Genomic DNA, 144,179 nt, shown 5'->3' on the forward strand with positions numbered 1-144,179 from the left:
TAAACGATGGACCTTGTTCATGTCTTCCATATTTTGGGTCCCTCCGAATTTGGATTAACATTCCCATTCCACCTCATCGCCCCTCTCCCCATCCCTCACCAAGGCCCAGAACAAGGACCGAACCTACAGGGAGTGTCCACAGATGTCATTCCTTCTTTATGTGCCACTGTCAGGGTTGTCGTAGGAGATCCTGAATCCCCCCCCCCCCCAAATGACAAATGCTCGTTCATGTTGAACTGCCATCTGCCCTGGATCAGTCACACAGACTTCTATAGACAAGGTAGGGGGCCTAGAGCAGGAAATTCCCTCCCAGACCCACAACTCGATTCCCACTTGTGTTCTGTCATCTACCTGTTGGGCCAGGAACTTAACCCAGACGATGATACCACTGCTTTGCAACATACTTAGTGCGTTAAGATTTATCAGCAAATAAATGAAGCAAGCAGTCACAGTGAGGAAGAAGTGTATTTCACAGTCATTATAAAAGTACATACATTTAATAACGGTGACAGATACAGTCAAGTACTTATGACTAAACCATACAAAGAAAGTGGACGTTTCCTCCCGGACTTCCCACGGCGACAGTTCATTCATTTCTGTCATTAACTACAGGCTGACACGATCCAGGCAGATTCCCGGGAGACAGCACACTCAGTACTCACCATAGGGGACGGTCAAGGTTTCCATATAAATATATTAACATAATAAAGGATTCAACATTTCCTCTCTCATTCGCTTCCATAGATTTGTCAGGTGCTCACACACAAAGGATACAGGTTAGCCCCCATCTCGCTCCCCCGACCTCTCACCAGGCTTGAAATTAACCGGAGTTCACAGTTCAAGTTACCAGTGGTGACACAGTCAGTCAGCGGCAGTTCTCGGAACATACACGCAAGGGACAGGAAACAGCGACCCAGACACGCACTCTCATTCTCCAGGAAAGTAGGACACAGGGAAGAGACCCCGGTGTGGCATTCAAAGGCACAGGGACAGCCTGCAAGTCTGCCCCCAGGACACATGCTGCCAGGAACCATCTCCCAAGAAGGTTTCTGCCCCAATCAAAAACCAAACTTTCATTTTTCATGGAGAGAGGGTCTTGTCTTCTCTCTGCTTCAGAAGTTCTATTTTCAATGGAATGTTCCAGAACCCAGTCTGGAGCCATACAAACAAATTACAGCAACAGCCAGAGCCTGAATCCCTCCCAAGAGCTGGGGGTAGCCAAGACAGAGCATCGCAGTGGCTTCAGGGGTCAGCAAATGTCCACCCTCCCCTTGCTCAGTCAGAGATGGAGGGGGGCAGAGGAGGTTACCACTGGTCGATGAGCGCAGATGAGCCCCTCCCACTCTCCGGTACCACCTGGCCACCAGTGCAAACGACTGCAGGCTGAGAGGACACGCCCGGGGGTGGCCACCACAGTGGCCCCTGACACTTCCCTGCGAGTCAACAGTTGAGGACTCCAGGCCATTGTGGAATGTGTCTCCTGATTTAACTACTCTCCAACCTGTGCCAATTCTTTTTCCAATGCTCCTTGTGACCGAGTGGACCCCAGTGCCGGGGCCACGTCCCACATGGAAATGGACCCCTGGTAGACTCCCACTAGGCACGGTCAGACAACACTGGGTCCATAAAATGCACACACAGGGACAGCTTGGACACAGAATGGAGATGTATCTTTGGTTGGCTCCTGCACAAAAGGTGTGAAGACAGAACAGACACTCAGAGCCTGTTTGAGGAAGACAGCTTCCGCAGAGAATACACAGACTTGACTTGGAACAGGATCCCGCCGGGCAAGCCTGCTCACCGCTCACAGCAGACTACCTGCGTCTCAGCCACGCTTGGAGCTTGTGTGCTGTGGGCTTGAAAACCGCCCTGCACAGAAGTAACGTGCCTTCCTGACACATCCAAATCCAACCTTAACCATTGTCTCTCTTTCTAAATAACCAGCTGAAACTCTGTTCCATGCTTTCTGGAAGGATCAGGGTTCTGTTGACACAATGGTATGAACACAGGGCCGGCTGTGATCAGGACCGTCCTGCAGGTCACCGTGGGCCACCAGCTTCTACAGACATCGCCTGGGTAAGTTTTTACACCCTCTAAGCTCATCCTCTCAGGCAAACAGGAGTTTGGTGGAGTCACTTCTCACCTCTCCGTCAGGTGTTTAAAAATTGTTACTCTGATTTAATGTCAACCATCTTTGGAGAAAATAATCCAACCATTAGCAAGTTTCAGCCCCAAAGAAGAGAATCTGTCAACACTTCGCGTTAGATGGGAGTGCCCTTCAGTTGTTTCCTTTCTCTGGGTCCTCACCATCTGGGTCAGTGTCTGCCCAGCTGTCCCTTTCTGCTCAGAGGGGCCAGCACTAGTGGCTGAGACGAGATCCCTGCCCATCTTCCTGCGAGGCTCTAGGGCGGACGCACCAGGTGCTCACCGCTATGAAAAGAAGGAAATCCGTGGCCTGAGGGGACTGCGGCAGGTCATCACCGCCAGTCCCCCTATGACTGTGGCTGACTGCTAAAGAGAGAAGGCTCTAGAGGCACAGGCAGAGCGCACAGTAAGGAAAGACCTGGGAACAGTCCATATCCATGGGGCCCCGAGCCCAGTGGAGTGACGAGGAAGGGAGAAGGGAAGGAACATTGCTAGCTGCACCCGCAGCCAACCCTGCTAGTAAATTCCAGCTCCTTCAGGAATCCCGACTCAAGACTGGGTGGTGCAGGCTTTGGGCCTGTGGGTTTCAGCTGCTGCCTGGGTGGGAGGGACACTGCGTGGCTGGAGGCTGAGGCCATGAAGGACGCTGCAGGACAGGCCCCTGACTCTTCTTCCTGATGGAAGGTGGTGCTCTGTCCCTCTGCTGTCAGAAACTCCCGGCCCCTTGCTGGCCCCGGTTAACACTGGCCCTGGACGCCATCGACCATATCAAAGGGGAGGCCCATGGGTGCCGCAGGCTGCAGCAGGGGCGTGCTGGCCTCCAGGGGCCGGTCCGCGGGGGGCTGCAGGCTCTGATGCCGCTTCCTCAGCATCTGCCCGATGCCCATCATGGGGAACCTGCCTCGGCTTTTCACACAGTTCGGGCTCCCCAGGGGCTGCATGGTGCTGGTACTGGGGACCGGGGGAGGGGAACACACACCCCCCTCTTTCAGGGGGCAGTTCTTATCTTCATGAGCAAAGGAGACCAGAGTGGGAGGCAAAGCAGTCTGGAGAGGGGATGGGCTTCGGGGCAGCAGGGCCGGGGACAGCGCCCGCTCACCGGGGTTCCCCCGCATCGAGCCCCCGGGGGAGCTGAGGACCCTGCAGTGGTGGGACGGGGACAGCAGTTCCAGCTGGTCATCGCGGTCCACTGACTCAAAGGAGCGGACCATGTCCAGTGCCAGGGTGTCCTCCCTGGGGGTGATGCCGCCGCTCCCCAGGCCCTGCGGAGGGGGCTCCGGTTTCTTGACAATCCTGGGAGTCCTGGGCGGTGGGATGGGGATGAACTCCATGGAAGAAGAAGCCACACAATTAGAGTCCGAGGTTTTGCGGAAAATATTGCGGCAGCCAAAGGACTCTGCACACCAAGAAAGCAAAGGAAACTGTGAGGACAGCCAGTCCTCCCTGCAGACACAAGCCCCACTCCATTACAGGCCGATGTCTCCAGGGTGCTGGCGGGCATGTGGGCATCCCTCCCCTCCCTGAGATGGCTGTGTGCTCCCAACTTGTGGCCCACTTTCTCCCCTGCACAGCCCTGCCTCCTGCACTCCCAGAGGTGTGGGTCCTGAGAAGGTGCCTGCCCACCTCAGCGTCAGCCCCCAGGGCACCAACCTGGATGCTGTGAAAGGGCATGGTCAGCAGCTGGCCCTGTGACACCTTTGCTCCCCTTCCCCCTCATCTTTATCAGGACAGAGGAGGTTACACTGGTCAGCACGGAAAACTCTGGAGCCAGGCTGCCGGGCTCTCTGACTTTGGACAACTCTCTGTGCCTAATTTCTCGTCTCCAGAAAGGGGGCTGAGAATAGTTTCATGGGGTTGAGTCGGAGCTTGAAACCGTGCCTGCCCTACAGGGAGTGCTCGTATTAGCACTTACACAGGCTCACGCCCTGGGGTAGTAATTACCAAGGGCCAGACTGCAGCTCTGGGAGGCAAAGGTGCCCGTTGTGCACAGCACTGACCTAGGCTGCCCCGGGAGATCCCAGTATGTCACAGTCAAGGGCCTGAATTTGCTGCTGGTGATGTAGCCAGAAGGGAGGCTCCACTGAGGAAGGGCCAGCAGAGTTCCTCCAGGGGGCCCTGCCCTTCTGAAACCTGGAGAAAGAGACCAGACCAAGGGGAACTGCCCTCTGGGTGACAGCCAATTATGGACCTGCCCAGCCCTTTGTTGGTTGATCTCAGACAGCCAAAGCCCTCTCTTACCCTCGGTCTCTTCATATGTAGAACAAAGGGATTGAAGACTGGACTCCTGATCTCTCCCACCCCCTGCAGGAATAAGATGTTCTCCTCCACCAAGGTTTGCTTGAGGACACTGGAGGTCCCTGTGCCCTCCCCTTTCCTGGGCAGAGCTTCCTTCCCACACCCTTCAGTGCTCAACCCAGAGAGGGGAGACTCAGATTTATTTATCAGTTGTCTGATGTGCCGGACTCAGAACATGTCTCTCCTTTAATCCCCCCAATAGCTCGGACAGGTAGGTCTCCCATCACAAGAAGGGAGCCAAGGAAGACCCTCAGAGGGTAAGGCATGTTGGGCCACAAGGAGCTGGGGTATAAGCGCCGATCTCCACCCCAGAATCCAGACCCTTATCAATCACACCTCCGTGCCTCTCAGGGTCCACTTCCCTGGTGAAGCCTCCACACCCCAATCTCTGCCCCTGCAGATAGAAACCTGTTTCTGGATCCACAACACCATGGCCCCCTGACCTCTGTTCCCATACTGTGCACCCCAATCTCTGCTCCCACGACACCTGTAGCCTGTCCCTGTACCCGCAATACCTGCACCCATCTCTGCTTTCTCCAGCCCTCCTGCACCAGTGGCCTGACCCTGATTGTTCCCGGGTTGCCTCAGGTGCATTAACTTTACTTCCCCAGGGGCACAGGAATTGTCTGTTCCAGGGGCTCACACTCCGCGGCTACACGGCTAAATACCAGTAGCCTAGAGAGTGGCCCGGGCTGACCCACCTTTGTCCGGGAAGCCGGACTTGGTGGCCTTCCGGTCCCTCAGCAGTGCCCTGGTGTTCTGAATCTGTGTCACAAGCGAGGCTGAGGGTTGCCTGTGTGAGGGCAGGTTCTTGTCCAACTTCTTGGAAAATGGCCGGTGAAGAAAATCACCCCTTTTTTCTTGTTCTTTGGGCTTCTTATCCTTCAAATCAGAAGCAAACATGGACTCAGATACGCACGAGCATCTACAATGTGATTCCTGTTTGCAGAGTTATCCCAGTAGATTTGAGAAACCCAGCTTTGGACCACTCTGCGGACAGAGCTGATGCCGGGGGACACTTAAGGGACCCTGCCTCCCCATCCCTGGGCCACAGCAGCTTCCATCCCCCCAGCAACCTGCACTGCACTGTCTCAGGCAAGGTCATCCTGAGGAGGTCGATTATTCTTATTTTAGAACAAGCTGAATGAACAAAGGCAAAACCTGCCATCTGACTCAAAGTAAGGCCCTAATAGTCTGCCCACAGTAGGGGTTTTGCAAAAAGCAACTTTGCAACTTAAATGTAGCCACTTCTCTAAATGTGACAGTTCTTGAGGGTTCAGTCAAGCCAAGGAGCTGGACAAGAAACGCACACACTGGCCCTGAACCATCCTGGGTGAGTCTCTGACCATTTCTACCCTCTGGTCACGCTGGCACTTACTTGTGTCCTTAAAACTGGCACCATTTAGACATTTTTTGTTGTGATCTTGCCTTTAATGAACTCAACTGCAACTCCTCTGATAGGAGTGAACTTGACCATGGTATCTTCAAATCCACGGGCTCAGGTATAAAGCCAGGCACATAGAGAAGGTTTAATAAATAGTTATCAAAATGTTAAGAAAAGAAAAAAAGGCAATGAAAATCGAAAGTAATTAAAATGAACTGAGTTAAGCTTCTGGGAAGCGGGACGCTCCTAAGAAGAGTTTCCTTTTCTGGCCCTAGAAACTGCATTTGATGTTTGTTCTCTTTTAAACAGAGGCAACTAAATCCCTGACTTCAACCATGAAGAAAGGGGGTGGGGGGAGGGGAGAAGACCGATTTTCACATTTTTGCCTTAAACAGTAAGAGCATTTAGATTCAAAAGCCCTCATCTATGTTTCATGGATGTTGCAAAGCTTCTCAAGGAAGCAGCTCTCGGCATGGTACCGCCTTTTCCAGTGAGGACATTCACAGCCTTAATGGACTTGAAGGTTCACTATGTCTTGTTGTTGAGTGGGAAAGAGCGGCCGGGAAGAAGTGGGGACACTGAGCTGAGCCTCGAGTGTCATCGTGCAAGGTCGAAGCTTTGGCTGAGGTGGCCTGTCCCCAGGGAAGAGAAGAGAGGCCAAGCTTCTGCCAGCTCTTCCCCTAGCAGCTGCGTGGCCATTGGCAGCCTTGGCTGAGGACACTCAGGGCGCCAGACGCCACACGCAGAGCATGACCCGCAGCGAGGCTAATCCTGCTGTCCATCCCCTCCTCCAGACAAGGGAACAGCTGGAGTGGTTCAATAATTCCCCCAGAGCCCGAGGAAAACTCGGATTTTCATGGCTCCTAAAGTCAGAGTTCTTAACCCATGACTCCACATGGCCCTGTGGGAGCCTGGGGCACGGCCAGGCCATCCCAACGGTGGGGAACAGAGAGGCTGGACACAGTGGCTGGCCAGGGGCAGGGACCAAATGGGAGTCCCCAGGCTCCCGGCTGGTATCTGGGATGCCACAGACAAAGTCTTTTGCTCCAGGTCTCCATGCAGGACGCTGCTCAGGGGAAAGGGGCCCATTTGTTCCAGGTCACCTTGGTTGGTCTAGGCCAATCGCAATTTACCCCTGGTTAACCTCCCTCTGCTTCTGCAAAATGGCCTCCTTTCCTGAAGGCAAGAGAGAGCAAGCTTTTACCACCTCCCCCCAGGGGACAAGACAGTCTGTCCTGTAAACCCAAGCACACCCTCCTTTGGGCTGCTCTGTGGTCCTTATGCCGGGAGGGTTCATGGAGTCATCTGAGCTCCTGTCCAGCTCTCCTTGTGTTCTCAAAAGCTAAAGAATCAAGACGCTAAACTCCATCACCCTGACAGAGGTCATAGCACTAAGAGGTCACAGGCATCAGCTTTCTGTAGAAAGAGACCAAGGGTGCCCTAGAAATCTCTCCTGTGACCGACAAAGGGGCATTTGATGACGAGCAGAAAGCTCTGTGGGGACAGAAGGGAAATAGTCTGAGGACTGAAAATTATGGGAACCTGCTCCAGCCACTCTGCTGGACTTTAATCCCAGGAGACAGCACCTGGCTATTCTCCAAACCCCTCTGAGCCCCCTTCTCCTGCCTAAAATAATGGGTGATTTCATAGTGACTGATTTCTCATGGGTTGCCAAGAGTGCCCACCCAACTGCTCCCTGACAGGGACAATGCGCCGGGTCAGCCCATGTGGAAGCATCCACAGCCCACCAGCAACGTGCTGTGTACCATCTCAGAGCCCTCCAAACACAGGCTACCAATTACACCTTCTCATTTGCATGGCCTATTTTTGCTAAGAGATTTCGTAGGGAGCAAGATGCTAAACTGCCTTATGTAACAGGAACGGATCTTCAGAGGGACGATGGATCATGCTCCCCTGCCTCACGCCTGCACCCACTCCTGCGCCCCTCCTGGGCAGCGGCCGCCCCGTGCCGCTCACCACGCCTGCGAGCCAGAGAGCACCTGATGGATCTGGAGCTATCGGTTCAAAGGTCCACTCGGGAGCCCCACATGCAGTCCTGAACCCCTGAGGCAGATTAGAGAGGGGACTGCAGGGGGCCAGACACAAGCCCCACACAGACAGCACCTCTCCTTTAAACCACCCAATGCCCATGTGTGTGGACGCTTGTTAGAGTGGACGCTGACGATGTGGCTCCATAAGGATGACCCACCAAGACTCTTAATGTCACGGGTAGTTTGATGGAGGAGAGGAAGAAACAGGGGCTCATGTGTCAGAGTCCCTGGGCTTCTGGGGAGATATCCGCAGGCATGGCAGCCAGTGGAAGAAGAAACCAGTCCTCGGCCCCTGTGACCTGAGTTCCAGCACTCCTCTCCCGTGACCCCACTTCCTGTGCTCCAAAGACCACACCCCTCCATCTTCCTTCCCAGCTTCCCTCCTGTGGATATAGCAGGGTAACTTTCAGCAAGTCCCCTCCCTCTAGGAGAAGGACCTTCCCACCTGTAATCAACAGGGCAGGCCCTTCCAGCTCTTTAAGCATAAAACAAACCTTGCATCTCACCTGCTTCATCAACCTAACAAGGTCAGATGTGGCCACATTTCCTCAGCACCCAGGCTGTAGGATGCACGGCCACCCAGGAAACTCGCCTGGTCCTGCACTGTGACCTCTGACCACAGAGAATGACATCAGCAGCTGAGGAGCCCTGCGGGTTCAAGACACTCCAAGTACCTATCAAGTCCAGCTCAGCATGGCTTTTCTGGGCCTGGTGTCCCCCTGATGATAAGCTAACCTTGCCTGGCTGTTTGGAACATCAGAACTAGGTGTGGATTGTGAACACCTGGGATGGTCCAGGGGCTCAGGTGTTTCCTGGTTGATTTAGGTTCCTTGCTGCCCATCCATCCCATATAAAAGAAAGATGCAGAGACTGGTTTTGCCACAGGAAAAACATGAATGAGGGGAGAAAAAGAGGGTTTCATTCATAAATTAGGCTACTGAGCCGGAAAGCCCTGGACTGCCGCAAACCCCGCCGCTCACACAGGTAGAAACATGGATGCACAGCCAAGCATGTGGTTATATACAGCAAGACGATATACAAGAGTCAGTGAAACAGAGAAAGAACTGATCTGATCAGAGGGGATTCTGGTAACCCCACTCAGAACAGAATTCTGCATGTTTTAATTCAGGACAAGGATGGAGGGTGTGCGGAGCCCAAGGCCCTGGGCAGAGTTCTACCCACTTTCAGGAGCATATGGGGTGGTTAATTTCATGTGTCAAGTTGGCTGGGCCATGGTACCCAGTGTTTGGTCAAACACCAGTCTAGATGTTGCTGGGAAGGTCTGTTTGGGTTTTTTTTTTTTGGTTTATTTGTTTTGATAAGATGAACATTTGAATCCTAGACTTTGAGTAAAGTAGATTGCCCTCCATAATAAGTGGGTCTTGCACAATCAGTTGAAGGCTTTAAGAGAAGAAAGACAGAGGGGTTCTGAAGAAGAAGGAGTTATATTTCCAAAGGGCTTTGGGACTTGAAGAGAGATATCAACTCTTTCCCTGGGTGTCCAAGCACGAGACACATACTCTATTAGTTGTATGTATTTCTCTGGAGAATTCTTGACTAATCCTTTGTAACATCCCAGGTTCTTACCTGCACAGCATGGAACTCCAGGTCTCTTGTCCAGGTGTCCAGGGAGGCCTGTGGAAAGCAGTATTTGTTAACCATTCAAGAAGCACTTCCTGTTTATTCCTTAGACGTTATCGATACCGCCTGCACCTCTGTTTGAGTTATTCATGTCCATGTTTATGCAAGAAACCAAACTCCTAAGGCATCATGGAAGCAGGCAGCAGGTGTCCTGGTTCATGTGCTGAACACCTTTTCCACAGACACCACGGAGGAATGCTCAAGTGATGAGTATGCAGGTCAATGCATTTTTTTCAAACAGCAAAAGCACCTAGACAAATGGCACCTGGGACAAGAAACGGCACCTGGAGGGCCGTCCTACCAACCCGTGTCCTCTCCCAGTTCCCAAGGTAACCACCATTCCAATTTCCAACAGCACAGATTGCTTGAGAAATTTCATTTTTAAAAAGTTGTAAAGATTTTGACCTAAGACACAAAGTGAACATTTTAATATTTTACCTTTAAACATATAGTCCCCATTATGGGTTGAATTGTAGTTCCCCAAAATTTCTACATTGGAGTCTTAATCCTCCAGGTCCTTAGAAGGGGACCTTATTTTCAGACAGGGTCAGGGACAAGCCTATCATGTCCCCTTTGAGGCATGGGGACAGTGGGGCATGTGAAAGCTCACTGTCCTTTCTTTGCCTTCTGGAAGGGGGCCTGTTGGTGTTGCTGTGCAGTAATCAAATTAAAATAAGGTCCCTAGGGTGGATCCTAATGCAGTGTGACTGCTATTCTTATAAAGAGGGGAAGCTGGACACAGACACTCACGCAGGGAGGAGGCCACGTGAGGATAAGAGCAGAGATCAGCTGATGCTTCTACAAGCCAAGGAGACAAAGATGGCCAGCGACCACCAGGAGCTGGGAGGGAGGATGGAACAGTTCCTCCTTTGCAGCCTCGGAGGGCACGAGCCCTGCTGACACTGTGAGCTTGGACTCCAGCCTCCAGGCTGGGAGATAGTCCTGTCTGGTGTTGAAGTTCCCAGTCTGCAGTAGTTTGTCACAGCAGCCCCAGCACACAGGTACACTCCCTCACCACCCTCTGCCCAGCTTCTCTTCCCAAACTGCGACATCACTTTGACACTGAAGAGAAGCCCTCCTGGTTCTGATATTCTTCTACAAATTAACACGATTTGTAAGAACTTTCACAAAAACGGCCCTGGCTCTATGCGGCTTTCATGAGCCAGTTGAAAAGTGACGACTACCCCCACCTTGACCCCCTCGGTCCTCAAGGGCCCCCCTTTTAGGAAGAAGAGTCCCTGGGGCATGTGCCCGAGGTGTTCACAGGTGAGACATGCGTCCCACTTTTACAGACACAATTTCTGCCTTTTACAGGAAGAGGAGGTAGAGACAGCAGTCAAGTCGTAACATCCTAAAGGAAAGGTTTTCCCACTTAATCCAGCTCTTTTGTTTCCCAGGAGGCACGAAGTGGAACTGAGAACACAGAGGCCTGCTTGGGCTCAGTGCGGGGCCGGGGCCCGGGGCCCGGGGCCCGGGGCCCGGAGCTACTCCCCAGGCAGCCTGCGCACCACCTCAAACTCCTAGCCACCACCCAGCAGCTTCTCCTGGACCAGCCCAGGGCAGCTGCAGCGGAACCGCGAGGCTCAGCATGGGCTTCCCTCCAACACAGGGTTCGTCCCGATTTGGCTGACACCTTCCCTCCCTGGCTCCACTCACTCTTCAGACTCCAGCAGAGGTGAACCCGACACCCTAGTCCAGCCTGTGATTTAATAAGCGGGAGCGGTGCCACCATTTGGAGAAAACACACAGATCATAGAAAATGGAAACGCCATTGGATTCCCATTAGCGTTCCTATCTAAACCCTAGCTGTTAAATATTTCAACAACTGTGTACAATGCTCGCCGTGTGCTTTGGGGCCAATGGAATAATCATCTAAGAACAGTCATCCTGAGGAGGAAAGAGGCCCCTTTCCCATCACCATCCTCACACCTTCAAACACACAACCAAGGGAGGTGGGGATGAAGGCAACAAGGCCACGTAGGGCACACACATCGGTGAGTGCATCTAAGTTTGCTTTGTTACTTGTGTCCCTAAAGAGTCAAATGTACACCAAGAGACAGGAAGGGGGACTGGGAGTGAAATCAAATCTGCCTCCCCGATGACCACATTACAGTGTCTGCCTCCCGGGTTAAGGAAGCCTTCAAAGGTCTGTGCAGACAAGGGACATGACCCAACAGGGGACAGACCAGTCCTGAGGCCATGGCCCCGGTCCAGGGCAGAGGGGATGGTGGCAGTGCCCAGAGCAGGGGGACGGGATGGGGACGGGAGAGAGGCTCAGGAGCTTCCGGAGTCAAATTGGCAGAACCCGGTGCCAGACTGACTCTGGGGGTGAGGGAAAGGAATGAAACGGACGCCCAGGTTTCTGCCCTGTGCTGAGGGTAGCATTACCATCTGGAGGCAGACAATGGGGTTGGGGGTTGGTTCGGGCAGGTTAGATTTGAGACACTTTCACTCGTGCGAAGGGAGGTTTGTAGGCAACTGATCATGCTGTGCCCCTGCCCAGCCCCAACCCTTACAACCTTCCAAAGCGCACCCCTTTCTGATCCTGCCGGTGCCCAGAAGCCTGTCCCCAAGGAAGGAAGCCACCAACCTGAGGTCAAGGCCAAGCCCCACCCTGGCTGCTCTAACTCTGTGCCCCTCCCCACTCCTCCCAACCCCACATGTCCGTCAAGCTGAGGCCCTGCCCTCTCCCTCTCTTCACTGAGAGCCGTCTGGTCTGTCCGTCTGGTCTGTCCGTCTGGTCTGTCCGCAGAGATCCATGCTCACCGTTTTCCTCCCCTAAATCCAGACCACCCACACAATCTCCCTCCCGCCCTTCCCACTCCCACCACTGGTCTCCCCAAGGGCTCAACGAGCTGCCAGGGACACCACTGGCAGTTTTATACTTGACCTCGCCCACAGTCTCCCGGCATCATTACCTCTCAGGTCTCCCGTATCTTTCCTGGGGGGTGCAGCCTGGGCACCCGCTGTTCAGTGCTCTGGTCATCTAGATGCGCAGCCACATCTGAGAACCAATCTGGAGCCTGAGCCGCAGTGACTCCGTCGTAAACCATTTCTTAAGGGCTTGGGGCAAGTGCATGTTTGTCATTTGCTCCTCCTCGGTCCTCCAATAATTGGGTTTTTTCCCACTCCCCTCAACCCCAGTGGAAACCGGCTGCCTTTCGATAGCCCAGGTCTGCTGTGGGGTGACTCACCTCGTAGGGCTCCTTACTGGGCCTGCACTTTTCCATCGGGGAGAGCTGGGTCTTGGAACAGATGCCCTCCGGGACGTCGGATTTCTGCCGAGGAAAAGAGGAAAAAGCTGCTTAACTCATGGGAAACAGAAACGTCCTTAAGCAGCCGTTCATTTTCACACCAGTGCTTGGCTGAGAGAGGACCCTGAGAGCTGTAGGCAAGCCAGGTAACTGGCCCAGGGCAGGATGTGGTGGGGAGAGCCCCGCCCACAGTCAGGCGACCTGCTCCTGTCACTGGCTCTTCCAGGAAAAGCCAGGTGGCCCGAGGCAGGTTTCTGCTCCTCGCTGACCTCAGTTCCTTCATCTCTGCCATGAAGTCTACCCTACGACGGGAAACAGGAAAGCAGAAACCAAACACCTGAGCCGCGAAGAGTAACTTATGTTATTGGAACTGCTACATAGGATACAGATTTTGGTTGTTTGCTTATTTAAGAACAGCCCTAGTACCCTGGCTGGCTAGGTTGGTTGGTTAGAGCATCATCCTGATACCCAGAGGTTGTGGGTTTGATTTCCGGTCAGGGTATATACAGGAACAGATTGATGTTTCTATCTGTCTCTGTGTGTGTGTCTCCCTCTCTAAACTCAGTAAATAAATTAAAAAAAAACAAAACAACTTTATTCCCTGCCTGTCCCCCCACCCCAATAAAAGTCACAGCAGTTCATCCAATTTAAAGAAGACAAGCAACTGCACCTATGATCTAGGGGCAGCCTGTCTGCAGACCGGCGAAATTACACAGCTGACTGATTTTATCAACCAACAAATATTCACAGAATGTTTCTACAGGATCTCCAAATTAAAATCCATGCTCCCTGGCTTTAGAAGATAAAAAAGAAAGAAAGAAAGAAAGAAACAAGATTCAAGAGAGAAGGGGGGGCCTGACCAGGCGGTGGCGCAGTGGATAGAGCGTCGGACTGGGATGCGGAAGGACCCAGGTTCGAGACTCCAAGGTTGCCAGCTTGAGCGCGGGCTCATCTGGTTTGAGCAAAAAAGCTCACCAGCTTGGACCTAAGGTCTCTGGCTCAAGCAAGGGGTTACTCTCGGTCTGCTGAAGGCCCGCGGTCAAGGCACATATGAGAAAGCAATCAATGAACAACTAGGGTGTCACAATACGCAACGAAAAACTGATGATTGATGCTTCTCATGTCTCTATTCCTGTCTGTCTGTCCCTGTCTATCCCTCTCTCTGGCTCTGTAAAAAAAAAAAAAAAAAAAAAAAGAGAGAAGGGGGGAAAATAACAAATAATTAAGGTCTAACCTTTTACTCTTTAGATCACTAGTTTCATTTTCAAAACTGTACCCGAGCTGTCTGAAACTGGTTGAGATGAAGAACCTGGAGGGGGCGTGCAGCGCGATTAAATTAGCCACCTGCGTGCTTGCTGAGCAGCCCAGCAGTAGCTGTCTGCGGGCACTCACCCCACTGAGAAGCGGCTCTCTGGCCAGGTATGTCCTAGGACTTAGGGGTCAAGTGTGAAACAGACACAGTAAAACGAGAACCTTCTCCTGTCATAACTCCATTAGCTGAGTTTCTGGAGGACGTTCTCGGCAGACAAAGTCATGCTCAGCTTTGCAGCCCCAAGCTGGGCAGCAGAAGAGCTGACACACAGCAGGTGGCGAGACACCTGGATGTCTGGGACCGGCCCCAGAGCTTCCGACAGAGGTCTCTGTCGCTCAGGGTGAGCTGCCTCGGTGTGGAAGGAGAGTGTGAGGAGCCAAGTCTGTATCTATAGATGTGGGGGCAGACACAGGGAAGGAAGTGTTTAAAAGCCCACATCTCTCCGTCTTCCTGATCAGCAGCCAAAGAGCCAGTTCTGCCAAAGAAGAATGTTTGAATCTGCTGGCTCACCTAGGGAACTGGCAACATCATCCTTTCAACACGTGACATCGTGAACTTTACAGTTCGTTTCGTGGAAACACTTTCTTAAAACTCATTTTTGAAAAAGAAAATCAGTGCGTTGATCCTCTTCCCTTCCCTTAGCTTATGTAAATTCTAACTCTTGGCCTCTAGCACAGCGGTCCCACATGGTGTGACCCTGAGCCCACAGGAGTGAAAAAGTTGTGAGCAGGCACCTATAATATGTGCAGATTTACTTATAAATTGCAAGCGTGTGCCACTGCACTGATGGATCGTGTATATTATAAAATACATAATAAAACAGGAATTAAACATGATGAGAAAGAAATGAGGGACATCTAGTCTTCTTATAAAAGAGAAATGAGAAACAGTTTCCATTCTTATCTGTCCATAAAGTTCATTGTCGTGGGAGCACAGAGAAACTTTCTTAATCACTCCTCAGGACATGAGAAAAGGATAGAAATAGGATATAAATAATACACTATGTGCCAAAGGTCCTGTCTTTCCGGCCCCGGCGTCTCACCCACAGCAGCCTCCTGTGACCTTGGCACAATCCCTAAATCCCAGCCTCTAAACTGCCTTTCTATTCTCATGCTGTCACCCCTGCTTACACAGGGCACTCCCCCCACCCCTGTAAAACAGTGCTTGTTTTTAAAAGTCTTTTACTCTTGAGAGTGTACATCTTTTATCCCAGTGGTTTGCCAAAAAAAAAAAAAAAAAAGTAATTCTGTGGCTAATCTCCTGTTGAAGCGAAACATTGCAAAGATCCTAGGCTGGATCAGCTCAGACACACCTGTCCTCTCTCATCCAGCCTCCCGTGGGGGTTCTCCCCCTCGTCAGCAATGTCTTCTAGACGTTTCCCTGGTCCATCTGCTAGAGAGACGCACTTGTAACCACCTTGTCTCTTGGACATTATCTGGGTCATTTCTGCACAGCACAGAGAGCATTGTTTCCCCACCTGTGGGTGGATTTTCATCTTTATTGCTAAAGCAGAAACCTCACAAAAGGTTTCTGAGCCTATGGTTTAGTGAAATATGAATCTATCATGTAACTTTAAATAGTACTGAAAAAAAACCTCTAGAAGTTCATGTTCTGGGTTCTGTCTTCCTAACGGTGATGCCCCTGCACATTCAGATTCCATGATGTCCTACACAGCAGGTTAGGGGCATCCTTCAGGACAGTGGGTATTCTGAATCTCTCTGACTGACTTCCTGCTAGAGCTGACTAGCCCCCAATGTTCTGAGTAGGAGAAATGGGAGGCATGATGTGCAGAATCCATACTGCCTTCGACCCAATTTTCTTTGCAGGATTATTTTTAAACCACTGTCCATCTAAAGAGAGATGATTCAGCCAAAACTAAATCCTAGACACCAAACTTGTAAACCCCTCCTCCTCACCCAGGCACATCGGAGCTGCTGTGGCAGAGATGGAAGGTGACCTCAGTGTGAGGGCACCACTGCCCCCTCCCCACCCCCAGGCTGGGGGTCTCCAGGCTGTGCCTCACATGGGACACAGGCCACCTGACCTCTCTGATGCCCAGACTTGGAGAGGGGCCAGGGTCAAGTTAGTGAAGCTGTCTCACAATTTGGGAGAATAAATATAAACAGGTCTCTCTTCATACCAGCTCTAAAGGTAGCACTGCTCCTGGCTTCTGTGACCATACAAGTCCCCTTTGCCTCTAATGAGGGAACCCAGGGAGCTAAGAGGGGGGCTGAAAAGCACCTCAGTGCACAAGAAGCCCTGTTCACCTCTCTTTCAGCCTGCATGCGGGAAATGCAGCCTCGCCTCAGTCTGAATGAACAGCTGGAATAGGTGTCTGCAATGGGGAACACGGTGGGTGCTAGAGTTCCTTCTCCATGGAGGGACAGGACACGGCCACAAGGGCCCCACTCACCCCTGACAGGTAGCGCTCGAGCTTCTTGTTCAAGAGGAAGTAGATAGCGAGGATGTGGCAGGCGCGGTTGGCCAGCACCGTGTTAATCACATCACTGTTCTTATAGCCCAGCTTCTCGGTCATGTGCAGCACCACGCTCGGGCTCAGGTCTGCAAGCGAGATCCTGTGCGGCAGGGGATAGAGCGGTCACCTCCCCACCCTCATGAGAGATGCTTACAAACACGCAACACAGGACAATCCACTCTGTTCGTTCATGTGACTTTCCATTGTGAAAAATGTCACATACAAAACAGTAAAGGGAATGATGTAACTACCCTATGTGTAACCTGGCTGTGCCAATGTTCACACTTTGTCCTTCCTTCCTTCCTTCCTTCCTTCCTTCCTTCCTTCCTTCCTTCCTTCCTTCCTTCCTTCCTTCCTCCCTCCCTCCCTCCCTCCCTCCCTCCCTCTCTCCTTCCCTCCTTGCTTCCTTCCTCCCTCCCTCCCTCCCTCCCCTCCCTCCCTCCTTCCTTCCTTCCTTCCTTCCTTCCCTCCCTCCCTCCTTCCTTCCTTTCCTTCCCTTCCTTCCTTCCTTTCCTTCCTTCCCTCCCTCCCTCCCTGCTTCCCTTCCTTCCTTTCCTTCCCTCCCTCCCTCCCTCCCTCCCTCCCCCCCCTCCCTCTCTCCCTTCCTCCCTCACCTCAGTGTGCATCTTTAAAACCCAAGGACATCTCCTGCAGAATCACAATACCATCAACACACCCAACAAAAGTGTAGTAATATTATCTCTTAATATTTTGTAATATCTAGACTATATTCAAATTGCCCCAGACTTCTTTACAATCTGACAGTCTTTCCTTAAACTGTAGCTATTGGACACAGGTTGAGTCCATACTTAAGTGGGGTAATAAAGGAGGGGACCCTGGAGCCAGCCCAGATGGCATTTAAAGGAACAGTGTGAGCTCACCAGTTCACAAATAAAAAATTGGGGGGCTCAGCTGCAATGGAGGCTGCTGTCAGCAGACAAGCGAAACTTTCATGGGCATATTTTAAAGACAAATTCCTTGGGATGAAGTGTCAAAGAAAGACCAGGCGTTCCTTTATCTATTCATTCACTCATTCAACAACTCCCTGGCTCATGGAGTTTACACTCCAGTGAGGAAGAGAGAGAATAATTCATTTTGTCTCCAAGACAGTCTATGAGTTCGTGTCTTTATCATCCCTATTTACAGATAAGAAATGAGGTCCACAGCAGTGAAGCAACTTGCCAGGGTCACAGAGACAGGAAGTAGCAGCCCCAGAATTCAAGTCCAGAGACCCGGACTTGATGGTTCTCCTCTACGCTCACCGCCTCTCAAATAAACATCAAGTAGAACAGCTAGGAGAACTAGCATGCGGGTCGAGGGGTATAGGGCGTGTATGCTGGTAGCCAGGAGTGGGTGGCACCATCAGCTAGAACACTCTACCTCCCTAAGGAAGACACAAATAGGGGCTCTGTGAGTGGAAGGCTGGTGCAGCCTCTAGAGCAGTGTTTTTCAACCAGTGTGCCGCGGTACACTAGTGTGCCGTGAGACATGGTCAGGTGTGAGTATAAATACATTTAGAAACTATATTATTAACTATATGTATAATATGTACTGTGTTAGAGTGTCATTTTGTGTCATTTTGGTAGGTGGTGTGCCCCAGGATTTTGTAAATATAAAAAATGTGCCGCGTCTCAAAAAAGGTTGAAAATCACTGCCTAGAGAACTCGACAGCTTCCACGGAAGGAGTGAGGGAATTCTTGGCGGACTCTCTGAGAAACCTCACAGAGCAACCCCATCACCACAGTGCACGCAGAGGAGACTCATCTTCCGAGTTCACAGCTAGTCCACACCCCTCCCTCCGCCATCCAGACCAAACGCCCGAGAACCAAGAAACCCACCGGCCTCACTTCTGTTGGCCACAAAGTCACACGCTCTACATCACGGGCAGGAAGGGAGTTGGCATGATGCATGGTAAACAGTAATGTTTGTTAGAAAAGAATACAATGACGTGAAGATTGCCAAAACACTTAACATTGAAGGTTTCGTTGCTTGAAAGGACCTGTTCCTGGCCAATCAGACAGTGTCACCTGACCCCATCCCTGGCCAAACAGACCACGGCTGTGTGCCCTGACACTGGCCAATCAGACCACAGCTTCACTGCAGCACCCCTGAACAGTCAGGTAACCCTATCCCTGGCCAGTCAACCCACGGGCAACCTTAGCCCTACTCTCTACCTGGAGCGAACCCCAGGAGAGTGCTCTGGGTGTTGGGTACCACTCAGGTGTGGCTGACGTGGTGGCAGTAAGAGGAGGGACAGAAGCAGGGGCAGACACCCCATCTCTGCACTTCATGTCCTTTCTCTGCAAAAACTGGACAGCTCTGGCAAACTGTACCCTTGTCGACAAACTGCCGACTCAGTAGTATTTAAACATTTCCCAGTAAGCAATGCGTATATGTGCTGCTCTCCAACATCAGGTACTGAATTTGTGCTCTCTCTCCGTGTTTAGATGGTACGGACCAGGGTAAAATGTTCCAGGACACCAGATACAACTCTGCCCTGTGTCACCAATGACCTCCCGTCTTCCCTCCTTTCGCAGAGCTAACCGGAGGGACGGGAGGCGGTCCAGGCCCGAACACAGCAAACGTCAGCTGACTGACTGGTGTGCACATTTACAAGTTCACTTGGAAGGACATTTTTCTCTTGCCTTTTGGAGATCAACTTGGAGGTTCAACGGACTTAACAAAGGTTTTCCAGAAGAGGGACATAAAACAGGGGCTCTTCATTTCTTTTCCTCCCCACCAGGCACACTGATAACATCTAAAATAGTTAAATCTGGGGCAGCGTGTGTGGAGAAGCTATAAACTACCCCTTATAAAGAAAATATTTCTTTCTCGGGTCACATGTTCCTGATCCATCTATCTGGGGGGCTAGTAAAACCAGAAAAATAATTATCACTTTTTCCCTTCACCTTAAACATTTTCCAAAATAAAGACAGTAAATAATACATGCCTCCCTGACAGTTTAGAATTCTGGTTTCATTACTTAAAAACTGAACCTTGATTTGCCTCTAGTATAACAGGAGCAATGGGCCTTCCATAAACAGGAGACACTGAGTACCATTTTCCTGAATAGACAAGACTGGAAATATTTCTATATCAACCTGACGGTTCACATGAAGCCTCATGCTTCTGACCAAGTCCAAGTTCAAAAAACCTAATCTGGGCAAAACCAGTAAAGGACACTTGAATTTAAGTGTTCACCTACAAAAGCCTGCGTACCCCCTGCAGAAAAGCTACAGAATGAGAGGCCACTGCGTGGTTCTTTGTGGATGGGGAGCCGACCGACAAGCAGGGAAGACTCTGTCTAGTACCACGTCTGCTTCCTTCAACAGCTGCCGCACTGCGTGGGTCAACTGAGCTCACTTAGCAACTACAGTGGCTCACAGACTCACCTGGTGGCCCTCCACGTCCCACCTGTAACAGAAAGCGCACCTGTGTGCTGCCCTCTTCACGGGCGTTGGTGACGAGATCTGGCCCCCAGCTTCGCTTTCCGGCTCACACTGGGGTTCTATTTCTGGTGTCTGTTTCAGATACTGGCTCATTTGGAAACCAGCAGTCCATTTTCAAGTTCCCTTGGCAACCCAAGTAACCTAGACTTTGTTTAAATTACCTCCTGTGAGTCAAATGCTAGAATTCTAGATGACCACTGAGAAAATCCCCTTTGTCCGTGGCCCCAGTGAGTGTAAATTCGAGCCGGTAGAGTGGATGCTCACTGCAAGAATGTCCAGCATGTCCCCTTAAGTTCTTCTAGAGCTCCTTCCCCAAGACAGACCCTGGCTGGCCCGTCTCATTTGGACAATCAGCAGCATGGTGTTTATAAGGCTTGGTGGAAGTCTCCAGACCTGCCTGGGCATTCTGAACTATGACCAGCAAGGACATCCTTTTCCCTGCCCTGTCACTCTCTCCTCTGTCCCTTTCATCAGTGGTTCTCTTGTCCTTATCTAAGCTGGGTCAAATGTACAGGATGTCCTAGGTCTGAAGGAAGGGGCCAAGATGAGTCCCAGTCCTGAAAGGCATCTGACCCATGTGGTCTCTGTGTTTGCTCTAAGAACCCAGGTGAGGGCCCTCGCTTCCTTGCTCAGGTTAGCTACAACCATGTCCAGGAGAAAGTACAGGACCTGTTTCCATGCGCTTGTTTTCAAACCCCAGCATGGAGACAGGTATTGCTCATGTCCCCACGCTGCAGACCCCTGCCGGCGAGCCTTCCCTAAAGATTCCGCCTTGTGGAGTCTGCTATGGGAAGCCTGCACAGGAAATCAGAGGGAAATGGCCTCCTTTCTCCCGCCCCCGACGTCTAAGGCGAGGGACTCACTTAGGGCTGAAGTGACATCAGAGCAAAGACTTGGCAGAGATGGAGCGGGGGGCGGGAGGCGGGGGTTGGACGAGGGTCTGGCTGATGCTGGCAAGAGAGTCTGTGGGTGGGTCTCACCCAAACTCACATTCTTTCTCACACACACTCATGCTCTCACACACAGAGGGTCAATGCACCACAACTGGTCTAAAGGGCTCCTCTGTACGAATAAGAGGCACCTCTCTGGGAAGAAAGCCCCTCAGTAGTAGGTGTAACAAGGGGGTCGAGGCCTGGGTTCAGCCTTACTCACCTTCCGCCAGGCACCCCACAGGGTGCATGGTGTGGTCTGTCCTCACTTCTCCTGTGCGCCGAGGTGGGCCCGTCTGGGGTGGGGCTGTGTGGGTGCTGAGCGGGGAGGACAGCTTTTTCTCAAATCACACACAGCTTTCTGTCCAGAACTATTCAGGGCTCATAGGACTGGCCCGTCTGGCCCGAGAAGGGCCCCTCTGTTGTGCACGTGGGCTTACCTGTTGGGATAGGTGACAGTACATGGCACTTTGCCCATGTAGTTCTCATTGAGCCAGCGGTTGGCTAGCGCCTGCTGAATGTTGGGCCTCTTCACAGGATCGGGCTCCAGCAGCGAGCGCAAGAAGTTGATGGCTCCTATGGAGACACCGGCCAAAAGCACACGTTATAAGCTGAACGCAGACACCACCAGGACCCAAAGCAGGTGACCCGCCATCCCTCCTAAGCCACCACAGCACGGACCCGCCCCTGGGTCTCTGGGTGCCACACCTGGCAGATGAGAAAGCCCAGTGCCCTGCACTTCCCAGCACAACCTGTGATCTGTGCTGTGTCACCCTCTGGAGGTAAGCCAAGCAGATGGCCTTGTCACCAGCTTGAAGGGATGACAGTAAAGAGAAAATGCTTCGTCTCATGGCAGGTTTTGGAAAGGAATGCCCAGAAAGGCACCAAAGGGTGAAGGCATTGGAAACCAGACCCTCTGACATGGCCCTCGCTGTGTGACACCCAGAGTCTCAAGAAGCCAAGGAGGTCATGTTTTCTTTCTGCTTTTTTTTTTCCTTTCTTTTCCTTTTTTTTTAAGTGAGAGGAGGGAAGAGAGAAGAAGGGGGAGAGGGAGGGAGAGAGAAGCAGATGGTCACTTCTCCTGTGTGCCCTGACCAGGAATCGAATCTGGGACGTCTGCACACCAGGCTGACGCTCTATCCACTGAGCCAACCAGCCAGGACCCAGTCCTTTCTTTTGAAGGCATTCTCCATGGCCGCCCACATAGTCCCCAGATTGAATTAGGCAGCACCCAGACCAGCAGGAGCCCAGGTCCACTTAGTGGAGCCCAGCAGACCCAGGCAATACCACAGAGCCAGTTGTTGCTTAAGTGTTAAGTAAACTTCAACAATTGTTGCTTAAGTGTTAAGTGCCTCAAGTTTTAAAATTTTAGTGTGTGTCCAAAGGTTCAGCAAGTGCCACACTGGAACCCCATGTCTCCCTGACAGGCCCTTTCCTTTCGTGCTGACCCTCAACATGGAAAGGGCCTGTGAACTGCAGCCTTACTTTCAGCACACGGAAAGTCACTGCAGTCGTGTCACTAATGCTGAGCACACTGGAGAAGGACAGTATGAGCAACAACTGACCAACTACCAGGCCCCTGTGGCCCCTTCCTCCCTCCGGGCAAAAACAGTCTGCTCAAATGTTCTAGGATCTCCTGTCATTAAGCAAACATTTACAGAGCACCAGCACAGGAAACTGGCTCATCTGTAGGTAGAATGTATGCCTCCTTTAAGATACAGGACAATGGAGACAATGGCATGACATGGGAAAATGTGGATAAGGCACACGAAGGTCACGGGCTCCCAAACTGTTGGGCATGCAGACGTGCACGTCCTCACGTGGATGAAGAACGCCAGGGGTTGCTTCAGCGTGAAGACGGCCTGTCTTGCTGGAGTGTGGGACCCTGGAAGTTTCTGATTCTACAGAGCCTTGTCAGCATAACTTTACAATATAAAAATGTTTTTTATGTAGCTTTCTACTTGATACTCAATTTCCAATATACCAATACATAGATTCTGGCAAGTCATCTTCAAGTGCTGGGTCTCCAAGCTTTTCTATCCTCCTCTCCAAAGATGTTTCAGTGTTCTGAGCTAATCTGACCTTTTGAGGAAAAGCCATGAAAATTCTCACTTCCTCACAGGCGTTCACTGTCATTTGAAAGCTGTCCTTTACAGAATGGTGTTTTTCTTTCCTGCCTACCCATTTTCTGCGGGGGAGAAATGAAGCCATCAAAAGTGGTGCTGATTGTGATACCATCACCAACACCAAAAAAACAACTTTTGCAAGGTCATGCCACCAGGTCACCCCTCCAGGTGAGTTCCTGTACAGTGGATGAGGTAACCCAAAGGTCGTTTCCCTTTAAAAACCGTAGCAGGTGAAAAGGTACGTGGAGACTCTAGAGGGGCATGAGATCCATCTCAGACTCTCTGCTTGACAGCTGGGTCTCCAAATAAAACCCTCCGAGATGTTCTACAACGATCTGAAAAGCAAACATCTCCAAATTGAGGGGTCCCTCTATTTTTTTGGAGTTTCTTTCTCCCTTCTCTCAATGCCCCTACGTTGCAAGAGTCTGCTGAATGATCAGTCAGCAGCATCTGTTGGTCAGAGCAAAAAGACGGGCGACCAACTTCTAAGAGGGACAAGTGGCGTTCAGCCACCCGAGATTGAGCAATAACAGGTCTGTGATGCCCTTAGATGTCTGGGGCTGCACGCGCGCTACACTGACTGGCTCAGCGTGTGCCTACCCTACGCTGGCAGGTGCGGGTAACCCGGTGAACCCTATTTGTGATGGGGTTTGGGGATTGCAATTATACCCCATGAACGAGAAATTCCAGTAAGTGCGGGTCATAAGCTTGCATTGATTAAGTCCCTGCCCTTTGTACACACCGCCCGTCGCTACTACCAATTGGATGGTTTAGTGAGGCCCTTGGATTGGCCCCGCTGGGGTCGGCCCACGGCCCTGGCGGAGCACTGAGAAGACGGTCAAACTTGCCTATCTAGAAGAAGTAAAAGTCGTAACAAGGTTTCCGTAGGTGAACCTGCAGAAGGATCATTAAAAAAAAGTAAAAAAAAAAAAGACGGGCATGATGAACTGAAGGAGGAAGGCGGCTGAGAGACCAACGCTCCCGAGACGTGGTGCCGCCTGCCCTCCGAGGACCCGCACGGCTGCCGCGGGCTCCTGCTGACTGTGACTAACAGAGGAGCTGAGACAGACTGGAAATGCATTTGTTCTATTTTCAGAACCGAGCCCTCTGCCTCATCACAATCTGCTGACGAGCCCAAGTAATTTTAGCGCGAGCCTCCACTGGCAAAGGCGAGTACTGTGGACATCACAGTGTTGCATTGTGATCTGACAAGGACTCTGAAGATATCCTTCAAGCCCTCTGAAGTCTGCATTGGGTCTTAAAGGATCCCACAACTCCTGAGCCAAAAGGGTTAAAACATTCTCCACCATCCTGGGAGAGTGGCAAGCACGGCCAGGTGCTGCCCATGACTCTTCTCAGCCACTGCAGGGGCTCCCCATTCAGGCCTGAGAGGGGGGATGACCCACAGGGGTGCACCCCTCCAGTGGTCCCCATCACATGTGTGCACACACCCCTCTGGTGTGAAGCATACTGTCCTCCAGGAGATGTCAGCTGTCCCCAGTAGGAACTGACTTGTGTGAGCACCGTGACACTGAGCCCGGGGGTGGGGGTGGGGGGTGGGGAGGCACAGGACATACAGCACCGGCCCATTGCATCAGAGTGGCCCACTGGAAGAGAGCAGCCCGCCCCGTCCCAGGCCCTGCCCGCACTACCCCACATGACAGGGCAGCAGTGTGGTGCTAATCTGATGATAGGGCCGCCTCAGAAACACTAACAGGCACTGTCCCACCCCTACAAATGCCAACGCCACCTCTGTGGCTCTGCCTCGGTGACTTCACAGCATAAAAGCTGTTTGATCTGAGTGACTGTGTGGAATGGATTATAAGGGCTGTCACAGAGGTGCGGTGATGAAAAGTAGGCTGTCTGAAAAATGTCTGGGCCACGGAAGGCACTCCTGATGCTGCGAGACACAAGCACTGACAAGCAGAGGCACGAACTGACAGAAAGTGAGAACTGGGAAGGCCCCAGAAGCCTCTGTGCTCCAACTGCACACAGTCCCCGATGGTAGATGGTCTGATGGGCGATTTTTGGACTTTGCAATGGCATGAAAGTGAGACACACAGTGCATGACACGAGGCAGTGGACACTTCACCATGAACTAGGCTTTGTGCTGTTTAGATGACTCTGCCAAGGTGCAGGCGAAGGTACATGTTCTGAGCACGTTTGAGTTATAACATCCGGTAGGTCGGGTATTAAACGCATTTTCAACTTACGATAGCTTTAGCCAGGCACAACGGTGTCACAAGCTGGGGAGCATGTGTGTACATGGTAGAGATGAGGGACCGTTCTTCAATAGCACGCACAGGGACCTCACAAGGGCAGTGATACTGCATTTTTTTCCAACTCAAATTTGGCAAAACTTCTTCCAACTTAATCTAAAAACATATACAGTGGTACCTTGGCACAGGTGTTTAATTCGTTTCATGGCCAAGAGCATGACTCAATTTGCTCGTGTGTCAAGTCAAATTTCCCCTTTTAAGTTATTGGGAATGCAATTAATCCATCCTGGCCCACAAAAACTACACAAATTTTTTGTTTTATATGCTTTTAAATGAGAAAATGTGCTTTATAAATAATACATATGTATACATATACATAATAAGAGAGAATGTAAAAAAATAAACTGGTTTATGAAGTGTATTTACCTTCTAGGTCAGGTGAAGATGCTGGCAGAGAGGGAGGAGACATTAGCATAACACTGGCCCTTCCCACGCAGGATGGTAATTAGCAATTTCACAGACAGCTGCCCAGTGCCATTTTTAACAATAAAAGTGAGCAAACTCAGAAAATACAAATTTTACAAACTCATTTGCCCAACAATCATCATTTTCTTCACTGATTTTTGGGTTTTTCGCCACACTTTCCTCACTTTCACTTAGAGGCTGTTTCAACAAAAACCTCTCCATGGAAGTGTGTTTCTTCCTCCCTTTCAGAGCATTCAGCAGACTATCTAGTGGAGGGTGGCGGGAGCTTGTGATTCAAATATCCGCTTGTAACTTAAAGCAAAAAATCCCATGAGTGACAGCTCATCTCTCAAATTGCGCGTGATTTAAAGTCCTTGTGTGTCAAGGTACCACTGTACTAATCAGTAGATGTGGTGACATCGTCACAAATGGGAGGGACAGAACCATCAAATGAATAGGCTGTGTTAGTGAGACACTTGATAAAACGGCATATTTTTAACCTGGACTTTCAAAAATGTTGATATTTCTCAAAACATTAAGGACAACAGATACTACTTCCAAATCTGAGTGGGGCGTGGGGGTGCAGAGGGCGTCTTATACTAAATAAAATAAGGAAAGAGACAGAAGCATAAACTGTGGTAGGAAAACCCAGGTTTGGGGGTCATGTAAGTTCAAAACTAGAGAAGCTACTTAATCTCACTGAGACTCAGTTTTATCCACATGGGTACACTGGAAATAACAGTCCTTCCTTGAGGTTGTGATGAGAACAAAGAGATAGTATGAAAAGCATGCACACATTCATAAGTGGCAGATACTCTAAACTGGTAAACCAATACTTGAGGTGTAAACAGATAGCATTGTAAGTGATGGTGGGCCAGGCTTGGGGGAAAGCAGGAGAGATGAATCTGGTGGCATGCAAAGGGTGAAGAGATGGAGAAATGGGGGCAGCAGCCGATCCCCAAAACTGAAGTCATTTGCTCTGTGATCACAATCAGAGGTCCCAGCCTCCTTGGCAGCTGGGGCACAGCTCGGACCCTACGACATTGGTCTAATTCCCAACCTGAGCTGTCAAATGAACCCATGGGCTGCCTCCCCAGGCCACACATGTTAACACTAGAGCCAGCAACTAGGTTCTCTGAGCAACATGAATGTTCAACATATGCAAACACTGTGCCCGATACCACCAGCACAAGGGGTCAGAACTGTCACGGAGAGAAGGATATTTACATATCCAGACAGGTTTGTTTGTTTTTTAAGGGTGGGGCTCCAGATTCCTTAATGCAAAATTAGATATAGAAATTCACGCCTGGCGAGCCAAGACGACTAGGTCCAGCAGGAATGTGAGGATCTCTAACAAGCACGTAGTACTTCAAGCCAAGTCCGGCTTAGAACAGAAGCCATGAGAGATTGAACACAAACTCTGGGGACGTCGAAATCACTGGGGAACATTTCTAATCCATGTGCTCTGGAATACCCTTTGGACTATGTTTTTTAAACTTCTTCAGGGGTACAACTTTTACTTCTTTTTTTTAATATATATTTTTTTAAGTTTCAGATTTATTGTTTTTTTTTAGAAGGTTAGTCTTTTTTTTTAATACAGGGACAGAGATAGAGTCAGCAAGAGGGATAGATAGGGACAGACAAACAGGAACAAGAGAGATAAGAAGCATCACTCATCAGATTTTTGTTTTGACACCTTAGTTGTTCATTGATTGCTTTCTCATATGTGCCTTCACCGTGGGGCTACAGCAGACCAAGTAACCCCTTGCTTGAGCCAGCAACCATGGGTCCAAGCTGGTGAGCTTTTGCTCAAACCAGATGAGCCCATGCTCAAGCTGGCGACCTCGGGGTCTCGAGCCTGGGTCCTCCGCATCCCAGTCCAACGCTCTATCTACTGCACTACCGCCTGGTCAGGCTACTTCTTTAAGGTGAACTTAATTCCCACAATCAGAAAGCACTTAGGGCATATCCTATTACATTTGGGTATAGCACTGAGGGTAAAAACAGGTTGGTTCTGAAGGAACGAGACTGGCTGTCCTGTGCTGTTATCTCCCTGGCTGACCTGCCCCAGTGATGATCATGGGCTGAACCTCCTGCTCCTCGTCCCCCAGCCTGTGCCTCACATGAATGCTGCGCAACAGACATTTCTGGCTTTCTGCCTTCTAGACACAGAGTTGGGCTGCACTTCCCCCATGTGACATGTTTTAGGAAGTCAGAAGCTATGGTTCCACTGGTCTGGGACCCCTTCATCCAACTCTCAATAAACATGTGGCATGAAAGAGAAGTAAGTCATTGATATCTTAAGCCACTGGGATTTGGGGGCTATTTGTCACTGCATTGTAACCTGAGCTATCCTGACTAATATAATGAGAGGCAGTTCTCCAGACCGTCAAGGTCTTCCTGAGAGTCAAAGGCTCTGCCTCTTGCATGCATGAGGGTACAAGCATCCTCCTATTGTCCTTTGTTAAGGAACTCCAGAATTACTCTGAGAGATGATGACATCTAGACAACAATATAACTCCAAAAAGGGACCACTGTTTGCAAACATTACATCTTATTTGTCATAAGTTATCATAGACCTCCCCCCCAACCGGAATGGCTAAAATAAAAAATAGTGACAGAATCCAGTGCTGGAAGAGCTGCAGAGAAACAGGTCACTCATCCACTGCCTGGGGGAAGGACAAATGGTTCCACCTCTCAGAACAAGACAGTGACAGGCAGGCCCTTCCACGACTCCACATGCGCTCACTCTCTGACCCGCAGTTTCACCCTTAGGCGTTTGTCCCAGAGAAATGAAAACATGACTGCACACCTACTCTGCACATAGATGTTGACAGTGGCTTTACTCCTTATACCCCAAAGCTGGACACAACCCAGTGCCCTTCCATGGGTGAATGGTGAGCAAACTGCAGCACGTCTACACCACAGAATTCTACTCGGCAGTCAAGAGGGACAAAGGATGGGTGCATATGATGACTTGGATGGAGAGCAAGGGAATTAAGCTGGGGGAAACAGCCATGATGTGTAGCACTTATGAAATGGCAAAATCCTAGAGATGGAGAACAATTGAGTGGATTACAGGGTTAGGGAGCATGGGAGGCAGGAAGGTGTCCATAGCTATAGACAGGTAGCACAAGGGACCCCTGTCAGGCAACTAATGGTTCTATACCTTGCTGTGCTATTGACATATAAATCCACACTGTGAGACCATGCACCATGGGTATATAGAAGTGTGACTAATATCCATGGGCATCATCAATGTCAATTTCCTAGAGGTACCCAATATATTAGGGGTCGGGAACTTTTTTGACTGAGAGAGTCATGAACGCCACATATTTTAAAATGTAATTTCGTGAGAGCAATACAACCACCTGTGTATGTTACGCATTATCCAATAAAAATTTGGCGTTGTCCCGGAGGACAGCTGTGATTGGCTCCAGCCACCTGCAACCATGAACATGAGTGGTAGGAAATGAATGGATTGTAATACATGAGAATGTTTTATATTTTTAATGTTATTATTATTTTTATTAAAGATTTGTCTGTGAGCCAGATGCAGCCATCAAAAGAGCCACATCTGACTCGCAAGCCATAGGTTCCCGACCCCTGCAATATATGACCAATGTGGGGAACTGGGTGAGGACAGACAGAGTCCTATGATTTCTTATACTACATGTGAATCTATAATGAAAAAGTTGTTAAAAATCTTATTTCTATTTATTTATTTATTTATTTTTTGCGGTTCCTTATTGTTCATTGATTGATTTCTCATATGTGCCTTGACCAGGGGGCTACAGCAGACTGATTGACCCCTTCTCAAGCCAGCAACCTTGAGCTCAAGCTGGTGAGCCTTGCTCAAACTAGATGAGCTCGCGCTCAAGCTGGCGATCTCGGAGTTTCGAACCTGGGTCTTCCACATCCCAGTCTGATGCTCTATTCACTGCGCTACCGCCTAGTCAGGCAAAAAAATCTTATTTATTAAAAAAAAAAATCTTGGCCCTGGCTGACTGGCTTAGTGGATAGAGCATCAGCCCAGCATATGGACATCCCAGGTTCGATTCCCAGTCAGGGCACACAAGAGAAGTGGCCATCTGTTTCTTCATCCCTCGTCTTCTCCTTTCTCTATCTCTCTCTTGCCCTCCCACAGCCATGGCTCAGTTGGAGCAAGTTGGCCTCAAGTGCTGAGGATGGTTCCATGGCCTCTGCAACAGCCCCAGATGGGCAGAGCATCATCCCATAGCGGGGCTTGCTGAGTGGATCCTTGTTGGGGCACATGCAGGAGTCTGTCTCTCTGCCTCCCTGCTTCTCACTTAAGAAAAAAATATCTTGACTCTCTATCCTCTCATTCTGGTTTATTTTATTTTCTTACACTTACACTACCAAATCACATGTGTTTATATATGTTTATTTTTTTTGCCTCCCCTGCTGATTTGTAAGCTCTGTACAGGTGGAGACAGAACGTGTTGTGTCTCCTGTTTTCCGGGTTCTTAGCGTATGACTCGCAGACAGCTGGTGCACAATATATACTCCTGGAATAATTGGACGAGTGAGTGTGGACTGTGGGACGAATGGAGGAGTCCCCCTCACAGGGCTCTGTGGCACCTCCGGCTCTTCTGAGAGCTCTAACGCCTAGATAGGACAATTCGTTCAGCGTTGTGCACACTTGCTAACTCCAAGTTACTGCTCTCAGTGTGGAAATACTACCTCGACATGTCAGAGCTACAACTCATCTTCCCTGAGTCCATACTCCCCCACCTGCCCAGGTACACACACCTCCATGCTACCAGCTCTCTAGAAAAGGTGCAAATTTGGACAAATCAGGTCATTTCATATGACAATGCATTTCTGCTTGGGATTCCATTCTGCAAGCACAAATTCAGGGTCCGCTTTATGGATGTTTTATAAACACAAGAGAATAATAGCTAACAGTAGTAACATAAAAATACTATTGTTTTAGGCCCTGGCTGGTTGGCTCAGTGGTAGAGCGTTGGCCTGGCGTGCAGGAGTCTCGGGTTCGATTCCTGGCTGGGGCACACAGGAGAGGCGCCCATCTGCTTCTCCATCCCTCCCCCTCTCCTTCCTCTCTGTCTCTCTCTTCCCCTCCCGCAGCCGAGGCTCCATTGGAGCAAAGTTGGACCGGGTGCTGGGGTGGCTCTGTGGCCTCTGCCTCAGGCACTAGAATGGCTCTGGTTGCAACAGAGCAACGCCCCAGATGGGCAGAGCATCGCCCCCTGGTGGGCATGCCAGGTGGATCCTGGTCAGGCGCATGCGGGAGTCTGACTACCACCTCGTTTCCAACTTCAGAAAATTACAAAAAAAAAATACTATTATTTTAAATACATAACAGTATCATACATTGAAATTAAATAACTAACTTTTTTTTTGGTCACATGCCTTATCTCATTGAAGCTGAGTTTATGCTAAGGAGCCAATTAAATGATCGTCAAACCAACCTGAGACCAGGAACTCGAAGTGAATCCTGATCCGAACAAAAGAACAATTGTACTAATTCACTGGGTCTGAAACCAGACCCTAAGATGCACTGTTTACTGAAACGTGAACCAGCTCAGGTTTGAGGACACTTCCCAAACACACTTGATGATTCAGCCTAATCAGGTAACTGAACCTATACATATATATTTAAAAGCTTTTCCACGGGCTCAAAACCTCAAACAGCAAACAAAACAAATCACAGACCAAACCTGAATAAAATTAACACTTTTTTGCAGTGAACTGACCAAGGAAGACACAATAGACACGTGATTACAAATGCTCTCTTCAAAGGCAACATGATAATGTGGTGAGTTTTAAAGCAATCAAGCCCTGCAATTATTTTTGCAGTGGAGCACCTACGAGCCTTTTGATGTTTTTAAGCAGAAGGAGGAAGTGTGAGGAGTGCAGAATTCTAATGGGAAAGGGAAGGAGGGAGGAGAGATGACCTGAGTGGCTATTCTGAGATGGGAAACCCAAGCGCTCTGGAGTCTAGTTTTAATTATAGGACGATATCTTGAACCATGGGTACTCCTCCCACCCTTGCTGCAAAACAGACCCAGAGTCAGACGGAACCCCCCACTGGCTGGCGCCCAAGTTCTGAAACCCTGAGTCCAGGATGCCAAGTGCATTACCTGTGGAGAGCTGGGTGGGGAGGGGGTTCATCTCCTTGTCCACCATCTTCTGGTACAAAGCCCTCAGGCTAAAAGGCTCCACTGTGAATGGCAGGGTCCCAGTCAACATGGCGTACATGTTCACACCTCTGAAAAGAAAGACATTGGAGTGTGAGATCAGAGGAAGGCCCCCGGGAGGAGACAAGGAGGGCAAGGCCCGACGAGATTTTGGTTCTATCCCTTTCGAGAGCCTTCTAGAACCTTCAGCACCACACTGACAGCCAAGGTGACAGGCACGGTGAAAGTGCAACTGTGGAGGTGTGGGCACCGGGTGATGGTGATGAGAGGTGTCTGCAGCTCTCCAAGAGCTGCCTGCCCCTAAGGAGGGCACACTGTGCCCCTTCCTTCTGGGTGGATGTCCAGACCAAGTTAAACCCCCGGGACATGTTGGGAACCTCGAATAAATGTAGCGTGGTTATTAGGTGGTTTTCCGAGTGTGGTTTACAAAGGCGGAACCTGGAGGAGACCAGACTAAAAAATACAGGGCCAAATCTGCATGCAGAACAAGTCACAGCCTGACCAGCAGGCCTGGGCACTGCTCAGCCCTTTGGAATCAACGTCTCATACCAAATACCTGTGCTCTGCTCCGTCTGTGAATTCTGGTTTGGCCTGTAATTGGAGAAATTCCTTGCAGGGGAAGGGCATCTCCTGCCCACTCCTAGTCTCCGTATCGCTGCTTATTGTGCAATCCTACTGCCCAGCCCTGGCCCGGTACCTCAGACGTGGTCGAAATACCTTCTGCATGGGCGTCACTGCTTAAAGCCAAAGCCCATCTAGAAAACGGCAGTGTCTTCTTAGAGTATTTTTATTTTCCTGACATATAAGCCTAATATCACCTTGATGAGATTTCCTGATGGGATGTAATGCCTGCCCTGCCTGCCAAGAGGCCTCAAGTGTTCCAAAGTGCCCAAGGGAACATATTTTAAAAACAGGCAGTAGGATTTCCAGTCAAAATAAATCCAATGAAACTGATTGAAATGAATACCTGGGGAGGGGGGCTGGGGGAGTAATTCCACTGAGGTGTGTCTGAATGACAGCAGCACTCCAGATACAGGGATGGAGCCCATGGCTCCAGCTAGAAATCATTCTCAGGGACCTGGGCTAACACCGGGTCCTGCTCCATAACTCAGCTGAGTTGGGGAGACAGGCGCACAAACGGTCATCCCACACTGGCTCTGTGCCCCGAGCTGTGGTACAGGTGTCGGGTGAGGGGAACCAGACAAGGAACCGCCTTCTTGGCTTGTGGGAGACACAATCGACAAGGAAAATAAATAAATAAGCACAACCGTTCCTCTTGGTGATGAGTGTGGCAGAAACAAGAAAATGTTGACCTGCCCTGCTTCTGACCACAGAGGAGTGATATTAAGGGAGGATGAGGACAACAAGCATGCGAAGACCGGAGGCCTCTGGGGGTAAGCACAGGTGTGTGAGTTGGCCGAGGTGAGGACAAACCTCGAAGACCTAGAAACGGGGATGAGAACAAACAGAGCACACGTGGGCCGTCTGGAGCGGAATGTCGTGTGTTCAGTGCGGCTCACGCTCCAGGACAAGAACAGATGCTGGGTGAGTGACAGATGTACAGCCACAGAAGGTGGGGAGGAGTTGTCTGTTATTCAGTGGGTTAGAGGAGCTCCAGATGGGGAGCAAAGATGATGGCAGGGAACCCGCACACTGCTATGCAAGTCTGACGCGTGCGGTGGAAAGGAAAAGCAGAGAAGCTGTGGAGGCATCGGAAGGGGACGTGCCTGGTTCAAACCTGGAAAGCTGGACAAATGGTGGTGAGAACGGCAGACCAGGGAAGCAGAGGAGGAGCCTGTCTGAGGGGAGCCATGGGGCATTAGGGCTAGTGACACGTGAGAGCCTGTGGTGCAACGCTGCATTTTGGGTGTGTTGGAGGTAGAGTTAAACATCCTTGCTTTGGAGGATTCTGGGAAATTGATACGAAGGGGAAACTAAGAGGGCCCCCAAGCTGCAGAATCTCTGTATCTGGAGGGGTCTCGGACACATTGCTTTTACAGATGGAAACCCCTGGAACACCCCACAAAGCTTGTTGTTGGAGACCCCCAAACAGCCTCTGGATCCAAGCTGTTTCCAGCCTCCAGCAGCTGGTTCCATTTAGGGCAACTCTATGTATTATGGAGGGGCTTCACAATACCAAGCCAAAGACTGCAACTTATAGCCATCAGGGTGGGACAGGATCAGGTGATTCTGCCCCTGCTCACCTGTCCGTGCCTCAATCCTGGCTCTTAACATTCAGACCTCATGCTGAAGAGGCTGATAAACTGCACAATATTGTATTTTCTGCAGGTAAGTGTTTTAGAATACCCACCCCAAATGGTGTTTCTCAAGCTGAGGTACATGAACCCTCTCCAGGCATTCTTCAATTCTTTTTCTTTATCTTCTTTTTGGTAATACACTAAACAAAACTTAGTAAACAAAGCCTACCCAGGGACACTGGATGACAACTGTACCACCAAGCACATCCTCCACCCCTCACCCGCGATTTCAGGGCCTGCTTTTTTGCATTTATTTACCAACACAACAACTTTTACCAAAATATCACTTTTACTGTCCCAGGCTAATGAGGAAGGAGGAGGCAAGCAATCAACTAGTTGCAGAGCTCAAAGCACCAGTTATAAGGATGCTCAGTTAACTTAGGGAAATGTAGTTGAACTTGGAGATAACTTCAACAGCATAAATAAGGACATGGAAACCAGAAAAAAAGAACCAGTCAGAAATGAAGGATACACTAACTGAAATGAAGACTAATTTACAGGGAATCAACATAAAGTAGATGATGCTGAGAATCAAATCAGCAATTTGGAAGATAAGGAAGCAAAAACACCTATCAGAGTAGCAAAAAGAATCCAACAAAATGAAGCGAGTGTAAGGAGCCTCTGGGACAACTTCAAGCATACCACCATTCGTATCCTGGGGTGCCTGAAGGAGAAGAGAAAGAGCAAGAAATGGAAAACTTATTTGAAAAAATAATAAAGCCTAAATGGGTAGCTCAGTGTGTTGAAGTGTCATCCTGTTACACCAAGGGTGCAGGTTTGATCCCCAGTCAAGGCACATACAAGAATCAACCACTGAATGAATGCATAAATAAGTAGAACAACAAATTGATGTTTCCTGCTCTCTCTCAGATCAATCAATAAAACTATTTTTAAAAGTAAATGAATTTTAAAAAATTTAAAATGACATAAAACTTCACTAACCTGGTGAAGGAAATAAGACATACAAGTCCAGGAAGCACAGAGAATCCCAAACAAGATGAACCCAAAGAGGCCCACACCAAGACACAGCATAATTAAAATGCCAAATGTTAAAGACCTTTAAGATAATCTTAAAAGTAGCAAGAAAAAAGCAGTTAGTTACCTACATAGGAGCTCTCATAAGACTATCAGCTAATTTCTCAACAGAAACTTTGCAGGTCAAAATGGGTTGGCAAGAAATGTCCAAAGTGATGAAAAACAAGGACCTGCAACCAAGACCAGTCTGCCCAGCTAAAGCTATCATTTTAAATCAAAGGACAGATAAAGAGCTTCCCAGACAAGGAAAAACTAAAGGAGTTCATCACCACCAAACCAGTAGTATATAAAATCTTCAAGGGTCTTCTTTAAAGAAGAAGAAGAAGATAAAAAATATGAACAATGAAATGGCAATAAACACATATCTGTCAACAGATGAATCTAAAAAACAAAACAAATAAAGAAGCAGAACAGAAACATACAGAGAACATTCTGACGGTTGCCAGATGGGAGGGATTTGGGAGCTGGGTGAAAAAGGTGAAGGGATGAAGTACATACTGGTAGTTACAGAACAGTCATGGGGACGTAAAGTACAGCACAGGGAATATAGCCAATAATAGTCTAATAACTATGTATGGTGTCAGATGGCTACTAGATTTATAGGGATGATCACTTAGCAAGTTATAGAATATATTATCATTGGTTTGTACACCTAAAACTAATATAGTGTTGTATGTCAGCTGTAATTGAAAAATAAAAAATGATTTTAAAAAAAAAGTCTTCTGATGATCTGAGTCTTGCAGTGGTTCCCAAAGGGTAGTCTTCAGACCAGTGGCAGAGGCATCACCTGGGAACTTGCTGGAACGCAAATCCTGAGACCCCCACCCCAGACCTGCTGAATCAGGAACTCTAGGTGCAGAGCCCACGGTCTGCTTTCACAAGTCCTTCAGAAGCTTGGGGTGCACACTCCAGTTCGAAAGCCGCTGGAAGAGGGAAGAGAGGGGGAATGATCACAAAACGGCCTGACCTGCTCCGAGCCCAGCCCAGAAGTGAGAATCACACTCGGACCGTGTGAGCAGTTACTTCATCTCGCATGGAACAGTACTCGTGGCCCATGATTCATGTGGCTCATTTGAATATCCGGTGTTTTTTTTAGACTTGGTTAGATTTAACTTGTAAATTATTTTTGGCTTTTATCTGTAGAGAGCCATACGTAAAAGGAGTTTAAGTTTATGTTCATGAACAGTAAATAAAATGTAAATAAAATTAATGAGTCAAGAAGGGTTACCAGAATGTTTGTTCTTTCTAAGAAGACTGTACAATACTCAAGTCTGAAGAATACTCCTGTGACCCTATATATTTCCCTTTATCTTTAACACAGAGCTCCCTGTCACGGGGGCAGGGGCAGCGGTGTGTAAAATACTGCAGAATATGTCAGGATCGCTACAGAATGTGACCTTTACGTTACAGCAGGAGCTTGGCGACATGGGGCCGGAGGGCCAACTCTAAAACTTTTATGTAAGTTTCTTTCTTCAAGAGTCCTTGAGACATCAAACTTCTTATCTCCTTGTCACCATTAGCCACAAAAGATGACAAAACTCTCAAGTCGCTGCCATTCACGTGGTCTGGCTGGGACCACATATACAGGTAACAGATGCTTGTCTTAAAACATGATTCCAGCCCTGGTCGGTTGGCTCAGTGGTAGAGCATCGGCCTGGCATGCAGAAGTCCCGGGTTTGATTCCCAGCCAGGGCACACAGGAGAAGCGCCCATCTGCTTCTCCATCTCTCCCCCTCTCCTTCCTCTCTGTCTCTCTCTTCCCCTCCCGCAGCCAGGGCTCCATTGGAGCAGAGATGGCCCGGGCACTGAGGATGGCTCCATGGCCTCTGCCTCAAGCGCTAGAGTGGCTCTGGTCACAACAGAGTGACACCCTGGATGGGCAGAGCATCGCCCCCTGGTGGGCATGCCAGGTGGATCCCGGTCGGGTGCATGTGGGAGTCTGTCTGACTGCCTCCCCATTTCCAGCTTCAGAAAAATACAAAAAAAGAAAGAAAAAAAAAAAGATGATTCCAGGAACCTCTATGGTCAGATTCAGACCAGGACGCAGCGAGTGATTTTTGTAGTAACTCCAGAGGGTTATTGTTCCAAACTGACTTCAGAATTCCATTTCCTTGGAGTTTATCACCAACAGAAGCAGTCACAAGTCCTTAAAGAGCACCCACCACCATCACCCCAGGGGCTCTTGTCTATAGAATGTGGGGAATAGTAGTCCTTCTCGCTCAGGTTGTGTGAGGGTCAAACTAGGTAAGCCACAGACAGTGCTGAGTGCTGTGCCCTGCATAGATTCACTGCCTGACAAACGTGGTTCACTATTTCATCCCAAAACTTTTTTTTTTTTTTTTCATTTTTCTGAAGCTGGAAACAGGGAGAGACAGTCAGACAGACTCCCGCATGGGCCCGACTGGGATCCACCCGGCACGCCCACCAGGGGCTACGCTCTGCCCACCAGGGGGTGATGCTCTGCCCCTCTGGGGCGTCGCTTTGCCGCGACCAGAGCCACTCCAGCGCCTGGGGCAGAGGCCAAGGAGCCATCCCCAGCGCCCGGGCCATCTTTGCTCCAATGGAGCCTTGGCTGCGGGAGGGGAAGAGAGAGACAGAGAGGAAAGCAAGGCGGAGGGTTGGAGAAGCAAATGGGCACTTCTCCTGTGTGCCCTGGCCGGGAATCGAACCCGAGTCCTCCACACACTAGGCCGACGCTCTACCGCTGAGCCAACTGGCCAGGGCTCATCCCAAAACTTTTTTAAAAACAACAGGACAAAAAAAACCTACAATGCATATCTTAGGTGCCAAATGCTGATGGGCACCCACGTGAACAGTCACGGGGTTCTAGAGGGATTTTAAGAGGGAAACCAGGTTGAGCATCTTAATACCACCTCCTGCAGTTTCCATCTACCTCTAATATCTGGATAAAGAGAAAGCTAGTCCCCTTGATGTTTCAGAAGAATGTGAGAATACCGAGGAAAATTGTGGAATGCAGCTTATAAATCTCTGTAATCGCACAGAATTAGCAAGGATTCCAAACATGCTCAGAATTTCCTGACGTGTCTTTTGAAGCATGGCCTGGGGCTTTCTAGCTTCTCCATGGCAGGCGCAGAGCCCCCAAGAACCACAGGTGATTTAAAATAAAGTGATGAGGCTCTGGAATGCAGGAAGACAACAAACAAATACAATCCGGGTTTTTCCAAACAGAAAAAAAATACAGGTGAGTCATCATTGGGTGGAAGAAACCCCAAAGGTACTGGCCAGTGTGGAATAATTTTGGTGTTGAAAGCAGAAAAGTGACACCGAGGGGCAGCTGGAAGAATTGGGGAAGGGAAAGAGGTCCCCATCAAACAGAAATGTGGACACTTCAGAATTAACTCAGGAGCCCGATGTTGACCCTAATGTTTAGTCTGCTACACAAAACTGTTCCCTGGAGGAAAAGCTGAGGTATCACCTGCCACCCCCAAAAAGAAAGACAGTCACAGCCCGCTGGGGAAGTCGGCCAACAACTATAACAAGATGCAGGGACACAGCCATGGAGCTGTGTTGGCAGGTAGGGGTCTGATGAGTTGTTCTCATGGGGCAGGTGGGCAGGATCCCCGAACACTGCCCCATTAATGCCAGAGCACAGCCAAGAGAGCCTTCAGCTGACACCTGGCGTCTGTGTGACTCTTCAAGATGGAAATTACCTCGGAAAAATTAAAAACAACCCTGTACCTGAGAGTTACTAGCTCTTTCCACCTTTCAGCATCAACTTCCACGGCAACTCTGGTTAAAGATCTTGAAAGTAGGATCCACACATTTGGAAAGCCTCAAACATCATGACTGCTCTAGGAAGTGGTCTGCTTTTGCCAAGAAATCATTTTTTTTATGGATTTTAGGACTTTTCCCCATTTCCTTTCTTCCTTTCCCTTTTCTATTTTAAATGCACATGCTATCTAAAAAAAAAAAGTTTTAGATTTTATAACTGAGAAATCTCAGAAGACAAAGGAAGCTTCTCTCTTAAAAGTCAAAAGCTTTTCTAAATGGTCCAAAAGGAGCTACAGGTCTATTTCTTCCATCTCCTTCTCCTGCCATTTTTCATTTTGAGGGGTCTGAATGGAGAGAAAATGCTGTCCTTCCATATTTTACTCTGGGCAGTAGCTGAGGGGAAAACAGAGTTGGAGGCCTGAAACAAATCTCTTTCCTGAAGAACCAGCCAGATCTATATAGGCCAGGGGTCGGGAACCTATGGCTCGCAAGCCAGATGTGGCTCTTTTGATGGCTGCATCTGGCTCACAGACAAATCTTTTTTTGTTTTGTTTTGTTTTTTTGTTATGGGGTTGTTGTTTTTTTTGTATTTTTCCGAAGCTGGAAACGGGGAGGCAGTCAGACAGACTCCCGCATGCGCCCGACCAGGATCCACCTAGCATGCTCACCAGGGGCCGATGCTCTGCCCATCTTGGGGCATCGCTCTGCCACAATCAGAGCCATTCTAGCGCCTGAGGCAGAGGCCACAGAGCCATCCTCAGCGCCCGGGCAAACTTTGCTCCAGTGGAGCCTTGGCTGCAAGAGGGGAAGAGAGAGACAGAGAGGAAGGAGAGGGGGAGGGGTGGAGAAGCAGATGGGCACTTCTGTGTGCCCTGGCCGGGAATCAAACCCAGGACTCCTGCATGCCAGGCCGATGCTCTACCACTGAGCCAACTGGCCAGGGCAGGCAAATATTTAATAAAAATAATAATAATGTTAAAAATATAAAACATTCTCATGTATTACAATCCATTCATTGCCTATCGCTCATGTTCATGGTTGCGGGTGGCTGGAGCCAATCACAGCTGTCCTCTGGGACAACACCAAATTTTTATTGGATAATGCGTAACGCACACAGGTCATTGTGAGGTCAGGGAGTAAACATCCCTCCTTTTAATCAAGTAGTCAGCTAGCTAATTGCAGAAACCCTTTTGACGAAGAAGATTACTAAAAGAAAAAAAGGTGAGGAGTATCGTACTTTTCAGCAGGAATGGACAGAGGAATTCGCCTTTGTGGAGAGAGCAGGTTCTGCAGTGTGTCTAATATGCAATGATAAAATTGCATTGATGAAACTGTCAAATATGAAGCGGCACTTTGACACATGCCATACTACATTTGCATCAAAATATCCAGCAGGGATAGCAGGAAGAAAGCATGTCAAGAGCTACTGTGCAGAGTGCAAGCTAGTCAGCAGCAACTCCATGTTTGGACCCAACAAGGTGACTGGAATTCGGCTAGCTTTGCTGGTGTTTTAGCAATTGTGAGAAACGGAAAGCCATTCACAGATGGGGAGTATGCCAAAACATTCATGCTTGATGTTGCCAATGAACTTTTTGACGACTTTTCAGATAAAGACAAGATAATCAAACGAATAAAAGACATGCCTCTGTCGGCAAGAACTGTTCACAATCGTACCATCATGATGGCAAATCAAATTGAGACAACATAAGTGAAGGACAAAAATGCAGCACCATTCTTTTCTCTCGCTTTGGATGAGTCAACAGATGTAAGCCATTCATCCCAGTTCAGTATGATTGCAAGGTATGATGTCGGTGACACACTACGTGAGGAAAGTCTTGCTGTTTTGCCTATGAAAGAGACAACAAGAAGAGGGGATTTATTCAAGTCTTTCACTGAGTTCACTAAAGAAAAAAATCTACCAATGGATAAACTTATTTCGGTGTGTACTGATGATGCTCCGTGCATGGTGGGAAAAACAGAGGATTCAAAGTGCTTCTTCATAAACATGAAAAGAGACCCATTCTAAGTTTTCTCTGCATCCTACATCAGGAGGAGCTTTATGCTCAGATGTGTGGCGAGCAGCTTGGTGAGGTGATGTCGCTGGTCATTCAGGTGGTCAACTTTATTGTTGCCCGAGCTTTAAATGATCGCCGGTTTAAAACGCTGCTGGATAAAGTTGGGAATAATTATCCTGGTCTGCTTCTGCACAGCAATGTGCGTTGGTTGTCAAGAGGGAAGGTGCTCAGCCATTTCACAGCTTGTCTGAGCAAAATCTGGACTTTTATTGAAATGAAAAACGTCGAGCATCCTGAGTTAGCTAACACTGAGTGGCTCCTGAAGTTCTACTATCTCGTGGGCATAACTGAACATCTGAACCAGTTCAATGTGAAAATGCAAGGCGTTGGAAATACAGTCTTATCCCTTCAACAGGCAGTGTTTGCATTTGAAAACAAGTTAGAACTCTTCATCGCCGACATTGAAACAGGTCATTTACTACACTTTGAAAAACTAGGAGAGTTTAAAGATGCATGCACAGCAAGTGGCCCTGCTCAACATCTTGATCTCCAGCAGCTAGCAGGCTTCACATCTAATCTCCTGCAGTCATTCAAAGCACGCTTTGGAGAATTTCGTGAGCACACTCATCTTTTAAAATTCATCACCCATCCACACGAGTGTGTAGTGGACAGCGCCGACCTGAGTTACATCCCCAGTGTCTCTGTCAGAGATTTTGAGCTATAAGCTGCTGACCTGAAGGCCTCAGACATGTGGGTGAATAAGTTCAAGTCACTGAATGAAGATTTGAAAGACTTGCACGACAGCAAGCAGAGTTGGCGAGCAAACACAAGGAGGGAGAAATGAAAAAACTTCAACCCGCGGACCAGCTGATTGTCAAAACTTGGAACGCACTTCCCGTCACACACCACACACTGCAGCGTATGAGTATTGCTGTACTGACAATGTTTGGTTCTACGTATGCATGTGAGCAGTCTTTCTCACATTTAAAGAACGTTAAGACCAACCTGTGATCGTGTTTAACGGATGGAAGTCTCAACGCCTGCATGAAGCTTAACCTCACCACGTATCAAACAGACTACAAAGTCATCAGCAAAACCATGCAGCACCAGAAGTCACATTAATGGTAAGAAGTACTTTATTCATCATTGGTTAGCAACAGCATAACAACATTATTAAAAAGATTCAGAGACTTATTGTACTTTAAAAGTATTAGTCTTACATAAAATGCCCACATTTACTTGTATTTAGTGTTAAACATATTGTATGGCTCTCACGGAATTACATTTTAAAATATGTGGCGTTCATGGCTCTCTCAGCCAAAAAGGTTCCTGACCCCTGATATAGGCTGAGAACATCATGGCTCCCTCAGCCAAATGGTCTACCCAAAGGACGGCCCTGGGGACAGAGTTTCCCATTAAATGAAACAGTGGGTGAGGCTGAGAAGGTGTCTGAGTGTGCTCTGCACCTCCCTCCACAAGCACCAGGCCTCCCACGAAGGCATCGCCCACCCTAGGTGCCCCCGAGACAGCAAAGAACAGCTCTGGTTGGAAACAATGTTGGATTCTCAATCTCTTGGGGATAGAGCTCTCCATTTCCATTTTCCTCACCCTTCAGAGAGGCACCAACATTCTCAAACAAGCACTAGAATATTCTGAAAATAAAGTTAATTTTGATTCTTTTCATGTAAAAGGTACATCTGCAATTAAAGTTTTTTTTAATTGCCATGTTTTCCACTTGGAGGAAAAGTAAGTTAGCAATTTAAAAAAAATAAAAAAAGGTTCACTGCACCAGAATGAATATTTTTGTTTTTATATCTGAAATCTCAAAGTTCCTTGGAGATACGGATTCAGATATCTCGTTCATCTGTATGAAAAGGGAAGAAGTGAACGATTTTAAAGATGTTCCTCGGTGGTCCACAGATGAAAATAATGACCATTAAAAATTATGGAAAACCCCCAAGATGAAGGGTAACATTTTCCATTGACCTTGGTAATTCCAGGTTCACTAGGGGAGGACCTGGGGCCCCATGTATGGGGAAGAGCTTTCTCTCCCAGAGCTTCCTGAAATGACAAGGTGGTTTTCTTCCTAAGTCAGTCTCAGAAGTCTTGAGAAAAGGTCTTGTCTGTCATCAAGGTCCAAAACCTTTGGAGAGGGGCGTTTGCTTTTGATTTGGAAAATGAACTCTTCATTTTGTTGTTGAGTTGAAACAATAAAAGGAGATGTTAGGTAATAACAGTGTCTGACCCAGAGAGAAAATTGATTCTGTTTTCATTCTCTTCTTTTAAACAGCCTTTTAAATTAAATTCTCTTTGGGTTTTCCATTTCCAGTCCTGACAGCAAAACTCATGGGCACCAAACAGAAACCAACTGCGTCTCAGGCACAACCTCCTGAAGCAATGAAAAATATAACCTCTCCCGGAAGGTCTGAAGTTTTACACTTTCTCCAAGATCAAGAGCAATCGTCATCATCAGAGGCCATCGATTCTTCTGCCTTTCCACACACTCTCCCTGTCGCCTGGAACGTTCCCCTCCTTTCCCCACCTAGCAAACTCCACCTTGTCCCCAGGAGCAGATTAAACTCACCTCAGAAGCCTTCCTGGCTTAAACCAGCTCTCAGACGGATGTGTTCTCTGCACTGTGCCTGTCATGCTCTATTTGTTTACAGGTGAAACCCGCAGGTAAGTAGGTACCTTAGTCAGCTCGGGCTGCCATAACAAATACTACAGATGGGGTGGCTTAACCCACAGACATTTATTTCCCACAGTGCTGATGGCTGGGAGACTGAGGTCAGGGTGCCAGCATGGTTGGTGCTGGTGAGAGCCCTCATGCTGGCTTGCAGACCTTCTGACTGTGTCCTCACATGTCGGAGAGCAAGCAAGCTCTCTGGAGTCTCTTCTTACAAGGACAGTAATCTCATCAGGGTGGGGCTTCACGCTCATGTCCTCATCTAACCTAATTACCTTCCGAAGGCCCCAAATGCGGTCAAATTGGGAATTAGGGCTTCAACATATGAAATTACAGGGAGGACCTAATTTAGTTCATAGCAGTAGGTGAGTGAGTAGACTGCCAAAGGGAAAAAAAACTCCCAAAGTCCTTGCCACTGCCCCATCTGGGTGTAGAATCTATCTCCCCACCTGGGTTTGGCCATGCGACCTGCTCTGCCCAACATGGCATTAGAGGCACCTTGACCCTGCCCTCTGACTCTAGTGGACCCTTCCATCATCATGTGGACAAAATTCTACATACTTTTGTGTTTTCCTTTTATTTGTGGTTTTCATGCAGCTGATAATTTATTACCTATAGGTGACGGCAACGATTTTATGGCATGACCATCTGGTGATCGCTGTTGGTTGACCATGGAGACTCACACTCTGTTGGGTGAGAGGTGACCATGCATTCAGTTAGTCTGTTTTGTCTGTTAGTCAAGTTGATTCAATAAAGGAACTATGTCACACTTACTGGGAAGGAGAATGGCTGCTAAATCTGATGTGTTTTCCCTCATCAGTTTACTTTCTTCTTTCTTTCTTTTAAGAAATATGGAGTGCTTCATGCTAATCTTCTCTGTGTTGTTCCAATTTTAGTGTCTGTGCTGCTGACATGAGCACTCAGGGGTTTACTTTTAAGATCTTTCCTGAGATTTCAGGATTTAATCAACAGAAACTTATTTTCTCACAGTTCTGGAGGCTTAGAGTCTGAGAAGAAGGTGTTGGCAGGCTTGGCTCTTTTGGGGTCTGTGAGAGAGGATCTGTACCAAGTTATCCCCCCAGAGCTTCTGGTGCTCCTTGGCCTGTAGACCCGTCACTGCAATCTCTGCTCTCCTTGTCAGATAGCATTCCCCTATGTCTCTCTGTGTCCAAATTTCCCCCTTGAATAAAGATGCCAGCCATACTGGATTTTAACTTGATCACCTCTGTACAGACTTTATTTCCCCAATACAGTCACATTTGTGAGATGCTGAGGGTCAGGACCCCAGCATGTCTTCTGGAAGGAGAAATGAGTCAACTATAACATTTTGTTACCTGCTCATATCTGCTTAACAATTCTCCAATGGCCTCTCACTGCCCTTAGGGAAGAATCTAAACACTTGCCCACCCCTCCTCACCCCAGGGCCTTTCCCTCTGCCTAGAGCCTTCCTCCCTCTCACCTCCTTCCTCCCAGGTGGCTTTCAGGTCATCTCCTCAGGAGGCCACCCCATCCTCGATCCTTGCATCCCGTCCACTTCCTCCACAGTGGTCACTGTGTGTAGACCTCACGAGAACACAAACCCAGTACAAGAAGACACAGCACAGGAGACGCCGTGGAGAGCGACAACCAAGGCAGAATCCGGAGTCAGACACCTTGGTCGAACCCTGGCCTGGTCACACTAGCCATGCTATTTGGACAAGTGCCTAAGTTTCCTTGTGCCTCAGTTTCCTCACCTGTAGCATGGGGTAACAAAGTGTTCCCTTGAATGGTTGCTGGTGGGTGAGATGAACCAACAGGTGCGGAGCCTTTGGAACACTGCTCATCCTGGGGTGTGTGAGGGTCAACAAGGACCACGCCAGGTGCACGACCGACCGAGGCGGCGGTCCTACTCACTGTTGTGCGCATGCTCAGAACTCGGCTCTGTGCTTGGCTCACAAATATGTGCCACATGAACAAATTTTTGGTCAGCCGCTTGTTGCTCACATAGCTTCCTTTTGTTTTTGAAACTTGATCACAGCCTCTCACAGGGGCCTAATTTATGCTATCCCTGTGAATAAGACGTGGGTCACAGCCTCATCCCCTTGGGAATGTTCCAGGCGGCCAGCAGGCAGAGCTGCTCCAGGGAAGCCACATTCGTAAGAAAAAAGAGCACAGGGCCCCTCGTGGCTAAGCAAAGGTGAGCATGGGCACCACTGCGCCACCACTGGATGACGACCAATGTCTATAGACACATGACCACCTAGCAAAGGCTTTTGGATGTTATTTTATGGGACCTGAACCCAGAATGAGGTCTGATGACAGCTTTCAGGAGGATCTTCTGTGACATATCACCTCCTTGTGGATAAAATGCGGAGGTTTGCAAAGAAATGACCAGCTGTCCCCAGAGCAACCCAGCCGCGTCGGCAGCCGGGGAAGAGGGGGAGTGTCCGGGCATCGTGCTCCTGGCTCACGGTCACCCTCCCTGCAGCTTCTCACCTCTATTCCCCCTCAGTGCCACCATTGCTTCTGGGGCTAACGGACAGCACACAGCAGGTGGCAATGGGAAGGTCCAAACACAGAGGAATGGAGCATCTGTGGTCACTGAAGGAGGATCCCTTCTGAGGTCAGAGGGCTCAGCAGAGGGGCTAAGCTGAAGACTGACCCTCAGACAGCGCGGCCTGGGTTTTCACAGCCCAGCGTGTGCCCAGACGGGATGAGGCTGGCTCCCACCAACAGTGAGCAGGAGGGAATGGAGACCCAGCCTCTCCCACCAGCATCACAACCCCAGGGCTCTTTCCTTCCACCTGCTCTCCTAGATTTGGGGAGGTGCCGGCTCCGCCGCTGATGGTTGGAAAGGGTCCCTCCCCTTCCACAGGCTCAGCCCCATCACCATGACAACATTGACAACACTGTATTGTCCAGTGCCCGCAAGAGCAAGACCTCAGGAGCAAACTGTCACCTGCTCTCCATGCCAATCTTCACTTTCCCTTTGGTCACGATGTCCCCATCCCCTGCCTTCACCACAGTTACATGAGACCCCTGAATGGTAATTTGGTCTTTCAGACTCCCCATTCTCCACACCCTTTTTTCACCCTTTTTTCCCTTTTTGGTGCAAAATCGGACCCCTTCAGAGCGTCCTACTTAGCATAAGTGGGTCCCCTCATGGTTAAGGAAAGAACACTCATGTTCATCTAGTCAATGAGTGTGCACTGAGGGACATGATGTTCCCAGCACTTCTGAGCGGTCTCAAGCACGGGAAGGGACTGAGAACACATCTCAGTTCATGTACCAACTCTGACCCAGGGTGACGGCTGTCAGGACGCTGTGTTGAGAAGGATCTGAGGCATTTCAGCACTCAGTACAGAGTCTGCGATTAGCAATGCGCCAAAACCCCAGGGCCCCTCAAAGAGGCGTCCTCCCTGCCACCACCATCCCCACCCACTGCATGTGGCCCCTTAGTCCTGCAGGGCCACTGGACACCACACACCCTCCACCCATATTCTCAGCCATGCCTCCTGTGGGGAGGTGGCCAGGAAAGCAGAGCTCAGCCCAGGAAGAGCCCGGTGTGCCACTTCCAGCTATGGTGCTTCTGGGTGCGCCCGAGCCCCTCTCCTGTCTTGTCCTGGAGTTTGCAATGAAGCTGATTACTGACTGACCTGTTCCCCCTGCTGACAAGCTGGGTTCCGGGAGAGCTAGCCCTTTCTGGGCAAGTGCAGGGAATTCTGTGGCCCTGGGACTCCCATTTGCATTCTGGTTCTGCTTCATCTTCCACCAGAACTTCAGGATTCCTCTAATGTTAGGCCCTGGCAATGGTCACATCCTTCAGTTTGCTTCCTCTGCCAACTAGAGCCTCTGACCTCTACCTCTGCTCACCTGGATAATGTGCCTCAATGACCACAGGGTGAGGGCCAAGGGCACTTGAGGAGGCAGGGAGGCCTCCAAGCCAGCCTGCAGGAGACAGGAGGGCTGCCCAAGGGAACTGGCCTCCAACAACACAAGAGGAAAAGGGAACAGAAAGAAGACTTCCCAGGGAAGGAGCTGGGTTCAAGGGCAGAGGTTGAGAGGAAGGTGGGCTGTGTTCAGGAACAGGAAACTGGTGTTAGATAGAGAACAGGTGGGGGACAAGAACAAGGACAGGGAAAGGGACAGGGGCAGGGAGAATGACTGCCGATGAGCCCCAGGGGTCATGCTAGGGCAGGTACATCATGTTCAAGGTTTAGTCCTTTATCTTGAGACCCTGGAGACGCACACTGTCACCACGTAGTGGCTCCGTGACCTTGGGATACTTTATTAATTTCTCTTATGATCCATTCTTCTTCCATAGAGTGGGGCTAACAGAGAGTAAGGGTTTCCCGGGTTACCATGAACACTGAATGACAGAGAGGCAGCCACACAGCAAGCAAGCACCAGACTCCAGCTTTTCTGCAACCTGGACAATGGAGAGCCAAGAATTCAAGGAATGTTCTAGAACAGCACACCTGGGTTCACAGCAACCCCTCATCTCTAGCTTCTATGTCTTCATCAGGAGCCCACTCTGTCTATTGTCTATTTGTCTGAAACCCGTTTCCACAGGGCAAGGGATTTACTCCCTGAACCACTGACAAGTGATGAAGAGGGGAACAGGAAGGACCTGAATTCAGTGACCAGAGCCCCTGCAGGAACTCATGACTCATCCCTGCAGATATTGACTGGGTCTGCCCCCGAGCAGGAACATGAGGGACTATGAGGTGCTGGAGGGGAAAGTAGAGGGGTGAGGAGACAGAGTCGGGGGCCCTGGCCACAAAGAACTCAGCGGCAGTATCTGTAGTGGTGACTGGGTTAAAACTGAAATGTGGGGCAGGACAGGCCACTTAGAGTGCTTGGACATGACCTTCCTGGCAAAGGAAATAGGTATGCAAAGTCCAGGGACAGGAGGGACAAGACAGAGGCCAACATGCCTGAGGAAGAATGTGCAGAGTGTGGGGTGGGGGAGGGCCAGGCATAGGGAGCAGCAGAGTCCTACAGGAGTGTGGCCCCCACCTCCGGGCACCGGGCTTAGTCTATGCGGACGCTGGTGGAGAGCTAGGGGGGGATTTTAAGCAACAAAAAGATGTGACTTGCGTGCATGTAGGGCTCTGTTTTCTTGTCTTCTGATCACCTAAACAAACTTTGTAAAGGCCTCTCGGGCAAGTTGTGGAGAAAAGACCAGAAGGAAGAGAGGTGAAAAGCTGGGCCCCAGAGAATCACTAAATACCCGTGCCAGAGCCTACAATCTAACACAGTCTCATCACATACCCAAATGTCGTTTCACAAGGAAGGGACAGCGGAGGCCGCAAGGGGAGCACCCACTTTTACAAGCTCGCTCAGTAACTCACATGGACCAGACGTCGATCTTGGGGCCATACTTCTTCCTGGCGAGCAGCTCGGGAGCGGCGTAGGCTGGGCTGCCGCACTGCGTGCTGAACGGATCCGAGTGGCCCAAGATGCCCGCACAGTTGCTCAAACCAAAGTCTGCGGAGAGGGGGAGGACAGACCAGGCTCCAAATTAGGATATTGTGGACATGAAAATGGAATAAAAGGAAAGAAAAAAAAAGCAGCAGGAAAAGAAGTGTTCTCTCAGGCTAATGTATAATTTAGCATCCAAAAGGCAACCCAGCCACTGCCCACAGTCACCTCTGCACACGGGTCTCTGGACAAAAAGATATGAGCTGGTGATGTCCTGGCCTACCCAGAGACATCTCCATCAGGCCTCACTGTCAAACCCAACTCGAGCTAAGACAACGTGAAGCCGAAACCCACTTCTATCGTGTCTTGGAAATGAGACATCCAGGAAAGAGAGGGGCTCTGCTTTCCAGAACTGAGACAGGAAGTGAGGCCTTGGGGTAGGCAACCCAGCCTCCAGCAGGTTGCTGAAGGAAGATTGATTTTCTCAGGCTGGTGTCCATGTCACCCCCAAGGGACAAGTGATCCCACCATTCAGAGTTGACTCTTTCAGCTGAACATTTTCACTTCATGCAAGTCTTTTTTTGTTGTTGTTACAAGTTTTTGGGTTTTTTTTTTAAATTTTATTTATTCATTTTTAGAGAGGAGAGAGAGAAACAGAGAGGGGGGGGAGGAGCTGGAAGCATCAACTCCCATATGTGCCTTGACCAGGCAAGCCCAGGGTTTCGAACCGGCGACCTCAGCATTTCCAGGTTGACACTTTATCCACTGCGCCACCACAGGTCAGGCCATGCAAGTCTTTTGAAAACGCTTTCAATACGTGGGGCAACACATGGTGACCTGAAGAGGGGAGAAAAGATAGACCCAATGATCTAGACAACGCTGAAGGTTGGCTACAAAGATAACGCCAGGAAGACATCAGTGAGAACCAGACTAAGGAACCTCACTCACAGTCACTTTTCTTCTGAATAGGAGCCCAATGCGGCTAAAGCTATCTGGGTCCTGTGCCCTTGGTGCTGTGTTCCCTTTTTTTTTTTAGCTACGTGTTCACTTTTGATCTTTTTTTTTAAGTGAATGAGAGAGAGAGACAGGAAAGGAGAGAGATAAGAAGCATCAACTTGTAGTTGCATCACTTTAGTTGTTCAGTGATTGCTTCTCATATGTGCCTTGACCAGGGGGGGGCAGCAAAACCAGTGACCTCTTGCTCAATCCAGAAACGTTGGGCCCAAGCCAGCAACCTTGAGCTCAAATCAACGACCTTGGGCTCAAATCAGTGACCTTGGGCTTTAAGCCAGCAACCATGGGGTCATGTCTACGATCCCAAGCTCAAGCCGGTGACTCTGCACTCAACCTGGCAAACCTGTCCTCAAGCCAGATGATCCTGCACTCAAGCCAGCGACTTTAGGGTTTTGAACCTGGGACCTCAGCATCCCAGGTCAGTGCTCTATCCACTGCGCCACCACCAGTCAGGTGACGTTTGATCTTAAAGACAGGTAATTAAAGAACAGTTAAATGTCCTCTTTCATCTGATATCTGTCCATAATCTTTGTTGAGCTCAGAGTCAAGATCATGGTTCAAGATCAGGGTTCCTCCTTTGAACTCAATGTCAACATTATGGCTCTTGTCCCCAAGCAGCTGACTGTCAGCTCACAGGGCTCAGTCAGAAGTAGGCTGTGGTCAGGGACTCTCTCCACATCTTGAACAAAACCCTCACACTTCCCCAGCTGGCACGATTTATATCTGACTTCATTACCGTGTTTCCTCCTTGACTCTGCCCTGTCTCTGCGTGCCAAGCGCGTGATTACTGGGAGAGCCGTGGGAAAACCCACAAAAAGAAGACACGCCAGGTGGGCCCACAAAACTACTACACACACCACAGGCCCTGCTGTTTCCACAGCTTCTCCCACCGTCAGTTGGGTGAGCTGTAGAAGGAAAGAGATTTCCCAAACCCCACCGAGGCAGACTCTTCGAGGTTCTGAAAGCCTCCAGCTCAGAGCTGGAGATGAGGGGTCAGAACCTACCACAGGGACGGGCAAACCCGCAGGAGGGGGTGCACTCACACAGTGAACTGTGCCTTTGCTGTGCTATGATTTTATTCTGGTACCGCGCTCTTCCTCTCTTCCTCTGCTACTACTCTCCAACCTCCTCCCTGCCCCTCCCAACGCTGCCTTTCCCAGGGCACAGCGCCTGTGGGTCCCTCACCACCTGCCCCAGAAAAGCCTTCAGGAGGCAGCCACAAACTTCCTTCCAGGGGATCCTGTTCAAAGGGATCTGAGGCTCCGTCCACCCTGCAGTATCCCTGAAAGGAAAGGAAAGATGTGACTATGTTCATATGAAGATGCTTTCAGTGTGAAAATCAACCTGAAGGAATGTTAATGAAACCTGAGTGCCCAAGGGGCACCCGCTAGGATGACCGGGAGAGCCAGCACCCCAGAATACAGATATTATATTGATGGGGCAACATTTTAAAGAAAGTTTCACAAGCAGTCAAACTCCTAGGAGTCCCAGAAAACTTCTCTCTCAAGATTCCTGAGGTCAAAACAAAAGACTCCATTCCTCATCTCCGCGGGGCTCCTTCCAGTCATGCAAAGAACTGGCCCATTCTGTTCCCTCCCTTTGCTCCTGGACCTGTGTCTACAAAGAAGTGCGTGACAGCAGATGGGGCCCAGGCACCCCAGTGAGACAAGAGGCCAGATCGCCCCACACGGTTCCCAGGCAAGTTTGGGAACACAGAGTCTCAAGCACAGTTTCAGGAAGATAAATTAGCTGATGGTTTTGGGGAGTGGAGGAGATAAAAATCTGCATCTTGAGTGTCTTCAGCTGAACTAGTCAAAAGGGTTTTAATTTGCAGTGTCTCGTAGAGAAGTAACCAGTAGGTTTCACATTCGTAGCTGTAATTATTAAAATTTTTAAACATAGGCCTATAATTAGGATTGTGAAAGGGGAGAGCAGCTCCCAGGAATGTCACACGGGTCAGCCTCAATTTGATTTGGTAAGTGCCTGAGTCAATGATCGCTGGGTTTTCTGAGAGCAGCACTGTGAAATCTCAAAAAACCGCACACGTGAAAGCTGCTTCGGAAAGCCCAGGGGCAGCCCCTGCCAAGCAGCGCCACTGACATTTTAAGATGATCCTGAACTATCAAACATCGGGCTGCTTTTGTTTTTCAAAGGCGGGAAAAGAAAATCCCGATGAAATAAAATCTTACGCCTGGTTAGCTAGAGCTCGTTTGAAACACGGCTTCAGTAAACCTATTTAAATCAAAAATATTTCAAAGAAAGGAAAACTAGGAAGAAGAAATGGCAATAGCTATAATCAACCTCTGAAAAACAACTAGGGAAAACGCCTTTGAAGAAAACGTTCAAAGGGCTTTCAAGCTGCAAAATAAAAGACAGTTGTAGAGATATTTGATCCAAATTGCCCAACTGAGGGATGAAAACACTTTGCTTCCCTTCAGCACCTTCCCTTCCCCACATATAGGGGGAAAAATGGGGAAATGCAGATTCAGCTCAATAAATGCAATTTCCAGGGAACCTTAGGGGGGGCTCCTTTGGCTATAGAGAGTCAGGGCTCTGGCTTCAACTGCTCACGACAGAATTGGGGGAGCGCATGAAAAAGTTCTAACAAAGGGCCTGACCAGGCGCAGTGGATAGTGCATCAGACTGGGATGCGGAGGACCCAGGTTCAAGACCCCGAGGTTGCCAGCTTAAGCCCAAAGTCGCTGGCTTGAGCAAGGGGTCACTCGGTCTGCTGTAGCCCCACGGTCAAGGCACATATGAGTGAGAAAGCAATCAATGAACAACTAAAGTGTCACAACAAAAAACTAATGATTGATGCTTCTCATCTCTCTCCGTTCCTGTCTGTCTGTCCCTCTCTCTGTCTCTGTAAATACAAAAAAAAAAAAAAAAAAAGCTCTAACAAAGGGGAAAGCCAAGGATCACAGCCTCCTTCCCACGGTTCTGGGAATTCTGGTTTCTGACACCTGGTTTCTGGAAGGCCCTATTTTGGGCCCAAGGAGCTGACATGCCTGTTTGGGAGCCAATCCAGCAGCTGCCAAGCTGAGAGGTGGAGACTCTGAGGCACCCACATAAAGCGGTTCCTGGCATGTGGTTGTCTAACCACAACGCTGTACACCTGAAACTAACGCAAAGTAACATGACATGTACGGTACCTGGAAAAAAAGTAAAAAGTGGGAGGAAGGGAGGGAGGGAGGGAAGGAGGGAGGGAGGAAGGGAAGGAGAGAGGGAGGGAGGGAGGGAAGGAGGGAGGGAAGGAGGAAGGAAGGAAGGAAGGAAGGAAGGAAGGAAGGAAGGAAGGAAGGAAGGAAGGAAGGAAGGAAGGAAGGTAGGTCAAAAGCATGACCTATAAAAGGAAAGAAGGAACGGTTCCAGTATCCAAAGAAGCACCATCCCACTCACATCAAGGGGAATGGGGCTCTCATGTAGGTACCTCATTTCTGCATCTTATTGGTACAGGTTTCATCATGCGGTCAATCCACAAGTCCCTATAAGCACGTCTACCATTTCCAGTGCCCAGTTCCTGCAGGATCTCCTGAGCGGGGTTTTCCAACACTGTTTATAGCACCACCCCTGTCTAGTTTCCCAGACAGTCATCCAGGGCTCTCACCGGGGGAGAGGAGGGAGAGCAGTGCAGAGCAGGAAGGGAGGCAAATGGAAGGAAAGGTACCGTGTGTGCCCTGCATGCAGCACTGGGCCCTGGACCACCTGGGACCTCAGGCTCGACTTCACGCAGCCTGTTTGCTCTCCATCTCTACCGCTGTCCCTATCGTCCCATATTTTCCAACGACAGGGGACCCTAAAAACAACCTTTTGCCTTCCATTCCTCACCAGGTCACTGGTTGGCTTCTTGCCACTGATCCCAATGAGGACAAGATGACGGCCCACAGGCATGTGGACATCTGCCTGTTTACTAACGCTGCTGTGTTCGGCCCTCGGGACAACTGAAGACAATCTGATAAAAGAAGATCTTCTGAGTTGTTCAAGACTCTTCTAAGAACACATACTTTGAAATTGTGGGGGGGGGGGGAGAAAATTGGTTCCTTCTTAATTGCTAATCTTCTAATAATAAGAGTATTCATCACCACCTGTCACTGGTGCTTAGTCACCCAGCAAGGGGCCCAGAGTGTCTGCAGCCCCGTGTCTGAGTTGATTGGGGGAGATGACTGTGGTTCCAAAGCGTCTATCAGTCCTTTGAGTGACATCTTTTAGACTCCAGTCTTGAGATGGCTTTCAGTATTTGCCAAACAACATTTCCTCTTGAGTCCAACAGTTAAACTCACCAAGCTCTCTGGGTCCTTCTCCCTTCCCCTAAGAGAAGTCTGTTTCAAGCCAGTGAAGTGGGAGAAACTCCTGGCACAGGCAGCGGAGAAGAAGAAGAAAAGAGAGGAGTAGAAGTGGGTGCCGTCTACACTTGGCTGCAGAAATGTCGCCTGGAGATTCTGCCAGGCACCACCACACAGGCAAACACAACCAGAATTCATTGTGACCCAGTTGTGGCTGGGCTCTCCAGGAACCCCCTGATTGGTGCAGAGCTCGCTGTGGCCCTCTGTGAGGGTTCTCTCTGCCCTGCCGCACTGAGCCGCATCGAGCTGCAGGGCCGGAGAGATTACATTAAACAGAGAGGGCAGACTGAGTTCCCGATTTTGGTGCCACAACGCACATTGCCACGTGACATAAGGCACGGACGGCTAAGCAAAGGGCAGCACTTCCACCCCAAACTACTCCCACTCTTTTTAAGAAGTTTTTTTTTTACGGTGAATCCAAATAAAAGTAATTCATGGAGAAGCTGAAGCTTGAGTAACCCAAAGAACACGTAACCAACAAACACTTATTTGGGGCTGTAAAGTTCATTTTATGGTCACTTTGCCGCCTTCATTGCACAGCCTTTTACCTTCCTTGTTATGTTTAAATTATGTTTTAAATTAATTTTCATTTTTGAAACCACTAAGTGCTGGAAGTAAAAGGAAGTGATCAGGAAGTACCGCCTGGGGCTTAATCATAGATCAGGAATAATTTTCTCAGTCAGTAATCCAGAAATAAATATGTGACAGTCGACAGCACAACACTTACAGGATAATCTGCTTTAAAAAAAAAGAAAAGAAAAAAAATCATACCGATGAGCTTGATGTTATTGTCTTCATCTAGTAGCAGATTTTCTATCTTCAAGTCTCTGAAACAAACAAAACCACATAACACATCAGATGAGCATTTGAAGGAACAGGAAGGAGCAAGCCACTTTGAACCCACCCATAACACTTTCTGCCCACACATGCACGAACGGTAAGGAAATATTTATAAAATGTGATTAATTCTTGGATTCAGACCACAACTGCGCAAGGAGTTCAGAGAAGACAAGGCGCGCTGGGGGCAGAAGTTTCTGGAAGGAGCGAGGTGGGTGCTGAAACCCTAGGCGTGACCCAGAACTGGGTTAAAAGAGAGAACGGCCAAACCATCAGGGGCACAAAGGTGGCTGCGTGTTTTGACACGGTGGGCAGCATCAGCCAGAGCAGGGAACAACAGACACAGGGAAGCACTTTTAAAAGAACTGAACACAGATAAAATGTGTCAGTACAAATTGGCAGGTAATAGTAAGTTCATCTATTTTATTTAGCAAGCGGTTGTAATGGTGGACAGAAAAATGGAACCCCAAAGATGTCAGGGTCCAAATCTCTGATATTACACCTGACTTTACGTTCGCCTTACAGGATCACAGATGAAATAAAGATTGCTAATCAGATGATGGGTGTCTCCGATAGCTGATACTGAGCTGACAGGAGGACACAGGAAGGAGATAGGACTCGGGGTCATGTTGGGTGTGACGTGCCTGTGAATCTGTGCTGAGGGCAGAAAGCATGCCTGCCTTGCTCACCCCTGCACCCCAGGACTTTTGCAGATCCCAGATGCTTGGTGAATAGCAATGACTCTACATTACCAAAGAGATCATTTTGCATTTCTGAAGGAAAAAATGAGGGCAAAAGCATGTATTTGGTTATCAAAACCACCTAGGTCAGTGATTATAAGTATCTTAAATTACAGCCTGTCAATTCAGAGGCACCATAACTATTACATATGTTACAGTATCACTCCCTTCCACATACACCCAAAATGCTTTCTTCTATTGTTCTGAAACATAGCATTTTGAATTCAGCTTTTAGTTCCTCAATTTTGAATAGAGACATGGACAAAAGAAAAATTCTCCCCTCTTATCTCTATTGTCAAGACTAGAATAGTGTAATCATAATACACAGAAATGGCAACTAAGACACAAGCCCTGAGACAGAAAGGAACAAACCGCTAGCAGGACTGCAGTAAACAGGGACCGGGTCCCCTTTGGTGAGGACAGTCGCTCACATCTCCGTCCCCGCACGGCCCGCGCATCCCGTTTACCAAGAGAAGCTAGACATCTGGAGCGGACCCCAATATTTCAATGTTGGCAACAAATTCACATTTCAAACAATTATTATAACAACTGCCCTGAGCGACCACAGCCTTGCAGGTAAGATACAGCCCACAGACCACCAACTCTCAAACTCAGGTCAAAGCCCAGCCTTAAAGGGGCAGAAGACAGCCCAGAGAAGGAGGAGGGACTGGGAAGGAGCAGAAGGGGAGCCGGCCTCCTGGGAACCACCAAGGGCAGCATGTGGAGACGGAAGAGTCAAGGATGCACGTGCAGAGAAAGGGTGAGCTCTCAAGAGTGTCCAATGGATTTCAACACTGGAAGGTGGCTGGTAGCCTTCGGGCCAGATGCTTAGATGAGAAGGGAGGTTGTGTTCAAACTTATAGCCCAGAAACATAAAGGGATGTTCTCCGATCCAAATGCATGCACCAGTGGGAAGAAGAACGGTACCTATACCTTCACTGAAGCTCAAATGAGACAATACACGCGTATGTTAACACTGCATCAGCACTTAGATGGTACTGTATGTGCCCAAAGGCAGGGTGACCCAAATGTAAAATGATCCTCTGCATTTTTCCAATGGGGAGACCTTGCCCTCAAAAATAAAGTTTTTTAAAAACATTATATGATTTTTGAAAAATATATGATTTTTAGAACTGCAATTGGAATTATCAAATGACTGTATGCTATTTATCTATGAAACTGTACCACCATATTTAAGAGCATACACTATAATATTAATGAAATTAATTTTAGAAATTACTCCCACACCTTTTATGAAAAATAAATCATCAAAAGCTTGTCACAAGCCTGACTGGTAGTGGTGCAGTGGATAAAGCACTGACCTGGGACACTAAGGTCCTAGGTTCAAAACTCCACGGTTTCTGGCTTGAGCTCAGGTTAATCTACCTTGAACGTGGAGTTGCTGGCTTGAGCATGGAATCATAGACATGACCCTATGGTTGCTGGCTTGAGCCCAAGGTCACTCACTGGCTTGAAGCCCAAAGGTCGCTGGCTTGAGCCCAAGGTCACTGGCTTAAGCAAGGGGTCACTGGTTTGGTTGAAGCACCCTTGGCCCCGTCAAGGCACATATGAGAAACAATGAACAACTAAAGTGCAGCAACTATGAGCTTCTCATCTCTCTCCCTGCCTGTCTCCCTCTCTCTCTCAAAAAAAAGGGGGCACAAAAACCCAACAACAAACAAAAACTTGTCTCAAGCAAGACCAGGACAACAGAAACATGTAACCTGAACTTTAAGTTGTTTGGATGTTTGTGATAAACCACTTTTTGAACCTCTGTAAACGCATTAGCTCAAAAATCTTATCCCAAGCCACTGACATGATAAGCACCCATTTAACATCTTTATAAATGAACCATCTGGTGGATTGTTTCTAGAGTGGTCTCACAAACCCTAACAACTGTGAGGTCTCTGAAAGCAACTATTAAAACCCATGGTGAAATGTCTTCACCCCCTTTCTACAGGTTTCCTTGGGGGACTTCACCCAAAGCCATCAGTGAGAGTCAAGTGTTCTCTGACCACCACTTCGTTGTTGAAAATAACGTAACTGAGATTGTGCCCCATCCAACAGGACACTGTGCTTGGTCTCAGTAAAACACTGCCTCTTTCCTGAAGATACTTAGGACAGATCATAACCCTGGCCTTCTATTCAAGCATATACGGTATTCCAATACCGCCTACACACACACACACACACACACACACACACACACACACGTGTGCCCTCACAGGAAAGGGTGCCAGCAGCAGCAGCCCAGGCTGTGACTCTGGGAAAGCTCGTTACAAAGCAGCAGCAAGAGTTACATCTAAAAGAAAAGTTAAGCTCAAGAAAGTTGCAGCTCGCTTCCAGTATACTTCCAGCTAACGAACTCCCTATCCACCCCCACCCCCCAGCAGTAATGGAAGCCACATTGAGGCATTCAAGGGGACACTGGGTTCAGAACACATGCTGTGCAGAGAAACACCTTAAAAAAATTGAGGTCAAAAGAGAAAAATAAAAGCAACCGCCAAGAATACTAAACTAAGCTGGACAATCCTGGGGCCGAAAAAGCAGGAACAATCCCAACAGTGAGAAGAATGAGGTAAATGGAAGACTAAACACAAGAGAAAAGGCAAAAGAAAAAATCGGGGAGATGGGAGGAGGGTATAAAAATGTAATTATTCAGCAACATGAGAAAAATGAAGCCATTTAAGAGTCGCTATCTTCTCACGGGCTGTGTCCCACCGTAACCCACCACAGGCCCCAGGAGAAGGAACGCTCATTGCAAACCTGCTGCCGGGGTTGCTGCCCTGCTTGTTACCTTTTGGGCAAGGTTTCTAAAAAACGTCAGCAGTGACCCACCTAACTGCCTAGAGGTTCCCGGACCAGCTGCTGAAAAGATGAGCGAGCCCGGCCTCCAGCCAGACCAGCCGACCTAACCTGCCTGAATGAAAGGAACATCCCACCGCCTGCTTTGTCTTCTGAACGGCTTCTAGAAGGAAGGGGAAGAAGAGCACGATCCTTCTGATTCTTTAGAAAAACAGGTTCTAAACATCCTATTTTTAACAGTAGCTTTTGCCTAGGTCTGTCACCCAAATGAGTTGTAAATTTATGGACATAGATGTTTATAGCCGTCTTGTTCATCATTGCTGAAACATGGAAGCCACCACGATGCCCTATCGCAGGTGAGCAGATAAAGAACCCTTGGCCCATCCCGACAGCAGAATATTATTCAGCAATAAGAAGAAATGAGCTCTCAGGTCACAAAAAGCCATGGAGAAGCCTCACACCCACATTTCTAAGTGAAAAGGGTGGCCTGAAAAGGTGACACATTGTATGATCCCAATCATATGCCCTTCTAGAAAAGGCAAAACTACAGAGACAGTGAAAAGATCAGCAGTGGCAGAGTTTCAGGGGGAGGGAGGGCGGGATGACACCTACAAAGTATAACTTGTCTTTGGACGGTGAAATTATTCCTGGTAACATTGTAATGGTAGTGACAGGACAGTGTGATTTGTCAAAATCCATAGGATGTGCAATACAGAGCACTATCACATACCATGTCCCCTAATGGGCCTTAATGTAAACTTAGGGACCTTAGTCACTATAATGTATCAATTGGTTCACCAATTACAACAAGTGCACTACACTACCACAAAATATTAATAATAAGAAAAATAATGTGGTGGCAGTGTAGGAGTGCGCAGGATTTGGGAACTCTGTAGTGTCAGCTCCATTTTCTGTGAACCTAAAACCATTCTAAAAAGCTGTCTGTTCACTTTATAAAAGTCGACATCGGGTGTTTTTCCCTTTCCTCAGAGATGAGCCTTGGGAATGGTACGGCTACTGCCGAGTGTCACTCGGATGTTCGCCGTGGAGCGTCCTGGCCGCCTGAAATGAAGGAGCAGTCCCTGCAGCACCGTGGGCCCCACAGACCCTCTGCCCAGCTACTCAGCAATGACTTAAGAGGCCACGATTGATCCCAAAAGCCACAAAACTGAAAGCTACCTTCTTGAATAAGAAAAAAAGGGTGAATTTATTCATAAAGTTCCAGTGTTAGTGTATTACAATGTACTTTTTAAAAAAAATACTAGCAGGCCTCTGTTATCCAGAAAATGTCGCTCTGCTTTCACAGGCGGCCCATGTGAGAGCAAGCTCCACCCCAGAGAGCAAAATATTGGCTGTGTTATGTGTCCCACTTCCTACATGGGACAGAAGGTGTGGCCGCTGACGAGCTTGCTCTTGGTGATGGAGGGGATGCTAATTTCACATCCAGGCTCCCCAGTCAGACCAGTCACTTCATGGAGGAAGAGAGACGCAGGGACTGCTCCCTGTGGCAGGCAAACAGGAAATCCAGGGTGAACTTATCACTGAGAACAGAAAGGAAGAAGGAGAAAAGGGCCCCTGGATGGAGGGGTTCCTAAGAGGAGTTAGGACAAGTGAAGAAGGGAATGGGGCATGAGTTGCGCTAAGGGGTGATGGACCGGTTACCAGGCGCAGCAGGGACACACATCCTGGGAACAAAGAAAATTGCCTGAGGAAGGAAGCCCAGGAGAAGAGGCCCCCATGGACACGGCAGAGAGGCTCTGTCCCTTCTCTGGAACTGCCCCGTGGGGCTCTCACAAGGCCCCAGCGTACCTGGCACTGGGTGTGTTCTCCTGTGCTTGGAGGTGGGGGGGGTGTTAGATTGAGAGAGGGCCCAAGGGGAGAGCCCTAATCACCAGCCCTTTGTTCTAGGTTATTTCAAAAGAGCAAGCTCAGACAGGCCATGACTCACAATTAAAGGTTCACCCACAAGCAGCAAGCGCACCCTAGCCCTCCCCTCTCCCCATCCAAACTCTCCTGGCCTTTCTTTAAAGATGGTAATTCATTTCTGTGGTTTGGAGACCAGCCACCCTGAACTCCAGTTGAGGGGTAGGGGGACCCTGCTGCCAGAGCAGATACAGAGGCCCTGGTTCCCGGACCCCAGAGAGCAGGGAGGAAGGCAGGAGCCTTCTGGGGCGCATGGAGGGGTGTGCAGCTGTGTGTGTATGTGTGCCTGTGCACATTTGTGATGAGTGTGAGCTCACATGGGTCTCTGCATAGACACTGCAAATGTGAACACATTCATGTGTGTGCCAGTCTGTGGGTATGCATGCACCTGGGGAAGGCATGGGTGTGCATTCGTGTGTGCACTTCATGAGTGCGTATGTGTACGAGAGCACACGTGTCGGTATGTGTTGTTTGCACACCTACATGTGTGTAAGAGCACACACACCCATCCAGAATACTGGGAAAGGGATGAAGGAGTTTCTCCCCCAGCCTGCCAAGCCCAGGAGAAGTCGAAGGTCGGACTCTAACACACCCAAGGCCTAGACTGAGGGGCTGGACCTCAAGAAGGAGCCCGGGGAGCCACTCAGGGTCTACCCAACATGAAAGTTAGGGACAGAATAACATAAAACAGAGACCATCCGGGTTCAAGGGAGGCAACAGAGGCCAGTGTGAGACTGGGGCGACCAGTGAACCAGCAGCCCGGGGACCTGAGCCCAGGCACCGGAGCCCGGGGACGGACGGCAGCCCAGGGACGGAGGAAGACGGGCTCCGCGGTGCTTCTCTCTGACCCGCTCTCTGCAGGTTCAACTCTCAGAGCTTGGAGCTTCCTACTCTTCTTTGAAACATGGCCTCAACACAGGGGTTGCTGGCAGGGCCATCAGCAGGAGGAAAGGAGAAAATGGATGTCCACGTGTTTGGGGACCCTCAGGGCTAAATAACCACTAACAGGTAAGAGGCGAGAGATAGAGTGAGGGTAATAAAGCTTAATTTAAGACCCTAACACAAGTGGGGGGTGGGGCAGAGTCCAGAAAGACTTAAAAGGGTGATTAATTTGGTGATAAGCACACAGTACTGGAGGGCATTAGCTCTCAAATGAAAGGTCAGAGAGAAGGGCAGGACACTGGGGACATGGCCAGGCCAGTTTACACAGGGCCAGGTCTGCAGGAGGAAGTTTCTCTGTGGAGGGTGCCACAAGATGGATGTTAGCAATAAGCTGAGACTAAAGCATCACAGAAAAGCAAGTAGCTCCCCTAGGCAACGAGCATTTTGCAGTGAGCAAGAGCTTTTTGGGGGAGGGGGGTTGGGGAGGGGTTGGGCGTTATGTCCAAAAGCCCAGTATGAAAACCAAATGATGTTTTAAGCTTTGATTTATTTATAATACGGGCAGTTTGGTTAGTAAAGCACAAAACCGAAATGTTAAGTGGGTACCTGATTTTATTGATTCCAGTGAAACCTTCACTGAGGTCCCACAATATTCATCACATGAAAGAGCTATTCATCCACTTGAAAGATGCCACAACTCTACAAGTTGTGACCTGAAAAACAAGCAAATGGGTACTAAATCCAAGAAGAAACTCCCTGGAAATTCCAGGGAAAATATAGACTATTCCAGAAGGCTTCCTTCATTCAGCAGGTCTCACTGTGTGCCCACTGGGCTAGGTGCGATGCCAGACTGTGGCCTGTGTGCAGAAGACATATCAGATGAGTAAACTGTCATGGGAAAAGTACTTGGAAGCCAGAGTAGAACGTGCCATGGGAATTTATGACCAGGGGGCCTAGCCTGGAGGGCCCCCTGGAGGAGATGAGCTCAGCACAAAGACCCCAAAGACGAGTAGGATTCAGCCAGACAAAGACAGCAAGGGCCACCAAAGTGGAGAACAGTGGTGGGGTCCTGAGCACCCAGAACTCAGCCTCCCACGAATACAATGAGCGGGGAAGCCATGTATGAACTACAGCGAACTCGCCCTCAGTACAGCAGTTCTTCAACTACTCCTGTTGCCTGGTTCAACGTGATTCTATGATAATGTCGGTGAGACATCATGGGAACCTGACTCTTGTTTTTGTCCATTGGGCTATGGCGAGCTTGGTTTTGTTAGACATCATTTCGCTCCAAGTCGCAGGACCAATCGACATTTGGTAAGGACTTAGTCCCAACAAACACTCAAAGTGGCTAGTCCTTTATTCCTGTTGTGTAGACCAGAAAAGAGGCACACGAGCCTGAGTGATTTGCCGGATGAGGTGTGTAAGTGGTGAGGAGACATGTTCACCATGGTCTGTCCTCAGAGCCAACCCCTCTGACCACCATACACCCCAATCCACAAAATTGTCAGCTGGAGCTTTGTGTTCTCACATCTCCGTCATATTTTTTTAAAAACCCCAGTGAAACACAAAACCTCTGGCCTCTGTAACCAGCGCCTCCAGGTAGGTGCAGGCTCTGGCAGAAGGTCTGGTGATCTCAAGCTCCTCTCCCATTTGAACTGCCTCTGAGAAAACCTAAAAGTTAAAAGAACTTACAACCAGACCGGCCTGAGGTTGCGCCTGCTTCTCATCAGGCCCCACGGAACAAAGAAGGGCCCCTCTCCTCCCTACATTCCTCCTCAAAGCACAGCCCCTTTCCCAGAGTCAGTGAATGAACAAGGTCATGGCGGGGCCGTGGAACTGACGAACGTCCAGGCTCAGCCTCCAGTCCCTTTGATCATATCTCTCTCTCTCTCTCTCTCTCTCTCTCCTCTCTCTGCCCTGGCCCCCACAGCTTGAGGATGGCAGGATTGTGCTCTCCTCTTCTGTCACGTCTGTACAGTTAGTTTGATTGGACTTTTGTCAGTTTGAATGAACAGATGAATCTCCAATTAGAGCCTAAGCAGAATCAGTATTCTTGGTGATGGATGTGAAGAGTCAAGTTCTGTGGACAATAGGCAAATCATTGGGTTTTGGCATCCTGCTGGGTGAGCACGTTTGAGAAAAAACAAACACAAAAAAGAAAAACAAAACTCTTCAGGTTTTTTTAAAACCCGGAGTATCTCAGGCAACCCTGAAACACAGACATTAAGATCACGCTGAGTCGTTGCCAAAGTCAACAGCAGCCCTGTTGCAGCAGAAGACGCCAACGTTACGCTGGTCTGGCGGAAAAGGAAATTCTGTCAGCAAAGGAAACTACCTCACAGTTTCCTTTTTTTTTTTTTAATGTAATACTGACATGATTTTTAAAGACTGACCTTTTAATGATATTGAAATAGTTTTGGGTAGACCATGAAGGATAGAGCTTTGACATCGGGAAAGGGGGCTCTCCTGAGCATCACGCTAATGACGACACATCAACATGGTATGAGCCCGATGAGGAACACCCAGAGCCCTTCAAATCACACAAGGTTGCCACCAACATTCCTCCCAAGTCCGTCTGGAGGATCCAGTTCAGTTGGCTCAGAAATCCTCCCAGTAGTGACTCCAGGGTATCTCTGATTCATCTGAAAAAAATCATAACTTCACCATAATTTATGGAATTCATTGCCCCTTTGGAGCATCAAGGGGAAGATCCTCCACCATGGAAAAGGGGTCACAGCGAATGGGGTACTGGCGGTGAGCCAGGTCAGGTGGGCTGGAAATTAGCGGTGCAGAATCTCTGAGAGCCTGGACATTCGGTTCAAGCCACCTCAGAAGTCGATGGCAAATATTTTCATGCGGTGGCTCGGGCACCAGATGGACCACTGCCGGCGGCCATGAGCGCTGACATTCGCTGACGTGGTCTCTACAGAGAGAAACAAAGAAGTCCTCTTACGTGATCCCTGCGTCTCCGATCTTCCTCAACTTTCGGAGATCGACATCGCTGCCATTATGGGCTCGCAAATGTATTTCCAAAAAGAGAAGAAGCAGGTGGCACAGGAACTCCGAGCGAGACAAAGCACCCCGTCTTTGCTATCAAGACATTGTTAGATTCATTCCTCTGACATTTGGACCATGGGGGCATGGAGAGGGATTGGGTTTTGTTAAAACGACTTTCAAAGGGTGGTGGAGAATTTCCTTGACCACCGCCTAGCTGTCACAGCTTCTCCTTTGCTGTCCTCAAAATCTTTGAAGCTGGGTGCATGTGGGATTTGTGAAACCCTGTGTCCCACAGAAAGTGCTGCCGGACTCTGTCTTCTGCTGTGACGGGTGGAGTCGGTAACTCAAAAGCTGATTCATGGAGGTTGTGCCTTTGTCATCCTAATAAACAGAAATGGTATGGGGGACATATGCGACCAGCATGTCCCCCAACAATGGCAGAGCTATGTCATGGCTACATTGAGTATTGCTGGGAAGAGCCAAAAATAGTGTCATTCACTTAAAATTGCTGAATGTTCCCTTCCCTACTGATGTAAACTCAAAGAGTCCAAATGAAGTGTGATTTCGTGACAACTTGTGAGACTAAAAATAGGTTTATGAAGAGGTTCTCTCAGTGAGAAAATAACCAGCTGAATGGTGCCTGGTCAAGGCTGGCTAAGGGGACCGCCCAGTGTCCCTAGGACTTGACGTGACAGGAGAGAGCACCGTGGGACCAATCCCACTAGGAAGCAAGTGGCCCCCTCCACCGTGAAAGCCTACCAGTTGGATTACTTGAAGACCTAGAGCCAAAAAAAAAAAGACCTAGAGCCATTTTCTCCATGAATCAGACTACGAGTGGCTTCCAAACAGATAAAAGGCACCATTTTAGAAGTGGAATTTTTAAAACTATATGTTCCCTCAAAAAGTTAAACATAGAGTTGCCGGGTGACCCGGCAATCCCCAAGAGCAGTGAGAATACATGATCACACAATAATGGTACACGAATATTCATAGCAACACTGTTCCCAACAGCCAAAAGGTGGAAGCAACCACACACCCTGCAAATGATGGACAAGTAAACTGTGGCGTGTCCATGCACTCATTGGAATAGTACTCAGCCATGAAAAGGACTGAAGCCCTGACGCGTGCTACAAAGCTGATGAATCTCAAAGACTTGACACTGAGTGAAAGAAAGTCACCGGTCATAAAAGTCCACACAGTGCTTGTTTCCATGTCCAGGGAAGGTCCACAGCAGGCAAGTCCACAGCAACAGAGAGGAGAGGACTGGTTGCTGGGACAGGCAGGAGGTGAGATGGGGAGTGAATGCTATTGGGTACAGGGTTTTTTTATAGGGTGATGAAAATATTCTAAAATTAGATTAGTGGTAAGCATTACACAATTCTGTGATATACTAAAAAAAAACAACTTTATTTATTCTTTTCTTCTTCTTTTCTAAGTGAGAGGAGGGGAGATAGATTCGCACATGTGCCCCAACAGGGATCTACCCGGCAACCCCCATCTGGGGCCATGTTCACAACTGAGCTATTTTAGCACCTGAGGTGGAGGCTCCGTGAGCCATCTTCAGTGCACCAGCCGATGCGCTTGAACCAACCAAGCCATGGCTGCAGGACGGTGGGTAGAGAGAGAGAGGTGAGAAGGGGAGGAGAAGCAGATGGTCATTTCTGCTGTGTGCTTCAATTCTCCTGACCAGGAACTGAACCTGGGACATCCACACACCAGGCTGATGTTGCACCACTGAATCAACAGGCCAGGGAAAAATGATGAGTTTTACAGTATGTGAATTGTATCTCAATAAAAAATTTTAAACATGTGTGGGCAGATACACACCCGACCCATTGTATGCCTTGATCTTCCTTTCTAAAATGAGAATCAATGAAACACGCACCCTAAATTTCCTCCACAACCCAGAGCAATTGTGGACTGTGATAACATGAAGAAAAAACCATACATTTGCTGGTGAAGCCAAGACTTTCTTGGAGGAGAAGAGGGCACTTTTTAACTTTTAATTTGATTTTGGCATAGAACTAAAATTAGGCACCTGCCCACCACCAACGGCAACATTTCTAAGGACGCTGTTTCCATTCACTTTCCTTGTGGAACACCTCCTTGGGAGGAAGCAAGCTGTGTTTTTTGTTGTTGTCGTTTTAATGTTTGATATTCATAATTATTTGCAAGGTTGGTTTCACTTATAGGCAACACCCCTCACTTTCAAGAGCAAGTTCAGAATGCAGATGGTGATTCCATTTAATTGAAGAAAATAGCTACCGAGCAACAACCACATGGAAAGCAAACACAATGACAGCCTTGTCCCTGGCACTAGCTGAGATACAGTCTCATGCTATCTTAACACCCAGGCTTCTTTCAGACCCCTGAGCAGCTGGTCTCATTATTTTGCAAATAATAAGAACAGCAAATGACACATCCATGTCCCTTACGATGTACAGAACACTGTTCCAAGCTTTTTTTCCATAGAGTAACTCATTACATCCTATATATTAACCCTTGCACCAACCACAAGAGAAGCACCATCATTATTTCCATTTTATAGAAGAGGAGACCGAGGTTCAGACTAGTGCAGTAACTTAACCCAGAGTCACACAACTATTAAAAGAGCAGAGCCAGAATGCAAACCCCCCCCCCCCCGCATGCTGCCTTCCAACATCGTTCTTGAAACTCCACGATGGCATGAACTCAATTCACAAAAACAATTACCTAGAATACATGCAGAGTAGACGAGTCACAAAATACACTGAAACGATTCAGCCTTGTGTGGGCATGCGGAAGCACCGTGCTGCCCAAGTCAGCGAGCAACAGCCTGGTCCCTTACCTGTGGACCACCCCAGCCCGGTGCAAGTGCTCCACCGCAGAGATGAGCTGCCGGATGTATCTGCGGGCTTCAGACTCCTCCAGCCGCTTCTTCTCATAGATCTTGTGCATCAGGTTGCCCCCAGGACACAGCTCCATGACCAGGTAGTAACTGTTCTCCGTCTCCAAGATGTCCAGCAGCTGGGTGATATTGGGGTGGCGGATCATCTGCTGGATCTGTCCCTCCCGCCGAAGGTTTTTGGTGACATAGGTGTCCTTTTTGGCTCTCTTCTTGTCGATGACTTTTATGGCCACCTAGGGAGACACGGAGACCACGGCTGTTATCAGGCACTGCAAGCAAAGGTGATTTCTGACTGTTCCCGTGCACCTAGGGAAACACTGAGCTGCTTTCTGCAGGAGGGAAACATGGTCTAAGAGAAGATCAAGGGACAAAAAAAAAGGAAAATGTAACAGCAAAGATCAAAAGATTTGACAACTAAGGAAGAGAATGAAATGTACCAACTTGAACCATGGTCTGAGGCTCCATAGAGGCTTGCTGTCAAACCTGGATCTCTACAGGGTGAAATACCAAGTTCTCCCCAGCAAAGGGACCCCCATCCCTCAAGCCCCGCCACCCTCCCTCCCGGGTGGGTCCCCACAAGCCTACACTTCTGAAACAGCCGATGCTGCTCCATCTTCAGTCCTAGGCTGTGGGTCAGGAGCTGGGGGGTGCAGCGTCCAAAGGCACACCGTTGCTGCCCTTCATCCCCCTTTCCCCCCTGCCCGGCACCAGCCCTCGGACCAGGCTGCCCCTGGCCTCCGGCGCTGCGGTGTTTCCCTTGGAAAAGTACAGTGAAGGTTAACTCTCGTCCCCAAGTCAGCGCCCAACTTGCAGCTCTCCAAGGTCTCATCTCAACCACTTACAGGACGCTCATCCTAGGTCATTTCCCCCACAGTTAACGTGTCATGCGTGCAGACCCACCCAGCCTTGTACAGAGGTGGGGCAGAGGGAGGGAGGGAGGAATGAATAGAAAGATGGAGAGAACTGTCTCCCCTCCCAGGACCCCTTCCCAGCTCTGCCTTTTCCTTTGCTGCAATCATCTGTCCCCTCACCACCACGCCCTAAAGCACAGGCTAGTTTTTTTGGTCCATCTCCACGCCTCTCTAATGTGACCAGCCATCGATGCCCTGCAGATTCCTCCTGCCAACTGCCTCTCTCCCCTGTCCTTCCTCTCTGTTCATGATGCCAACAGTCTGGGTCATCTGGGACCTGGCCTCCTAGTGCCCAGACACGCCATGTTTATTTGAGACTCCGTAACCTGGGGGACATTCTTACACAAGGCCATCGAGCCACCTGGGTGCAGGGCAAAAACAGTGGACTCTCTATTGCGACATATTTCCTTTCTTGTAATCAATTTTGTGACCGTTTCATAATACACTCTGTATTAATAGAGAAATGTGATACAGGTCAATAACAAATGATTAGTAAGTGGTAGATACATACATCTGTACGTGTTTGCAGTAAAGGACTCAAGTGGTATTTTCTCGATACAGGTTTTGGGACAGAAAAAGAAACGTCTGGCCACCACTAGCCAGGACCGCTGCATCAACGTCACACACCTTGTCCCTGCCGCTCTTCATCACCCCCCCCCCCCCGCAGTTCCTCTGTGGTTGGCCTCGGAACCAGTGGGTCTGTAACTCTGAGTTCTTGCTTAAAACTCTCCAGGGCCCCCGGCTGTGTACCAGGTCCACAAGCTCAGTCCAGCAGCTGAATTTCTTGCCCTTCAGCCCAGGACCGTCCAGCCCCAACCCCTGGCTCCCAAGCAGGCATTCTCATGTTCCTGGGACACACATTCAGTGTCTCTCCACACCTGCACCCACGCTACTGCCATCAGTCATTCAAAGCCCCACAGTCCTTCAGACAGCAACGCAAGTCCCACCTGTCTTCAAGTGAGACAGTCCCTCTAACTGTCCTTCTCATGTCCCCACCACACGTACCATCTGTGTCATCATTTAAAGCACTCCTTCACAAAGGGGCCACCTCCCTCTTTACCACATACAGTACTTTATAAACAGTAAGTGACCAGTAGATTACTAAGCAAATCATTGAACCATATATTTTTTTACCATTGAAGCAAAAACAGCTATAAACAGCTGACTCTGCTCTGTCCTGGAGAATGGTCTTCTTTTAGTGGAAATGTAAGTGACATAATAACATTTTGTCTGTTTTTGTGGTATAACCTAATGCTTTGATATATGTGTATATCCAGGTATATGGTCACCACAGTGAGTCTAGTTAACATCCATCACCACCTACGGTTACCCGTGTGCACGTGTGCAATAGAACCTTTAAGATCTCCTGGCCTAGCAGCTTCCAGCTTCCACACCACAACGCCACTCACTGCCGTCACCGCGCCGTACCCACATCCCGGACTTACTAGTCGCAGAGCTGGTGGGAGCTTTCGACCATCTCATTCATTTTAGTGGGATGCTCAGTTCCTAAATCCAAAGCTATGACTAAGAGGGGACAATCAGTCCATGGGACCAAACAAGCTGGGGGCTGCACTGTCTCAGGTCAACCTGAGGCCGCTGCTGTCCACCCTCGGCGGTCCAGTCCACTCTGGCTGCAGTGTGGCCCCAACTAGTTCAGTAGATACTACACTAATAGCTTTTACAAACCGTACTTGTCCGTAACCGTATACACACAAACTCAGACACACTCAGTCACACATACACATTCACAACTCACACACTCACATTCATACACACTAACACACACACATTCACAACATTCACACTCACATTCATACATACTCTGACACACATTCACAATCACATAGACACACACACATGCTCACACATTTACAACTCTCACACACACACATGTTCACAACATATTCGCACAGACACACACACAGACACATCCCTCATCTTATGGGGGTGGGAAGGGGGAGGGAAGCTAAAGAGCACAATTAGATTCTGTCTTTCTTAAGTTGGCTGCAGGTTTTTAAAATTACACCCTTTGGCAATGAAATTCTTAAAAGTACTATGAATAAACAATAGTCTGAAAGCCCAGCGGTAATATGATCTGCTTTTTTAAACACAGCACACAATTATTATAAGGATAATTTATTTAGCTCCTTAATTGCCTATAGCAAGTTATATAAGAGCCACCCAAAGACACTAAGTCCCAATCCCTGGGACACGTGCATGTGACCTTCTTTGGATAAAGTGAAGCATTCTGAGATGATTGTAACCTGCGTTACCCAGGTGTGCCCTCATTGTCATCACAAGTGTTCTTAGAAAGTAGAGGCGGGGGGGGGGGGGTAGCTTTCACACAGACACACAGAGGGGAAGGCTGTGTATGGAAGGAGGCAGGGAGGCCAGTGATGGGCCATAAGCCAAGGAATGCCACAGTCACCAGAGCCGGAAGGGGCCAAGGACTGATGTCCCCTAGAGCCATTGGAGGGAGCACAGCCCTGTCATTTGCCTTGATTTCGGTCCAATAAAATTGATTTTAGGCCTCCGGCCTCCAGAACTGTGAGAATGAAATTTCAGCCATTTCCAGCCACCAAGTTTGCAGTAATTTGTTATAGCGGCCTCAGAAAGCTAACACCCCAGGTGTGCACCCCACCATCCCTGGGTGCCTTGCTTCCCAAGTGCCACTGGTTCTGAGAGTACCTCCAAAAAAAACCCCTTGAATCCTTAAGCTACCTCTTGATGAAGGTTTCCTGTTAAGCTCTGTCTCTATTTTCAAAAGCCAGCCCCTCACCGGGCTGTTCTCATTTGCCCCTAAACTTGTAAGCTCTGTGTTGAGCATGCTGAGAAAGGAAAGCCCTTCTTGACTGCACGGAACCAGCTAATCACCTCCACCTGGAAGGACAGAACTGGGGAGCACTGAATGAGATCCCGAGGGAAAGGCGATGGATGACCAGCAATGCGAGGCCCTGATTTGATTCGGCAGTAACCACAGGTTTGCCGGTCTAAACTCTGGTATGAGGAACAGTTTCTCGCTGAAAAAACAATGAACTGCCTAGTTACTCAGGAGTGTCTTAAGGGGTAAAATTAAATCTGCATGTCCTCACCCAAGACCAAGTGCAAGGACCAGACTGGAACTCCCCGTCTGTCCTGAGTGTGCTGGGAGAAAGGGGGTGTCAGGGGAGTGTCTAAGCCTTAAGGTTGTCCTGAGCCACCAAGAAAAACAACTTTGCTGTCAATGAAACAAAGACTTCAGCTCTTCAACAGGTCCAAGTCGCAGAGCCTCCTGAAATTTCACAAAGGGACCCATCTTCAACAACTGCCCTCCAATTTCCCAGGTAAGTAGCCACATCTTGCAGTGGTGAGAGATGTGTCCAGTATACACCACAGCTAAAACACATACCTCATCAACTTCCCCTGCTCAATAAGAAATTGCATTTCTGACAATATGACACACATTCAGTTTCTCTCCACCCCAACTCCTGCCAAAAAAATTGCAAACCAATGATGGAGAAAATTAGCACACTAACTTTCTAATGTGGCTAAGCTTGCAAGAAAAAAATGGAAATTCCTAGAGGGCAAGAAAAAGATCTATGGCAGAGGTCTCAAACTCGCGGCCCGCCGAACAATTTTGTGTGGCCCGCAGACTAATCCACGAAGTTCAAAATATTTTGGATAAAATTAAGTAAGCCTAGGGGCCTACTTGTATTTTTCATTTCTCTAGCATCCTAGCTAGATATTAGCTTAGTTAACAGCAGTTGTGATGCGAACTACAGTTTCTGGTCGTTTTGTGACACTGAGTAAACTGCATGTACGATTGTGCTTATTGTACTGATTTTTTTTTGTTTTCAACTGCAGTGAAAAAAGTGTTGCGTAACAGTTGCCTTTTGTAGACCTAGTGCGGCCCGCCAAACGGATGTGATCTTGCTCTGCGGCCCACATGCTGAGTTGAGTTTGAGACCCCTGCTCTAAGGTGACAAGGTAGCAACTATAATTGCAGGGACCTGGACAGAGGAGAGAAGGGGTGACAGTGGGGTAAGGGTGGAGGTGGGTGAGGAGACTTGCCCTGGAGGAAGGGAAGGAGGAAGAGCTGGAGGGGTCTGCCCTGCAGGGAAAAGGAACCGCCCCTCCACCACAAGGACAGGGGAGGTTGTGGATCCCAAATCATCAAGACAGGGACCCCTGGCAGAAAGGATTCTGTGCCTAATGGCCCCTACTATGTATTAGGATAAAAATTACAACACAAACTTGTACTTCAGAGGAGGGGTGCACAAAGGCATACGGCCCCCATCATGGCACTCCCCTCCAGAAACCCACGGGCACCTAAGATAACGCAGGCAAAGCCCTCGGTGACATTCAGCACAGTAAATACTCCATAAACTGACTCTATCTTTATCATCATTATCGTTTCACCTTCACTAAGCCTACCTGTGAAGAGGGTGAAAAAGCAGCCAAGCTTTGCTCCACAAAGAAAAATAACATGCATTTTCTTGACCTGCAGTTTTTGCATCTTAAAAAAAGGAAGCCTGAACCGCATGTTGGGTGTTTTAAACTCTGGAATAGAGTTGCTTTTAAATCCCAAGACAGCGGTTTAATATCCGTCTCCCGTCTCTCATCTTCTTTAAATATTGACTCAGTTGAGACTGTCTACATAGGATCAGAGCACACAGGATTTAAAATTCATCCCTTCATCCCAGATTCCCCTTTTCTCTGCCTTTAAAAGTCATTACTCTGAAGCACATCAAGGACTGTTGATGGGTCCAACCTCCCCAAATGAAAAGGCAGATGGAAAAGCCATCTTCCGCACAACTGAGCAGAAGGAAAAACTATGGAAGAGACAGTTGCTTCAGTACCACAAAACACATGTGTGTTTTACCCGATCCACACCCTGTGCTGCAACTTGCAAAGTTTGGGTCTGTCTTTCATCAATGCAATCCCACACCGCAATGTCTTAAAGACTCAGAAAGCGCAGGGAATAGGAGGCCCTGACCACATGAATTTTCTTTCACATGGAAATTAGCCAGAAAGAGCTCTTTCCAGAACATGTAGGTTTCTCCATGAATGCTGCACAGTAAAGTAAAATGAACATTTTCTTCCTCAGCCAACACCTATGAAGTACCTAAAACATACTCAACACAGGCCAAGTGCATGCTATGGAACAAACACAGATGTGCAAACCCACGTGTGGGGATACTTCAGATTCTCTGTAGTGGCTCAAGGGCACCATGTGTCATGGGCTGAACTGTATTCTGCCCCCCTTGTCCAAATTCATATGTTGAAGCCCTAATCCCCAATGTCACTCTATTTAGAGACAGGGCCTTCAGGAGGGTAAATTATGGTAAAACGAGGTCATAAGGGTGGGGCCCCAATCTGCTAGGATTTGTCCACATGAGAAGGAGAGACCCAGAGTTCTCCCCTCCACAAGTGTGGAGGAACAGCCAGGTGAGGACACCCAGTAAGAGGATGATGATCTACACACCAAGGAGAGCAACCTCACCAGAAAGCAACCCAGTTGGCACCTTGATCCTGGACTTCTAGCCTCCAGAACAATGAGAAAATAAACATCTATTGTTTTGGGAGGGTATTTTTTTTTTGTATTTTTCTGAAATCCTGGGGTTGGCCCTCTGTGACTCTCCCATAAGAAGCGGGGAGGCAGACAGACTCCCACATGCACCCGACCAGGATCCACCCAGCATGCCCACTAGGGGGTGATGCTCTGCCCATCTGGGGTTTTGCTCTGTTGCAACCAGAGCCATTCTAGCACCTGAGGCAGAGGCCATGGAGCCATCCTTAGCACCCGGGCCAACTTTGCTCCCATGGAGCCTTGGCTGCAGGAGGGGAAGAGAGAGATAGAGAGAAAAGAGAGGGAGAAGAGTGGAGAAGCAGATGGGTGCTTTTCCTGTGTGCCCTGGCCGGGAATCAAACCCAGGACTTCCACAGGCTGGGCCGATGCTCTACTGCTGAGCCAACCGGCCACGGGCAACACCTATTGTTTTAGACACACATACACCCCAGCCCAAGCAGACTGATCATACAAGTCTACAGGTTTCCGTTTCCTGCAGAAAAGCACAAGCAGAAGCAGGCTGGTGCCCTCTTATGGAGGGCAGGGGTCAGCGCCATGCCTGCTCTCCTGACCTCACTCCTCTGCTTCTGCGGCTAGCGGAGCGTCGCAGCTGGGCAACGTGGGCTCCAAATCTGGGGCTTGGACGTCAACACCTATCTTTGCTACTTGGTAGCCTGGACCTCTCTAAACTTTAGTTTCCTCATTTCTTAAAAAACTAGTGACCACGTCATAGGGTTGTTGGAGAAATAAATGCACAAATCCAGGATGGGTGTTTAATACCAGGAGCATTCACAAAGTCCTGGCGGCGTGTTTGCTGTTGGGAATTGCCTGTTTTGTGCAAAAGGAGCAAACAGAAACAGAAGCCAAGAGACACTCCCCCAGTCCCACCACACCCTGAAGCCCTCACACTTCACTTCTGTGGCTAATATTATTGTCCATATGCTAATGAGTCCCCACAATTATATCCCACTCACACCTCTTTCCTGAGCAATGACAGATGTACCTGTGGACATCTTCACTCAGAACCAGGGCTTGCCCCTGGCTCTTCTTCAGAGCTCCTCAGCTCAACTTGCAGCACCTTCGTCCACAGGTGGCCTGACCCCAGCTGGGTGTCCTCCTCCACCCACCCCACCCCTAGTTCCACACCCAATTGAATCACCAGGGCCCATCACTCCACCAGCTAAGGTCTCCCCTCCCTCCTACCCTCACACCCCACTGCTGCTCCATGTACCACCTCCAGTCTGGCCTGGGGTTGGCCCTCTGTGACTCTCCCTGCCTGGCCTCCTCCCACCCAGAATCCCCTCCTGCACAGCAGCTCGACCTCAGGTTCCAGGCTGCTTCTCCAGTCCTGCATCGGTCAGGTCACCCTGCACGTCCCCAGCTCTCACCCCCATTGGACGTTAGTCCCTGTCTGCAACACCTTCCACTGAAGTGTCCAGGAAGGCACGAGTTGTGTCTGGCTGCCTTACTTCTGTGACCCAGCTTCTAGCATGGAGCTGGGCTTATGGAGAGCAAGTGGGGGAGTGACGGGTGGGTCCCTAACCCACTAGGACTGGTGTCCTTATAAGAGGAGGAGGAGCCTGATGGGTAGTGGGGCAGTGGATAAAGCATCAACCCAGGAAGCTAAGGTCTCTGGCTTGAGCAAGGGGTCATTGGTTCAACTTGAGCCCCCCAGTCAAGGTACATATGAGAAGCAACCAATGAATATCTAAAGTGAAGCAACTAGGAGTCAATGATTCTCCTCTCTAAAATCAATAAAAATAAATAAATAAATAGGAGGAGACATCAGAAATGTGCACACACAAACAAAAGGCCCTATGAGGACACAGTGTTCTAGAAAGCAGCCTTCTGCAAGCCTGGGGGAGTGGCCTCAGGAGAAACCAAACTTGCCAACACCTTGACCTTGGACTTCCAGCCTCCAGAACCCTCAGAAAATACATTTCTGGTGTTTGAGCTTATGTCAAAATACCCAGTCTATGTTATTTTGTTAGGCCAGCCCTAGCAAACTAACACAGACCTTGGTGAAAGTTATTAGCAATGACAGAATGTCTTGCCTTGTCAATCTCATTCTGACAATACAACTGGGATGAAATGACTTGAGCTGGGGGTGAGCAAGGGCAGATGTTCCCAAAACCATGGAGAAGATGACAAGGGGCCAAGGGCTCTGAGGCTCCAGGGCTATAAACCTGAGCCCGAGAACCGTGGTGATTAGCGTGACCCACTGGGAAGGTTTGAAAATGAATTGGTTTCACGCCTCCTCCCAAGAAATGCCATGGGTACTTGCACACCATGCATCGGTGTGGCACGTGGTTCTGTGGTGAAATACTTATTTAATGGAAAGCAGAAAATATCCTTTGCTGGCTTTATAACTAATTTCAGGGAGGCTCTGATTCACAGCGCGTGGATGTCAACAGCAAACATACACGCTGCCGTTCACGGGGGCCTCTTAATTGCTGCTACGTATGTAGCAGGGGGAGACAGCAGTGACCCTGGGCCACCCTTCCAGTCACCCTCCTACAGCGACAGATGAAAGTCTGTCTTTTCATAAACAAGAGTGGGGAAACTTTCCTTCCCTGGTTTGAATAACAGAGCTCATCAGGACTGACCATTTTTAATCAGTATTATTCACCCATCAGATACTGAAGGCTTTAGAAAGACTAACTTAAAACATTTTTCTTATTTTCTCTAAATTCTTTCTCATCTTGCAAAAGTGTAATTTTCTTAGCACAATTCCTCTGCAAAGGGGATCATCTAAGAAAGGATTGGGCGTTTTGTTTTGTTTCCATTAATGGGAGGGAATACATTGTATTTAGCGGAGATCTGGGAACTTTCCCAGGGTCATGCAGACAATGTAGCCATTCCCAGACTGGAGCACCATTATTCCCATTCTATCCAGGACACCAATGTTCATAATTCTTGTAAAATATAGACTTTTTATTCATCTTTCACTCAACTGCCTGCCCTAAAAAGGTAATTTGGGGGTGGAGGGCAAGAATAAGTGAATCTGGCTCCAGGATTAAAATGATTTTCAAATCAAGAGTATTTTCAGTATCTACCAAACATTTTTGTACTATTCCAATGGCAAAAAAAAAAAAGAAAAAAAAGTGATTAATGAAACAATATGCAATATTCAGTAACATGAATACTTGTAGAGTCAAGTCCAATAAAAGAATTACCACTTAAAAAAAAAATCATGACCACTAACCATGAAAATACATTTCAAATTCTGAGATACCTTTTTTAAAATTTTGGTGGAGGGGCACCTGTGATTGGAGGTATTATTCTCAGTTTGTGATTCCCATCCTGTGAAATCTGAGTCAAGTACTAGTTACCCATTTTTTCTATCAAAATCAATGGAGCTTTGTTATGTCAGAACCAGGCAGGAAAGATTTTAATCGTGTCTTTCATAGGAGACAAGATTTACTGGTTGGAAACCCCACCTACCCCCCCTCCACCAAAAAAAATAAAATTGACACTTTGATCATTATCTTAGCTTCTTAAGTGGATCGGTAATGATAAGCTCATTCTACTGAACACATTTTTTATCACTACATAAAGAAAAGATTGATAGCATGAATAGAATTACAAGTTCGTGTTGTAATTAGGCATGGGTCGCTGTGGTCCAGATAAACCAATCCGTCAATGTAGGCAACTGAAACTAGGTAAATATTCAAACCGACTGGGGGGATCCATTTAAGTGACCTAAATGATCTAATGTAGCTGTCTATAAACATAAAATTAATGAGCTATTTGGACAACTGCCATTGCTTTGTCAACTTAGTGTGAAAACAACTAAAAAGGCACATATGTGGCCCACAGTCACCAAGCCACACAGACCTCAGCTGGAACCGGTCCCATTTATTAAGCACTCGACAAGCAAGATGTTTCATGTGAACTGTCCTGCATAAGTCCCACAACCCTAGTAAGAAGATCCTATTCATTTCCCTTGTTACAAGAAGGGACACCCTTGGTTTACAGAAAACATGCCCACAGGCCACCCAACCAGGACAGGGTGCAACCTGGCTTTGACTTTAACGCATAGCTGAGAGGCTTCTTGCCATGGCTACAGAGTGGGTTATTTGATCACTATAAGCAGCCAAATCAGGTAATTCAATGTAACCAAGAAAAACAAAAACAAAGCAAGTTATCTGACTGTCCACACTGATCACTTTAAAAGCAGAATTTCCAAATCTCTACATCATTCTTATTCATGAGACATCCTGGGCCACGTGTCCCAGCACAGCAGAAGCAGCTTGGTGACACCAAGGACCAGAATTTGGTTAGTAGAGAAAGACACCACAGTGGTGGGACAGAAAAGGGTGACTTACCAGTTAAGCATGAGCTAAACAGAGAGGTGACTGTGTTAGGTCCCTAACTCTGAGATCTCATGAACTTCAATCCCTGTTGGCCAGACAGACAGGGCTGCCCACTGTCCACACCCCCAGGCCAGGCTGGTCACTCTGCCACCAGGCTGAGGCCTCACCCCTGAGAATTACTGCAATGTGTCAACAGCCAGGAGCACACACCTGAAGTTGTTTTTCTAGAGATGGGAGAGAACAGTGCAATTGGACAGGGCAGCCCCCTTCCCCTCACGCCCTCCACCTCTAAGGGTACACCCCTCGCCCTGGCAAACTTCAGTGTTTGACCAAGTCACCCCAGCAGACATACCCCAGGCTCTGTGGAAGAGCAGAGCTTGGTACTTATGATTGAATGGTGACCCAAAAAATTTTATGTTGAAGTCCTAATCCTGAGACCTCAGAATGTGATCTTTAGAAACAGTCATTTGTAGATGTAATGAGTTAAGATGAGGTCACTAAGGCGGCCCCTAATCTAATGACCAGTGTCCTTATAAAAGGGGGAAATCTGGACACAAGACACACATGAGGAACACGCATAAGATTAGAGTTCTGCCACCAGGACCCATGGGAGACCTGGGACAGACCCTCCCTGGAGTCTTCAGAAGGGGCGCGGCCCAGTTACACCTTCATCTGAGCCTTTGAGAGAATACATCTCTGCTGTTCAAAGTCACCCAGGTTGCAGACCTTGGTTACAGCAGCCCCTGGAAACTAGTATAGGGCCTAGGGGTGACCTGCAATTGGCCTATCCCGAACGCTCTAGGAAATCCTTTCTAACCACCCACATCCATCCATCAGGAGGTTAAAAATAAACCACAGTAAACCGCATCTGACCTCAGGTAAAGCTTACTTCCAGAGCATTGATTAACCTGGTGTCACACAGGGCTGGGCAGTGATGCTGTCAAGAGAGCCAGGCTCCAAGAGGAAACCTCTGGACTGAGACAAAGCCTCAGAAGGCGGCCGCGGCCTCCACAGAAAGATCTCCGTGCCGTCGTGCTGCCCAGGCTCCCTTTGTGCGGCACATCTGGACGGGCACTGATACGCTTCTTTCTAATGACTGAAACTCAGTTCTCCCCTGAATGATCTACAAATGGGTGAGGAAGCTAACACGGGCTTGCTGGCACCTCAGAGGTCACACGAGTATAAGAGGTGACACAGCGGAGGCGGAAAAACGAGGCAGGAGAACTGGCTTCCGGCTGGGCGGATAAGGGTGGGCTCCACAGAAGAAGGGGCGTTTCAGCAAGGCTAGAAGGGGGGTCTGTAGGGCTCCAGCAGGGAGCCAGGGCTCCCAGCAGCCCCACAAAAGACTCTCAGAGGACGGAGACCCACCTTGCCGGGCTGGCACGGGGTGCGACAGAAGCTGGAGCACAGCCCGGGAACTGAGCCCAGACAGCCCCGAATTCTGAGTTGGAATTTTTTTTGTAGGTAATGAGGGAACCAAAAAATAAGGATTTTTTTTTTTAAAGCAGGACTATAGCAAGATGTGAACTTGTGTCTAGACAATTAGGAAGGGTGATGGCCATGTCTGGATGGTTAGTTAGGAGCTGGGGACAGTGAGGCGCAGCAGGAACTAAAACAGAACAGGGTAGCAGTGGGACTGGTCAGCAGATGAAATCGAAAAGCCGCTCAGGGGTGGAACCCACAGGAGTGCCGATGACCCAGCAGGGGCCGAGGGAGACGGAGGAGATGACCGAGCAGGTGCAGCAGGGAGGGGCAGTAGTTAGTGGCACAAGGCGGTGAATGAGGTCTGCAGTGGCAGGGGTTGAACGCTGTCCCCTCTAAAAGATACACTAACATCCCAGTGCTCAGGACCCCAGAATGGGGGCCTTAATCGGACATGGGGCTGGTCTGACATTCACCAGACTCTCCTCACACCTCTGAAAGCCTTGACCTCACCCTCACCAGGTCCCACTGTTACCACAGCAAAGTTTAAGGCTGGTCTTCAACCCAGGGGTGACCAAGAGACATAGTATAGGCCCTCAGAGTCTAGAAGGAAAGAAAGCTTGCAAAACATATTCAATATACTTCCTTCTACCCTGATTGAACCACAAAATATAAAGCCTGTCCTGATGATAAACCATAAAACATAAAATGGTTTGTCAAGGTGGGGATTCACTCCGGGGCACAGGGGGGTGAACACAAGGCCAAAAAATTCTGCCATGTTTCTCACCCGTTTGCCTTCCCACGGAGGCCAGTCCACCTAGGGGGCTCAGAGCTCAGGTCGGGGTCCAGGGTCTGATGTCTTCCTGATGAACATCAGCAAGATGTCTTACAGCACAACTCCCTCCTTTCCCTCCCCAAAGTAACTGTCACTCCACTCAGAGCCCTAAGAGCCCCTAACAGTGACCAGTATCCCGGGGGGTAATGGAACAAGTCGAGTGTCCCCAAAAGCAAGAACACAGAGAACAGAGAGGATGAAGTCCATGGAAAGCCCAAGCAATACTGTCTACCCATAGCCCAAGGGCCACCACTGCTTGGGTGGTGTGGTTTTTTGGCTCTGACCACCCTATATCCTTCACTGTCTCCTCGATGTTGCCTGTCTCTTGCTCTTTGCTTCGAGGGTCCAAAGGTCTTTTCAAGGCTAGTGAGTGAATGAGACAGGATAAGGAAAAAATTCCCTACATGATGCTGTGTCCCCCCACAAAAAGATGCTGAAGTCTTAACCCCCCAGGACCTGTGAATGGAATCTTACTTGAAAATAGGGTCTTTGTAGATGATCAAGTCAACACACAGCCATTAGAGTGAGCCCTACTCTGAGAAGACTGTGTCCTTAAAAAAAGATAAATTTGGACAGAGAGACGAGCACACACAGAGGAAAGATGAGATGAAGACACAGGGAGAAGCCATCTATATACCAGGAATGCCTGAGGCCACCAGGATCCAGGAAAGAGGTCTGGGACAGGTCCTTTCTCACAGCCTCAGGAGAAAGCAACCCTTCCAACAGCTGGATTTTAAACTTCCAGCCTCCAGAATCCTGGAACAGTCCATTTCTATTGGGTAAGCCACCAAATCTGGGCTACTTTGTTACCATAGCCTTAGCAAACTTAATATAAACACTACTGACAATAGTTACATTTTAGTGTAAACATTGGAGGAGGTACACAGCATAGCCATTTGGGTTCACACAAACCATATGCAAATTATTCATGAACTACCAATCAATATCCTAGAAACAAGCAAAATCTAAGTACCTTTGTGGTTCTCATAATTTCATATATTTATACTTAAGTGTACCCCTTAGGAAATCCTACTAGAAATTTAAAACACTTGGTTCTCCTGAAAGCTGTAAAAATCAATAAACCAGGGGTATAGAAGCCACTCCTGGGACTAAATATTTTCAAAGAGGGATTTTTTAAATTTTTATTTACTTAGCTATTTCTTTAGCTGTCCCCACACGAGGCGGACAGCATGCAGCAGCATACAACAAGAACAAATCTGGAGTTTGATGGGTGATAAGAGTTTCCTTATGGAGCAAGGAGGTTGTCTCCAGTAGTATGGTATCTAGACATTATGCTATTGACCACAGAGCAAAAGTTGGCAAGGCGAGGGATGTGTGACAGAAAAACACCAGGGTCCTCCCCAAAGAAAAATGTTACTGAAGAAGTGAGAAGAGTCCATCAGAAAGTGGTTACACTCACCCAGCATGACTCCTGAGGCTAGTCTGGCTTCTGGGACACCTAGCCAGTCCAGATAAGCAAATACTACATTCATTCGCTAGGGTCGCCATCACAAAGGTCCCAGACTGGGACAGCTTACCCGACAGAATTCTTTTTCTCACAGTTCTGGAGACTGGACATCCAAGATGAAGGAGTCAACAGGTTTCATGTCTCCGGAGTCCACTCTCCTTGGCTTGTAGTCTTCTCCTGGGTCCTCACAGTCTTCTCTCTGTGTCTCTTCTTCTTAGAAGGACACCAGTAGTATTGCATGAGGGCACACCCACATGACCTCATTTTACTGTAACTAATTTTTTAAAGGCCCTGTCTCCAAATATGGTCACATTCTAAGTACTGGGGTACACCCTCACAAACATCCTAAAATACCTTAAAACCCCTAACAAGAACCTTAATAAGTGCTTACGATGAAAGCAGCTCAACCACTGCAAAATACCAAGCACCATCCGACAAGCCCTTCTGGAGGCAGAAGCCATCCCAAGTAGTAATATTTAAAAGGTTACCAATGCCCAGGCACCGGTGAGGCACGGCCCATCCAGCCGTCGTCAGTAAATCAGAAGTTACTTCCCTAATGCTGACATTTTCCTCTATCACCCAGAGACAGATGAGCTGCTCAGATTACACACAGAGAAACCCAAAACCACCTCGTTCCTTTCCCAGGGGGAAGAAAAGAAGAAGAAGAAGAAAGAAAAACTCTATACAAAGGCTTTTGCTTTTCATTCTCTCCACTTGCATGTCATTATCACCAGCCCCTTATGAAACTGCCACATGGTTTACCCAGGCAAGGAAGGTCTGTGCAGATGCTCAGACAGCCCAAGTGGCTTTTTCTCTTCGAACCTGTGCAGTGGGGTCAACAGTTACTTTGGCTCTTAGTGCACAGGCAGTCTGAGCTCTGGGCTCTGCTCTCAGGCTGAATAATGACTCAGGACACAGAGGGTCACAGGTTGTGATGCTCCAGTGAAGGGCATTTCCCTGAGATCCTAGTTCTCACATATGCTATCCTATGTCTGCGTATCCCGGGCAGTGACTGACACAAACACAATTGAGTTCAGTTTCCACCCTCATGCTTCTTCTTCTTGTCATTTTCTTATAGAGCAGAGCAACATCATAGACTTTTCCAGAGAGGAGCCAGGACAGGTTCTACAGATTTCTCCTTGAAGTCCCCTAAAACTCAAGGACACTCAGAAGCCATCACTCTTATAGAAAACGTTGTTGCCGTGATACCATGAATTCCGTGTCTGTGGTTCACAGCTCAGCTCTGCCTCCAGGACCCAGGACTACCTGAGGGCAGATAGGGTTCTTGCCCCCATTCGCCGTGCATTTGGTACCCTGGCCGATTGGCTCAGTGAACAGACCATCATCAACCCAGCATGCAGACATCCAGGTTTGATCCCTAGTCAGGGCATACAGAAAAAGCGATCATCTGCTTTTCTCCCCCTCACTTTCCCCCTTCTCTCCCTCTTCCCCTCACAGCAGTGGCTCAGTTGATTTGTGTCAGCCTCAGGCACTGAGGATAGTCGGTTTGTTTCAGTATCGGCCCTCAACAGGAGTTGCGGGGTGGATCTCAGTCAGGGCACATGTGGGAGTCTGTCTCTGTATCTCCCCTCTCTCACTTTAAATAAGTAAATAAGTAAATAAACAAATATTTTAAAAACAGTACCTTTGGTGCCTTACACAAAAACATCAGCTGAAGAGAACAATTTGGAACAGAAGCCCAGAGCCCACTTAGCTTGCCAACCTGTGTGCCCTGGGGCAAAGGGAACAGGCTCCCCTGATGCTGCCTGCATGCCACACTGGGCACCATGGAGCTGCAGCCACCCAGAAAGGAGACGTCATGCCAACTGGTCTACCCTGAGAGCACACCTTTTTCTAAGTCATCTGCCCAGGTAGGCATCTTATTCCAATAGAGTATGTACCAAAGCCCTTCCTAGCAGCCATGCATTAATAAACAAGCAATAAATATTGGAAAGAGGAAACACATGACCACCTCCAATGGCCAAGGAAAGGTAACGCTTTTATCTTTTTAAACTGGTTACAAATGGGTAATTCTGACCTTGCTGTACACCTTGCAAATGGCTTTAGAGTAAGGAATAAACAATTTTCAAAAAGGACATTATGAAAACGAGGAAGCATTTTCCATGCATGCACAGGGAATGAGTTAGGAGAGAGAGAAGTCATCAGCGACTTTCTCTTTTCCCTTCCCTGGGCCTTGGATGACCTTCCCTTCCCCAACAAAGAGATCTTAGACATGCTGTCTTCAAAATTTGATATTTAATACTTTAAACTCAAAAATTAGCTCTGATCCAAGAAGCATTCCTGTCCTACAGGCAACAGAAAACAATCGATATTCTATTCTCACATCATAGGAGGCCTGGCAGCCAAAAGTGGTTTGAAAAAGTACAAGAATAAAGTTGCTTTTGGGAAGGAGGTGCGGAGGCGGGGGGGGGGGGGGGAGCACGATAAGAACTGGAAACACAGAAATTTGACCAATAATCATCCAAGACAAAATTCTCAACCCAGTCCTGAAATCTAAAGAGATCTTGGATCCCATTGGACATAATGGGACTTCTAGTGAAAAACCCATTAACAAACAAAGAGATCAACACCACTAAGGACAGTAAAATGGTCTGTTGAGTGTTGAGAAAGAGTTGGCAACCAAATCAAAACATGGAGAATTAAGTCGCACAATAAATGTTTCTACACCACACCAATCTGCCTCACAGGAGATCACCTGGAGGTTTCCTCTTTCTTGCACCATTGAAGTGATTTTCTACTGCAGTGGTTCTCAAAGTGTGCACCCTAGAAGATTTCCAGGTCCGCCCTATGGTATTCCAGAGAAATATGTGCCTGTTGAGGACCAGAAAACCAACAGGGTTTTTTGAGTTCAGATTTTGGGGGGACAGAGGTGTGGGGAATTGTATGTAAGCTGACAGTCTGCCCAACCCCCCATTTGCCTGATTAGGTTGCAAAAGGCTGTTAAGCTGTGGTGCTGGATTGTTTACACTACCCTCCAAGTTCCCCAGAAAGACTAGAGGCAAGTTTCTTCTATCCTTTGTTTGGTGTAAAGTTAAGATAATATGTATGGTGGGGGTTTTCTGCACACAACACAATTAAGATTAAAAAGAGGAATTCTTCAATGTATTGACAAGGAAATGAGAGTTTGCCTTTCCAATAGATGCCCAAACATTGAAGAAATCGCTAGGACACATCAGGCTCATGTTTCTCATAAACAAAAGAATGAAAAAACTTAACACATTCGTGCTAGGGCCTGCCAAATTTACTAAATCTTACTAAGAATATCTCTATATACATAAAAAGATAACTTTTTTGGCCTGACCAGGCGGTGGCACAGTGAATAGAGCGTCAGACTGGGATGCGGAAGACCCAGGTTCGAGACCCTGAGGTCGCCAGCTTGAGCACGGGCTCATCTGGTTTGAGCTTAAAAGCTCACCACCAAGGTCGCTGGCTTGAGCAAGGGGTTACTCGGTCTGCTGAAGGCCCACGGTCAAGGCACATATGGGAGGGCAGTCAATGAGTAACTAAGGTGTCGCAATGAAAAACTGATGATTGATGCTTCTCATCTCTCTCCATTCCTGTCTTTCCCTATCTGTCCCTCTCTCTGACTCTCTCTCTGACTCTGTTAAAATAAAATAAAGTAAAATAAAAAGATAACTTTTTTGTTTTTTTAATTTTTTAACCCCTCTTTTTTACGAATTCTAAAAAGCATAACTCAAAAAATGTAACATAAAAAGGTTTTTTAATGTCAGAATAAATTTATTTTGTTTAATTACCATAAAAGCAAGCTTGGACTTTATATATTTTTTCTTTAATATTTGACTTAATTATTATAACATATTTCTCAGAAATTTGTATATAGTGCGCCTACAATTATTTGTAGGATTTTAAATGCACCCTAACTTCAAAAAGTTTGAGAACCATTGTTCTATTGTTAAAGGATGCTCAGTGCCAAGGATTCGAGGACATCTTTCTAGCACTATTGTTGCCAACACCAGAAATGTAAGGGAACTCAGTCATATCTAGAGAGAAAAAAAGTAAACATCAGGCAGGAGAGAAGCCAGGAACAGGGAGAGGCCCCAGCCTGAGGAACATTCTCTAGGAGCCACAGAAGCTGCAGAAAGCTCCCAGCAGAAGCGGGAAGGAGAGATGTGGAATCCAAGGAATGCAGACATCTCGGCCCCCTGGGGTGTCCTGAGTGGACTTCCAGGACTCAGGGAGGTGTTGACTGCAGAAGTGAGAAGTGTAACCATAACCTCCTTCCCGGCCTCTCTCTATCCTTAAAATAAAACTCCGTCATCCAGTCATCCATCCAAGATAAACTGAGTGGGTGTCTGTTTCTGGTATCTGAAAGGGCCTCATTAACACATACCTTGAAGGGTTAAGTATAAATGTGACAGTCTAACAGGAGAGAATTACCACCATGGCCGTGTGTCCCCCAACACACTATTGAATACATTTGCAGGCTCGGTGCTTCACACATATACATATCCATCTATATTTAATATATGTATATTTTTAATGTGTATATATATATATTGAATCCAATTCTCATTGACTTCTCGCAAGGTATTATCATCATTTCACAGATGCAGAAACTGAAGTCTAGAGGGTTTGAATCCTTTGCAGAAGCTCACACAGCTACTAAGCAGCAGAGAGATGACAGGAACCCAAGGCTACCAGACACACACACACACACACACACACACACACACACACACACACGCTCACACACCACTAGCTTAAATTGCTATGCGACAGGTTAGAAAACACAGCTAGAAATCCCTACCCAATACAAAGGCTTTTTTTCTGCGAGCAACAGTGAAACATCGTCAAGGCTCGCTGATCATTTAAGAAGCAAAACCCAGTAACAAACTCCTCTGGCTTACTTAAGCATAAAAAATAAGAGAAAAACTAAAGAAAAAAAGGCTAATTGGTTTGACTAGACAAAACATAAATGTCTCTGTGCCCCCTCCAAAATAAAAAAAGAGAGACAAAAACTGAATCAAAAGGCAAATGACCAACTGGGAGAAATATCCACAACAGAAGGAAGAGAAAAGGCTCGAGGCTTCAGGTGAAGACGGCAGCATCCAGAACCGTTGTAACTTGCCTCCCATGACTGCATCAAAATTGCAACTGAACTACAGAATAACTGCCATTCAAAACCACCAGAAATCTGGCTGAATGGAAGCCCTACAACTGGGATTAAAGAAGCTACATGAGACTGGTAGGAGGGGTAGAGATGCAGAACGGGCTGGTCCCACACCCACCTGTGGCGGACAAAATTCGGGAGGAATATCTCAGTTGCAGAGGTCCCCTCTGAGGATTGAGGGGTCCCAGCCCCACACCAGGTCCTCTGGGCCAGGGGTTCCAGTGCCCAGAAGAGAAGACCCCATAACTGCTGGCTGTAAAGACCAGCAGTGACTGAGGCTGAGGGAGATGGAGGCTGCTGGAGTCCCAGGCAGCTCCTCTTGAGGGGCCTGTACATGGACTGACTCAGACACACTCTCTCCAAACTCCAACACTGGGCAGCAGCTTGAGAGGAACCAGGGACACAGGGAAGAAACTGAATTGTCCATCATCAGAGCAAGAACTTGAGGGGCAGCTTTCTCCCAGTTAGAAGTGTGGCAGGGGCCATTGTTCCTATTCTGAGACCCCCACACACAGAGCAGGCAAGGAGGTACCACATCTGAGTCTCCATCAACCTATCACTGTTTGCCCCACCCTGGTGACTCCCTGAAACCTTGCCCCACCAAACTTGTAGACTCACTCAGGCTGTTTCCAGTGGTTTCTCCATACAAATGGCCTGACCTGGCTTATGCTTAGACTTTGCTAAATTCTCTCAAATAAGCAGCATTTGGCTTCTGCGAACCCCATACCTCTCATAAAGTGGCCCTAGGCCGGGTGCTAGCAGCAGCTGGCCTTGGTTCACAGCTTGGCCTCCTCCAGGCACCTCCAAACCCAGTTCAAGTAGCAGCCATCTATAGATCACTTTGTAGCTCATGTCTACTGGCCACAGGCAGGGTACAGGCACTGGCTCACATGTCACTGGCTACAGCCAGCACTCCCAGTGTACAGCTTCAAACCAAGCCAAAGCATCACCCAACCACCTCCACAATCAACACACTCAGGGAGTGAACTCAGTGAGCACCAGAGCCCCTACTGAAGTAAATCCTGCTCTGTGGGGTGGGTGCCTGCACAGCAGATCCTCCAACTTCAACATTCACATCGTGGAGGTGCCAGAAGGAGAAGAGAGAACAAAAGATTGAAAAAAAAATAAAGACAGAAAACATCCCTAACCTGGAGAAGGAAATAGACATACAAGTCCAGGAAGCACAGAGTCCCTAACAAGATGAAACCAAAGAGGCCCAGTCCTAGACACATCATAATTAAAATGCCAAAGGTTAAAGACAAAGAGAGAATCTTAAAAGCAGCAAGAGAAAAGCAGTTACTTACCTACAAAGGAGCTCCCAGAAGGCTGTCAGCTGATTTCTCAACAGTAACTTTGCAAGCCAGAGGGACTGGCAAGAAATACTCAAAGTGATGAAAAGCAAGGACCTGCAACCAAGATTACTCTACCCAGCAAAGCTTATCATTTAGAATCAGTGGACATACAAAGAACTTCCCAGACAAGAAAAAGCTAAAGAAGTTCATCACCATCAAACTAGTATTACATGAAATGTTAACGGGTATTCTTTAAGAAAAAGTAAAAATAAAAAATATGAATAAAATGGCAATAAATACATACCTATTAACAATGACTTTAAATACAAATGCAATAAATGCTCCCAATCAAAAGACATATGGTGACTGAAGGAATAACAAAGCACAACCCTTACATACGCTGTCTATACGAGACTCCCTTCAGATCCAAAGACACACAGAGACTGAAAGTAAAGGGATGGAAAAAGATATTTCAAAAAAATAGAAACAAACAAACAAAAAAAGCTGGGGTAGATAAAACGGACTTTAAAACAAAGGCTATCATAAGAGACAAAGAAGAACCCAGCAATTCTACTTCTGTGTATTAATCTGAAAAAACCCAAAACACTAAATTGAAAAGAACAGACACCCATCTATTCATTGCAACATTATTTACAATAGCCAAGAGATAGCAGCAACATAGGGTCCATCAGTAGAGAGTGAATAAAGAAGATGTGATACATACATACAATGGAATATGACTCAGTCATAAACATAAATGAACTCTTGCCATTTGCAACAGCCTTGATGAACCTAGAGGGCACTGTGCTAAGTGAAATAAGTCAGACAGAGAAAGACAAATGCCATATGATTTTACTTATATGTGGAATCTTAAAAAATAAAAAATAAACAAACGCACAAGCACAATAGATACATAGATACAGAGAACTTGCAGATACAGAGAATGGTTGCCAGATGGGAAGGTAGGTGGGGGAGTGGGTGAAAAGGTGAAGGGATTAAGAAGTACAAATTGGCAGCTACAGAACAGTCACAGGGATGTAAAGTACAGCACAGGGAATGTAGTCAATACTATTATAATAACTATATGTGGTGTCAGATGAGTACTAGAATTATCTGGAAAGCACTTCATAAATATATAAATGTCTAATCCCCCATGCTATATATTCACCTGAAACTGACATATTGTACATCAATTGTAATTTTTTTAAATGAGTGAGAATAAAAAACTGTTTACAAAACTAAGAAGGATGGAGAATCAGGAAGTAAATTTTTTTAATTTTAATTTTTAATGTATTGTGTTGACATAAAGAGTGTACAAATCAATAAAACAAACAGGAGAAAAATGGAGGGAAATTGTTAACAATAGTTAAAAGAAGAAACAGATTTTCAGTCAAGAACACAAATAATTATCAATCCTACTAATTACAAAATTGCACTTTTAAAAATATAGCATAATCTTTCTGAAGTGCAATTTGGCAACATGTCAAAAGCCTTCTGAGTATCTATATTAAGGAATGGCTCAGAGATGTGCTTACAAGGATAGTAACAGCATTATTTATGTAAGAAAAATTTTGAAATAACCTCAACAGCCAACGTTGGGAACTAGCTTTTAAAATTACAAGTAACTCCAAATAATGGAATGCTATTTCTCACCAAAAATCAAGATGTTAAAGACTATTTAATAACATGGGACATGTTCTCAATGTATTAAGATAAGGGCAGAGGGAAGTACGGTTACAATATGAACATCGTAAGCTCAGTTTTGTAACATATAGCTTCAAAGAAGTATAAAAATCAACCACAGTCATGCACTGCTTAATGGTGGAGTTACATTCTGAGAAATGCATTGTTAGGTGAGTTTGTCAGCGTGGTGAGAACATCACAGAGGCATTGACACGCACCCAGCCAGCGTAGCCTACTACACACCTCGGCTATATGGTACAGCCACTGCTCCTGGACTACTCACACCCCCGTAGAGCATGTCACTGGACAAGACACAAGATTAAATCAAGCACAAGAGAAAATGATGGCATCAAGAGACCCAATGAACACAAGACATGTGAGGCTGCCACCCGCCTAACAAGGCAAAGACTTACAGCAAATTTTTTTTATAAGTAAAAAGAGTACACTCCAAAATAGTGATTTAAAAAGCATAGTAAATACTGTACATAAACCAGTAGCACGCAGTCGTTTATTATCCTTATCCAGTATGATACACTGTAGCTAACTGTGTGGGCTGTACTGTTATACAATTAGCAGCGCAATAGGTATGTTCACACCAGAACTACCACAAACACGTGACTCCCACATTGCATAAAATGTTAAGGATGGTGAGGTCACGAGGTAATAGGAATTTCTCAGCTCCATTATAATCTTATGGGGGCACTGTCACATACATGGTCCATTGTTGATCCACACACACTGTTGCATGGTACATGCCCATATATGTATATGTCTATATACATCTGTATCACACACACCCAGCTCAAATACTGAAATATTCTAAGTGATTACTGCTGGCTTGTGTGATTCCACGTGATTTTTATTTTTTCCTTTGTGTTTCTATTCATTTTCCACAAGGAACCAGGGGTAAAAAAAAAATCATGTTTAATTAATCAGAAGAAAAAGGACAATTTTTTAAAAGGTATCTAAAACAGGAGAGTAGAAAATGAAATGTGATTAGTCAAGTGTAGTAGCAGGTGGCAGATTTAATAGTGAAAAGAGCAGACATCAGTAGCTAGGCAAGAAAAATACATGGCAGTCAACAAACTGCCATGATTTATTTTGCTTGATTAGTAACTTCAAATAGTCTAAACTATACCTGTGAGTGGACTGGTTTAAAGAATTTTAAAACACTAAGTACTTGGTCAAAAAGACTTTAAAATTAATTTTTAAAATACTTTAAAATAATTAAAATATTTGTACTTTAAATTTTTATTTTTAAAAGTTACAGTTGACCATAGGAAGAACACTGGCCTGACCGGTGGGGGCACAGTGAATAGAGCATTTATCAAGGATGCTGAGGACCCAGGTTTGAAACCCCCGGGTCACTGGCCTGGGCACGGGTCGTCTGGCTTGAGCACAGGTTCACCAGCTTGAGCGTGGGATCATAAATGTGACATTATGATTGCTGGCTTGAGCCCAAAGGTCATTGGTTTGAAGCCTTAGGTCACTGGCTTAAACCCAAGGTCGCTGGCTTTAAGTCCAAGGTTGCTGGCTTGAACAAGGGGTCACTGGTTCAGCTGGAGCCCCCACCACCACCACCGCCCAGTCGAAGCACGTATGAGAAGCAATCAATGAACAACTGAAATGCAGCAACTACAAGTTGATGCTTCTCATCTCTCTCCCTTCCTGTCTGTCCCTGTCTGTCTCTTCTTTCTCTCACTAAAAAAAAAAGAAAAAGAAAACACTAATTTATGTTAAATAATTTGTATTTATTTTTAAATAAATATGTCCCTTTGGAATCTGGAAGACATTATTCTAAGTCTGATTATTGGCAAGAAACTATCTGGGCCTGACCTGTGGTGGCGCAGTGGATAAAGCGTCAACCTGGAACGCTGAGGTTGCTGGTTCAAAACCCTGCACTTTCCTGGTCAAGGCACATATGGGAGTTGATGCTTCTTGCTCCTCCCCCCTTTCCCTCTCTTTCTCTCTCTCACTCTCTCCTCTCTAAAGTGAATAAAAATTAAAAAAAAAAAAAAAAAAGAAACTATCTGTTACTCCACATGCTCTGCAGTGCTTTAATTGAATGGCTCTCTATGATAATTCGTAATCTAGGAAGGACTATCTCAAGTAATGAATTGGGTGGCCGTATGGGAGCTGTAGAGCCCAGCCCCTCCAGAGGGAAATTCAAGCTTCATTACATCAAATTGGGCTTGAAATTGCAACTACTGCTCACAAATGTTAGTTTTTAATAGAATAAAATGTCATCCTGTGGGAATGACACTTCTACAAACCTGGAGAAGTGTTTTCAAAACAAGTTTTCTCGTATTTGTATAATTAAATGTAAACGTTCAACTGAGGGCTGAGTCATCGTCTCTCTCCCTGATTTTTAACCTGGAATGAAAAACACGCTCTTATAAAGCCGGACCTCTCCCTCAGGGCTGCCATGATTCCTACTAAAAACCAAATTACACAACAGATAGCACTTATCTCTGTCCTTTTGCTTTCCCTACAGTAGAGCTCAGATAAACTGCTGGAATACTCTGACCCCAGACTGGACAGCCAGCTTTCCCTGGAGCTTCTGCACGTCTGCCAGGCACTTCCTCATTCCATTTGCCTCTGAGGTCCCTTCCCAGCCCAATCGGAGCCTGGAAAAGCTGGTCTAGCTCCAGGTTGTCTGCACAGTAAGCAAGCCAGCACAGGCTGTGTGGCTTTGTTTGTAATAAATTATCTGTGTTGTTTCCGGTGAGGGGTGTGGTTTAACAAGAAGACCCTCGGGAATGGTGGGGTGTGCTGCACAAGACAAGCCCTCACAGCTGCACCGTTTCCTTCAACACCCTCACTCCCTTCCTAGAGGTTTCTCTCCTTCCTGCACAGAAAAGAGGCTCTGAAACTTGAGTGCTGCTGACCAGAACTAATGAAAGTTCCCACTGCTTCCTTCATTAAGAAAGTCTGGGCCCTGGCCGGGTGGTTCAGTGGATAGAACATCGTCCTGGAACGCTGAGGTTGTGGGTCTGATCCTAGGTCAGGGCACGTGCAAGAAGCAATCAATGAACGTACAACTAAATGAAACAACCAAGTGGAACAACATGTTGGGACTTCTCTTTCTCAATCTCTCTCTCTTTCTCTCTGTTTCTCTCTCTCTCTCTCTCTCCTTTTCTCCTTTCCCCTATATCTCCCTTTCTCTTTCAAATCAATGGAAAAAAATTTTTTTATAAAAAGAAAAGTCTGCTAACATCCTGGTGCTGGGTAGCTCAGTTGGTTAGATTAGAGGATTGCCCTAATACAAAGGTTGCAGGATCAATCCCCGGTCAGGACACACACAGGAACAGATCAATGTTTCTCTATTTCTCTCCCCATTCCTCTCTTTCTGAAACAAATAAATTTTTTAAAAGAAAGTTATATTTAACATAATGTTCAGTAATTTATATTTAATAATATATATATATATGCACGCATCCACCTGTATATATGTACACATATTTTTATCAATTCACATTCATTTTGAAATATCCCCTAGTTTTTGTGAGCAGCATATATGTATATATACAGTTCACCCTTCAACAAGGGTTTAAACTGCACCAGTTCACTTACATGTGGATTTTTTTCAACAAACACAGTAAATACGTTTTCTATTCCTTATAATGTTCTTAATAACATTTCTTTTCTCTAGATTACTTGATTGTAAGACTACAGTGTGTAATGCACATAACACAAAAACTTTGTGTTAGTCAACTGTATGTGTTACTGGTAGGGCTTCCCGGCCAACAGTAGGCTATTGGTACAGTCAGCCTTCTGCATCTGCAGATTCCCAACCACAGACGGAAAGCACTGCTTCCAGTCCACAACTGTTGAGTCTGTGAATGGAAACCTATGGATATAAAGGCAAATTGTAAAAGTTTTTTGGGGGGAATCAAAAGTTGTATGTGGATTTTAGACTGCACTGAGGGGTCAGCTTCTCTAACCCCTGCATCACTCAAGGGTCAGCTGAATACACATAGACGCACTTGTGTATATGGGATACACACACACACACACACACACACACACAGAGCTCAATCTCACTTCAAAGTGAGCTTATAAGAAACCGCAGACCAGTACCAAGTAACACACTTGAGACAGCACACAGTGTGAACCTATCACATTGGAACAAAAGAAAGGGAAAAGCACCTTCACTACCTGGGACCACACGGGGAGACTGTCGTTCACAACACGCACCCTACTCACATCACACCCTGGGCTTTGGGCTTCAGTTTATGCATCTCTGATTTGTGACCTGATAGCTACTCATTCATACTTTTATTTGAAAACCCCCAGTGGGATTTCAAACACTCTGATGAAATGTTTTCTTGGGTGAATCTGGTTTTGCTGTTATCTGAGGGGTTCCCCAAAATGCAGAAGATTTGATGTTAAACGTGAGAGGGTCCTGGACACTCCAGGACAGCTGGTCACCCCAATCTGCAAAACCAGGATGACAGCACCCACCACAAAAGGCCATTGTAGGCAATAGTTACATTATGTAGCAAAGCATCTGGGACAGATCCCAGACGACAGTACGAGTCCCATACATTCATTACTGTCATCAGTGTGACATGTTCGTGGGCAAAGCAAAGAGAGGCCTTCTGTTCTTTCCTGGAGATTTCTGGTGATTTGGGAAGTCATGAAATCCCTGCTCTCCTCCAGGTAGACAGAGGAATCATGGGGAGCCTGAACTCAGCCTATGATCTGTACACAGGGATGTCCAGACCCTTGCAGGCAGCTGCTGCACCCTCTCCTTCCTTAGTCCCTGAGGCCCATGCTCTGAGCCGACTGGGTGCCTGACACTGCTGTCCACACTCCCCTATGCTGTGCACAGGACTCTGGCAAAGAGCATCTGAGCAGAGGCAGAAAGACAGCCAGACCCATTACCAAAAAGCCAAGAGGTGGGACATAAGACAGAACTCACCAGGAGACAAAAACGGCAGAGTAAGGCAAGAAAGGATATGAGGAGTCATGGCTCAGAGAACAGGCGAAAGGCAAGCAGGATTATAAAATGTTTGCACAGTCACTTGGCTTAGGAGACCGACAAACTTATATATAAGAAAATTACAGTCAAAGAGACAGATCCAAGCCTCCATATATCTCCATGGGGCACATCCAAAAAAATGTATGTTTGCAAATAGCAACTTCATCCATCTGTTGCGCTGTTGGTACAATTTCTCGGGAAGGAGCTGAGGGTTCATTAACAGTCCCCTGGCAGGGCAAAATGTTTCCTGCTCTGGCTGGTTCCCTGTCCCCCTGGGCTCTGCAGAGGGCACAGCTGTTCCAGGGCCGGAAGTTTTCTCAAAGAGCACCAGCTGGACAACCTATTCCATCTCATCCCTCCCACGGGCACACTCAGGAGCTTCCAGCAAGACACACAGTGCCCCAGACTGTTCCCTGCTGACCTGACCACTGTCACCCAGAAGGTTGTCCTGTCCCTATGTCCTCAGATGATCAAAGCATCCTTGGATCCATTCAGAATCTGTGCACTGAGCGCTTCTCCGTCTCAGGAACTACTCCCAGCATCAGGGAAGGAGCAGGCATCCTTCCTCACAGGAGACAAACATAAACACAGAAATATATATTGTGGGGTCAGACGATGTCATAAGGTACATGGTGTCTCCCCCCCCCCCAAAATTCGTATGTTTCAGTCTTGTCTCCGTGCACTCGGGCTGCTGTAACAAAACACCATAGGCTGGGTGACTTATCAATAACAGACACTTATTTCCTACACATATAGAGCCTGGGAAGCTCAGATCAAGACCCCAGAAGACTTGGTGTCTGGTGAGAGTTCTTATCCTTGTTCCTGGAGAGCTGTATTCTTGCTGTGTCCCCACAAGGGGCCAGGGAGCTCTCCGGGATCTCTCTCCTAAGGCCACTGATCCTATTTGTGACGGCTCTGACTGCACGCCTAACCACTTCCCAAAGGCCCCATCTCCTAATGCCATCACTTGGGGATTAGGTTTCAACATATGAATTTGGGGGAAATACAGACATTCAGGCTATAGCAAGTCCTGACCCCCCAGGACCTCAGAATGTGACTTGATATGGAGCATATGTCTTTGCAGAAGTAATCGAGGTAAAGTGAGGTTGAGAAGAACTCTATTCTTCTTATGTCCTCATAAGAAGGGGAAATGCAATACAGACTCAGGGAAGATGACAAAAGAAACACAGGGGAAATGATTTAACTTTGGGTGATGGGCACACAACACAATCAACAGTTTGACTACAGAAATGTTTACCTGAAACCTATGTAATCTTATTGATTAATGTCACCATTAAATTTAATTAAAAAGAGAAATTTAAAAAGGAGAGAGAAAAGGACACACAGGGAGAAGATGGCCATCTACAAGCCAAGGACAGGGCCTGGGAGAGATCCTCCCTCCTATCCTCCAAAGGAACCAGGCCTGCCGACACCAGGATTTTGGACTTCTAGCCTCCAGAGCTGGGAGACAGTCAATTTCTGCCATTTAAGCCACAAAATTTGTGGTACTTTGTTGCAGTGGCCCTAGCAAAGTAATCCAGGTGGTCAGAAACACTTTGAGGAAAGACAAAACAGGGTGAAGGTGCAGAGAGTGACAGGTGACATTTTAGAGACGGTCATCAGAGTGAGGGCATGCTGACCTCTGATTTCAAACAGCAGGGCCCAGCTGTTCCCTCCCCCAGGACCACGGCCCAGGGGCCCCTTCTGTAGACAAAATATCCCACAGGGTTCTGAGGCACATTTTGACACACGTACTCACACTTAGTGCAAATTAAGTGGCAACTACTGCTCCTTAAAAGATTTTCACTTCCCTCCACCACCACCACCACCCCGAACTTTTTCTCTCAATCACCCACCATAAGTTGTATCTCTTGCCTTTCCATGAACACATGATGGGACATTCAGGGCATTCCCAGCAACAGTCAACATTTTCTAAAGCCCCAGCGACGCGCTATCATACCCTGTGCCTATGATGCAGGCTTGGCGGGAGGCAAGAAGCAGAAATCAGGCATCCTTGGACCCTACTTCAAGGTCATGGCTGTAGAACCAGCCTGCCTATCCTGAGTATCTTCTGCAACATTAGCCCATTCAGCACAGGTGCTAACAAACCAAAGTGGCCCAAATCCTCATCCTAACAATGCACAAACCCCAGTTGGTCAACACAGCTGACAGGCGTGGGCAATGGAGCAGTGGCTCTTAACATTTTGGGAGTAAATAACTCCTTTTAGAACCTGATGAAAGCCACGGTCCCTCCCTCCAGAAATATAATTACACTCATACAACTTATTGGGGTTCATGGACCCTCTGCAGTAGCAAGAATTATCAAGAAACAAAGACAGAGAACAAACAAGGAGTAAGGGGAGATGGAGGAGGCTGCAAGATATGTCACCAAAAGAGGACTGCCTTTGTGTGTACAAAACGTGCCTATAAATCAATAAGAAAAAAGACCAAAACCCCCCTGGGGGGGAATAGTGAACAGACATGAACAATGAACAGAAGTGATATGCCAGTTACCACTGAGCATATGAAAATATGCTTAACTCATTTGCAAATAAGAGAAACCATATGTAAAATAAGATACCACATTTAGTCTACTAGACTAGCAAAGTTCAAAGAGTTGGAGGGCACCCTGTGTGGACCAAGAGGTGGAAAGATACCCCCACACCAGGCTGATGTGAGTATAAACAGAGAAAGCCTTCATGATACACTTGGCAACATGTATCGACAGTTGAAACAGTCAGACCTTTCCACCAAAGACTAGGAGTTTATCCCTCAGATATAACTGAAATAGCTACAAAATTCACTGCAGCAAGGTTTGGGAATAACAAAAATAAATTGCATACCACCTAAAGGCCTATTCTTTAATTGTCCTTAATTCTTTAAGTAATGTCTAACAACGTAACCAACAAGGAACAGAGAAGTAAACATGGAACCTCCGTGCAGTAAATACTGTGCAGTAATTAAAAAGAAATGAAGGGACCCTACAGTAGTAGTTTTGAGGAAGAATGTTCAAGAAGTAATGCCAAGTTAGAAAAGCAAGCTACTGGACAGCATGTACAGTGAAAAACACATCTTTCTATACCTGTAACTTACAAACATGTACAGACACTCGTATGCACACGGCACAGGTCTGGTAGGATTACCTCTCACTGCACACCCGCTCGACGCTTTTAAATTTCAGACCAGGTGTCAGTACGAACTACACCAACATGTAACCACATGGATCTTAAAAACAGACAACGATTCAAAACCACACAGAACCCCGTCTCGGGCCATCACTTCACTCGGTGGCACAGGAGGGCACAGTAGAGGGAGTAAGAGGATGTTAACAGATGGCTCTGACCCGAATCACTGCTCTGACAACAATCCAGTTTCCCACAACTCCTCACCACTCTTCCCAGCTCAGGAGTGGTGGGGCGGGAGGGTCTCCCCCAGGAAAGCTCCATGCATTAAGCACACAGGTCAACAAGTTAGCCGAACTCTGTTGACACAAAGTCCTCAACAGAAAACATAGGGAATATATCAAAGCATTCTAAAAGTACCCTCAAACTCAACAGAGAGCACGGAGGACTCCAACTAAAGAGACACGTGAGGCCAGACTATCCGGGATGCTCAGAGTGGCTGGAATATAGACTCATTTCAGGCTAAAAGGACCAACACCCGGGTGGGCGGCTGGGGCAGGGAAGCTGCCCACTTTCTTTACGGAACCAGCTGGGACTCAGGTAAGACCCTGGGCCTGACCCGGTCTTTCAGACAGAGTGGACTCCAGGACCAGTGCCCAGATCTCGCTGCAGGGGAAAGAGCTTGCTGGCTCACAGTGGTGAGCTTGCCCCAGGCACTGCCCTCAGCAGGTGTCCAAGGCCTGCCCTTTTCTCAGAGCAGCCCCCATCCAAGGACAGACCCATGCAGAGGTACAAAGGCCAGTCCCTGGCCCCAGTTCAGACACCTCTGAAGGAGCATCAGCTCCAGAGCCCTCCGAGGTATGGCAGGGCCTTCAGCTAGGACAGCACGGGAGCCCAGTTCTCCCTCTGCCCAGTGCTGCTCTGCTCTCCTCTCCCCCCTCTCCCACCTCTCCCCTCCCCTCCCCCCCTCAGAGAGACTGTCCTGAGAGCATTCCCTAAAACCACATTCACCCACCCCTCAAGGCCCGCACACCAGGAAATCACCTGCAACACAATCTTGACAGTTTAAGAAGATGATGTGGGTTGGACTGTCTCCCACCAAAAGGCATGTTCAAGCCCTAAACCCCAGTCCCTGCGAATGTCACCTTATTAGAAATTGGGTCTTGGCCCTGGCCGGTTTGCTCAGTGGTAGAGCGTCGGCCTGGCGTGCAGAAGTCCCGGGTTCGATTCCCGGCCAGGGCACACAGGAGAAGCGCCCATCTGCTTCTCCACCCCTCCCCCTCTCCTTCCTCTCTGTCTCTCTCTTCCCCTCCTGCAGCTGAGGCTCCACTGGAGCAAAGATGGCCCGGGCGCTGGGGATGGCTCCTTGGCCTCTGCCCCAGGCGCTAGTGTGGCTCTGGTCGCGAAAGAGTGACGACCCGGAGGGACAGAGCATCGCCCCCTGGTGGGCAGAGCGTCGCCCCCTTGTGGGCGTGCCGGGTGGATCCCGGTTGGGCGCATGCGGGAGTCTGTCTGACTGTCTCTCCCCATTTCCAGCTTCAGAAAAATACAAAAAAAAAAAAAAAGAAATGGGGTCTTGGCAGATATCATCAAGTCAAGATGTGGTCCTACTGGATCAGGGCCATCCCTAAATCCGACGACTGGTGTCCTTAGCAGGAAGAAAAAGGAGATGTGGAGACGGGCAACACACAGAGGGAAGAAACCGTGTCAACACAGAGGTGGAGACTGGAGTGAGGCTGGCACAAACCAAGGAAAGCCAAGGATGGTCAGCAGCTGCCAGAAGCTGGAACGGACAGGGAAGTATCCTCCCCTGGAGCCCTCAGAGGGAGCACAGCCCTACAGGCATCATGATTTTGGACTTCTGGCCTGGAAAACCATGAGAGAATAAACTTCTAGTTTTAAGCCCTCCGAGGTGGTGGTTATTGTTACAGCAGCCCCACCAATGGACAGGAGAAGGTCAGAGGGACACCTACTGGGGGCATTGGTGCTCAGGTCAATGCCTAGGGTCCCCACACGCCCCTGAAGAGGGCATACCCACAGGACCCAAAGTGAACCACTAAACATTGCACCACTGGACTGGTATTTATGACAAAGGAGAAGCAATAGCTCTGTCGACCTTGTACAGGTATCAGGCAGCTCGGGCACAACTAAGGCCCCGTGGTTCAGCTCTTTCCTACTGGTCATCTTACCAGTCAGCGGCACCCATCAGAGAGCGTGAAATTTAATGCAGCACTCGGCACTGGCCAGAGCCCAGACTGAGCGGAGGAAGAGGTTGCGCCAGTTTGCAAAAATAAGGTTAGGCGATGGATGATTTAAAGGTTTCCGTTAGCCAGGAGAGCAGGTCGCTCAGTTACCATGAATAATCGAGACGGGGTGTCTATTCCAAGGTAAATGACACTCTGTGCCCAAGCCGCCTTCCCACAGAGGACACTGGCCTGCCCATCTCCCGGGGCAGACACAGCTTGCCACCTTCCATGCCTTCTGGGAGGGGTAACCACAGGGAAGATGACTGCCATGCTGCCCTGGAACCTGCCCGTGACTCCACACCTGCAGAGAAAATTTCAGGCTGTACTCCTCTCCGTAGGCAGTGTTCAGCTCTGTTATACGGACCCAAGGCACCCTCTGAAGTCCGTAGGATCTGGGTATCAATGAACACTCACCGCCAGCCCTACGTACCAATTTCCATCATTCAAAAGAACTTCAGAAACCTGGGGCAGGCAGGAAGCTCAAAGGCTGCCCGCTGAGGCAGCCTGCGACCTCGGGAATTGTGGGCACTACCTTGTCACACAGGAGGCACTGGGTCATGCTTTTGCCAAACGCCTCCAGCTTGCCAAGAAGCCCCTGCTGAGCACTAATAGGAATCCCCAGTTCTCGAAGCATTTCTTGTTTCTCAAAGCCATTAACCCTAAATTTCTAGCACTAAAAAAAAAAGAAAGAAAAAAATTTCAGGATTTAGCACCTGTTTGTTTCAGAAATACTTGCTAAAAACAGATCTGCCAAAAGGCCACTTTTAAAATTAGTCACATTTCCTGCTCTGCAGAACATAGTAAGTTGTATTTTTAGCATCTCCTTCACTCCAGGTATCTGGTAGTCGTGCCCAAAGCATAATCACTGAAAACTTACTAAGCAGGCAGGAGGCTTTTTTTTGGCCCCAAAATAGCTCCAATGAAAGTAATAAACAGGTTGGTTTTTTTAAACCAAAGGTTAGAACAAGATATTTAAGCATTGTACCCAATCACGTTATGTACCCAACTTTGTGTTTTAATCATTAGGTAATTGTGGCATCAACTTATCTCCCCTTTTTGCAGCCTATGAAACCAGCTCTATCTCAAGCTGAGATTTACCTATGCTTTTTCTCTATAAGCCTTTCCAACTATATTTTATCAGATTTTTTTTAATGTACTAAGAACCACTGTGGCTGGATAGTTTCACTGGATAGAGCGTCATCCAGATGTGCAGAGGTTGCCAGTTTGATCCCCGTTCAGGACACATACAGAAAGAGATTGATGTTTCTGTCTCTCTCTCTTGCTCTCTCTCTCCCTTCCTCTCTCTCTAAAATCAATCAATAATTTTTTAAAATGTACTAAGAACCTATTATGGGCCAAAGACTCTGCATTTCCTAGATATCAGGGACCGGGGCAGGGGCAGTGAGCACAATCTTTCTGGGTCTTTCAAAGTCATCACTCCATACTCCTGCTCGGCAACTTTGTTCTTTGTCTCAAAGCCAGAGAGAATACTTTTCAAAATTCTGATTTTTCTGATCATTTTTCCTCCTCCAATTATCAACTCAGGTTTAGTCAAAGGCGCTCAGCCCTGACTAAGAATGCACCAATTAACAGTTTCATATAACCAAGTGAATTATTTATTTTTAAAGCCACATTAACAGAGATTGCTTCAACTCAGAACTAGAGGACAAAATTAGGTCTCAGCCAAAAAATAAATAAATAAATAAATCCTTTCCCTTCAAGCAGTAAAAAGGCCATCTAGAGTCAAATGACTTTCAAACAAACAACTTCAGAGAAAGTCAGGCAAAGCACTGTCCTGCGGGCAGTGGTGGGAAGAGAAGCCTCTTGATAAGATAAGATTGAAGCCTGAAGTAAAAGTCAGAAAAAGTGGTTGTCATCTGGACCCACACAATAACTCCCAGCAAGCAATGGAGGATTTCACCCAAATCTTTTTGGAAATGGGCACTAAGTTAAAACACAACACACACACACACCCTCCATCTCCCACCCCCAACAGCCTGTCCAGCTTTTTAATGAGCTGATCCCCACCACTGCTGCCCTGGGTCCACTCAGGGCTGGCATGGGGGCATACATCTATTTTAGTATAGTGTTCATGTCTTACTTCCCCTTCCATTATGGTCTATGTCCTTTAAAAAAGGAGAGGAGAAAAGTGAAGAGCTTTCTTCAAAAAGTATACACGTTCTAGAAGGGGGTAGTGTCAGGGTGAGAGGCCTTTCTGAGTCACTCACATCATCCATCTTGGGGGTCACTTCATTCCCCTTCCTCAGCATTCTGTCATCTCAAGTTCCCCTTTGCTTGGCTCAAGGGAGTAGCCCTCTTCCGGGAGGAGAACCCTCTTAATAACTCATCTCTTAAAGAGACAGAAAGGCAGCAAGTAGTGTGAGGGTGACTTCACCTTTGGCTTGGCCTCAGTATGACAAGAGCCAGAACATGCATGGGGATGGGGACTCCTGAACTCAGCCACCTTCCCAGCAGAGACATACACACACACATTTTAATCTCTGCCATCTGCCCAAACTCAAATCTATTAGTTAAGCATTAAAGTTGTTGAATTTGGGAGATAACAACTATGAATGACACCCATTGTTTCTTTAAAGCTGGAACTAAAATCCAGGTTCTTCATGACACTGGAGGCTGGGCCCACATGAGAAATCTTCCTACCTCCTCCCACTCTCTCCCCCTCAGAACCACCATCCTTAACTGGATCCAAACAGAGGGTCCAGCTCAGTAATTGTACAACCATAGGCCCTTGCTGAAAGCAAGATTAACTGTTTAAGAAAAGGAAGAGGAGAAGGGACATGAGCACTTAGGGGTGTAGGGGTCTCGCCATTTCGACCCCATCTGGGCAGGAACTCCCTGCACTCCAGACTGCCTGGTGTGAAGGAACCGGAGCAGCTGGGTGGGCACTGAGCTCTGAGTGTGACCTTGCACAGGGCAGCCAAGGCCAACAGACTGATAGTATGGAGCAAAAATGTACACAGGCAAGGAGCGGGAGCCAGGACACAGATTGGGAAGTGGAGGGAAACCAGAAACAGCCCAGCACAAGGGTAGGCGAGGTAAATGTGCTCTTAATCATGGCCATTTGCTATTAGCATAAAGCTTTGTCTCTTTTTGCTAAGTTTCATGAGGAAACGTACACAACCAGACTGAATCTTATAGGATTGGAATGAAACTAGAAGTTCTACCATCTATGCTGACATGAATTCAAATGGGGACAGGGAAGGGGCAGTGAGTGCACGCACTGTCCTTAGGAGCCTGGGGCCTGGGGCACCCATGCCCTGAGGGGATGTGTAAGTTGCCAGCCACTGAAAACCAACCAGTGAAGTGTGACCTGTTCCCTTTGGACTAGAAGGAGGTCTGGAGGTTTTTGTTTTGTTTTGTTTGGTCTCCTTTGAAGAGTTGCTCGATTTAGTGAGTTCATGGTGAACACTCCCTTTTGAACGGAAATTCAAGCAAGAGGCACTTTTTAAAGTACTCACTTTAACCCCACTTACTCCAAACAAAGAGCTATCAAAACCCAGGGCAAACGACAGGGGTGATGGAGTCCTGTACTCAAATTGCAAGGGGCTCCAGGACACAGGAGCCTGGGACAGGACAGCAGGGTACCTCAAACAGAGATCAGCAGTCCCTGGCCAGAACATTCCCAGGAGTTCTCCAACTGGGCAGAGAATCCCAGGTTGGGGGAAGGGTGGGTATGGAGCCCCCATTTCCCTGCCCTCTCCCCATATTGCTGATGTCTCCCTGGGCTGTGGCCCACAAAAGCGACCACTTCCAGACCAGGGTGGAGCAACCTCAGCCTTGAGTGGGGTGACCTGCGCTTGTGGCTGAAGTAACTCCAAGCCCCAGGCAACTCCCAGGCTGGAGCGGCCTTACCGCTAGGAGTGACCCGGTGCCTGGGCCTTTCACCTCAGAAGTAAGTCATCATATCTTGGGTTTCTTCTCACAGATCTAAGTTACAATAGACTTGGGCCTCGCCTGGCAAGGGTTCACTAATAACACAAGACGGTGCCCCTCCGGGTCTGGGCGAGGGTAGGAAGGGTAGGAGGGGGTCTTTCCCTGCCTTCTCCTCTTTCAAAAATATCAGAATGCATCTCCCATCTCTGCAGTATGGGGGTGTCGGCGTGTACTTCTAGGTCTGTAGCTGCCAGCGCAGGGTCCTTCCTGCAGCTTCCACGCAGGCAGTGGAGCGGATAAGGGGCTGGGCAGAGGCAGGGTGGGTTAACCTTCCTCCGGCGTGAAAAACTTCCCCCGGCTGCCCCGGCGCACAGGTGGAGAGGAATGTCTCCCACCTTCTCCACAGAGCCCAAGTCGAGGCTCAGACTCCAGGCTCCTCTAAGGGCTGGCTAATCGGCGCCCCCACCCTGACCACAAAGGCGCACGCACTCCCGCCCTGGTTCCTGCCGCTCTGCTAATCTGCGGCCACAACGCCCCCTCCCCAGGGCTGAGCCCCCACCCCGCGCTGGTGTCCGCCAGGCGGCGCCCTTCCCGGAGCAAAAGGGCTTGCAGGCGGCTCCTAGGGTGAGCCAGCCTCCTCTCCGCCCCCCCACCCCCACCCCCTCGGGAATGACCCCAGACCGTCGCCGGCTGCAGGGCCTGCGCGCTCCTGGGACTCGACCCTCCTCGGTCCCGAAAGGAAAGGCGGGAGCGACCCGGTCCAGCCCACCCGCCCAGTCCGCTCAACGCCCGCCGCTCACCTTCTCGCCAGTCAGTACATGTAGCCCCTCGCGCACCTTGGCGAAGGAGCCCTCTCCCAGCTTGCGGCTGCCCACCAGGTAGTTGCCCACGCGCTTGTGGTGCTGGAAGTCCCGGAGCCGCTCGCGGGGCACGCCGCTCACCCAGGCGGGCAGGAAACTTCCCTCGCAGGCCGCCGCCGGCCTGGCCGCATCCTCGCCGCCCCCGCTGCCCCCCGCCACCGGCTCGCCCAGGAGCCCGTCCCCCGCCGCTGCCGGCATCGCGCCCGCGCGGCCGCTCCTGCGGCTCCGGCTTCTGTCGCCGCCGCCCCGGGCTCGGCCAGCCGAGCGCGCGCAGACAATAGCGGCCGCCCAGGCGACGGGGGCCGGGGACCCGCCCCCAACAAGTTCTTCTTCGGAGGGTCTTCTAGCCCCTTTCAGGACACGGCCCCGCCCCTAGTCCCTTCCGGGCTGCCGGTGACAGTGGCCGCTCTCCGGGGCGCGGGGCACCTCTCTGGCCCTGGAGGGGCGGTGGGGGCGCGGTCCGATGCTTGAGTCCCCGCGCGCGGCGCCTCCGCAGCCTCCGCCCTGCCGCCGCCGGCTGGTCCGCGCGGGCTTGGGTCCACTCGCAGGTCCGCTCCTAGCTGGGCGCGCGGCGGGCTGCAGGCGCCCTCTGGACGGCGGCAGAAGAAAGCCCCATTCAGTCTGAATTTGCAGAAATTCAATCCGGGCGCGGGCGGCGGGAACAGATGCGAGCTCCGCGGCTCAGCCCGTGCACTTTCAAATCCCTCGTAGCCCCTCCCTCTCCGCGCGCAACAGCCACACTCGACCCTCGCTGGAGAGGGAGGGCCAGGGAGGGGCGCGGCGCAGCCACCGGAGCGGCGGACAGGGGGACCCCGCGAGGTCTGGCGGACGCGCGCTCCCGGCCGCCCAAGTCGGGCAATCTCCAGCGGCTCCTCCCGCCGGCTTCTGCGCTTCGGCTTTCTGGACCTTTCGGCTGTGAAAGCCCCCACCAGCCGCACCCACCCAGCCAGGGAGCCGGGAGGGGCTCCCGACCGGCGTCCTGAGCAGGCTGGGCACACAGTAGGGCCCTCTGGACCCTGGGTGAGCGGGCGGATGGATGGATGGACGGTTGGATGGCTGGATGGCTGGATGGCTTAATGGGTAGGTAGGTGGGTGGTAAGCAGGACGGGGAGGTGGCAGGGCGTCTGCCCAGGCTCACAAGCACATGGGACTGCCCTGTTGAAGGAAGAGCAGCCGCAACAACAGGAGCGACTGCATCGTAGGAACCAGGGTGCTTGCAGCCTCGGCTTGCACGTTGACACCTCTGCTTTCCGTTGCCATGTCGCGGAGCCATGGTGGGACGACTGAGGCCAGCACTCCCTGCGCTTTTGTTCTGCGCACCCCGTGTGCTCGTCCCTCCTGAGCAAGTGCAGCTTCCCTAACGACTCATATCTTCTCCAGGATTCCCAACACCTTCTTAAACCAAAAATGAGGAATCGCGTGAGGGAGAAGCTGGGGGTAGCAGGGGGGTCGGGGAGGGGAGAGACATCTACAAAAGGCTACCTGTTGAGCAGCCAGATAAAATGCGCCATCGTTTAACGCATACTTAGCACAGACCATACACCGTCCAAGTTAAAAGGGAAGAAGATTTAGCCCCAACCAAGTCACTTTCATTTAACTTCTAGGCAGGCAAGTCTGACACGATCCATGTCAGTGCCCTGAAACGGGAGGGGGGGGGGGGGGAGTATGGGTACACTGTCATTAATCCAGCGTCTTGGAAGATGGAAGCTCTGGGACAAGAGAAGCGTCTACTTTAAATCTAATTTTAAATACTGTTCCATAACCCACTACTCGCCTGTTTACAAGTCACCAGCCTTGTTATAACTGAGCTGTTTTGTGTCAAGTCTGCTTATTGTTTCAAATTTTCAGTATTCAGGATAGATACAGTGTCAAATGTTTTTCTTGCTGTGTTTAAGGGACTTCTTTGCCGCCACACCACCCCCACCCCCACCTCCCAGGATTTCTGCAAGGCCCATTTAATCTCTTTAATGTCTCTAATTCAATAATCAAATTTTAAGAGGACAGTAACATGGGGGGACAACTATCTAGTGAAGGGAATACAGAGCTCACTTTGGGGTCAAAACCATTCTGAATCTTCCTTTTTTGGAAAGCTTTTGGAGTTGCCCAATGTTGTATTAATAGATGTGGCTTGTAGCCCTGGCTGGCAGGCTCAGCGGTAGAGCGTCAGTCGGGCATGTGGAAGTCCTGGGTTTGATTCCCCGCCAGGGCACGCAGGAGACGTGCCCATCTGCTTCTCCACCCCTCCCCCTGTCCTTTCTCTCTATCTCTCTCTTCCCCTCCTGCAGCCAAGGCTTCATTGGAGCAAAGTTGGCCCAGATGCTGAGGATGGCTCCATGGGCTCTGCTTCAGGCGCTAGGATGGCTCCAGTTGCTACAGAGCAACTCCCCAGATGAGCAAAACATCGCCCCCTGGTGAGCATGCCAGATGGATCCTGGTCAGGCACATGCAGTAGTCTGTCTACCTGCCTCCCTGATTCTCACTTCAGAAAAATACAAAGATAGATAAATAAGTAAGTAAGTAAATAAATAAATAAATAAAATGCTAGCTAACTATTACCAAGAAAAAAAAATAGAGTATGGCTTGGGTTTCTTTGTTTTGGTTTTGATTTTTTTTTTGTATGTTTGTTTATTTTTTATTTTGTTTTTAATTCAGGACATTAGCTGTATAAGAAAATTTAGAAACCCTCTTATTATGGTGTGAGGCAAATGTCAGAGACTGTTCATCAAAGCATCGTTATGACCTAAAAGGAAAAAAATTAGCTTCGGGCATAAAAATGGTGAAAGACATTTAATGATAAAATAGAGGTTTTCTTTCCTTTTCATTATCCTCTCAGGGTGGAGGTCAGGAAAGGGGTGAAGAATAGAGAAAAACCAGGCCCATTAAATCTTTTTCAAGCCTGATGCCTGGGTTTGATTCAAATTCACTGCTAATTCCATCAGCTGGGATGAATGCCAAAGAGGAGTCCAAATCCTACGCCTGCTTGGGCTTAGCAACTAGTGTTTGAACTACAGGTCCTGCTCTCTGAAACGACCTTGTTTAATAAGGAATAACCCCAGAAAGTCCCATATGTAAGACAAATGAGCACACAAAACAGTGTACCGCCCTCATATCAGAGATGCAAAGAATATCTGGTTGGAAAATGGCCATCCAGCATTAGAGACTTTCTCATGGTCCTAAACAGAATCTCTTCTCCCCCTGTGGGGTCACCCTGGGCACCAGATTTCAGCCCGACACCTTTTCCTATACTACCCCGCCCCCAATCTGCCGCCTCTGCTTCCTTCCTACTTAGTCCAGATGTCCCTTTTCCATGACCCCCTTTGAAGTCAAAGCTCTGCAAGAGTCAGGGTGCTCTTCTATTCTCTCCTACTAAATACCCCTCACTTCACACTCTTCTGACCTGTGTTACTTAAGATGGGGGTCTATTTTTCCTTCTCTCTTTTTTTTTTTTTTTTTTTTTTTCATTTTTCCGAAGCTGGAAACGGGGAGGCAGTCAGACAGACTCCCGCATGCGCCCGACCGGGATCCACCCGGCATGCCCACCAGGGGGCGATGTTCTGCCCCTCTGGGGCGTCGCTCTGTTGCATCCAGAGCCATTCTAGCGCCTGAGGCAGAGGCCACAGAGCCATCCCCAGCGCCCGGGCCATCTTTGCTCCAATGGAGCCTCGGCTGCGGGAGGGGAAGAGAGAGACAGAGAAGAAGGAGAGGGGGAGGGGTGGAGAAGCAGATGGGCGCTTCTCCTGTGTGCCCTGGCCTGGAGTCGAACCTGGGACTCCTGCACGCCAGGCCGACGCTCTACCGCTGAGCCAACCGGCCAGGGCCTTTCCTTCTCTTTTAAAATCATTGAGAATGAGATTTGTGTCTTATATTTCGTTTGCCCTGGAGCACCTAGCACAGTGCCTGAGACATGGTTATTGTTCAATAAATGTTTGTGGAGGAAATGAATGAAAGTCATTGTTCACTGATTCTCAAGTGAGTGGAGTTTCATAGCTCCTGAGAGACGATCCCATCTGTCCTGGGGGACGGTAGTTCTAGTAACTTTCTAAAAGTGTTTGCTGTTAGTTGTTGATTGCCTTTTGGAGGGGGCATAAGTACAATATGGGCCATTCTCTAACCTGAATAAGTTAACCCTTTAAAAACAGTACCAAGCTCAGTGGGCTAGGAAGGCTAGAGAAGCTTTCTCCTTTCACTTGTACCAGCTGTTTCCTTCCCCCCACTTCTCCTTCCCCATCACCCCCCCCCATATGGTCCCACAGCACGCCAGCCAGGAGACCCAGCTGGAAGCAGTCAAAGACAATTAGAAGTGATCAGGCTGGCGTGGCCAGGAAATGAAGTTGGTTAGAGGATTAGGCTGCCAAAAGCTGGCCGGGGAATGGAAAAGGAACTGAGAGCAAAGCCAAGACAGCAGGCATGAATAAACTTTGCCTGGAAGACAGTCTGTGAACTCTATACATTAGTTCTCCCCAAAGGATGCTTCCAGGAAGTCATCGAGCAGGACCTGCACCCTTGTCCCCAGAGTGCATGTCTACCATGATTCTCCTCACAACCCCCAGCTGTTGAATGTGTGCAATGAAGGCAGAGGAAGGAAGGGTTTCTGAGCCATAAAGACTAGTTGGTGTGCCTGGTCTTGCAGAGCAGGCTGTCAGCCACACCCTAACATGAAGTATTTCTCTAAAACCAAAGCGTGACTCAGCATCTCTGTGCCTCAGTTTCCTCCAGCTGTACTGTCGAGGAAGTGTGACCGTTTAATGTGATTATGGACATCAAGCACCTAGCCCATTGCCTGCCACAGTATAAGCACATGGTGAACTTTCCATCAATACTGTTATCATGACAACACTCACAGAAGCCACTCAGGAAAGCCCCAGAGTTCCACAAACACAACTGCCCCCATTACTGAGGAGCCCTAAAACGTTTTCTCCAGATTGAATCTCTTCCCTGAACCCAGAAACCTGTGCCCAGCTCTCTTCATTTCCGAAAATCTGAGAGATCTCAGACTTAAAGTGGATTTAACACACATGCGCGCATACATGCATACAAGGCGAAAGGCTGCTCTGGACAGCAGGTGGCCAGATACCAACAAGAAGAGGCATGCGCCCCCTGCTGGTTGAATCGGCTCCTCTCTGCCCACAGAAACCAGAACCACCCTGCCTGCTGGCTTGGTGACCCTGAGCAGGGAACTTACCTTCTCAGAACATCAATTTTATCCATTGGTAAAGGAAATAACTCTTCTCTGTCATTTCTAGCTCCCAGGACTAAATGAGGCAAATATATGTGAATAGGCCACAAAAAAATAAAAACTGCCTGATCAGGCAGGCAGTGGCGCAGTGGATAGTGTCGGACTGGGATGCCGAGGATCCAGATTTGAAACCCCGAGGTCACTAGCTTGAGCAGGAGCTCATCCGGCTTGAGTGTGGGCTCACCAGCTTGAGCACAGGGTCACTCGCTTGAGCATGGGATCATAGACATGACCCTTCGCTGGCTTGAGCCCAAGGTCGCTGGCTTAACCAAGGGGTTACTTGCTCTGCTGCAGTCGCTCCCCCCACCCCCCCCACCCCAGTCAAGGCACATATGAGATAGCAATCAGTGAACAACTAAGAAGACTAAGGAGGCACAACGAAGAATTGATGCTTCTCATCTCTCTCCCTTCCTGTCTGTCTGTTCCTATCTGTCCCTCTCTCAGACTCTCTCTCTCTGTCAAAAGTAAATAGAAACTATTTTGGCTTTTGTTGTCTTAAGTCAAAGTGGAAAGTCTCTGGAACATAAATTAGAAAACAATGAACTTAAAATCACATGAAAAGTGGATGGTTGGAAACTGTGGTTGCTCAGCACCTCTTCCTGGCAAGGTGGAGGCTTTCTGCTGAGCCCTGGCATGGCTATACCTGTCTTCACACTGTGCCCATTGTCCATCACACATTCTGATCATCTAATTTTTCCTCCTCAGGGTCCTGAGATCTGACCAAGCCATTTGTTATTGCTGAAGAATCTGCATGTGGATGGATGGATAGATGGGTGATAAATATCCTCCTTCCAGATCAGGTGGATGACCAGGGGCACCCCTGAAGCTCCACCCATTAGAAGGAGTTTCCCCTCACTATTGTCCTTAAGGCCAATCCTGAGGGCAGCTACAGTACAGTCACCATCTGTTGTGGGCTCGTTCCCACACATGCCACCCAAGACCTAAGCTCATGTTTCCTCCTCCTCTGTCAGGGAGTCGTAAGGGACCCTTCCCAAATGTGGCCAATTGAGGCATTGCTGGTGCAAATGATACAGGTTATGGGGATCCAAGCCATCTGCTTGTGTAGTTTGCTGGAGCCCACAGGCCCTGTGCATGTGCAATACCAGACACAATGCTTCTATCCTGCAGCAGATGCCACAGATCCCGTGAGTCACGTCCTGATGAGTCTGACAGAATCCAACCCATGGTGGGCAGTTCTAGAGGATGTCACTTGGTGTCCCATGTCCAGACATTTTATACCTAAGAGGGTCCAGCAGCAAGGCACCAAGAGCTCCTTTTTAGAAAAATGTAAAACTCTCCATGGCACATGGTGTGGCCTTGTCCAGAGCCTGAGGGAAGAGATTTCTGACTCTCCCATTGGCACTTATTGTAAATTGCAGAGGTGGTCTTTTCCCACCACTGATGCCTCTGCCATCCTGAGCTGTGCTGGCTCATGAACCCTAGTAGCAGGGATGCTTGCTGGCAGTCTGGACCTCCTCCAGAGCCCCTCCCCCACCTTCTTCCCCAGGGCCGTCCTTACAGCTGCCTGCCCTCCATGTAATCCAACCTACAGGTCGGGAGAGGACCCTCAGATATGGAATATGGATGTGGACTTCCACATTTGTGGCATATTGTGCTTCCTTCTTGACAGTAAGAGATGCTAGATGCAATAATTTGTCCTTTCTCTTGGAGGGCAGGCTGCAGCATGCCTCAGACCACTAGACTTGTACAATGATGCGGCAGACTTCTGAAATGTGGGCTTATCTCCTGTGATGTTGAGCCGCCCACATGCCTCACCAAGGCCTCCGGAACACCTGCCGCTTTCTGCTCATCCATTTGATTGGCATGAGGCTTTGATAGAGGATGTCCAGCTGGTCCAGCTCTCTGCAGACTATATATGGCACAGAGGGGGAGAGTGCACATAGCCCAAGGGGAAACTGTCAGTATATACTACTTCTTGTTCCAAGGGAATGACAATCATGTCTCTTCTCCTTTCTTATAGTGATGGAAAAGAATACAATCATCAGATGAAGGTCCACATACCAGGTACTAGAGCTCATCTGCTTCAATAAAAACACCACACCAGACACAGTGGCAGCTCCTTCTGGCTAAGTCTACAGTAAATGACCCCTGTCATTGTCTGGGAGTCAGTAGTTTTGCAGGGGCCGGGCTAGTGAGTCGACTGGAAAGAGGTCAGGGACATCACATTGCATCTTTTAAGTCCTTAATGGTGGAACTAATTTCTAGCATTCCTCTTGGGATAAGCAGTGGTCTTTCTGTTGTAGGTCGTAGGATCTTCCACTTGGTCTTCTCCATTACAATATCTTTTACCCCACAGGCCAGATAATCAGTGCCGTGGTCATAGTGGGTATCAAGTATGTCCAATCCAATGGTACATTTGGACGCTGTAGAAACATCACTCCATGAGTCCATGGACATGGTGGGTCTACTGTCGGCTCAACCTGGACCAAGACTCTACTTGTCCCCCTCGGCCACCACTCTAACAGGGGCCCACAAGGAGGCTTTGGTTTTCCAGATATCAGTTCAGATCTAAACAGTCATTGAAGAGTTTGGGCATTTCTCTATGTTAATTATCATTGCTGTGTAACAAATTACTCACAAAAGTAATGGCTTAACGCAACCATAAATATTCACTATCTTACAGCGTTTCTGTGGGTCAGGAATTTTGGGGTGACTTACCTAGGAGATCCTGGCACAGGTTGCAGCCAAGTGTGGGCGGGGGCTCCAGTCAAACGAAGGCTTGACTGGGGATGGAAAATGCGATTGCAAGATGGAGGGCTGGGAAGTTCATGCTGGTGGTTGGCAGGAGGCCAACAGCTCCTTGCCACATGGACCCACCTCCCCAAAGGGTGACTTGAGCATCTTCACAACAGGGCAGTTGGATTCCCCCAGTGCAGTGGTCTTTAAGAGAAGGCAAGAAGGAAGCCTCAATGTCTTTTGTTGTTGTTGTTTGTTGTTGTTGAATTTTAATTGACAATTAAAAATGCGTACATGTAAGGAATACAATTTGCTGATTTGACATACACACACACACACACAATGTGAAATTGATCACAACCAAGTTGATTAAGATATCCCTGTGTTACCGTGTGTGTGTGTGTGTGTGTGTGTGGTTGAGGACACTTGAGTTCTACCCTTTTAGCAGATTTTAAGTATACAATACAATATTGTGACCTGTAGACACACATTGTTAGACATTAGCTCTCCAGAACTTAGTTATCTTATAAAACTGAAATTTTGTAGCCTTAACCAACATCTCTCTAGACTCCCCTCCTCCCAACTCTAGTTAATCACCATTCTACTCTCTGTTTCTATGAGTTTGACAATTTTAGATTTCACATATAAATCAGAACATGCAGTATGTGTCTTTCTGAGTCTAGCTTCACTTCACGTAGCATAATGTCTTTCCAGGTCATCATGTTGTCATAAATGGACATAGACTCTTCTTGTTTATGGTTGAGTAATATTCCACTGTACATATATATATATATATATTATATTGCATTTTATCGATTCACACTTGGACAGGCATTCAGGTTGTTTCCAAATCTTGGCTATTGTGAATACTGCTGAATGAACATTGGAGTGGAGATACCTCTTTGAGATACTGACTTCCTTTCCTTTAAATATATATCCCGAAGAGGAATTGCTGGATTATATGGTAATTTTATTTTTAATTTGGGGGGGAAACTTCATACTGTTTTCCACAGTGGCTGAACCCATTTGCATTCCCACCAACAGTGCAAGAGGCTTCTCTTCTCTCCACACACTTCCTAACACTTGTTATCTTGTGTCTTTCTGGTAATAGACATCCTAACAGGTGTGAAGTGATGTCTCAGTGTGGTTTGGCTTTGCATTTTCACAGTGACTAGAGAAGTTGAGTACCTCTTCATGTACTTGTTGGCCATTTGTCTATCTTCTTTTGAGAAATGTTAGTTCAGGTCCCTTGCCCATTTTTTTTCTATTGATTTCAGAGAAATAGAGAGAAAGAACCATCAACTTGATGTTCCACTTAATTGTTCCATATAGTTGTGCACTTATTGGTTGCTTCTCCTACGTACCCTGACCAGGAATCAAACCTGAAATGATATTTTATCTACTGAGTCACAAGCCAGGGCCTTTGCCCATTTTTAATTGGATCATCTGTTTTTTTGTTTTTTGTTTTGTTTTGTTTTTGCTGTTGAGTTGCATGAACTCCTTATATATTTTGGATGTTACCCCTTATCATACATGTGGCTTGCAAGTATTTTTTTCCCCATTTGGTAAGTTGCCTTTTTATTTTGTTGGTTGTTTCTTTTGCTATGCAGAAGCTTTTTGGTTTTAATCCAATCCCATTTGCCTGTATGTGCTTTTGTTTCCTGTCATTTTGGTGACAGATTAAAAAACAAATAAATCATTGTGCAGCTTGTTAGATCCTATATCCCAGGGGAGGGCTCCCAAATTGATAAGCTCTCCCTTAACCAACTTTCTGTTCCACTCCCCTTGATTCTGCACCTGAGAATCCAGTTCCTTCTTTTCCCTTTTGGCCTCCACAGCATGTATTGGCCAAGTCCCGCAGCTCCTTCCACCTGTGGTCACACTGCTCCTATATTCAGACCAGCACTTCACCAGCATGTTATAGTGTGACTTATAGGTTATGGGACTCATAGGAGGAGAGATTGGACCAACTGATCTGCATGATGTTCAAGCAAGAGGAAAGTGCCAGCCTCTAAAAGAGAGATGAGATGATGATAACAGAGATAATAATAGAGTCCTCCAGGGTCAAAAGGGGCATAAAAAGTTTTAAAAATGTGAAAACTCAATGTTATTTTTAAATCAAAAGCACAGAGTTCACAATACAAAGCAATCTCAAGAGAGAGTCGATGCACATTTAAACTTCGGCAAAAGGGTCTAAATGAACAATAGAAAATTCAGGGTCCAGACTTGTACCAAAAATGCAATAGATTTCAATGAGGTCTATTAACCAATTATAGCTTTTTCTTGGTGATACAGAATGCAGTACAAAAAAATAGGCATAAAATAAAGCTTTGGTGACTGAGCAATGATGTGTCGTCACCTTCAAGAGAATGTTAAAATCTCCGAGAAAGAAAGACCCAGGCACCAAAGTGAAAATAACTTGATAGAAATGTACTAAAAGGAACCACTGGGCTTCCCCCGCCCCCATTTATTTTTTCAGGGGAAAAAAAAGAAAAGAAATTTAAGAAGGAAATGTCATCCATGAATTGAGATAATGAAGTATTTCTATTTCAATTTCTTGTGCTGTGCATGAGTTTCCGGGCCTCCTGGAATTTTAATTAAGAATAACAACATCTCAGAAATGTTTTTCCACAATTTCTGAAGACTCTAAATGGGATCAGACAACTCTGTCATGGACCAGAGAATCTGGGGACTATGGGAACATCTGGGTATCTCCACAGGTGGCAAGACAGGGACAGCTGCAGTGTCATGACATCATGAGCTATGAATAGAAGCCATCATCAATAGGGTAAATTTCTCTCCCAAGGAACTGCTTGGACTACAGAGAAGCAACAGAAAATAATGCAGACACTCCGAAATGTGGCTAGTATACTTTATAGCTCCAACATCCCAGGAACCATACTGACCTCGCCCAGCTAGGACACCTTGTTACAAGTACACAGTAACTACTTGAATAATTTAAGCCCCCAAATCTTGGCTGATACAAAGTACAAATACCATGCTATAACAGAAATTTGCCTGGTCTCACAACAACAACAACTGTTGCCTGAATCTGTTGAATGAGCTAATTTCACATCTGAACATTTTTGTTTATTTTTTTAAAGGATCCTAAAAGGTTAATGATTTCATTTTTTAAACTTCATTTATATCCCCTTCATGTGCAAATGTTTTTCTTCCTCCCAGAGCAGAGAAACAACTGGAAGTACCAGTGTTCAAGGGGGCTAGAGGGAGCCAGGTTTGAGCCCAGAGTGACACACGCAAGTGTGGAAAGCTGTGGCTGGACCAGGACTCACACTATTTCAACGGATTCCTCAATGCTAGAGGTCACTTAAATGTCACAGAGGGAGGACATGTTACAAAGACAAGAACTCAGAAAGACACAAGAGGAAACCCTTACTGAACAAAGATGGTGGTTCTGTTCTCTAGCAGCTGGCACCGCTCACAGAGACGAGTCATTGGTAGTAGTCATTCTGCACAGACAGAGCCCCAGAAAGTCACCACAGATCGTCTCAACAGATGCAGAGAAAGCTCTGGACAAAATTCACGGTAAGAACTCTCAACAAACTGGATGTAGAGGGAAAGATCAGGAACAAGACAAGAACCCCAACTTTCACCATTTTTATTAAATAGTATATAATAGCACTGGAACATAGTACCAGCCAGACCAATAAGCAAGAAAAAGGGGGGGGGAGGCATCCAAATCAGAAAAATATAAGGTCTCCATTTGCAGATTTATAGGAAATCCTAAAGAGTCTACCAAAAAACAAAACTAATAAACAAATTCAGTAAAATTGCAGGATACGTGCCTGACTTGCCGTGGTGCAGTGGATAACTTGTTGACCTGGAACGCTGAGGTCCCTGGTTTGAAACCCAGGCTTGCCTGGTCAAGGCACATATGGGAGTTGATGGATGCTTCCTGCTCCTCTCCCCTCCTCTCTCTCTCTCTCTCTCTCTCTCTCTCTCTCTATCTGCCCCCCTAAAATGAATAAAAAATTCTTTTTTTAAATTGCAGGATACAAAATCAAAAACAAAAATCAGTTGTGTTTCTATACACTAACAGCAATCAGAAAGAGAAGCTAAGAAAACAACCAATTATAATTACATCAAAAAGAATAAACTACTTAGGAATAACTTTAAGATTTGTACACTGAAAACTATGAAACATTAACAAAAGAAATTAAAGAAAACACAAATAAACAGAAAACTAACCTAGGCTTACAGACTCAAAGGATTAGTATTGTTAAAATGCCCATACTACCTAAAGCAATCTAAGGATTCAATGCAATCTCTATCAAAATTCCAACAGCAGGCCTGGCCGGTTGGCTCAGTGGTAGAGCGTCAGCCTGGCGTGCAGAAGTCCCGGGTTCGATTCCCGGCCAGGGCACACAGGAGAAGCGCCCATCTGCTTCTCCACCCCTCCCCCTCCCCTTCCTCTCTGTCTCTCTCTTCCCCTCCCGCAGCCGAGGCTCCATTGGAGCAAAGATGGCCCGGGCGCTGGGGATGGCTCCTTGGCCTCTGCCCCAGGCGCTAGAGTGGCTCTGGTCGTGACAGAGTGACGCCCCGGAGGGGCAGAGCATCGCCCCTGGTGGGCAGAGCGTCGCCCCCTGGTGGGCGTGCCAGGTGGATCCCGGTCAGGTGCATGCGGGAGTCTGTCTGACTGTCTCTCCCCGTTTCCAGCTTCAGAAAAAAAAAAAAAATCCCAACAGCAGTTTTCACAGAAATAGAGAAACAATCCTAAAACTGTTATGGAATCACAAAAAACACTAAATAGCTAAAGCAGTGGTTGGCAAACCGCGGCTTGCGAGCCACATGTAGCTCTTTGGCCCCTTGAGTGTGGTTCTTCCACAAAATACCACATGCAGGCACTACCTCAATAAGGAATGTACCTACCTATATAGTTTAAGTTTAAAAAATTGGCTCTCAAAAGGAATTTTAATCGTTGTACTGTTGATATTTGGCTCTGTTGACTAATGAGTTTGCCGACCACTAAGCTAAAGCAATCTTGGCCCTGACCAGTTGGCTCAGTGGTAGGACATTGGCCCAGCGTGTGGAAGTCCTGGGTTTGATTCTCAGTCAGGGCACACAAGAGAAGCACCCATCTGCTTCTCCACCCGCCTACCCCTTCTCTCTCTTTCCCTTTTCTTCTCCTGCAGTCATGGCTCAATTGGTTTGAGAATATCAACCCTCCCAGCACTGAGGATGGATCCATGGAGCCTCCCACTCAGGCACTAAAAATAACTCGGTTGTGAGCATGGCACCAGATAGGCAGAGCATCAGCCCTAAATAGGGGTTGCTGGGTGAATCCCGGTTGGGGCGCATGCAAGAATCTGTCTCTCTATCTCCCTCCCCTCACTTGGAAAAGAATAAGTAAATAAACAAACAAACAAACAAACAAATAAATAATAAAGAATGTGTGTGTATATATTATAAAATATGTATTAGAATATATATGAGAAAATTTATATATAGAAAATAGAATATTATTTATCCATCAAGAAAATTCTTCCATTTTAGACTAAATGGATGGACCTTGAAGACATTATGCTATGTAAAATAAGTCAGACAGAGAAAGATAAATGATGTATGATTTCACTTATGTGGCATCTATAAACACTAAACTCATGGAAACAGAGAATAGACTGGTGGTTGCCAGCGGTAGGGGTTGGGACTTGGGGAGGATAAGTGAAGGTGGTAGAAAGGTACAGACTTCCAATTACAAGATAAGCAAACCCTGTCCAGCAAGTGATGCACAGCAGCATGACTGGGGTTGACAGTGCTGTACTGTATACTTGAAAGTTTCCAGGAGAGTGGATCTTAAACATCCTCCTATCAACACAAAATACTGTAACTCTACGAGGTCATGGATAGTAATTAAACTTTCTCTGGTAGTCATTATGCAATATATACGTATATCAAATCATTATGCTGTGCACCTTAAACTAATGTCATGTTATATGTCAATTATATTGGTAAAAATTGAGGAGGAGAGGGAAATAAAATTAATACAAATCATTTTTATTTTCAATCTAAGAACCTGGAGCCTTCAGTATTTTATTTTGTTGATATCATTCACTCTAAGGCAGGCAGACAAACTGACAAACAGATAAATAGATGATAGATAGATAGATAGATAGATAGATAGATAGATAGATAGATAGATAATAGATGTTTACAGACCATCTTTCTGATACTCGATTGAAGTAGTTAGATATCACACTAGCTAAACTCAATATTAGATACTGTGAAACCAACCAATTCATAGAACATGCAACTTTTAGGCATCTAGAAATTAAAATACAAGTGTAGGGAGAGCTTGATATCCCATAGATTATAATTGCAAGTGCACCTATGGCTGCATTATAGATATGTGATGTAATGATACAAGAGCATGTCTCTTTACTCTGCAGCTTTAGTGCAATCTCAACGACTAGATTGTTACACATATCATTAACATAACTAAAGATGTTTGCAAAAATTAAAAAGACAAGATGGTCCCTAAGAAGATTAAAACTCATTGCCCACTCTCAGCCCTGGCCGGTTGGCTCAGTGGTAGAGCGTCGGCCTGGCGTGCAGAAGTCCCAGGTTCGATTCCCGGCCAGGGTACACAGGAGAAGCGCCCATCTGCTTCTCCACCCCTCCCTCTCTCCTTCCTCTCTGTCTCTCTCTTCCCCTCCCGCAGCCGAGGCTCCATTGGAGCAAAGATGGCCCGGGCGCTGGGGATGGCTCCTTGGCCTCTGCCCCAGGCGCTAGAGTGGCTCTGGTCGCAGTAGAGCGACGCCCCGGAGGGGCAGAGCGTCGCCCCCTGGTGGTCGTGCCCGGTGGATCCCGGTTGGGCGCATGCGGGAGTCTGTCTGACTGTCTCTCCCTGTTTCCAGCTTCAGAAAAATACAAAAAACAAAACAAAACAAAACAAAAAAAAACTCATTGCCCACTCTCATGTGCTAAGAGATGAAGTGTCATCACTATCATGAAACTAAAAACTTGAATTTTCTCTTTGTGTACATCTGGGTTTCTGTTCAGGCAAGTCTGCAACCCATAGGTAATGCACGACTGCTGTGCCTCTCACCATACAATTTTCTTTGCTCCTTAGAAATGCGGTGAATTGGTTTTCAGTGGGATTCAATTATTAGGGGCACATTTCATTTTCAAATCTGAACATTTTTTGCAAAGATGTAGTATTTTTAGAAAACCTCCTGATATTTCTTTTCAAAAGCACTACTGATTTTATTGAAATACCAAGTATAGAAAAGCAAAAGCCATAAAGATAAACATTTCAAAGAGTTGAAAATATATTAACCCTTTATTGTTTTTAAAGAAAATAAACCTAGTTTTTAAAATGCAGCAAGAATTTTCTTAAATACTCAGTTATGGTTCTTCAGAAAGGAAAAAATCATATCATATGAATCTATGTGAAAGAACTTAGACATGTGCACCCTTCTGACCCAGGAACTTATCCTCAGAAGATTTCCTAGGACAGCACTGGGAATACTGTACAGCCAACAATACTGCAACAACTATGGACGGGGCCAGGCAGGAACTGGACTTATCAGGGGCATCACTTTGTAAGGTATACAAATGTCTAATCACTATGCTGAATAATGTAATATTAAATGTCAACTGAAATTTAAAAAAATTAATTAAAAATAAAAAGAGTTCCTAGAAAGGTGTGCAAACACACACACACAAATTAAGTCCCTACTTCACATCATCAGTACAAATCCATTATATTAGGATTGAAGCCCTATTTTTAAGGTAGTCATTGAAAATAAAGGCTGATATATTCATTCGCAGCCTTCTTAAGAGACAAAAAGCAAAACCCACCAAAAAAACATGATAAATTTGACCACACCTGTGGGGTGCTGTGAAAATGCACCTCCCAGGACTTCAATGACAGGGAGGGGAATTGACCAAGGGCCCTGCCTGCCAGGCTCTGAAATCCATGACTGCATGGCTCTGGGGCCACACTTCCCAGGGGCCCTGGAGGGATGCTAAGGCGGCCCATTTCAGGGAGCAGGGTCGGCTCCATGAGCACAAGACCCACACACAGGACCGCACACAGGACCCACTCTCAGAAGGGCCCTATGCTGTTATGCTTTTTTTTGAGAGAGAGAGAGAAGCATCAACTCATTTTTCCACTTAGCTGTGCCATTGATTGCTTCTCATACGTGCCCTGAGTGGGGTTCAAGGTGGTGACCTTGGGATGGAGCCAGCAACCCCAGGCTCAAGCCAGCAACCTTGGTGCTTCTGGATGGTACTCTATCCATTGAGCCACCAGCCAGGGCCTGCTGCTAATTTTTTTTTAAAAAAGGAGTCTTACATAATCATTTCACACTGGGCCCCACAAATACATACATGTGCATACATACACATACAATATTTATTGTAAGAAACTAGCTCACATTACTGGGAGCCTGGCAAGTCCACAGTCTGCAGGGCAGGCCGAGAGCCATGAAACAGCTAAGTCCGCAGTCTCCAGTCTGAAGTCTGGCTCCAAGCAGAATCCCTCCCTCCTTCCCCAGGAGACCTCCATCTCAGCTCTTCAGGCCTTCAACTGATCAGATGAGGCCCACCCACCAGGCGCAGGATCATCTGCTTTGCTCAAAGTCTCCTGATCCAGATGTTAATCACATCTACAAAACACTTTTTACAGAAACATCTGGATTGTTGTTTGATCAAACATCTGGGCTCATGGCCTGGCCATGTTGGCACACAAAATTAACCATCATGTCTATTGTTTGACTCTCACCATTTGAAAGCAACCTCCACGGGATGAAGGCATTCCTGTCTGCTTGATTCACTGTCCCAAGCCCTAGGACAATGTCTGGCACATGGTAGGCACTTGCTAAACACTTAAGGAATCACTAGGGCAGTCACCTGATGAGGGTGGTCAGGGAAGACCTTTCTGAGGAGGCAATATTTGGACAGAGATGTTAAACTGAGAACAGTAAGTCACATGAAGAGTATGCAGGACCAAGAGACCCACACTGCTGCAGCACATTGGTGGGAAGGAGCTTGTGCGTGGAGGGGAGGAGCCCGCTGTGGCCGGAGCGCAGAAACAGGGGCCCAAGGGATGAGCGGTGATGCTGAGAGGGAGCAGAAGCCAGGCCGCTGGAGCTCTGCAGTCAGGGCATGCTTGCACAGACCCTTCCAGTGTGTTCCCTTTTGCTAAAGATAGAGTGAGTCAAATTTCTGCCGCCCACACTGCAGAATCCAACCATCGCTTTCCTCCAGATACCGTTTTTTCACACCAAGAAGCATTTTTCTTCTGCATAGTCCAGCTCCACAAAAAAATGTCGACACGCTTTCCTTCAAATTTTTGCAGAAAAGGGGAAAAGCATAGATTCACAAGAGCATGAGTCTATATGTTGGTCTTGTTTCAATCAAGAGAAACCCCCATGGTGGTCTGGAATCCATTTCATTCCTGCAGGCTCTGCAATCCTTTGAGGCTCCCTCTGGGCAGCTGATTTGTTTTGCATGGGATAGCTCCAGATTAATTTTTAAGCCCTGTATTCTACAATCTGGCCCCAGAGCTGGACTCTTCAACTCCTTGGGGTGCACAGCCTGGCACTCTGCTAATGTAGATTTCTTCTTCCTCCTTAGAAGTTCTGGACTTTTTCCTTCTAATATTTTACAACACATCTTGAAAAGACAGAAGAGAGGTGGAGTTGAGGGAATGGTGGTGTGGCTTTACCCACTACAGTGACATGGGTATTACCACTCCCAACCAATGAGGATGAATGTTGACTGTCACTGCCAACAGTTTTCAATAATTTTGTTCAGTGTTTCCCATGACATCTTTTGTTCATGGTCCAGCCAATGGTAGGAATGCTAAATAAATAGGGGGGGGGGAGGAATACAGGGACCCTGGCTGGTTGGCTCAGTGGTAGAGCGTCGGCCTGGCGTGCAGGGGTCCCGGGTTCGATTCCCGGCCAGGGCATACAGGAGAAGTGCTCATCTTGCTTCTCCACCTCTCCCCCTCTCCTTCCTCTCTGTCTCTCTCTCCCCTCCCGCAGCGAGTCTCCATTGGAGCAAAGATGGCCCGGGCGCTGGGGATGGCTCCTTGGCCTCTGCCCCAGGCGCTAGAGTGGCTCTGGTTGCGACAGAGCGACGCCCCGGAGGGGCAGAGCATCGCCCCCTGGTGGGCAGAGCTTCACCCCCCTGGTGGGCGTGCGGGCAGGATCCCGGTGGGGCGCATGCGGGAGTCTGTCTGACTGTCTCTCCCCGTTTCCAGCTTCGGGGGGGAAAAAAACAAAAGGAATATAGGCAAAAGATCTGATATTTTACACATTGAATAATTAGTCATAAAACAGTCATTCAACCTCCCGTGTTTAGACTATGTTAGGGAAAACTGAAAAACTGACCAGTCCAGAGAACTGGCTCCCAATTATAGTTTCATGGCAATGAGAATTCTCCTTGTTCAATGTTCTTCTCTCTTCCCATAGTGTAGCCTGCTAGACATAACAAGCCTCATGCTCACATCATTCCAGTAACAGTGATCTCTTAGCAAAAGGTGCTTTAAAAACAATGAGAAAGGGTGGGGAGGGCAAGCATTGCTGGCGAGAAGGCAGGCTAACACCACATCAACCTCTCTCAGTAAGCTCCTGGAGACGCTGCCTAAAGTATGGCTTTGACAGACCTTTTAAAAATTTACTGTGGAGCTCACAATAAAGAAAGAAAAAAACCCAGGGCTGTGAAAAAAAAGAGAACTGAAAGCAGCCATGTGAGCAGACACTGTAGATAAACTTGGGGTAGGTCCCAGTCAAAATGACCAAGGCACTTGGGTTTCAATATTCATGCGGGGATCCATGCTGAAGCCCCAGGTGAGATGAAGAAGGGAGAGTGAGAATCCTTGAATGGAGTTCAATTGTCTAACAGCCACATCCTCAGCAACATGGTGGACCAGAAAAAATCTATCCATCAGCACAGCCAGATCTTAAGGAGACAGCTCATCTGTTTTCTACTCAGGCTCTGAGCATAAAATGAAAAGACAAAAACTAAGCCATTGCTTCACGCATCTGAGATTCTAATTTATACTAATTATAGAGTGCAGAAAACATCAAAACTGGACATTAATGTAAAAATTGATTCTGAGGTAGGAAAAAATTACCCAGGACAGAAGAAAATACAACATGATCTTTCAGATACTCTGTAAAGAAAGTCATGGTAGCCCTGGCTGGGTGGTTCAGTTGGTTAGAGCATCATCCTGATATACCAAAGCTGCAGGTTCCATCCCCCAGGCAGGGCACAACAGGAATCCACCAATGAATGCATAACTAAGGGGAACAACAAATCAATGTTTCCCTCTCTCTTTTACCTCCTTCCTCTCTCTCTAAAAAAAAATTGCATATATATATATATATATATATATATATATATATATATATATAATACACACACACACACATAATCCACAAGTATCACAAGACAAAACACACAAGAAGATTAGAGACCCTAAGACTTTAAGATTTAAAAAAAAAAATCAACAATCTGGAAAATCACACAAATTAAATATGCTATAAACAAGTTAAAAATGAGGAGATATGAAACCCTACAGAGTAAAGAAATAACTATAAAAAAGAACAAATAGTCTGACCTCTGGTGGCGGAATGGATAAAGCGTCAACCTGGGAACACTGAGGTTGCTGGTTCAAAACCCTGCACTTGTCTGGTCAAGGCATAGATGGGAGTTGATGCTTCCTGCTCCTCCCCCCCTCTCTTCCTCCCTCCCTCCCTCCTCTCTAAAATGAATAAATAAAAAAATGAAATAAATAAAAATAAAAAAGAACAAATAGATTTGAAAAGCCAAATAGGAATTCTAAAAATGCAAAATATTCAATGATATTAAATCTCAATAGACAGAAAAGCAGCAGATTAGACACAGCTGCAAAGAGAATTGGTGAAACAGAAGATAGGCATGATGGAATTACTGAGAATGCAATATAGAAAGAAAAACATGGTTCAGCCACTATGGAAAACAATATGAAGAATCCTCAAAAAATTAAAACTAGAACTACCATATTATCCAGAAATTCCACTTCTGGGACTATACCCAAAGGGAATAGGCCTGGCCTGTGGTGGCACAGTAGATAAAGCATTGACCTGGAATGCTGAGGTTGCCAGTTCAAAACTCTGGGCTTGCCTTGTCAAGGCACATATGGGAGTCAATGCTTCTGTCTCCTCACACCCTTCTCTCTCCTCTCTCTCTGTCTCTCTCTCCTCTCTAAAATGAATAAATAAAATCTAAAAAAAATAAAATAAAATAAAGGGGATAACAACACTAACTCAAAAAGATATTGGCACCCCCATGTTCACAGCAGTATTATTTACAACTGCTAAAACATGAAAACAACCTAAGTGTATATCAATGGATGAATGGATAAGGAGCCTGTGAAATTGTGTGTGTGTGCATGTGCGTGAATGCATATATATATATATATATATATATATATATATATATATTTCGGCCATCTTAAAAAAGAGGAAGTTCTACCATTTGTGAGTGACCACATTGATGGACCTTAACATTATGTCAGATAGAGAAAGGCAAATACTGTATGATCTCACTTATATGTGGAATCTAAAACAACTCATAGAAAAAGAGAATAGTCTGTTGTTACCAGAGGCAGAGGGGAAGAAGGAGAATTGGAGGAAGGTGGTCAAAGGTATAAAGCTCCTGTTAAAAGTACAAGGAATGCGATGTATAATATGATAACTATATATAATATTTCCATATGATTAATATAGAAAATTAACAGATGAAAAACTTTTCATTTTAAAAGTCTCATCACAAAGAGAAAATTTTTCTTCCTTTTTTATTTTCTTTTTTCTTTTAATTGTATCTATATGAGGAGATAGATGTTAGCTAAATGTATTGTGATAATCACTTTACAATATACTGTATATAAATCAAACCATCATGCAATATGCCTTAAACATATACAGTAATGTATGTCAATTGTTTCTCAAACTGAGAATAAAATTTAAAAAATAAAAATAAAACAGATGAAAGAGTGGTTAAGAGATTTGGAGGATTAAGTCAGAATATCTAATATATGTCCTCAGAATTTCATGAGAGAGAGGAAATACCAGGATATAAATAAGTGAGAATTTCCTAGACTAGTATTGTCTTAAATATTATACTAGAAGCACAGCAACCCAAGAAAAATAGATAAATTGGACTTCACCAAGCAAAAAAATTTTTGTGCCTCAAAGAACACCATCAAGAAAGTGAAAAGAGCCTGACCAGGCGGTGGCACAGTGGATAGAGCGTCGGACTGGGATGCAGAGAACCCAGGTTCGAGACCCCGAGGTTGCCAGCTTGAGCGCAGGCTCATCTGGTTTGAGCGGAAGCTCACCAGCTTGAACCCAAGGTCGCTGGCTCCAGCAGGGGCTACTCGGTCTGCTGAAGGCCCACGGTCAAGGCACATATGAGAAAGCAATCAATGAACAAAGGTGTTACGACGCACAATGAAAAACTAATGATTGATGCTTCTCGTCTCTCTTCGTTCCTGTCTGTCTGTCCCTGTCTATCCCTCTCTCTGACTCACTCTCTGTCTCTGTAAAAAATAAATTAAAAAAAAAATGTTTAAAAAAAAAAAAAGAAAGTGAAAAGACTACTCACCAAATGGGAGAAAATATATGCAATTCATATATCTGATAAAAGGCTTGCACCTACAATATAAAAGGCTCTTACAACTCAACAATAAAAAGACAAACTAATTAAGAAATGGGCAAATGAGTCAAATAGGTATCCGTGCAAAGAAGACATAAAAGTGGACAGTAACCACAAGAAAAGATGTTCACGGCGTTATCTAGTAGAGCAGTGCAAATCAAAAGCACCGTGAGATCCTCTAGATGGCTACCATCAAAAAGACAGACAATAACAAGTGTTAGTGAGGCTATCGAGAAACTGAAATCCTCAAATGTTGCTGGGGAGGGTGGGTGTAAAATGGTACAGCCACTCTGGAAAACAGCTTAATCATTCCTGAAAAAGTCAAGCACAGAATTACCATATGACCTAGCAATTCCACTACAAGGTTTAGACCCAAAGAAATTGAAAACAGGTGTATCAAACAAAAACGTGTGCAAGAATTCTCATTGGTCATTATTCATAATAACTAAAACTGGAAACAACCAAAATGTCTGCCAACTGATGACTGGAGAGACATAATGTGGAATCCACAAAATGGCATGCTATTCGGTCATAAAAGGGAAGGAAGTTCTTATATACACAGTGCAACATGGGTGGACGTTGGACATACTCTGCTACATGAGAGAAGCCAGACACACAAGCCATGCAGTGTATGACTCCATTCATATGAAATGTATAAAATAGACACAATTGTAGAGACAGAAAATAGATTCGTGGTTGGTTGCCAGCAGCTAGGGAGAAGGGAGACAGATTCATGGGTACGGTGTTTCTTTGTCAGGATGATGTAAAGCTTCTGAAATTATTAGTGGGATTGATTGCATGATCCTGTGACTATACCTAAAGCCACTGAACTGTACAATTTTAAAGGATGAGTTTTCCTGATTTGTTCATTATATTTCCATTTTTAAAGTGGTTAAGAAAACCTATAATGGGGATATAAACAACCCTAAAAGCAACAATGCTTTGATTAGAAAGTCATGTTTTCCAGGAAAAGAGAGAGGTTATAAATTAATTCAGACGCCATAAAATAAAACAAATAAAAGCAGAATTTCCAGTTTTCAACTTACACTGAAACTGATTTTCAGAGTTGTAACCAGGACTGCCGCTCTGTGGTGGTCATAAGCAAGAAAGAAATTGTTTGTGTTTAGGGCTGCTCTGTGGGGTCGAGGCCTTGGCAGAGGGAGAGAGTCAACCCCAGTGCCTGGCAGGGAGGAAGGGAAAAAATACCCACGTTCCTCTTCCTCCACTCTTGGCCTCCTACCCCTGGCCAAACCCAGGTGGAATTCAGAAGTCAAGTCCACCGATGCACTCTGGAAAGATCAACTTCCCGAGACACTGAGCAGGGGGATGGTTGGATAGAGGGACTTGCGAGACAAATAGAGAATGTCTACCACCCATTTTTATGTCATTTTGTGTAAGTCAAAGGAGAATCTCAGTTGCCTGGTCTGGACCTGCTTCTCAGCCATAGTGTAGGGGAGGGCAGAGCATCTTGATTGGCTATCTCAGGAGTAAGACATTACAGAAATGAAGATATGTTCAGGAAAACAAGGTGGCCCAGTTACCCAAACAGTGATGTCCACCATGGATATCTTTTAGGACTTTGTTTTAAAGACTTAGGGACTTTTGTTGTCCCAAACAGTGGCTACACCACAAAACTGGAACTGCAGTGAACTTGAAAACCAACTGGCACCTAGGCATCCTAGTCACGAGAAGTAAAAATTCCATGAAAGGTTAAAAAAATGAGTTCTGCTAACACTGATAAAGAAACAGCCCCTCTGCCTGACCAGGCGGTGGTGCAGTGGATAGAACATCAAACTGGGACACAGAAGACCCAGGTTCGAAACCCCAAGGTCACCAGCTTGAGCCCAAGGTCACTGGTTTGAGCAAGGGATCACTCAGTCTGCTGGAGCCCCACAGTCAAGGCACATATGAGAAAGCAATCAATGAACAACTAAGGTGCCACAACAAAGAAGAATTAATGTTTCTCATCTCTCTTCCTTCCTGTCTGCCTGTCCCTAGCTGTCCCTCTGTCTCTGTCACAGGAAGGAAGAAAGGAAGGAGGGAGGGAGGGAGGGAGAAAGGATGGGAGGGAGGAAGGGAGGGAGGGAGGGAGGGAGGGAGGAAAGAAAGAAGGAAGGAAGGAAGGAAGGAAGGAAGGAAGGAAGGAAGGAAGGAAGGAAGGAAGGAAGGAAGGAAGGAAAGAAGGAAGGGAGAGAGAAAGAAAGAAAGAAAGAAATGGCCCATCTCCTTGGCGCAGCTCCATGCCAGGGCATGTGTGGGTGCAGGAAGGCATCTGCCAGCCCACATCTAGGTCACCCCAAGGACACCCACAGCCAGGTCCTCTCTGTGGAGCATGGAATGAAAGGCATGGGAGTTGGGGAAGAGTCGCGGCTGCCTTCTGCAGGACCCACCAGCAGCTCTGAGCACAGCACTGTCTGCTGATGAACCATCCATGCCACTCCAGTGGGTCTGAGCCCTGGCTAGCCTGGGAGGGGCTGGACTTCTTACCCCTGGTGGCACTGTGGCATTGAGGGCAGTGTGAATAAGGTCCCGACAGCTAAATAATTCCTGCTCACAAACTGATGCAGAATGGGAGCAGCTTGTCATCACGTTATATCCAGGCACTTTCTAAGGGCTTTGTGCAGAATAACCCGCCAACGGTCCCATTGTGTTGATGAGAAGCTGTCACACAGTAGTCAAAGTCATTTGCCTAGGCCCCCTCAGCTAGTATGTGGTTGGCACAAGATTGAAAAGACCCATGCTTTGTCCTGTGCCAACCACACTGCCTGGAGATAGTCTAGTAGTCAACGGTATACTCAGCTGCTAACAGGGCAACTAAAGACAAGAGAGAAGAGGGTGACTCCGTGACATGTACCTACTTCCTGAGAAAACTGGCACTAAATGGTCTCTGACTCCCAGACCAGAGCAGTTCCCTTACACAACAGAGGATGGAGAGACTCCATGAGCTCACAGCTGCGTGCTCTTCCCATTAAGAATTGGAAGTATGCAGGAGTCCTGGGTTCGATTCCCGGCCAGGGCACACAGGAGAAGAGCCCATCTGCTTTTCCACCCCTCCCCCCTCCTTCCTCTCTGTCTCTCTCTTCCCTACCCACAGCCAGGGCTCCATTGGAGCAAGGTTGGCCCGGGCGCTGAGGATGGCTCTATGGCCTCTGCCTCAGGTGCTAGAATGGCTCTGGTTGCAACAGAGCAATGCCCTAGATGGGCAGAGCATTGCCCCCTGGTGGGCATGCTGGGTGGATCCCGGTCGGGCGCATGCAGGAGTCTGACTGCCTCCCCGTTTCCAACTTCAGAAAAATACCAAAAAAAAAAAAAAAAAAGAATTGGAAGCAAAAGGAATGAATGAACAAGGAACAGGCGAGAACGTCTAAATGAGCTCTGTATTTTGTCTTCCGAGTCTGTGTGTCTGTGTAAGTGCCCTCTTCTTCCTTCGGGATGTGTGAGCATAGCTGACACTAACAGCTTCCCATGTTCTTCCAGGACTGTGGAGACCACACAGCGCAGGGAGTATGTGTATCATCAGAGATAGCACACACATTTGGACATGAGGGAAACTCATCCGATTCTCCATCTGTCCTCCTGTTTAATTACTGAGCCATAAATTAGCACTTTTTACTAGCTGCGTTTAGCAAATGTGATCAAGTCACTGACTTTAATGTCAAATATGAAATATTTTTGACTTTTAAGTATTTAGCCTTTTTAATTTATATTCACATTTGGAAACCTAAATTAACTATGGAAATATACCCAAATATAATGTTGGAGTTTTTTTGTCTTTGTCTTCTCATTAAGAAATTTCTTTGATTGAATCATTGATGAGGTGAATTTTTGAAGCATGAGTTTTTCCTCTAAATGGCAAGAAAAGAATTTGTAAAATTTAAAGGATGTTGTTAAGAAGCATACTATGACCTGACCAGTGGTGGCACAGTGGCAGGAGTCCCCAAACTTTTTACACAGGGGGCCAGTTCATTGTCCCCCAGACCGTTGGAGGGCCGCCACATACAGTGCTCCTCTCACTGACCACCAATGAGAGAGGTGCCCCTTCCGGAAGTGCGGTGGGGGGCCGGATAAATGGCCTCAGGGGCTGCATGCGGCCCACAGGGCCGTAGTTTGGGGACGCCTGGATAGAGCATCAACCTGGGATGCTGAGGTCCCAAGTTTGAAACCCTGAGGTTGCCGGCTTAAGCGCAGTCTCACCAGCTTGAACACGGGGTTGCTGGCTTGAGCATGGGACCACAGACATGATCCCACAGTTGCTGGCTTAAAGCCCAAAGATAGTGTGAATTAAGATCTTAAAGGCACAGAGCCCCTAACCTTGCTCAAATTAGCTGACAGCCACAGAAGATGTCCACATCCTGCCTCCTCTACACTAACCTAATCACACTTTCCTCAACGGAGGAAGAACACCATCTTCTAGCCCTCTCTTGCATGTACTCTCCTGAAGAAGTCAACTTCCTAGCTTATCTGTTGGTGAGATCACCCCATGTTTATTGTGCACTCCCTAGGTGCCAAAGCACCATCAGTCCCAGTGGGGATATAAAGAGGACAAGATGCCTTCTGGTATTCTTAGACTTCCAGGGACAAGAACAAGATCACAGAGATAGAGAGTGTTCGGGAAACATGGAGTAAAGTAACTATATACATGTGCATATACTAGTGCACTGACATCCTACCCCTTCTTATTCCTTGTCCAGAAAGTCTCAGTTTTGTTGGGGAAGGCATCATGCCCAACTCCAAGCAATGTTTCAGGATTGGTCAAACCAGTCATTATAATCTTGTCCTCCGAATCCCCGGAACTTTTGCAGCTGTGCCATGGGACACAATTCTGACTACCAAAATGTAACAGGACTACTCTGCAGGCTTCCTGGAAAGCTTCTGTCTCCTTGCAGTAAGCTCTGGAGCACCTCTCCCACCCTTTCTTGTTATGAATGTAAATGTGGTATTTGGCGTGGTGACACCATCTTGAGACCGTGAGTGAAGGCAAAAAGAACTGCAAAGATGCCAACTCAAAGATCCTTAGTACCACACTAATGCCAGGAGCCACCTACCTTTGTGCTCATTGTGTGAGAAAAATAAAGCCTCTGTCACAGGCAACTGAATGCATCCCTAGCCAACACCTATGCAAACTGCAAAGTATATTCAAACACAAAGGTACTAAAGTACATCCACAAAAAGGAAAGAGTTACTGGAAAGCTAAGAATCACTCCCATTCTGCTTCCCAATCAGCCTCAGAACACCTAGCTGGTCCAATTTCAGTTCCTTACTTGGGTGCTGATTCATCAATCAGTAAGACAGCGGGTCCTAACTTGTGGTCTAAACTATGAATTAAAGGCTGAGACGAATACAGGAGACAGGCGTGCTGTTTGGAATGATGCACTCCACCAGTGCTGGGAGGAAAGGCAGGCACTAAGTGTTCGAACCAGCCTCATGGCTCCGAACTCATCAGCTTACCGTGGACAGTGCACTGGGCAGTTTCTGAGCCTCCTGGCTAAGCAGTTCCAAGGTGAGCCCCTCTAGAATCAGGTAAGAAGGCTCCTCCACAACCCTAACAGTCCCAGAAAAAAAGCCAGAGCCGGACTCAAAGTGATCTACAAATTTAATGTAATTCCCATCAAAATCTTAACAATCTTTTAAAAAAAAAGATGGAAAAGCCAATCCTCAAATTTATATGGAATTGCCAGGGCCTCTGAATCATCAAAACAAGCTTGAAAAAGAAGAACAAAGTTGGAGGACTCACACTTGCCAATTTCAAAACTTACTCAAAGTGAAAGTAACCAAACAGTGTGGTGTTGGCATAAGAACAAAGAGTGCAGTGGAATAGAATAAAGTCCAGAAATAAACTCACACACAGATATGCCAATTTACTTCTGACAAAGGTTCTGAGACTATTCAATGGGGAAAGAACAGTCCCTTTGACAGATGTTGCTGGGCAACAGGATGTCCACATGCAAAAGAATGAAGTTGGGACACTTCCTTTACACTATAGACAAAAATTAACTCAATATGGATCAACAGCCTAAACATAAGAGCTAAAACCATAAAAAATCTTAGAAGAAAACATAGGGATAAATTTTTATGGCATGGGATTTGGCAATGGATTCCTAGATACAATCCCAAAGCACAAGGTGCAAAAGAAAACACAGGTAAGCTGGACTGAATTAAAATGAAAAAATATAACTATCCAGCAAAGGACAAAAGACAACTACGTAATAGCAGAAAGTACTTTCAAATCATATATCTGACTAGGGTAAAATATCCAGGTGGTGGCACAGTGGATAAAGCATTGAGCTGGGATACTGAGGACCCAGATTTGAAACCCTGAGGTCATTGGCTTGAGCACTGGCTCACCAGCTTGAGCACAGGGTCACCAGCTTGCGTGTGGGCTCATCAGTTTGAGTGTAGGATCATAGACATGACCCTATGGTCACTGACTTGAGCCCAAAGATTGCTGGCTTGAAGTCTGAGGTTCCTGGTTTGAGCCCAAGGTCACTGGCTTGAGCGAGGGGTCACTGGCTTGGCTAGAGCCACCCTTTCAGTCAAGGCACATATGAGAAAACAATCAATGAACAACTAAAGTGCCGCAACTATGAGTTGATGCTTCTCATCCCTCTCCCTTACTGTCTGTCTGTCTCTCTTGTGTGCTTAAAAAAAAAAAAAAAAGACAACCCAATTTAAAAATGGGCTTAAAGCCTGACTAGGCAGTGGTGCAATGGATAGAGCAGCAAACTAGGACACAGAAGACCCAGGTTTGAAACCCTGAGGTTGCCAGCTTGAGCACAGACTCATCCAGCTTGAGCACAGGGTCACTGGCTTGAGCGTGGGATCATAGGCAAGACCCCATGGTCGCTGGCTTGAACCCAAAGGTTGCCTACTTGAAGCTCAAGGTTGCTGGCTTGAACAAGGGGTCACTTTCTCTGCTGTAGCCCCCCAGTCAAGGCACATATGAGAAAGCTATCATTGAATAACTAAGGTGCCACAACGAAGAAGAATTAATGTTTCTCATCTCTCTCCCTTCCTGTCTGCCTGTCCCTCTCTCTGTCTCTCTCTCTCTGTCTCTGTTACACACACACACACAAAAAGAGTTGTAATTTGTTTTTTAAAAATGGGCTTAAAAAAACTTGAATAGACACTTTTCAAAAAAAAAAAGATATACAAATGGCCAATAAGCACATAAAAAGATGCTCAATACTAGTCATTAGGAAAAGGCAAATCAAACCCACCCTGCCTTCTCTCTTCCCTCCATCAAAAGCTCTTCTCTCTCTCTTCCTTACTCATCCCTCATCCATGACAACTAATTGAATCTATGTAGTACTTGGCAGAAAAACAAAACCACAATGATATCTCACTTCCTACCACATAGAATGACTATAGAAACAAAAATAAAATCAGAAATTAACAAATGCTGCCTGGCCTATGGTGGCATAGTGGATGGAGCATCAATCTGGAATGCTGAGGTCACCGGTTCGAAATCCTGGGCTTGCCTGGTCAAGGCACATGTGGGAGTTGATGCTTCCTGCTTCTGTCCCTTCTCTCTCTCTCTTTCTCTCTCTCCTCTCTAAAATAAATAAATAGCCTGACCAGGCAGTGGCGCAGTGGATAGAGCATCGGACTGGGATGCGGAGGACCCAGGTTCGAGACCCCGAGGTCACCAGCTTGAGCATGGGCTCATCTGGTTTGAGCAAGGCTCACCAGCTTGGACCCGGGGTCGCTGGCTCAAGCAAGGGGTTACTTGGTCTGCTGTGGCCCCATGGTCAAGGCACATATGAGAAAGCAATCAATGAACAACTAGGGTGTCACAATGAAAAGCTAATGATTGATGCTTCTCATCTCTCTCCATTCCTGTCTGTCTGTCCCCATCTATCCCTCTCTTTGACTCTCTCTCTGTTTCTGTAAAAAAAATAAAGATTTTTTAAAATAAGACCTTAAAAATAAACTTAAAAGAAATTAACATATGCTGGTGAGGATGTAGAGAAATGGGGAGCCTCGAGCATCACTGTTAGAAATGTAAAACAGTGTGGCCACCATGGAAAATGGTGGTTCCTCAAAAAGCTAACCATAGACTTGCCGGATGACCCAGAAAATCCATTCTTCCACCCAACCCAGTGTTTATCAACAGATAAAATATGGTCTACTGGTCAATGGAATACCACTCAACCATAAAAAAGAATGATGTTCTGATGCATGCAATGTACAGCTATCAAGACAAGAGGGATTCTTTCTGAACTGACTTGCTATAACAAGGTTATGCAGACTTGGCAAAGACGAGGGCTCTGAGGTGCCCACCTAAAGTTTGGTGAAAGAGAGAATCTTTGTCATTAATCAGTGGTATCACAGGTTGTCTTCCTGATTACCCAGTAATATCATTCTAGTCTGAAACACAGCTGTGCCCTCAAGGACTACTGAGGTATACTTGGCACATTGTTTCCAACAGCCCCTGGAGACAGCTTCCCAAGTTCTTACACCTAGCTCTAATATTTTGCTTGTCACTCTCATTATTATTCTGTTAGCTGTCACTTTTACTCTTGTCAGTACTCTTGGCTTTCCAGATAGCTGTGTCCAGTCTGCTGTGAACTCGGGAGTCAGACTGCTAGGCTTGTGGGAACTCTATCTAATTAGGATGCTACTAAAATTCTGGTTGGTTGTCCTGGGAGATCTTTGGTCATATTCTCTTTAAAAGCCTGACTGTACTACTTATCCTCAGCATTTGTAATTTTTCTCCCTCTTTCGGTGGGGGGGGGGAGAAGAGGGGAGACAAAAAGACAAGTTTTATTAATATCAAAAAACTTGATAGCTGTACATTGCACCGTATCAGAGATATAAACTTCACAACATTGCAAGAAAGTCCTTGCAAGAAATCTGTTCTGAAGAATTGAAAAGGGCGGGCCTATTAAACCTGCCCCAGTCAGGTAGTGGAGATGTGAGTGGCTGTTGTTGCTGTCAGTCACATTTCCCCCAGAAAAAGGCTGGAAGAAAGATCCAGCACTCCCTCCTTCTGAGCAGACCCCAAGTGCAGGCTCCTTACAAGTTGAAACATCCTGGTCTGCTCAGACCCAGAGAGATGTAAATCATCTCATCAGCAGTACAGAGATCTGTGTGATTATATATATATATATATTTTTTTTTTTAATGTACTCTATATTTAAATAGAAAATAAGAGGAAAGCCGGTGACTCTGAGGATTCAAAGTGTTAAGTGACCTGCAACATTTGCCTCATTGCCAAGAATGAGGCTGGAAGAGAAGAAGAGAATCCACGCTTTGTTTTAGCCAACAAATACGGTGTCATTTAAAATGTTTTCAAGTTCAAATACTTCTTTTAAAACTGTGATGGTGTAAAGTAAAAATAAAAAGATTGAGTGAGAGCCAGAGAAGGCTTCCTGTGAATAAAGGTGGGAAACTTCAGAGCATGGAGTTCATGGGAGGCTCGCGGACTTGGAAGCTGCCCAGCCTTCTCCTAGGCTCCAGGGTAAATTCCAAATGGCTAAGCTCACTAGGTAATAAGTTACTTTGTTAAAAAAAAAATAAAAGAATCAACATAAATAATCTGCACTTAGAGACTGTGGCTTCCTTCTAACAAATTCTCTTGCCCTAGGAGAGAGAGGCACTAGCTTCCCCAGACAGGAACCCGGGTTTTTTCCTCCTTGTTCCTGGGGACACCACAGGCCACCTTTGCGCTGGTTGGGAGGGTCCATGTCCTATCGTCACTGGGATCACCTGGGTGGCTCCTGAACATGGAAATGTGGTGGCCTTGTTCTAACTCAACACTCTTCCATAATGTTAGGTTATAACTCTATAACCTAACCATAGTAAGAATGCGTATGCCTTACCTGTGGTGGCACAGTGGATAAAGTGTCAACCTGGAAGTTTGAGGTCACTGGTTCAAAACCTTGGGCTTACCTGGTCAAGGCACATATGAGAGTTGATGCCTTCTACTCCTCCTCCCCTTCTCTCTCTCTCCTGTCTCTCTAAAAATGAGTAAGTAAAATCTAAAAACCATTTTTAAAAAATTTTAAAGAAAGAGTATGTGTGCATGTGTATGTGCATTTGAAGTTAAAAGTTCACAAAATAACATTTACCCCTTGGATGTATTTACTAGAGTTGCCACAATAAAGTTCCACAGAATGGGTGATTTAAACAACAGGAATTTCTCGCAGTTCTGAAGGCCAGAAGTTAAGATCAAATTGTTGGCAGGTTTGGTTTCTGCTGAGGTCTCTCTCCTTGGCTTGTAGATAAATGGCCCCCTTCTCCCTGTCCTTACGTGGTCTCCCCTCTATGTGTCTGTGTCTTAATCTCCTCCTGCCCTAAGGAAGCCAGCATATTTGACTAGGATCCACCCTGATGGCATCCTGTTGACTTAATCATGTCTTTAAAGACCATATCTCCAAATACAGCCACATTCTGGGGTGCTGGGGGTTAGGACTTTAACATAGGAATGGGTGGGGGCAGATTCAGCCCATAATACTCCCTCTGTGTGCCTCTGATGTGGTCTGATATTTTCCATTCTGTTCTGTTTCTTAAAAACATATAGTGAGACACCCTACTACTTGATTTCATGATCCAAGAATGATGGGACCTGTGGAAATTCTTCCACAATTTGAAGAACACAGTTTAGCACCTTGGCCTTCCCCTGTGGCTGGTGACTGGCAAAGATAATCTTGGTAAGGAGCCAGAAAGCATGGCCCTCAGATCCTGGCCAAGTAGCTTGCCAGTCCTCAGGAGGACTGGAGAAGTGAGGAGAGCAGAGACACTGGGTGCGATGCCCTAGATGGAGACCCCAGCCTCTCACCCCCCAACGGTGTGTTCCTGACCTGTAAAAAAGCCAGAAGCAGAGAGGCCACTCAGACACTCTGGCTTCCCTCCTCCCTGGCTTTGTAAGTTCAAGGTGGCGGTGACCCTTTGATCTTCATCCCAGAATTAAATGTCAGCCATGCGACATCCTTTGATCTCCCTGAAAGAACTGAGCAGATGATCAGCAGAATGGGCGATACTTCCTTGAAGGAAAATTTATTCCTCATTCACACATTTCACCCCAGAATCCAGAAACTATATGTTCTCTGAGAGTCTGGGTTATAGCCAGCCCCCTTCCCCAGCCTCAGAGAACTGTGTGTCCTAGTATAGAAAGGAGTTCCTATAATTAGTGCTTCTGATTTGAATTATTTTTTAAAGATTCATTAATATCCTTAACCCTTTTTCAACTTAACGCCTAGTGAATTAATTCTAAGTGAATAATTAGTTTTTTTCTTTTTTAAAAAAAATCTTTAAGTGGGTTTTTTTTAAGGCATGCTATGCTGGCTATGAAATATGAATTTGAATTCTCACCTCCTGCAGCTCAATGTTCAATTGAGTTTTTCAGCTGACGACATCAGATGACCCTGCTCTCCAAGGAAGGAGGGGAGAGGCTCACACAAGGGGAAGATGGCTGCATGCTCCTGGGGACAATGACACATGCAGAGTCATCGTGAACCAGAGACCCCAGGCGAAGAAAAAAAGGAAATTCAGAAGCAAGTACCAAAAAAGGCAACGTGCACAAGAGAACCAAAAAGGAAGTTCTCTTTTCTCCAAAACGGAAATGTGAGCAGCAAGGACAGCAGACGCTTTCAAGAAAACCCACTTTGGGGCACTTTCCCCTTTCTGGCTGGGGATGAGGTGAAAGCTGCATCAGAGGAAGAAATCATGCCAGCACCAACTTTACGGACAAAACGGACACCTGTGGCAGGTGAGAGGGATAGCAGTTCTCCACCTGTTTTCCTCGCCTGTGTTCTCACCACTTCTCTCCATCTCGATAATCTCAGCTCAGCCCATTCCCTCATCCCCCCACCTCACTTACAAAGTCTTCTTTTCCATCTCTCTAAAGTTTTATTTTCCCTTTTCGCCTTTTAGTGGTGTCTCCAACACTTTCCAATGCTTAAGCCATCAATCACCCCCTGCCCACATGCCACTACCCCACCATGTAGAATTTGGGCATAAAGGCTCTTGATTTGAATTCCAGGATTTATGTACACACACTGCTGTGCTGTGCGACACTTTGCTCTCTGTCATCTGAGAGTTTATCATCTATAATCAATGCTGTGTATTGTTCAACTTCTGCAGGGTAACAAACAATCCCCAAATCTTGGAGTCTTCCAGCATCAAACCTTTATTTCCTGCTCTTGTGACATGAGGTTCACAGGCCTGCTGTGGCTCTGTTCCAGGTGACGGAGAGTTTTAAGTCTGCTCCATGTGACTTCTCCACACGTCATGCTGTTTACCTGCACGAGGCAGGAGTCCAAGTGGTCAAGCCAACCCATACTGTTTGTTGCATTTAAAGCTTGTGTTCTAGCCCTGGCTGGTTGGCTCAGTGGTAGAGCGTTGGTCTGGTGTGCAGGAGTCCCGGGTTTGATTCCCGGCCAGGGCACACAGAAGAAGAGCCCATCTGCTTCTCCACCCCTCCCCCTCTCCTTCCTCTCTGTCTCTCTCTTCTCCTCCTGCAGCCAAGGCTCCATTGGAGCAAAGTTGGCCCGGGTGCTGAGGATGGCTCTGTGGCCTCTGCCTCAGGCACTAGAATGGCTCTGGTTGCAACAAGCGACACCCCAGATGGGCAGAGCATCGCCTTCTGGTGGGCGTGCCAGGTGGATCCCTGTCGGGCACATGCGGGAGTCTGTCTGACTGCCTCCCCGTTTTCAACTTCAGAAAAATACAAGAATAAATAAATAAATAAAGCTTGTGTTCTGCTAAGGCCATGGTCATGTTTGCTCACCTTCCATCAGCTAACGCAGGGGTCAGGAACCTATGGCTCGTGAGCCAGATATGGCTCTTTTGATGGCTGCATCTGGCTCGCAGACAAATCTTTAATAAAAAAAATAATAACATTAAAAATATAAAGCATTCTCATGTATTACAATCCATTCATTTCTTACCGCTCATGGTCATGGTTGCTGGTGACTGGAGCCAATCACAGCTGTCCTCCGGACACCACCAAATTTTTATTGGATAATGCGTAACATACAGGGGTTGTTGTATGGCTCTCATGAAACTACATTTTAAAATATGTGGCGTTCATGGCTCTCTCAGCCAAAAAGGTTCCCGACCTCTGAGCTAAAGCACGTCCCATGGCTGAGTCTGTCACTGAACTCCACCTACAGGGAGGGAACAAGAACTACAACCTACCACGCAGCAGCGTGTGGACACAACACACAAGCAGGAGACCGGCAACAACGCAGGAGCAGAGTTATACCAGCTGATGGCTCACCTCTGCAAGGCCACCCTGACCTGATGGCCTTGCCACACTTTAGAGGGTGATGAAAACTGGGACTCTGTGCACGAGGATGAAGGGAAGTTGGGGTAGCAGCTGTATGCAGGGTAACTAACAGTGTCTGCCGTAGAAGGCTATTCTAATTAGATAGCTCAGAAATGTGTCTTCAGGGACAGAAAAGACCTCAGACCACTGCTGGGATTTAGGCAGAAAGTGTGTGCTGGGCGGGGCAGGGTCATGGAGGCTTTGGTGGGGATGACTGGCGAGTGCATTGCGACACAACAGTGATATAAAGGACTCTTTCAGCCTTTCTTTCCCGTTCTTCCATTGTCTTTGTTATTTTATTTTTACAACTATCCCTCTCCCTACTCCAAATTCTTTTATGACATTTCCTGCATTGAGATCCTTTTTTTTTCTCTTCAAAGGACTTGTCAGTTTCTAAATCATGAGCCTCCCTTCCGGGCACTAAACAAAATGTTAAGCGGGCATCTATAAAAAGTCCTCAGGAGCAAATAAAAGAGTTTAAGGCTCTGCCCTCTACCCTGGGGAATTTCTGGTAGCCTGATGGAAGGACAATAAAACTCAAGAGGGGAAATGTCTTCATTCCAAGTCAAGAGTCAAGGAGCACATAGGCTCAATATGGCTGAAGGAAAGGAGGAAGGTTAGGTGAAGACAAAAAACAACAGAAAGAAAAGGTGACTGTCTTCAGGATTTACAACACATAAAATCATTAGAAAGCAAAACAACATCCTCATGGGCAAATAAGTTTCCTTCCTGCATCCCCCTCACTGTGCTTGTTAGAGCATTTAGCACATGGTCAGGACAAATACTATATGTGACAAACTTACTATATCACATATTGAGATGTCTGGAGGACAACTCTTGCTGCCATTAGCTTGGCTGCTCAACCTCATGAAGAGCCCAAAATGGGAGCAGGTGGTGGCGCAGTGGATAGAGCATCGGACTGGGATGCAGAGGACCCAGGTTCGAAACCCCGAGGTCGCCAGCTTGAGCACAGGCTTACCATCTTTTTTTTTTTTCCCTTTTTTCTTTTTTTTTTTTTTCTGAAGCTAGAAACGGGGAGAGACAGCCAGACAGACTCACGCATGCGCCGGACCGGGATCCACCCGGCACGCCCACCAGGCGGCGACGCTCCGTCCCTCCGGGGGCGTCGCTCTGCTGTGACCAGAGCCACTCTAGCGCCCGGGGCAGAGGCCAAGGAGCCATCCCCAGCGCCCGGGCCATTCCTGCTCCAATGGAGCCCTGGCTGCGGGAGGGGAAGAGAGAGACAGAGAGGAAGGAGGGGGGGATGGAGAAGCAAATGGGTGCCTCTCCCATGTGCCCCGGCTGGGGACCAAACCCGGATTCCCCGCACGCCAGGCTGACACTCCACCGCTGAGCCAACCGGCCAGGGCAGGCTTACCATCTTGAGTGTGGGGTCACTGGTTTGAGCATGGGATCATAGACATGACCTCATGGTCACTGGCTTGAGCCCAAAGGTCGCTGGCTTGAAGCCCAAGGTTGCTGGCTTGAGCCCAAGTTCACTGGCTTAAGCAAAGGGTCACTCCATCTATTGTAGCCCCATAGTCAAGGTACATATAAGAAAGCAATCAATGAACAACTAAGGTGCCACAATGTAGAACTGATGCTTCTCATCTCTCTCCTTTCCTGTCTGTCTGTCCCTAGCTGTCCCTCTCTCCAACTCTCTCTCTGTCTCTGTCAAAAACAAACAAACAAGACCCTTACATGTGCTGCCTATGAGAGACTTACTCCTGATCGAAAGACACACGTGGACTAACGCGCGCGCACGCACACGCACACACACACACACGCACACACACACACACGCACACACACACACACGGACACACACACACACACACGGACACACACACACACACACGCGCACACTAGAAAGGGATGGAAAAAGATATTTCATGAAGATAAAAATGGGGGGGAAAAAAGCCCAGATGGGGTAGCAATATTTATTACAGACAAAATAGACATTAAAGTAGAGGCTATCACAAGAGACAAAAAAAAAAGACCCAGCAACTTTATTTCTGCATTTTTATCTGAAGAAACACAAAATACTATTTTGAAAAGACATATATGCTCTTTGCAACATTATTTACAATAGCCAAGACACAGAAGTGGCCTCAGTGTCCCTCAGTGTGAGTAGATAAAGAAGTGGTGCACATATACAATGGAATACGAGATCCTACTATATGCCGCAAAATGGGATGGACCCAGAAAGTATTGTGCTCAGTGAAATAAGTCAGAAAAAGACAAATACCATATGATTTCACTTATATGTGGAATCTAAGAAACAAAACAAATGAACAAACAAAACAGAAACAAACCTACATTCAGAGAACATTTTGACGATTGTCAGATGGAAGGGGGGATGGTGGGAGGGTGAAAAAGGTGAAGGGATTGAGAAGTTCAAATTGGTTGTTACAGAACAGTCACAGGGCTGTAAAGTGCAGCATAGGGAATGTAGTCAATTATGTTCTCATAACTGTGTATGGTGTCAGATGGGTACTAGGCTTATTGGGCTGATCACTTCCTAGTTATATAAATGCCAAATCACTATGTTTTGTATCTGAAACTAATATAATATTGAATATCAACTGTAATTTAAAAATAAAAAATTAATTTTTTAAGCTAGAGAGAGAGACAGACAGGAAGGGAGAGAGATGAGAAGCATCAACTTGTAGTTCGGCACCTTAGTTGTTCATTGATTGCTTTCTCATATGTGCCTTGACCAGAGGGCTCCAGCTGAGCTCATGTCTCTTTGCTCAAGTCAGCAACCTTGGGCTTCAAGCCAGCAACCTTTGGGCTCAAGCTAGCTACCATGGGGTCATATCTATAATCCCACATTCCAGCTGGCTAACCCATGCTCAAACTGGTGAGCCCAAGCTCAAGCCATAAACCTCAGGGTTTTGAACCTGGGTGTTCAGTGTCCCAGGCTGATGCTTTATCCACTGCACCACCATTTGGTGGGAGAAAAAAAATTTTTTTTAAAGAAAGAACCCAGCTCTTTTCACTGTGCTACCCTCCCTTTACTGCTTTATGTCTCTGTGTCTGTTGCTTCCAGGTCATAAGATAGCTGCCACGGTTTCAGGAATCACAGCTGTATTCAAAGTCAGGATGCAGTGAGGCAGCCAGACAGGGCTAATGTTCCTGCCTTCCAGCAGAATTAAAATATTTTTCATAAGCCCTCAACAGACTTCCCCTCTATCTCACTGACCAAAACTTGGTCACATGCCCCCACTCCCACCCCAGCTGCAAAGAGAGCAGCCAAAAGAGTAGCTCACAAACAGTATTAGCTTAGCCATGATTGGCTTAGCCAATCACAATTTACACCTAGGACCTGGTTACATTATGGTTTCCTTACACTTTGTGCACCCCTGCACAAAAAAATCAGAGTTCTGATAGCAAGAAAGAAAGCAAAGGAATAGCAGGTGATCAGGTCTGCCAAACCCATTCACACGTGTGCCTTTTAACCTATTCACCTCAACTACAGCAGCCTCACCAACTCCCTCCTCTTACTGAAGATCAAGTCATACTTCAAACCCCAGCTCACCTTGCCTGTCGGACCCACCCAGGACCTGAAGTTTCACCTGAGAGGAGAGCTGAGCAGTGCCTCTGGCCCAGTGGAGAAGCCTGAGCCCTGGAGTCTGCACTCTTAGATTCTTAGCTGAGCCTCATTCTAAGTATGGCCTTTGGAGAACTGATTTGATCTTCAGGGAGTGAGAACCTTTCAGTTTTATCCTCTGTTCAAAGAATTCAACAGAGCTGTGTTCAATTTTTAAAAAAATTATTGGATGGATGCACAGATGGATGGATGAGTGGAGGATGGATGGATGAATGGATGGATGGATGGATGGATGGATGGATGGATGGATAAGTTGATGGATGGATGGATGGATGGATGGATGGATGGATGGATGGATGGATGGATCAAACCTATCCCCACAGAACCACTGAAAATACTAAATAAAATAACATCAATGAAAAGATTGAAGGACTACCAGCTCACAGTAAATGCTCATCAGAAACAGGTGGTAACCGATCAGATCACTCTCCCACTTTAAAGCCTTCACTGCTTTAGTTACCCTAATGTAAAGAA

At 47.4% G+C, this 144,179-nt stretch overlaps 1 protein-coding gene across 3 annotated transcripts; it reads right to left on the reverse strand.

Annotated features, from left to right (window-relative positions):
* Nucleotides 1–446: 446 nt before the first annotated feature.
* HUNK (hormonally up-regulated Neu-associated kinase) lies at nucleotides 447–105,976 on the reverse strand. Of its 3 annotated transcripts, none has more exons than XM_066259541.1 (11): nucleotides 105,159–105,976; nucleotides 67,426–67,718; nucleotides 55,186–55,241; nucleotides 48,988–49,123; nucleotides 31,872–31,999; nucleotides 21,377–21,512; nucleotides 16,496–16,658; nucleotides 12,711–12,794; nucleotides 9,463–9,510; nucleotides 5,142–5,322; nucleotides 447–3,541 (listed from the first exon to the last, which is right to left on the reverse strand). In XM_066259541.1, exons 1-11 carry the CDS (start codon nucleotides 105,414–105,416, stop codon nucleotides 2,883–2,885), a joined length of 2,142 nt encoding a protein of 713 aa, XP_066115638.1. In that variant the 5' UTR covers nucleotides 105,417–105,976; the 3' UTR covers nucleotides 447–2,882. The 3 variants fall into 3 exon arrangements, with proteins under 3 accessions (XP_066115638.1, XP_066115639.1, XP_066115640.1); XM_066259542.1 differs by lacking the exon at nucleotides 105,159–105,976 and adding an exon at nucleotides 102,693–102,745; XM_066259543.1 differs by lacking the exon at nucleotides 105,159–105,976 and adding an exon at nucleotides 68,071–68,535.
* Between the last annotated feature and the right edge of the window lie 38,203 nt (nucleotides 105,977–144,179).

Source organism: Saccopteryx bilineata, chromosome 2 (genome assembly GCF_036850765.1).
Source record: "Saccopteryx bilineata isolate mSacBil1 chromosome 2, mSacBil1_pri_phased_curated, whole genome shotgun sequence".
NCBI lineage: Eukaryota > Metazoa > Chordata > Mammalia > Chiroptera > Emballonuridae > Saccopteryx > Saccopteryx bilineata.

Excerpts from the sequence above, each read along its gene's own strand:
- HUNK (XM_066259541.1), bottom strand. The coding sequence starts at position 105,416 with ATGCCGGCAGCGGCGGGGGACGGGCTCCTGGGCGAGCCGGTGGCGGGG. Across the intron at positions 21,513-31,871 it reads CCCCACCCAGCTCTCCACAG|GAGCCATCAACTTCTTGCGC; the intron begins GTAATGCACTTG and ends GTGTCTCCATAG. Across the intron at positions 3,542-5,141 it reads GTCCGGCTTCCCGGACAAAG|AGTCCTTTGGCTGCCGCAAT; the intron begins GTGGGTCAGCCC and ends CTTGGTGTGCAG.